Consider the following 121896-nt stretch of genomic DNA (forward strand, 5'->3'; position numbering starts at 1 on the left):
AACCTTTGCCTGAAGGTGGGATTCTTCATCCATCTAGACTATCCTGAGCACCTGCCCTGGATTGTCTCACATAGCCACAGATACAAGTGACAGGACTGTTCTGACCCCTTTCATTGTTTACCTTTTTTGAAAGCAATTTAGAACCCATGGTGGCATCCCCCACCAAACCTGAAAGACATGTTTTTCATAATATGTTATAAAGACCTAAATGCAAATAAGCATGAGTTCTAGATACTAGAGCTTTAAGGAATGATTTTTCAGAAAACATGTGATCTAGCTCCTGTTGTAAAAAATGCAGCCTATCTCTTATGAGAGGCACCAAAACCTTAGTGTAGCTTGCTTGACCACAGCAGTCATAGTCATTTAAACTCATCTGTTCTCACTGGAGGAAAAATTTTCACATTCCAGTGACAGGTATCTCAGGTTCCATAAAGAGTGTCTTTCCAGGGCTCTTCCACAGTTCAATCCACTTGTATACATAAAGTAGGTACTTTTTTTCTGTGCATTTTACATATCTGATCATGCCACTCCACTGAGTAAAACTTAAGTCATTCTGTACTGACTTTGGAAAAAAGTCCAAATTCCTCAGCATGATTTGTAAGATTAGCAATGCCTGTCTCTCCATCCCCAAGCCTTGCTATGCTTTGAAACTCTACTCCTTGCCTCTAGCATTCCATTTACAGCCACACTCCACTATTTATGGTTCATTCTTTGAATGGAATTTATTGTTCCTTACTTCTGTAGCTTGATTCACACTGCTCCATCTATCTGACATCACCTTCTAAGCTTTGTCCAAATGATAAACAGTTATCTTTGTATCAACACACCAACACCAATGTCAACTAACTCTAGAGTATCTGCATATTCACATATGGATTTTGTTTTAATCAAAACTCTCGTTTGCAAATAACAAATCACTCAAACTGGCTTTAAAAGGGCAAACAATTTGAACAGACACTTTACAAAGGATTTACAAATGGCCAATAAGTACATGAAAATGTGCTCAATATCATTAGTCATAAGAGAAATGCACATTAAAACCACAATGAGATATCATTTTACATCTATTAGAATAGTTAAAATTACAACAGCTGACAACAACAAATGTTGGCTAAGATACGGAACAACTGGAACTCTCTCATACATTGCTGGTGGGAGTGTATAATGGTACATGTACTTTGGAGAACTGATTGCCAGTTCCTTCTAAAAGTAAACATATATCTATCCAATGCCCAGCAGTTCCATCCCTGGATATTTAGTCATGAGATGAGAACATATGTCCACAAAAAGACTCATACCAATATATTCATGGCAGTCTTATTCATTATAGCATAAAATGGAAATAATTCAAATACCCAACAATAGGACAATGATAATCAAACTGTTATATATTCATACAATTGACTACTACTCAGCCATATAAAGGAAGCAAATACTAATATATGCAACATCATGGATGAATCTCAAAAAACATGTGCAGAGCAAAAAACACTACATCAAAAAAGTAAAAACTGTGTAATTCCATAAACATGGAATTTTAGAACAGGAAAAAAATTGTCTATGGTGATAGAAGTCAGAAAGTGTTTGCCAAGGGAGGAGACAGGGGAGGACTAACTGAAAAAGGACACAAGGGATGCCCTTCTTGAGTGATAGAAATGTTCTATATTCTGTTTTGGATGGCGGTTGCCCAAGTTATATATTTGTGGTGACTCACCAAATTGAATACCTCATATGTTCGTTTTTTAATGTACACTTAATTCCAAATAATCTGGCTTTAAAAATGGATCCTCTCACTAGATCCATACCTGTACATACACACAACATTCTTCCTGTAATCTTAGCACATTCCCAGACCCAGAAGTTCACATAATCCAGAAGAATTCCTGGACTAAATGATTTCTAAGGGCTTGCCAATAGCTCATAGTCTCTGAACTCTCTGAAGAAAAATGTCTTGGATCACAATGCAATCACAAAGTCAACAGGGAAAAATGAGTCCCCCCAAATCCCACTGATTCAAGTTTCACCTGCAGCATACATCAAGAAACACACACATCTTTCTTGGAAGTTAACTGCAAAAGTCAATGTCCTAATTCTGGCCCCATGGAGCAAAGGTGGAATCTAGGGACTCATTGTGAAGAACAGCACAGACTGGGGATGACTGCATGCAAGAGTGGATATGTCCTAAGACCGAAGGCCTGGTCTGGAGCCTCAGCTATATCACTAAGCAAGCTAAAGAACCCTAGAAAGAATCTTGGCCTACTGTCTCATTTCGAAGATGAGCACACTGAGTCCCAGAGAAGGGGAAAGACTGGCTCAACTTCAAACAGCAAGTGGTGGAGCCTGGATTAGAACTCTGTCTTATCAAACCCAATTGTTCTGAACCCTGTTGTTTTGTTTGCCCAGTGTTTACTTTCTAAGAATTTCTTCTTCATCCAATTATGCACAGACTGTAGTAGAAGCTGCTATAGCCCTTCAAAGTAACCTACACTACCTGGCCTACAGTTCATGGATCTAGAAGTGGGCATCTGACACAGGTTTTGCCAATTTGTCATCTCCAGAGGGAGAGAGACAGAGAGGGAAAGAGAGAGAGAAAGAGAGAGGAAGGGAAGAGAGAGGAGGGAGAGGGAAGAGAAGGAAGAGGGGAGGAGAAAAAGAAAGATCCCATCTGCTATTAGATGCTTATACTAGTCATACAAATTTAGGTGCTTTTGACAATGGCCACTGTCTGCCCCATGGACTGGAAAATCCATAAATTAGAGGTGCCCAAGGACTGGGATTGCTTATCAGCCTTCAGATTTTTTCTACAGAGCTTCTGGGAGTTCAGAAATAGTAAAGGAAGTGATTAGTCCAAAAACATAAAAAAGCTCATTGTACTGGTGGCAACTAAGTACTGACATGTGAACTAAAAACAGGATACTCCAGGGACGCCTGGGCGGCTCAGTCGTTGAGCGTCTGCCTTCGGCTCAGGTCGTGATCCCAGGGTCCTGGGATCAAGCCCTGCATCGGGCTCCCTGCTCCTTGGGAGCCTGCTTCTCCCTCTGCCTGCTGTTCCCTCTGCTGTGCTCTCTCTCTCTGACAAATAAATAAATTAAAAATAATAATAATAATAAAATAAAAACAGAATACTACCTCTGAAACTGAGATTCCTTATTCTAAGGAAAGGATGTGTGAAAGATATGACTGTCCATCATACAGTTATTTATAGTGTTGGCAAAAAGTAGAAATCACCTGCAAGAGAAACAAAAGCAAAAATGAACTACTGGGACTTCAACAAGATAAGAAGCTTCCGCACAACAAAGGAAAAGTCAACAGAACTAAAAAGCAACCTACAGAATGGGAGAAGATATTTGCAAATGACATATCAGATAAAGGGCTAGTATCCAAAATCTATAAAGAACTTATCAAACTCAACACCCAAAAAACAAAAAATCCAGTCAAGAAATGGGCAGAAGACATGAACAGACATTTCTCCAAAGAAGACATCCAAATGGCCAACAGATACGTGAAAAGATGCTCAACATCACTCAGCACCAGGGAAATACAAATCAAAACCACAATGAGATACCACCTCGTGACTGTTGGAATAGCTAAAATTAACAAGTCCGGAAACGACAGATGTTGGTGAGGATGCAGAGAAAGGGGAACTCTCCTACACTGTTGGTGGGAATGCAAGCTGGTGCAGCCACTCTGGAAAACAGTATGGAGGTTCCTCAAAAAGTTAAAAATAGAACTACCTACAACCCAGCAATTGCACTACTAGGTGTTTATCCAAAGGATGCAAACAGTGATCCAAAGAGGCACGTGCACCTCAATGTTTATAGCAGCAATGTCGACAATAGTCAAAGTATGGAAAGAGACTAGATGTCCATCAACAGATGAATGGATAAAGAAGATGACACACACACACACACACACACACACACACACACAGAGAGAGAGGAATATTACTCAGCCATCAAAAAGAATGAAATCTTGCCATTTGCAACAATGTGAATGGGATGCTAAGCAAAATAAGTCAGTCAGATAAAGACAAAGATAAAAACAAATACCCCATGTTTTCACTCATATGTGGAATTTAAGAAACGAAACAGAGGACCATAGGGGAACAGAAGGAAAAATAAAATAAGATGAGGGGCGCCTGGGTGGCTCAGTCGGTTAAGCGTCTGCCTTCGGCTCGGGTCATGATCCCAGGGTCCTGGGATCGAGCCCCGCATCGGGCTCCCTGCTCAGTGGGGAGCCTGGTTCTCCCTCTCCTCCCCGCTCAGTGTTCTCACTCGCTATCTCTGTCTCTGGCTCTCAAATAAATAAATAAAAATCTTTAAAAAAAAAAATAAATAAAAAATAAAAAAATAAAAAAATAAAATAAAATAAGATGAAATCAGAGAGGGAGACAAACCATAAAAAACTCTTAACTAGAGGAAACAAACTGAGGGTTGCTGGTGGGGAGGTGTTTGGGAGGATGGGGTAATTGGGTGATGGACATTAGGAGAGCACTTGATATAATGAGCACTGGATGTTATATGCAACTGAAATTCTACCCCTGAAACTAATAATATACTATATGTTAACTAAATTGAATTTAAATTTAAAAAAAGAAGAAAAAATAAATAAAAAACAACAAAGTAGAAATCATGTAAATGTCTAAAATAAGAGAGATGTTAAATAAATTTTGATGTAGCCCTGTGATAAAATATTATATAGATATTAAATATCTTGTCCTAGAAGAATATTTAATGATTTGGCCATTGTTTTCAATATAATGCTAAATTTAAACATCATAATCAAAACTACATAAAACATAATAATCCCAATTTTGTAAAAATATAGATACCTACTTATATGCATATACATAGAAAAAAAAGACTGGAAGGAGAAACTATGCTAACAAGATATCATCCCTGTTAGCCAGATAATGGTTTTGTTCCAGTTGGTTCCCAGTTAACAGAATTAAGGACAAGGTAAATCAACCTTCTCCACTTCTACCTAATCCACCCAATTAAATTCAACACACTGAATGTCAGATTTCTTAAGAAGGAAAAGGGACTAATTTATTGGCATTGTAGACAAATAAGAAAGAATTGGCATCAGCCCCATGATTTTTAAGTGCTCTACTCTTGGTCCTTGGGCAGGATGTTTCCAAGATCCTAAGCGTCACCCTCAAGCTAATATGGCCAGCAGTGGTTGCAGTTACTCACCCCTCGTGACTCCAGTTTGCCTTGCTGCTGGGTTCCTGACAAAGATGCTTGTTCTGGGGAAACCAAAGTGGTTAAGGTGGCCTTGATGTGCCATCTGATCAAGTGGATGTGACTAATAGCACCCAGCCTGGCACCTGGGCTTGGTCTTGTCATCGTACCCACCTTGCTCCTATCATCACTGGTCTCCATCTCACTAATTGTCTCTAAAGAGGCAAGGGCAGAGTTTTCATTGATTTTTTACTCATAAACAGAGGTAATAGTCAAAATATCCAACAACCAGATTGGCACATCCATCATCGAATCAGAAGAGATATAGGCAGCAGCTCTAGAGGAGTGTTCTGGAGACCTTTGCTGTGCTCACCATCAACCTTTTAGTTGTTAGATCATGGGGAGGACCTGGGAGGTGGTCTTTGAGGAGGACTAGGGCAGCAGGAATCCTGGGAAGGGATCTCTTGGGTCTCAGAGCAGCATCTATTACCAACTGTATGGATATAACTTAATATTTTAACAATCACTATGGTCATACCAGGGTACTGTACCACCCAAAGGCCTGGACAGGAGGGGTCCCTGGTCTGGTCCCCACAGTTTAGAAGACCTCACATGTCACAAAAAAATATACTCATTAAAGAGCACATGGACACTTTTCATTCATCAGTATTCAACACTAGCAAGCATGGCCCACTCCCTAAACACCTGCTCTCAAGACGAACACCATGCAGGCCCCAGGGAAGCAGTTCTGGTCACCTCTTGCCCTAAGTCCTTGAACAAAAGATGACTGAGTCTGAGTGTTTGTGGGTTATGGCTCTGCTGACATCAAAGACAGACAGGAATTTCGAGTGCAAGGGGGATTTGTGCAGAGGGAGGGCTCAGGTTGGAGAAAGACAAAGTAATTAATTTCTTAAATTTTTCCACAAAGATAGCATAAACGTGATGGACTCTTGAGTAATGAAGTATGATTTCTCGGTAGTGCTGAATATCCATTTTTTTGCTTCTCTTTGTGTTCCAGTATATTATTCCACAATATTCACAAATTAGCATGGTATTCATGATATTCAAGCACATGGTGATCATGGAATATTTGTCACATTAAGCAATTTATCTATGTGTATTACCGTGAAAAGATGGCCAGAATATATTGAGTTAAAAAATAGGGTGCAAAACATTAAGTACATTATGTTCTCGTGGAGGGGGGTTAAGTTCATTTACCTCGAGATCTATACATTCATACAGTCATAGCCAATTTCTGGATTTTCGGTCTGGAATTCTCTTTCTGGAAGTCCATTGAGAGGAGATCTTACTCTATTTCATGCTCTTCTGAAGTGTTTGAATGTTTTTTACTGCTCATAGATTACTTTTTCAATTTAAGAAACTAGTATTTAACAAGCAAGAAATTCCTTATACACGGGGTGAATTTCTTTTCATTGTTGATCTAGATTTTCAAATTTTTCTATTGAACATGCATTATTGGTACATCCTCATTAATTCACTTCTAGTGAATTCGGAAAGTTATAAAAATTACAGTCATCCATCACTTCCCTTAACTAATTAGCCCAGTGCCCTTCCACCGGATTCCTGTCCCCACAGCTGAGACTGCGTGGGCTTCTGGTTACGCTGAGAAGTGAAGCTACTGTGCAGTGTGTGTGTGTGTGTGTGTATGTGTGTGTGTTTGTGAGAGACAGACAGATGGACAGATGGACAGATGGACAAAGAACTGTCGCATTTCCCCTGGATGAGTAAACCCAGGAAAGCAGCAAAGATAACAGCCTGAGAAGAGTGTTTCCTCCTGGTGGGTATTGGGAGAATCTCCTGGTGTCATCCTTCTCTGGAAATCACCAGTCCCAGGCCACTGGGACAGCGTGGAGATGGCTAACAGGAGTGAGGGAGAGCAAGGACACAGCCGCGGCAACCCAAGTGAGGTTCCCATCAGCCCTTTGGACTGCAGAGGTGTATTCACACAGTTGCCACCCTGCTCACCCTCCCAGTGTCTCTGCTCCCCCTGCTCATCCCAGCACACACTGCCCACCCTTGGGCTTTGTGTGCAAGTTGTCCAAAACTCTGAAACCAAAGCAAGGAGGTTTCCGCGGTCCTGAGCTTCATGCCTACAGTTCCAAATGCCTCAGCCGTCTCTTAAAAAAAAAAAAAAAAAAAAAGCCTATTAGCTCCATTGCATTTCATCTCATTCTAAAATCCACTACTTCATTTGGGGAAACAGGGCTCTTTTGATGTCTGATTGCCTAGGCATTCATAATTGATAACCTGCCTTGGGGGAAAAAAAAAAGCCACCATTAGCTGTTCCATTTGATATGCCCCAGAGCTTTAATTACGGAAGGCCCACTAGTTGAACAGAACTTTATTCCAATGATGTGAATCAATAAGGGATGAAAGGGGTGGGGTAGGGAAGAGCAAGAGAAGGAAAGAGAGACAGAAAAATGGGGACAGAGACTAGAGTCCAGCCAACAAGCACAGAGAGAGGGAAGTAGAAAGAGAGAGAGAGGATGCATTCTTCAAACTGCCAACAGCCAAAGCATCACCCAGGGAGGTTTTTAGCACTGTCCTGGTTGTTTTCTAAACTCGGGCTTGGTAAAATTCCCCTGGCACGTCCCCCAGATGAAAAGAGGAAACAGTGCTCCCTTTTCCTGACAGTGACCTTTCCAGCATGCATATTCATTATCTTAAAGGCCTCGGCATCCGGCAACCTTCCGAGTGAGCAATACGGAGGGCGGAGGGCGGGAGTCACTGCATGCCTCAAGATGCTTATGATGTGAAAGTCTCTGTATAACACAGATGAGATTGGGGGAAAGGAAGGTAGTTCTTGAGGTGTGGGGGAGAAACCTGGGAAGAAGTTCAAAGGCAATACACTTTACTACCAAGAACTTTGAAGTAATCAGCTCTTCTTAAAAGAATGTTCTGTTACTATGTAATTTATGTGTCTTGGGTGCAATTTCACTACTCAAAAAATATGTGCATCATGTTCAATCATGTCAGTCCTGGCGGCAGTGTAATGCTTAAGATATTCTTTCTGGAATATTCTATTGCAATACAAAACACTATACACACACACACACACACACTCACATCCAGTGACCTCACCCTAAGATAGTTTCATAGGCACCCAGAAGCCCCAAAGAGGTGATTGCCCATACCAAATTTTCTGTATAGAGGCTCCATAGGGGAGAAAGTAGGGAAGAAAGACAGCTTGCAGTTCCAGGCTCCAGCATCTACTTAATTCTTATCAATTTGCTTTGAAAAGCCTGACCTAGGCACTTCTGAGCCCTAAACGGGGGTGACTGCCCCTCTCTTCAGAAAATTTGATCAGCAAGCTACTTGCTGAATTCAAAGTCCAAATCCCTTAATCATGGGTAACATGTTTTCAAATAATGATACCACCTGGAAATTGAACAGCACTTTATATTTTCAAAGTGCCTTCCTCTGCACGGTCCCCCAATGCTGGCAGCCTGGCAGAGCAGGGAGGAGGAGCCCAGGAGAGGCAGTGATGTGCCCCAAGCAGCACACATGGGAAGTGATGTCCCAAGCATACACTGTGGTTGAATCAAGGATAAAGCCCCAACTCCAGGGGTCTTTAGGCAATGTCCAGAAAACCTTCCCCATTACTGAGCTTCACGTTTCAAATGTCCTTACTTTGCTATAATGACACTCACTCACTATCTCCGCACTCAGGGCCTTTGCTGTTCCCTCTGCCCAGAATGCTCTGAATAGCCAATTCTTTTTCACTATTCAAGATCAGCCTTTTTTTTTTTTTTTAGATTTTATTTATTTATTTGACACACAGAGAGAGAGAGCACTAGCAGGGGGAGCAGCAGAGGGAGAGGGAGAAGCAGGCTCCCCGCTGAGCTGGGAGCCCGATGTGGGGCTGGATCCCAGGACCCTTGAATCATGACCTTAACCGACTGATCCAGACACTTAACCAACTGAGCCACCCAGGCACCCCTCTTTCTCACTATTCACATCTTGGCTTACATGTCACCTCCTCAGAGAGGTCTTCCCTAACTACCCTTTCTAGGAGGCAAGACTTCACTATCACATCTCTTACTTTATTGTCTACACAGAACTTAACACTTTCTGAAAATACTTTCTATACTGACGATCTTATTAATCACCTGCTCCCCCAACAAGAGCTATGAGGACAGGAATGTTGTTTAGCTTGTTCACCATCATATCCCATGTGCCTAGAACAGTGCCTTGTATACAGTAGGGGTCCCAAAGTATTTTCTGAATGACTAAACGATTTCATTAATTCTCCTAAACAACCTTGTAAAACAAACAGGAAAGCATCATTATTTCCATTTTACGAATTAGGAAACTGAGGCCCAGAGTAGTTAAGTGACTTGCCCAAGATCACACAGCTAGAAAGTGACAGAGCTAGGAAAAGAACCTGGGTCTCTGACATCAAGTCCAGTGCTGTCTGCGCTATGTAGCTCTTTTTGCCCCAAAAGTTTGGAGAATGAGAAATTCTTATTAATGAAGAATTACTTCATATTCCATTCATTCACTCAACAAGAAATTTAGGCTTTGACTAAGTCCAAGAAGCATATTAAACATTATGGGAGATAAAAGGATATAGACCTCCCTACCTTCAAGGAACTTACCACCTTCTAAGGGAGTTAAAATAAGCACACAAATATCAATAAAATAAAATAGAAAGTCTTAAGTACTGTTATGGACTGAACTGTGTCGCCCCCACCCCAAATTCATATGTGGAAGCCTGAACCCCCAGCACTTCAGAATGTAACATTATTGGGAGATGGGGCCTTCAAAGAGGTGATCAAGTTAAAATGAGGTCATTAGGGTGGGCCCTAATCCCAGAGGACTGGTGTCCTTATAAGAAGAAGAGACACCAGGGATGCCTAGGCACAGAGAAAGGGCAGTTGGGAACACTGCCAGAAGGAGGACACCTGCAAGCCAAGGAGAAAGGCCTCAGGAGAATTGTGGTATTTTGTTACATCAGCACAAGCTGACCACTACAAATGCCTTAGTGGAGATGAAGACAAAGTTCAGAGGCCAATGAGAACTGCCTGCTAAGAAGTTCTAGTAGCTGGCAGACATTCACTGGCTCATGGTGGCATCACTGCAATCTCTGCCTCATGGCCCTCTTCTTGCTGTGTCTCTGCGTCTTCATGTGGCTTTCTGTTCTCTGTGTCTCACTCTGCTCTCCTTACTAGGACAGCAGTCCCCTTGGGTTAGCAGCCCACTCTGCTCCCCTATGACCTCATCATAACTGGACAAATTACATCTGCAACAAAACTATGTCCAAAAAACACCGCATTCTGAGCTACTGGTGGTCAGGACTTCAACGTGTCTTTTGGGAGAGCACAATTCAACCCATGACAAGTGGTTGGCTCTATCTTACCCAGGACTTTTTTCTAGAACTTTTCTTGGGAATAATAAGAAAGATCAACCTTATCCCCACAAGGTTTGATGTAAAAATTATGTAAACCTAGAGCTGTCAGGGCCCATCATCGTTGGAGAGGGACTGGCAAAAAGCAGGGCCTAAGGAAGGAGCAATGGAACAAGTCCTCATGACATTCTCTGAGCCCTTGGATCCAACCATACCTGATGTCAAGTCTCTCCAGTTATGCAAATAATCTATCACATACATATTATCTATTACATTCTCTCTGTTCATTGATCCAATATAATTGGGTCACTTAAAACCAATAGTCCTAACTAACAGAGAAAATAGAACCAGTAAGATTTCACAAGTATATGACAGCACTAAAAAGAAAGCCAAAGCTACCTCCAAACTTGAGTTATGGGGAGGAAGTAGAGATGAGGATAGACAAAACAAAGTCTATAGGGAAAGTGGCTTTTGGAGGGAAAATAATGAAGCTAGTTTTGGATCTCACGAGCTTCAGATTCAGGGATGACATGAATGGGGCTATATTCTCTAGGACATAGAAAACATAAGATCAGGAGCCAGGAGAGAAACATTATTACCTGTCATAAATATGATTTGTGCTAACACAGAGGGATAAGTCAGGGTTCAGGGCAGGAAACAGAGATCGCTCTAGGCATGTCAAGCAGAAAAAGGCTTAATGCAGGGAATTACCTCCCCCACCCCACGAAAAAAAGGCATTGGAAGGCTAGAAGGGGCAGAAGTCAGGGGGTCCCCCAGGGACCACAGAGCTACAATCCAGCATTAGGAACATGTTGCTGCCACTATCCCTTAAAGTCCTGGAGGCTGGTGGCCAGCCATTGGGATACTAAATCCAGTCACCATGGCTTCCCCCTAACACATCTCTAGCACCTCTACAAGGACAGCTAATGGGTGGAACTTACCTTGCATCCGAAATCCTCACTGCAAGGAAGGTGGGTCAGCTTTCTAATCTCTCCAGATAGAAGGAAGAAGAAACGGCCATTGAGGAAGAAGTCAAGTCACAGCTCCCACCACAAGAAATCCATAAATACTATGAGAGACCAGGTAAAGGAAAAATTCATTGCCAGTGTGATCACTACACAGGCTTCCACAAGTACCTTTCACGTTGAACCTCAGTTTCCCCATCTCTAAAATGAGACAACTGATCCATGTGGTTTGTAAGGGTCTATTCAGCCCAGCTCTTTCAGAAGTCTGTGAGAGACACCCTAGCCCTGACCCAGAGATAAACAATTTTCTCCCCAGGAGTATTATCTTCGCAGCCAACAGGCCAGCCCCACACATTAGAACATAATCATTAAACACCTAGCAAGAAGTGCAACCCCTCATACAGTTTAATAATTCACATTCCAATCCAATTACTGTTTCATAAACAAGTGCTTATTAGAATACAGTCATTTCCTCTGAGCAAGCAGGTTTTTAGAAGGGAAATTACAATGATTATCTTCAAGTTACAGGCATGAATAATACAATCATTCCTCCTCTCTCCTTGTTTTTATCATTTCCCTTCCATGCTGTCTTACATGGGAAGCTTAATGCAGTCACTTCTCCCACTCTGGACCCTTATATCCCCTTGGCATAAGGTCCTCCCCATCTCTTCATCAAACTCATCTGTCCGGGGTCCTAGAGGGGGATTTGCTAAGGGTTCTACTTACTCCTTCCTCATCTCTGACTCACGATTGCATGGGAAGTTGGAGGGAGTTTGGTGGGGAGACACACAGCAGACTGTCAGTGGGGTGACTGTATGGCTTTGGGCATTTGTGATCTTTGGGTCTCGAATTCCCATCTCTAAAATAAGGGGATTGGTTTAGACCAGGAATTCTTAACCTGGGTACATGGGCAAGCTCTGAGGAATTTAAGAATAAGCCTAAATTACATGCAGTAAGTTGTGTGCATAAGGGACCTCTATGTCCTAATTTCTATTTAGAAAATAATGTGGTCCCAGGGACACCAATTCCATATCAGCTCCATGGCCAGACAAGTGATCGAGCTAAGGCAATCAGTGCTCTCTATTTCCTGGCCAGGATATTGATCCAGAGATGAACCATGTGCTTAAACCTTACAATCATCAAATCTTACAACCTTTGCTGGGAATACTGAAACACAGAAGCTCTTTTCTGCTAGATGAGAACAAGTAAGAATGAAGTTCCAGGAACTCCCACTGGCCATCTTGGAACCCACAGGGTAGCCAGCCCTAGGATGAAGCTGACATTGTAGGAGACTGAGCATAGAAACAGAAGAAATGAGAGTCTTGGTGAAATTGTTGGATTGCTGGATCAAGCTTCACCTGATATCCCTAAAGTTTTAGTTACATGAACCTCCACTATTTAAGCTGTTTTGAATAAGGCTTTCTGTAACTTGACACTAAAAGCAACTTAAATGATAGTACTTTTATATATGAGATATTTTGAGGGGAGAAGCCATAGTTTCCAGGAGAGCTTCAAAATATTTTTTGATCCTTAAACTAGGAAAATCTCAATACAAGCAACTAGGAAATTACAATACTCTGAATACTATTAGTATTCTGTAATCTTATGAATCTGAGAAGTTCTAAATCGTCGGCTTGACTGATAATGTGATAATGTATAACCCTCGCCATTGTAGAAGTAGTTTTATTTTTCTTAAAGTTGAGTTTTTCCAATACAAAAGAAATACATGCTTATTACAGAAAATTTATAAACTACAGGGGGAAAATAAAAAGAAAGACAACCCTGTTAACATTTGGGAAATTTCATCCCAATTTTTTCATTTTCCTATGCATAATCCTAGGGAGGTTTTAGTATAGCTGGGTTCAAAGTCTGTGTACAATTTTGTATCATGCTTTTATCACTTGACAACATCACGTAATTCCTACATCATTACAAACCCTTTGTAATGTGGCTTCTTAACATCCTGTGGAATGGATATTCTATCATTTATTTTACCATTCCCCAAGTGTTGGACAAAATGAGGCTGTTTCCAGGTATTGTTTTTGTTTGTCTCCTTGGTTATTTTGCTATTTTATTTCCTTGCGACCGTAAAAGAAGGAGGCACCAGCCATGGCCTTCACCATGTCAGATCCCATGGGGAAGGAAGGAGGAGCACCATTTAGATATGGGGAAAGCCTCTGCCTTGCCTTGGACGCAGCTTCTGGGGCCTATAGCAACCCAGTGTTAAGCTACCTCCGTCCTTCTCATGACTTCTATTTGGACAGAGTTCTGTTAGCAGTGCTCCTGGCCTCTGTCCACCTGGAGGGTGAGTGCCTGCCCTGATTGGTGGCCTTGGGAAGGAGCCCTCACTGGGGGCCAGCATGCCTCTCCATTCCTTCCTGCTGCAAGTTTAGTAGGGGTTGGCGGGGCCAGTCTGGGCAGCTCTGCAATCATCCAGCTATCTATTACAGAGTGCCAAGTCTCATTCTGGGGTTCAGCCATATAAATGCCCCTCATTCTCTAAAATCAGTTTGACTGGTATAAAGGTGATATTTTGGTCACCTATCTTTTTAGGTTCTACCTTATTTTTCTGTTGGGGTGGGACGCAGGCAGGGAAGGATGCTATTTATCGGACACCTTCAAAACCACTAAGACGATAATATCCTCCACTGTTGCTGAATCTCTTCTCCCCACCCCACATGCAGGCTGTTGGGGTTTGGGATTCTGCTTAGTGGACTTGGCTCATGGCACAACTTCTTGCCACCTCTGGATCTCAGCAGTCAAGACTATGCTGAGGCAGATACAAAAGATAATAGAATTATTATTTATAATAGCCACTAGCATGTATTGAGCAGTAATAATGTACCATGTGCTGTGTTAAATGCTTTACCCAGTTCAGGCTTACAAATCCAATGAGATAGATATTGTCACCTCTATTTTATAAGCAAGGAAACTGAGGCCCAGAGAGGGTGTGTAGTATCTGGTTCACACTGTCGCCAGTGGTCAGGTCAGGATTCACAGTTAGATTAAGGTCCCTGAAAGCCTAAGTTCTTAACCTCTCTGCCCTGGGGCCAACAGCCCTGTGAATCCCTCTGAGGAGAGGGAGGAAGGGCAGACAGAGGGAATGAGGACGCCCACACTCCCACAGCACTCAGTCCAGGTAATTCCACCAGACTCAGAGCACAGCCACAGTCTTTATCTTTCCAGAGGCTACCTCAACAGCATCAATGTGGTTGAAAGGGACTGGGGTGGAGAAGGGGTATTTTGGGCTTCTGTGTTCTTAAGGGAAATTTGCATAACAAAAAACTCACCATTTTACATTATACAATTCAGTGGCATTTAGTACATTCACAGTGGTGTGCAACCACCACTCTTACTTAGTTCCAGAACATTTTTATCACCCCAAAAGGAAACCCTACTAAGCACTCCCTTCCTGTCCTCCCCCTCCCCCCTACCTCTGATGATCACTGATCTGCTTTCCCTCTCTAGAGATCTACCTATTCTGAATATTTCAGACAAATGAAATCACCTGTAGGAGATTTCTCATGGGTGATAGCAACTCTCGCAAGTCAATCATTTTGTAGACAGAGGAGAAGTTCTCCAAGCACAGGATGGAATGAATTTGCCTTTCACTGCCCATCTTGACTTCCTACTTTGCCCTTGTGCTGCCTCTTGGTTATTCTCTCCTTGACTGGCCACCTACCCTCTCTCCCATCCTCCCCCTTCACATTTGCTCTAAAAACCCTTCTCAATCAATATGCCAGGGATTGTGTCTCCTCTTAAGCAGATAACCTGAGAAATCCAATGATTTTTTGGATTTCTTTTTCCTTTCCTTTTTCTTTTGGGTCAAGAGGGTCAAGACCAAACGGCACTGATTTGGATTGGAGTTTCCCAGTTCAAATAGCGATTTTTAGCCTGGGCTCCTACAGGAGTCCTCAGTCAATGAGCACATAATTGAACTGTCACCTCCCTCCACCTCCACCCCTACTAGCCCTCACCCTTGGCACAGGAGCCCTGAAAACTGCATACATCCTTATAATGTATCACCTCTTCTTTCTGGATGAATGCTAGTACTCCCATAGTAGCTGCGGCAGTGAGCAGTAAGACTGATCTCTCATTCCCACCTGTGAATGTTTTCCCTTCTGGTTGGAAAAGGAAGAGGAGAACTTCAAAGCTACCCAAAATTATATGCCAGAGTGCAGAGTGGGAGAGGCAGAGAAGGAATGACTGATGGAGAGGCAGGACCAATGAGGTCAACAGGGGGTGGAGGGATTCTGTACTGAAAAGGGACTCCTACTACTCTCAGGACCATCCTGCAGAAACATGAATTAAGACAGAGCCATCTGACTACTGGGTATTTACCCCAAAGATACAAAAGTAGGGATCCGAAGGGGTACATGCACCCCGATGTTTATAGCAGCAATGTCCACAATAGCCAAACTGTGGAAAGAGCCAAGATGTCCATCAACAGATGAATGGATAAAGAAGATGTGGTATATATATATACAATGGAATATTATGCAGCCATCAAAAGGAATGAGATCTTGCCATTTGCAACGACGTAGATGGAACTGGAGGGTATTATGTTGAGTGAAATAAGTCAAGCAGAGAAAGACATGTATCATATGATCTCACTGATAGGAGGAATTCTTAATTGTAGGAAACAAACTGAGGGTTGCTGGAGTGGGGGGTGGGGTGGGAGGGATGGGGTGACTGGGTGATAGACACTGGGGAGGGTATGTGCTCTGGTAAGCGCTGTGAATTGTGCAAGACTGTTGAATCTCAGATCTGTACCTCTGAAACAAATAATGCAATATATGTTAAGAAAAAAAAAAGAAGAAGAAGGTAGCGGGAGGGGAAGAATGAAACGGGGGAAATCGGAGGGGTAGACGAACCATGAGAGACGATGGACTCTGAAAAACAAACAGGGTTCTAGAGGGGAGGGGGAATGGGGGGGTGGGTTAGCCTGGTGGTGGGTATTGAGGAGGGCACATTCTGCATGGAGCACTGGGTGTTATGCACAAACAGTGAATCATGGAACACTTCATCTAAAACTAATGATGTAATGTATGGGGATTAACATAAGAATAAAAAAAAAAAAAGACAGAGCCATCTGGCTGTCTTTGGGAAATATGGGCACAAGACACATCCCTGACAGTATTTTCCTAGTCCTCACCTGACTCGAAGAAAGAAGCATTCACCAAAGGCTTACAAATCCCAACAATTTCCCAAGTCTGTTCCATTTTCTCTGTATCTCAGCCCAACAAGAAAATACCTATATTCACATGACAGGGAAGGGGAAGGAGGGACAACCGGGGTATATGAGACACAGCAGCCTTGCCTTCTGTCCTACCGTGACCCCTCCTGTCTTTTCCCAGTGTGCTCCTGGCATTCCGTGATCCTGAATATTCACTCATGATCGTGAAGTCTCCTGGCTCTCGTTAATCACAGTACTTGTGTTTACCACCCAAATAGCAAACACACACATGCGCACATACACAGATACACACACACACACACACACACACCCCTCTAGCATCACTAAGTCACTAGGCAAATATCAAGGCTTATTTGGAAGGATATTCCTCAGAGGCTCTCTCCATAAATAAGGATCTATAGCTACCAATCCTAATCATAGATGCTAAAATGGAGCCCAGAACTCTCCCCACTTCCCCGCCTCCAACTGATACTCTCTGTATTAGTGCCCTAGGGCTGCCGTAACAGATTACCACAAACTCACGGCTTCAAACAACACAAACTGATCGTCTCAGAGTTCTGGAGGCTAGAAGTCCAAAATCAAGGCGTTGCCAGGACCATGCTCCCCTCAGAATCTCTAGGGAAGAATCCTTCTTGGTGTCTTCTAGCTACTGGGCGTTGACAGGAACCCTTGACAGTGCTTGGTTCATGGTAGCATCACTGCCACTTCTGCCTCTGTCTTCACGTGGCATTCCCCCACCATGTGTCTGTGCACAAATTTCCCTCTTCGTGTAAGGACACCAGGCATTGGATTAGGGCTTACATTAATCCGGTATGACTGCATTTTAACTCGATGACATCTGCAAAAACCCTATTTCCGAATTCACAGGTACGGGGAGATACTTGAAGGGTTCTTTTGGGGTAAAACAAGTCAACCCGCCACACTCTCTCATAAGGACCAAACCAGAGCCCTGTGGCTTGTTAGCAACAAAAAGGTCTTCCTATTATCAGTTCCCGGGGCTCCGAAAATATATTATCATCAACATGACAAAATATTTTCCGAGTACTTAGAACTAAGTGCCAAGCATTATGCTATTTTACATGGATTTCCTTGTTAATCCTCATATTCACCCTGTGAAGTAAGAACAACTATCAGCCCCATCTCACAAGTGAGCAAACTGAAGCTTTAGGAAGTTAAGTAACGGGGCACCTGGGTGGCTCAGTCGTTAAGCGTCTGCCTTCGGCTCAGGTCATGATCCCGGGGTCCTGGGATCGAGCCCCACATCGGGCTCCCTGCTCAGCGGGAAGCCTGCTTCTCCCTCTCCCACTCCCCCTGCTTGTGCTCTCTCTCTCACTATGTCTCTCTCTGTCCAATAAATAAATAAAATCTTTAAAAAAAAATTTTTTTTTTTTTTTAAAAGAAAGTTAAGTAACTTACCCAAGGAACATAATGATAGATCCAGGATTTGAACTCAGCTTTTCTGATCCCAAAGCCTATCGAAGTTCTTCCATGCTTTACTTTCAGGCAAAGTTGTGTGACTTTGAGCAAATAGGCACCCCTCTCTGGGCTTTAGTATCCTTAGCTGAAGAAAGAACAATTCCTCCAGGTTTCTAAGGGCTCTTCCCACTATGAGTCCACAGCTCTGCGAGTCTTTTCATCCAGGTAACCAATCACTCTGGCCAGCTGATCTGCATTTGATCAAGATCCGCTTCCTGTCCCCTCCCTGCCCCAAGAGCAACCCCAGAGGCACCACATGGTGTGTTTACACATGATTCAAAGACACAGGACCTCAAATACCTTTCCCAAATCCGACACCAGGCTCCTACAGCCTTATCGGGTGTGGTATCATTTCCATCCAAATTTATGCTTCAGGAAGAGCCTAACTGACCCACAGGGAAAGACCAGCTCCACCAACAACACACATCTTGATGACACTGGGGGAAAAACTCACCTATCTAATTTGTTTCTTGTCGGCAGTGTGCTTCTGGAACTGAGCGAGAACATCAAGTTCGAAATGTCTTTCGCGGGACTTAAATAAATATTTCATATTCCAGTTCTAGAGAACAGGTTAATGGAAGGGCCTTTCATGTTTCCTGACTCTCCCCCACCCCCTTCCTGGCACGTTTCCACTACTTTTTATTCCATTTTCCAATAAGGCCACATTATGTGTGGCTCTAGACATCATGACAGAAGCAAGCAAGGGAAGGGGGTGTGCAATAACGAAAAGATTAGGGTCAGTAAGGGAACTGGCGGAAAGATAAAGAACAGCACTTAGAGCAAGCTGGAGCCAAAATGATCACAAAATCATAAAATGAATCACATTTATTGGATGCTACTAGTTTCAGGCACATTTTCTCTTCTAACGCTCTCGGCAATTATGTGGAGCAGCTGTGTTATGATCCCACTTTGCAGATGCAAAAAACCAAGGCTCAGCTGGTAAATGAGATTCAGGACCAGATGTGGCTGGTTCCAAAGCCTCTTTCCTCTACAACCCAGGGGCCCGAGGATCACAAAGAGTAAAACAGTCACTTCCCTCCTTGTAGAGTTTACATTGCTGTGGGTGGTACAGCTGAGAGCTGCCAACTTCCAAGAGCAGGTACTCTTTTTATTCTTTTCATGGAGGAGGAGACAAGCTTTAATTCTAGTGATGCCAAAAGCAATAAGACTGTCTTAGATGTGGCGTCTCGGGCAGAATCAACACTTGAGAAGAATGCAGGGGGAAGGGGGGGGATGTGGCCCTAGTCAGCCTCGACCCTCCACCCTCCTGCTCCTGCTGCACAGTCAGAACCAAGGGCTGAATGGTTCTGGCCATCTCCCAAAGCTGCAAGACCTTCCTCCTGGGAGCTGCTCCCCACACCTCCTCCCTGCAGAGCAGTCAAGTTACACAGACCTGGATTCCAGCCCAGGTTCTGTATGATGAGGGTGATATTAGTACCTGTACATCTTGAATCCCACCACTTCTGTGTCCTTTCACCCTCCAGCCCTGTCAAGCTCAGTCCCCAGCAACAGGCACCTAACTCCTCCCCTTTTTCCCACCCTTGTCCCCTAGAGCCACCTTGTCAGCCCAGCAGACAGTGATCTTTTTAAAATATAAATGAAATACCATAACTGTCGTGCTCAAAACCCTCCAGTGGCATCTCAACATTCCTAGAATTTAAAAAATTATTCGTCATGGCCTTCAAGGCCCTCCCCTGCATGCTGCCCCTACACTCTCCCCCTTGATCCCTCCATGGCGCCACATGGGCCTTCTAGTTCCTGAAACATGCCGAGGTCATTAGTGTCTTTGTGCTAGTTGGTCCCTCTGGACAACGTGCTCTTCCCCAGAGCTTCACACGCTTCCTCCCTCACTTTATCCAGGTCTCCACTCAAATGTCCTTTCTCCAGAGAAGCTTCCTTTACCCTTCCCATTTGAAAAATAGATATAGATATAGATATAGATATAGATGATATAGATATAGATATAGATATAAATATAGATATAGATACAGATATAGATATAGATATATAGATATATTTAAAAAAAAGAAAAGAGAAAAAAAGCAGCTTTCCTATCACATTCTAGGACTTCACTTGCCTCATTTTTCTCCATGTTTATTACTACTTGAAATTCTACATGTGTTTAAATTGTTATTGTCAGGGTGCCTGGGTGGCTCAGTCGTTAAGCGTCTGCCTTCGGCTCAGGTCATGATCCCAGGGTTCTCGGATCGAGCCCCACATCGGGCTCCCTGCTCAGCGGGAAGCCTGCTTCTCCCTCTGCCACTCCCCCTGCTTGTGTTCCCTCTCTCGCTGTGTCTCTCTCTGTCAAATAAATAAATAAAATCTTTTAATAAAATAAAATAAATAGTTATTGTCTGCCTTCTACACTAAAATATCTCTGACAGCAGGAGCCTTATCTATCTCTTTTATCCAATCCTTGTCATACAGTAGGTGCTTAATAAATATTGGTAGGATGAATAAATGAATGAATGAGGCCATATAAGTTTTGGCAAAGACTGCTAGTTGTCCCCAGTATCCATTCTCCCCTTCTTCCTTTCAGTAATTAAAACCCCAGGTTGGGGCGCCTGGGTGGCTCAGTTGGTTAAGCGACTGCTTTCGGCTCAGGTCATGATCCTGGAGTCCCTGGATCGAGTCCCGCATCGGGCTCCCTGCTTGGCAGGGAGCCTGCTTCTCCCTCTGACCCTCCCCTCTCTCATGTGCTCTATCTCTCTCATTCTCTCTGTCTCAAATAAATAAATAAAATCTTTAAAAAAAATAAAAAATAAAAAATAATAAAACCCCAGGTTGTAGTTGGACACAATACTGCCCACCTAAAGTTGAGGTTTTCCAGACTCTCTTGAAGCTAGATGTGTCTATACGACTAGGTTCTGGACAATTAACGTTGCCATAAAAAATGCAGGATGCCCAGTTAAATTTGAATGTCAGATAAACAACCAATAATTTTTTTTAAAGATTTTATTTATTTATTTGACAGAGAGAGACACAGCGAGAGAGGAAACACAAGCAGGGGGAGTGGGAGAGGGAGAAGCAGGCTTCCCGCGGAGCAGGGAGCCCGATGTGGGGCTCGATCCCAGGACCCTGGGATCATGACCCGAGCTGAAGGCAAACACTTAACAACTGAGCCACCCAGGTGCCCCAACCAATAATTTTTTGATATAAGTATTTCCCAAATTAAAAGTTCAACAATTGTACAGCGTTATTTACAATAGCCAAAATATGCAAGATGTGCAAGTATCTATCAATAGATGAATGAATAAAGAAGATGTGTCATAGGGGTGCCTGGGTGGCTCAGCCAGTTGAGTGTCTGCCTTCAGCTCAGGTCATGATCTCAGGGTCCTGGATTCAAGCCCCACATGGGGCTCCCTGCTCAGTGGGGAGTCTGCTTCTCCCTCTGCCCCTCCCCCTGTTCATGCTCTCACTCTCCCGCTCTCTCTCTCTCAAATAAATAAAATCTTTAAAAAAAAAGATGTGTCATATATATATGTATGTGTCATATATATATATATGTATATATATGCATACTGGAATATTACTTAGCAGTGAACAAGAATGAAATGAAATCTTGCCATTTGCAATGACATGGCTGGAGCTAGAGAGTACAATGCTAAGTGAAATAAGTGAGTCAGAGAAAGACAAATATCATATGATTTCACTCCTATGTGGAATTTAAGAAATAAAACAAATGAACAAAGTAAAAAAAAAAAAAAGAGACAAACCAAGAAACAGACTCTGAACTGCAGAGAACAAACTGATGGTTACCAGAGGCAGGGTTGGGCGGGGGGGCTTAGGGGCAGAGGATGGGTGAAATAGGTGATGGGGATTAAGAGTACACTTATGATGAGCCCTGAGTAATATATGGAATTGAATCACTATATTGTACACCTGAAACTAATAGAACTATGTTAATGATACTGAAATTAAAACAAAAATTAAATTATAGTTTTTGAAAGTCCAATCATTGTTTTAGTGTAGGTATGCCCTATTAAAAAAAAAAAAAAGTTATCAGTTCTGTTAAAATAAAACGCAGAGACCTAACTTGAAAATTCCCTGAACAAAACCAGTCACACAAGCAAAGCTTTATTTAGCTTATTTTGCAAGAAAGCGAGGCTAACTTGACTTGGGTCATTTCTTGCTCATGCCTCTGAAAATCATAAGCAAAACTTAAATTGTTCCCCAAAATGGATATGAGGTAACCACTAACCAATTTTCTGTCATTTAGGAAAATTCTCCCATTGGAACCGATCACTGTGAAGAATAGTCCCAGCCCCGCACAACACAAGCTGTTTTCTGACCCTAGACGTGTCCGCTTCATTCTACATTTTGGTTTCAGTGCTCCTGGTTTGTAAACTGTCTTTTTGGTGGGTGCACAATAAACTTTTACTAATTACTACTTCGGTGGTTGATTCATTTTACTTCTGGTTTTTTTTTTCCTTCTGAGCTTCTGACAATGGTTTATCTGAAATTCAAATTTAACTGTGTGTCCTGTTTTTGTTTGCTACATCGCAACGCTATGGCCTATGGAAACATAAGGCAAAGTAATGTCTACAACCCCAAGGTCATGTCCTCACTTACCGGTCCCTGTCCTGCAGGTAGGAACACCATTCTAAGGGGCGGTGTGAGTCACCTGTGACCCCATGGCCCAGGGTAGCACTCTAGGATGCGGCGGAGCCAGAGAATGGAAGGAGCCAGCCCCAGACGCATGTGGTGGAACAGGGCCCTTCTACTCCCCAGGTCCCCCAACTAGCTCAGATTTGTAGATGGCAGGAAAACTACCTTTCACCTCACTAAAGACTCTGTTAATTTGTTCCCCATTAAAGCAGCTAAACCAATATCCGAACAAACGCAAAATTATAAATGAGTTTTGGTAATTTAGGTGTCAGATACATCGGAGAGCCTCAATCCATGTTTATTTCCTCTTGTCCTCACTAACCGAGTTGCCCCAAATTTCAAGCCATGTTTGGCAGGAGTGTGGCATCTGTGTCCTTCCCTGGCAGCTCCTGATGCCCTCCCAGGGTGGGGCTGCAGGAATTCAGTTGCAGCAGAGGTGGGGTGCTCTCTTGGCCTCTGAGGGGGATGCTTCAGAGTTCCGTATCACGTCGCTCTGAGCTCTCCAAATGGGGTCATCTCTGGAAACCCAGGGAGAAGAGAAGGAACCCAAGGTCCTTCTGCACTGGGGCTCCCCTGGCTCAGCCACAGTCACAGAGGCCCAGGGCAGGGAGGAGCCTCCATGGCCTCTGGAAGTTCTTCCCTCCACTGCCCAGAGCGCGCTCCCCCGCACGTTCCCATGGCTGGTCCTCTCCCTCATTCGGCGCGGCTGCAGTGTCACTTCTGGGGAGGCCTTCCCTGACCAATCCCCTGTCACCCTCCAGCTCCTGGCCTGGCCTGGTTTTTCTCTATGGCATCTATCACTTCTAATTCGTTCTTATATACCTCCAGGTTTATTGTCTGCCGAGCCCACTGAAAGGTAAGCTCCCTGAAGGCGCGAGATCTGTCTCATGCTCACTGCTGTATCCCCAGCACCTCAAACAGTGCTCGGCAGTGAGGAAGATGCTAGATAAACATTTTTGAATAAATAAACAAATAGAAGATAGATATGGTTACAGATACGGACGCAGACACAGATAGAGATATATCAGGGTCACCAACGAGTCAGACAGATTTTACCAGTGGCTTCCTTCCAAAGGGTGACCGGAAAACTGACAAAACCTCCATGTGCACAATGATGTTGAAGCTGATGCTTCACTAGAGAAAACTCGGCCTCTTAGCGTAAGGCTTGCCTCCCTGTTGACTTAGGAACCTCTGCCGGGTAGAAGTAGTGTTTCTGCAGAATGTTAGCACTAAAGCAATCTGAAGTTCAAGCTCCTGGTGGGGAAAGGGACCCAGAGAGGGGGTAGGGTCATGTGGACAGTACCAACTGAGGCCTGCAAAGCACAGCTTACTTTAGCAAGCATCTTCTCATTCTTGTTTGTACTTTGCTCTGCACAACAGTTCTACTGGGCAAGTGGTGGCAAGATTGGTGGTGTTATAATTACCTTTAAATATAGTTTGTTAGCCTCCTGAACTGTGCATTTCAAAATGGGCAAGATGGTAAATTTCATGTTATGTGTATTTTACCACAATTAAAAATAAAAAGTATATATATATACAACTATATATGTGCATATATAGTTATTAACGACAACCTTATTTTGCACATGAACCACATAAAGCTCAGGGAGGTTGTGACTTATAAAAGTCACACTGCTTGGGACTGGAGAAGCTAGCCTTAACATCAGGACTTTGGAGTCCAGCTCTGGACCTCCTCTACAAGGGAGATTGAACCTTCACTCCACAAACATGCCAAGAACCAACCTCAAGCTAGAAGATCAGTGCTCTGAGCTTTCCAAGGAGACTTCTTTTTTTTTTTTTTTTAAGATTTATTTATTTGAGACAGAGAGAGTGAGCAGAGGGAGAAGCAGACTCCCTACTGAGTGGAGAGCCTGACACAGGGCTCAATCCGAGGACCCTGAGATCATGACCTGAACCAAAATCAAGAGTCGGATGCTTAACTGACTGAGCCACCGGGTGCCCCATTCCAAGGAGACTTCAAATATGCTGAGATCCATCACAGCTGGTCATGCCACTCCGCTTCAGAGGCCAGCCTCTTCCATGATACCATGCCGAGGGATGGCTGATCCAACAGACAACAGCTCAATATAGATCATGTGTCATTTACTCTCATTCTGTGATGATTAATTTGTTCGGGGACCAAGAGAGTTCAGTGGTTACATTAACATGCAAAGAAAAATTAAACATTTATGCGTCCTTTATCTCTTCATTTCTAGATAAGTCCTGTCAGTGTCTGCAAGAGATATTCTCATTGACATTGTTTATCTGTTCAACTTGACACCAAATTACACTTGAGAAACAAGAACTAACACACCGCAGTGTTTTTATACGGAAGTGGTGACTACAGGGGGCCAGATATTAAAGAAAAAAATATCTAGCCTGAGATTCTAGCGTAGCATAAACTCAGTGCAATATGACACCAAGAATCAGGCCCAAACAGGTAGGAGCTTAATAAAGTCTTCTTGGAAAACCCCATCTGGGTCCCTTGAGCCCCAGTTTAATATGCAGCATTATGCTGGGGATGCAGAAGGGTTCCATCTCATGAGCCAGCTTTGCTCTGATGTCCACATCACTGTGTTGAAAAAGAGCCAGAGCAGGGCTCAGGTTGTTAAGCGTCTGCCTTTGGCTCAGGTCGTGATCTCCATGTCCTGGGATCGAGCCCTGCATCTGGACTTCCTGCTCCAGGAAGAGTCTGCTTCTCTCTCTCTCTCTCTTTCTCTCTTCCTCTGCCTCTCCCCTCCTGCTCATGTTCTCTCTCTCTCTCAAATAAATAAATAAAAATCTTAAAAAAAAAAAAAAGAGTCAGAGGCCTCATTAGAAGAATTACAGTTATAGCATGGAGCAAATGGTCAAATGCGTGTCTTCCCATCCTCCACCAACTCTCCCACTTGACTTAGGTCATGCTTCTCTCGTTCAGATGGGCTGCCCTGTGTCCACGCAATATTGGGCTTCTCCAGGTAGGGCAGCAAAAAGTTTCACTTGCAACCAGAGACCTGCAATGGAATCTTAGCTCCATCATTTACCACTTCTATGAGCTTGTTTTCTCATCTCAAAAAAGGGGATAATAATATTGCCCACCACATAGGACTGTTGTGTGACTTAAATGAGGTAACACATGCAAAGCACCAAGTGCAGAGTCTGGTGGCAATAAGAGCTCAGTGCACATGATGATATTAGTAAATGCCCCACGATGTGTGCGCTGTGTTAATCACATAGCACACTTTCAGTATTGATTAGCAGTTCTCAGGGTCATGAGGATAAGGGATCTTTTAGTTGATTTTTACTGTATTTTATTAAATACTAGTTAGAACTTATTGAGCACATAATATGTGCTAGCCCAGTTGCAAGTGTTTTTATGTGTCTTAACTCATCCGATCTTCATACAGTTGGTGGGGGAGCAGGAACATGCACCCAGACAATCTGGCTCTGCTACCTGCCCTCTTAACCATGACCCTCACTGCTACTGTCAAGAATCAGCTGTTACTTCTTTTGTAATCAGAAAAACTTTGTAGTCAGAAAAACTATTTTTTAAATGACTTAAGATGTTAAATACTCATTTTGTTGAAAGGTTATCAACTCCTGTCCGAATCTGTAAGAACCTCAAGACTGAGAGATTGACACTTCATTTATTTCAGATAAAGTTTTCCTGAGAACTACCCTACAACCCAGCAATTGCACTACTAGGTATTTATCCAAAGGATACAAACATAGTGATCTGAAGGGGCACCTGCACCCCAATGTTTATAGCAGCAGTGTCCACAATAGCCAAACTATGGAAAGAGCCCAGATGTCCATCAACAGATGAATGGATAAAGATGTTGTATACGTGTGTGTGTATACACACACACACACACACACACACACAGGAATATTACTCAGCCATCAAAAAGAATGAAATTTTACCATTTGCAACAATGTGGATGGGACTAGAGGGTATTATGCTACACAAAAATAAGTCAGTCAGAGAAAGACAAATACTCCATGATTTCACTCATATGTGGAATTAAGAAATGAAACAGAGGACCTTAAGCGAATGGAAGGAAAAATAAAATAAGATGAAATCAGAGAAGGAGACAAACCATAAGAGACTCTTAACTATAGGAAACAAACTGAGGGTTGCTGGAGGGGAAGGAGATGGTGGGATGGGGTAACTGGGTGATGGGCATTAAGGAGGGCACATGATGTAATGAGCACTGGGTGTTATATGCAATTAATGAATCACTAAACTCCACCTCTGAAACTAATAATACTCTATATGTTAATTAAATTGATTTTAAATTTTAAAAAAAAAGATGCTATGGAAAATAGAAGAAATGATGTCTTCCCTTCAGGGCCTTGTACATGTGGAAAGTGAATTCTTATTGCTAATAGCTGACATTCATTTAGTGCAGACTGTGTGCCCAGTCACGGTGCTAAAAGCTTTGCCCACATTGCCTCACTTAATCCCCATAACAAATCGATGAGATAGGTACAATTAATATCCCCATTGTGCGGGCGCCTGGGTGGCTCAGTCGTGAGCTCAGGTCATGATCTCAGGGTCCTGGGATCGAGCCCCGCATCGGGCTCCCTGCTCAGCAGGAAACCTGCTTCTCCCTCTCCCACTCCCCCTGCTTGTGTTCCCTCTCTCGCTGTCTCTCTCTGTCAAATAAATAAATAAAATCTAAAAAAAAAAAAAAAAAAAATCCCCATTGTGTGGAATGAGGAAATTAAGCCTCAGGGTTCCAAGAAGGAAAATCTGCATAGGCTAACTGCCACGTGGCTGCCACAAGCAGGGATTTCTGTCCATTTTTCTTTTCCTCACTATCTTAAAAAGCAGGCCACTTGATAGGTGCTTGAAACATTCCTGGCAAAGTGAATACCAACTTTTTAATACATTGCCATCACTAAACAGCAGTGCATTTGCCAGACATCAAACTTTACATGGGCACACTTACAGAGCTAGTGAGTTTAAAAGAATCCCACTCTCTGAGTTTATGGACCTCTTCTTACACCCTCCCCACCAACACCTCTGTTCCCACCTGCAGTATTTGAAGATGGGCCTGAAATGGAGAAGACATGCCGTCTCTCTGCTCTCGCCTGCTAATTCTCAATTTCAAGATGTTCTATTATACCTGATTTATGGCCTGACAGAGCTCATTCTAGCCCACAACCTTGAGCTTGTAAAATGCACAGGGGAAATTTACTAACGACCATGTTCATCTTACTGAATGGTAAGGATTTTTTTTAAGGGAAAAAAGCTCAAGAAGCAGGGACATTTCAAACAGCCAATTATGAATAACAATTGTTTGATAGCCGAGTGCAGTAGATCTTCCAGCTCATTCGGTTTTCATCTAATTAAATCTTTCATTTCCACGGGCAGCATGTGGTACATGCTTGTGTTTGCTTTTGTCAGCAGGATATAATCAATAGGAGAAATGTGGATGCATTTCAGCATTTATTAGCAGCTCAATTGGAAGTTGTTTTATTTTAATAACATCCTTGCCTTCATTCTGTTCAGGGTAAATCGACAGCTTTGATGGATAACAGATGAAAGAAAAATGGTTTACGTTATCCCATTAAGAGTAAAGAAATCAGAGAATGAAAGGAAGCTGAGAGAGAAATTGAAAAACACTTTAAAGCTGCATTTTCTTTGTTACAAAACAAAAGAAAAACAAACAAAAATGCCTGCCATTCACTCCAAAAGATCATCAAGTCTATTTGCTTTCAGCTAGATATACCTCCCAAGACCATGGCGATAAATTCCCTTTCTGAAGCTTTCTACCGCTTTTATTTGCAGCTCATAGTTAATTATTCTTGGTTAATTTCCCCTGGAGCCGCAATACAGGTAACAAAGGGGCGACCCAGTACAAAATGTCATTTGTTCACCAGAAGTGAATCCAAATGCCCAAATGCTCCCATCCTCATATAGCAGGCACACTGGCAGAGAGAGGACACCTTAACAACAAACATGGATGCTCCACAATGATGAGGCATTCACAAGAGGCCACTGCACAGCATGATCAATAGAATTTGAAGTGATCTGTGGGCCAGAAGACCGCTCTTTGGAAATCCTACCTGGTATCGCCAACCATTCACTTGACAGCACCATGTGAATATCTCTCATCTAAAAATCTGAGTGTTTTACCACAATGAGATACCACTTCACACCCATTACAATAGCAACTATCCAAGAAATAAATAAAAAAAAAAACAAGTGTTGGGGTGCCTGGGTGGCTCAGTCGTTAAGCGTCTGCCTTCCGCTCAGGTCATGATCCCAGGATCCTGGGATCGAGCCCCGCATCAGGCTCCCTGCTCCGCGGGAAGCCTGCTTCTCCCTCTCCCACTCCCCCTGCTTGTGTTCCCTCTCTCACTGTGTCTCTCTCTGTCAAATAAATAAATAAAATCTTAAAAAATAATAATAAAATAAAATAAAAATAAATAAATAAATAAAACAAGTGTTGGCGAGGATGTGGAGAAACTGGAACTCTTGCACACTGGGTGAGAATGTAAAATGGTGCTGTAGCCACTGTAGAAAACAGTTTGGTGGTTTCTCAAAATATTAAATATAAAATTACCATATGATCCACCAATTCCACTTCTGGGTATAAGCCCAAAAGAAGTGAAAGCAGGGACTGGAACAGATTTTGTACACTCCTGTTCATAGCAGCAATGTTCACAATAGCCAAAAGGAAGAAGCAACTCAAATATCCATCAGCGGGTGAATAAATAAATAAAATGTGGTATATACATAAAACAGAATTATTCAGCCTTAGAGAGAAAACTCTGACACATGTTACAGCACGGATGAAACTTGAAGACGGTGTGCAGAGTGACATAAGCCAGTCCCAAAAGGACAAATATTGTATGATTATCTGAGGTTCCTAGAACAGTCGAATTCACAGAAATAGAGAGGAATGGTGGCAGCCAGGAGTCATGGGGAGGGGAACATGGAGTTTGTGTGTAATGGGTACAGTTTCAGGGGTAAGTTGAAAAAGTTCTGAGATGGATGGTGGTGATGGTGGCACAATGTGAATGAATGCCACAGAAGTGTACATTTAAAAGTGGTTAGGATGGTAAATTTTGTTACGTATATTTTGCCACAATAAAGATAAACAATATTTTAACCCTCAGATAAAGTTGTCCTTGGATAGTTCCCACCTGGGCATATAGCACATCCATTTATCCAGTCGCTCAAGCCAGAGATGCAAGAACCAACCCTGATACCTCCCCAAGCCCTGGTCACCCCCAGTGGAGTCTACTGCCTAAATGAAAGCTCCATCAGTCCACTTGCTGCCATGTCCTGCCATCTCCCTGAGGGACTGTCCTCTCTTCCCTGGATTCTCTACTGACTTCCTACCCAGTCTCTGGGATCAGCCCAGGCCCCGCCCCCTCCAGGCCGTTCTCCACCAGCAACCACACTGAGCTTTTACAGACAGACACCAGGTTCTGTCGCCGCTCACCCCCAAAGCTCCCGCTGCCACGGAGAACCAAATGGGGGCTCCTCCCCAAGCCTACCAAAGCCCTGAAGCTGGGGGACCCCCCCGCCGAGGTCTCCCTCACTCAGTACTCCTGTGTCTCTCTGTACACATCTCCACTAGCTCCTCAAACTCACGAGGGTCCATCATCACGCAGGGCCTTTGTCCATGGCACCCCTTGGCCGGGAACATTCTCCCCTCATTGTTTGCCTGGCCAAACACTCCTGTGACTTCAGGCCTCATCATAAACGGCATTCCCTCAAGGGTTCCTCACGGATGTCACACTGCAAAGAGCCCCCTGCTCTCCTCCCATGCCCTTTCTTCTTTGTCCCCATGGCCCTTTTTACACTTCTATATTTGTATAATCCTCCCCACCTGGGGGACCGTGAGATCCCTGAGGGCAGCACCCATGTGTGTCTTGAACCGTATTCCCAGCCACTCAGTATGATGTCTGGCACCCAGTAGGTACTCACTTGTCGGGTGAACCAATAAGTAAAGGAATGCAGGTTCTTTTAGGTCATGCAAACAGTGGGAAGCAGAAAGCCTGCCTCTGACCCACACAGCCTCCACGTTTTACTTTCGTAGAGAGTCAGGCAGGCCTGTGCACCTGATCTGAAACCCACCCCACCTAGCCAACCCACATACTTGCTTCCAACCACTAGGTGTTGGACAGACACACCCAAAGGCCCTCTGGCAAAAGGGCCTGGCTTTTCCCGGGAAGGGGATAAAGATTTAAGCTTGTCGCCTGTCGAAGACAAGGTACCTGCTTGAGTTATTTTCTAAGATGATACAAATTCGCTGACAAGTGCCGCCCAGCTGTTCCTCTTCCTGAGTTTTCCAGGCACGCTGCCTGCTGTATTAGTGAAGAAATGCCTTGAAACAACATGACATCAGCCATACAGATGGAATGTGAACGTGGGTCTGCCTTTGTCAAAACCCCCAGAGCAGCCCTGAACCCTTACCTCAGTGGCAGTGAGAAAACCTCGGCTCCCACACGGGTCTTCCCCACTTTGGCAAGTCGTCTTCCCCGAGGTAATGCTCCACCAAACAGTAACTTGGATGATGGCCAATGCTACAGTGATTATTATTGTTATTATGGACTCTATTTTATTCTCATTTAATTAGTAATTATTTTAGATTACATGGCTGAAGCGCTGCTACAATGAGTGTTTCCTGGCAGTCAAGGGTTAATTCTCCATCAAGGCGGAAATATGGGCTATTTTGAGTTCAGCCATTGCAAGCTGTACTGATGAACGCCTCTCAGCGCCGTACGGCACAGTCTAAACCCAGTGTCTCTTTACAACAGTAGTTTCACTTCTATTACCATTAAGAAGAAATATGTAAAGACTTTTCCCTCCGAACAGAGCTCCCGTGCTGGCAGGCCCTGGAGTATCTGGGAGAAGGAAACCCAGCAATCCTGCCTCACCCATCAGAGCTAGCCCCTCTTGGGTCTCCCTAGGGAGGCCAGGTTTCCAGCTAACATTCAATTGGCTATAAAACACACACGTCTTATGTTGGAGTTGACGCCTAATGAATCCAGGAACCAACCGCAGTGATATCTGAAAGCTGCGTAGCTAGAAGGTGGGTGCACATGAAGCAGGCTGTCTCACACTGTTTTTGCATTCCAAACATTTAGGAGTAGCCCTATTTCCATAAATAAATATGCTGTCTTCAAATCACCAAATCTAGGGGGAAAATAAGATGAGCCCTGGAACCATCTTTTTGTGTCATGAAGTATGGAAGTGCCCAATGATGAAGAAATGTCAAGAGGACACAAGAACCAATTTGAAGTGGCTTCCACTGAGTCTGAGAAGTCGTGAGCATTTAAATAAATAATGATTGTAACAGATTAGAACCGCTTGGATAGAGTAGTACCCCATAAATCCAGACTGATAGAAACTGAGGCATAAATAAATGAGAAGAGAAAGCTCTTCTTTACAGCAGAAAGATAAGTAATAAATGCAGGAGAAATGATGGTATTAGAAAATCGCCATTTGGTAACCATTATAGTAATCTATTCATCAGGAAACATCAATGGATGCCAAACTCTAATGGGTGAGAGGCTTATGCCGAAAGAGGTATTTACATAGTTTAAAAGTATCTCCTCACAAGATACTTATGAATCACAAAAAGACTTTATAGTAGAGACACCTGGCGGGCCCCAGCATCATCAGTGATCAAAGTTAAAAATACCAGTAACCAAGTAGACGTCATGTGCCACCGGGTAGGGTGTGATGCAATAAAACACAGTATCTGTGACCTTCTAGCCCAAGCCATTGCCTGAGTCTAACCAAATTGAGGGAGAGTCTACAAAATGACTGGCCTACAATCTTCAACCCTGTCCATGTCATGAAACACGGAATTACCAGATGAGCCAACAATTTCACTTCTGTGTAAATACTCAAAAGAACTGCAAGCAGGAACTCAAACAGATATTTGTACATCGCGTTCACAGCAATCAAGAGCCAGTCGAAGCAACCTAAGAGTCTACTGCTGGATAAACAAAATGTGATGTATACACACAACGGGATAGTAATCAGCAGATAAACAAAATGTGATGTATACACACAATGGGATAGTAATCAGCCTTAAAAAGGAAAGAAATTCTGACACATGCTATAGCATGGATGAACTTTGAAGACATTATGCTAAATTTATAAGCCAATCACCAAAAAAGACAAATACTGTATGATTCCACTTACTTGAGGTACCTAGAGTGGCCCAATTCATAGACAGAAAGTAGAAGGGTGGTTTCCAGGGGCTGAGAGGAGGGAGAACTGGGGAGTTCGTGTTTAACGGGAACAGAGTTTCAGGTGGGTAAGACGAAAAGTTCTGGAAATGGATGGTGATGAAGGTTGCACAAAAATGTAAACAGACCTAATGCCGCAGAGCATACACTTAAAAATGGTTAAAATGGTAAGTTTTGTGTTATATCTATTTCACCAGAATTTTTATGAAAAAGAATTCAAGCTTTGGAGTCAAAATTGGGTTCCAAGGGCAGGAGGAAATTTTTGAAGGTGATGGATAAATTTATGGCACTGATAGTAATAATAGTTTTGCAGGTGTATACTTATCTCCAAACACATCAAGTTGTACACACTAAATATCTACAGCTTTTTGTATGTCAGTCATGGCTCAATAAAGCAGTTTTTTTAAAAATCTGGGTTCAAATTCTGACACTGCCACTTACTGTGTGATTGTAGGGAAATTACTTAGTGTCTTTGATACTCAGATTTCTCATTTGTAAAACAGAGACAAGAATAGGATTGGCATGAGGCAGAGCCTAATAACTTTAGCACAGTGCCTAGCACATGGCAGGTATTAGATAACATTAGTACATCTATAAGTGCCCAGAGACATGAGATAACATGCCATCCATGTTTAAGAGAACTAAAGCTAGTTTGGTATGGTTGGAGGATGTGGTGACATGGGAAGATTTTAGAATGAAAAGTAGGTCTTTTGTGCCAAGATGTTCTGAGGCCTGTGAGGGGTCACTGGAGGGTTGTAAACAGTGCAGGGAAATATTAGAGAAGGAGACAGAGAGGGAAAGAGGTAAATATGAAGCTCAGTTGTTTTTTTTTTTTTAAAGATTTTATTTATTTATTTGAGAGAGAGAGAGAGTGAGCACGAGAGGGGGGAGCGGGAGAGGGAGAAGCAGACTCCCCGCTGAGCAGGGAGCCCGATGCGGGACTCGATCCCGGGACTCCAGGATCATGATCTGAGCTGAAGGCAGTCGCCCAACCAACTGAGCCACCCAGGCGCCCCTATTAAGCTCAGTTTTAAGAACACGGACATCTGATTATTTCACTCAGTCTGTTGGCTTTCTCTTCTCCATTAACACCAGTAATTAACACCAGTGGCTTAAGGGAAAAGAAACCATGCCACATTTAACACTCTCACTTTGCACCCCACACCCTATGAGAATGGGGAACTCCGATGTAAAGAAGGAACTAGCCACATTATAAAGTCAATTTAGGCTTATGCATGAACTCCAAAAAGACTGCTCTCTCCTTACCTCCCCCCTTAATCACTGGGTGGAGGGCACAGAGGCTTTCCACCATTTTCTCCATCTGTTCTCTGCCCCATGCCAAGCTTTATTTAGACCTTGAACATCTGTGAGGAGCAGAGCTGGGTCAGAAGACAGTTTTGCTCAGGTTACAACCTGCACCATTGGATGGTCCATGTCACACAACTCCTCTCATTTCCACATTCTAATGCGCTCATTTCCACGACTAACATTTAACATCATTCTAAACAGTTGCTCTCCATTAATTTTTCTCTCCATCCATAAGCCTTAAGTTATTATGTGAAAACTCAAAGTAATGAAAGTAGCCAAAAGAACACATTTCTCCTGGCTAAGCTGTATTGTTGACCTGCTTCTGCCCGGCCCTTTAAATGAGATTTATTTTGGGGGCGCCTGGGTGGCTCAGTCGTTAAGCGTCTGCCTTCGGCTCAGGTCATGATCCCAGGGTCCTGGGATCGAGCCCCGCATCGGGCTCCCTGCTCGGCAGGAAGCCTGCTTATCTCTCTCCCACTCCCCCTGCTTGTGTTCCCTCTCTTGCTGTAACTGTCTCTGTCAAATAAATAAAATCTTTAAAAAAATAAAAAAAATAAATGAGATTTATTTTGAATTTAACTTTTTTTTCTAATTACCTAGGTAATATATATTCCAACCTGAAAATATCAAAAGTATAGAAAAACACAAAAAGTAAAAACAAAAGTTGCCTATAATCTTATCAACCTGATGTAATACCCTTAAAATCTGGGTATATATCCTTCTAATTTTTTTCTAGTTTTCTTTCTATGCATATATTACTTATTCTTTGTTAAGTTGGGCTTGTGTACGCACTTAAAAACTTACCTTTCAAATAATAGCTCTTACCGGGGCAGGACGAGGGGAAGCAGTTGTGAGCTTCCTCCAAAGTTTCCCCGAGACCAGCTTGGCTGAGGGGCTCTGGCCGTAGCCAGATACCGAGGTGGTGCTGATCAGCCAGGGCCTGGGCATCAGTGCCCTTGGCATTGCTGGGAGCTGCCTGTCTTGATTAGATGGTTCTGGATTAGGATTCTCCCTGGAATATCCCACCATTAGTTTGCATGTGGTGTCCAGGGACCTAAAATGCCTATCCATGAGAGCATTTGTATGTTATGGTGAATGCCGAATTTGGAGAAGAATCACAAGAATCTGTTGCAGAAGAAGAAGACAGTGATGATAATGTTGAAGCTACTGCTGAATTTAGGTTTGTGCCTAGTGATAAATGGACACTGGAGGCAACGTCCAGGCTTTGCATCCAGCTCCTGAGGATGAAGATTCAGATGATGACCATGGAGAAGAATAGGATATGGAAGCACCTGAACAAGGGCAGGGAGACATCCCTACATTTTACACTGATGAAGAAGGACTATCCCATTTAACACACTGGGGAGATGACAAAATGTGCTTTCTCAGGCTGTGAGCAGCCAGTATAACATGGCTGGAGTCCGGACAGAAGAGTCAGTAAGAGGCTATGAAGATGGCATGGAGTAGACCCTACAACCAACAGTTGCTGGCCAGGTTGAGGATGTAGATGGGGATCACTGAGAAGGATTTATGCTGCTGTGGGATTCTACTCATGAATGTAGGAAAGACCTTGGTGCCTCTTCTGTGGAGTGGATGTTGATGAAAGTCTTTTTCCTTCTCCAAAACTTACCTGAGCCCGTTCTTTTTTGAGACAGACTATATTGAGACAAAAAGTTGTCATGAGCAGAAGAAACTATGACCTTTATTAATAAAGATGAATTAACTTAACCAAGAGGGCATCTGTAGTTTATCATCTACCCCAAACTTTCTGTGTATAGGTCCCCTCTCAGGGGACCTCCAGTTCCTACCTTCACTCTACGCATCTTCTGTAACCCAGCCGGCCCACATGCTGAGACTGCCCAGGCGCTTGGAGGTGTAGGTAGACTGGATGGGAAGGAGGGAGGCTGAGTCTAAGATACACCCCTTTAGAGCCTAAGGATCCCCCGACCCCTTAAAAAGAAAGACAGAGATCTCAGAGAAATCCTGGCCTCTGCTCATTCTCCACAGGGTCTTTTTACTAATTTGGGACCCAGATAAGTTCACTCGGGCATCTTTAGGGAGCCTCTTGAGAAACATCCCAGCCACATATACTACCACTAACACTAGTGCTTCTCATGGCTTTGCCTCCTTCCACCACGTCTCGCCAGTCTGTTTTGTTATAACCTCTTAGGTTATAGCCTTCAATGGTTAACCTCTTAGGTTGGTTTCCACAACAACAAGTGAAACTGGGATGATGTCCTCAGAGTACTTCAGATGATCATTGTTTAGTCTTCGTAATAGTTTAACAAATAAATTTAGGTTTTCTATAAAAATAAATTAAATTAAATAATAGCTTTTATTACATTCCAGAAACTATTCTTGGCACGTCATACATTTTATGTGATTAATAGCATACGGTGAACATATCCTTAATGTCATTCAAAATTATTCACGCATGCTTTAACGGCTGCCCTGTGTGTTTTCCGAGCCACGGCATCCAGCATACAAGCTGCAGCCCGCGCCAGCTGCGGGACAGGCATGGCGTAAGAGCTCCCTGGAGTGAGAGGAGCCTTTTCTAAGCCACACAGAGGTGCCATTTTGGCTAGAAAATGCCCCAAAAATAACATAACCTAGCCAGTTCCCCATCACTGGAATGTCTCCAGTCACTTCCAATTATCACTATTATAAATATCTTTGAGCATAACTGGTTAAATGAAAGAATACGAAATTTTTGAGGCTCTTGTTGCTGAACTGCTCTCCTACCAAACGCTTCAGAGTGCTCTCTTCTCTCAAGCTCCTCAATACCAGATGTTTCCGTTCTCTCTAACCCTAGACAACTGAATGTGTGGCAAGTGCACACTTTTAGTGTGCAACTGTTTGATTACTAGAGAGGAGGGATATTTTTAAATGCTTATTAGAAGTATGTATTTCTTCCCTTAAAAATGGTCTATCTGGATGCCTGCGTGGCTCAGTCAGTTACGCGTCTGCCTTCAGCTCCGGTCATGATCCAAGGGTCCTGGGATCGAGTCCCGCATCAGGATCCTTGCTCAGTGGGGAGCCTGCTTCTCTCTCTCCCTCTGCCTGCAGTTCCCCCTGCTTGTGCTCTCTCACTCTCTCTGACAAATAAATAAAATCTTTAAAAAAAAAAAAAAGGCCTATCTATATTCCTTGCCTATTCTGCTATTGGGATATTGGTCTTATTGATTTTAAGGGCTCTTTGGATTTCCAGAATGTTAACCTGCCATGTACTTTAAAAATATTTTCCCCAATTGCATATTGTCTTTTGATTTTGTTTTGATACTTTAAAATTTGTATGTCATTTTTAATGTGAGAGTAGTTGAATCTATTGATCTCTTCCTTTATGGCTTCTGCCTTTACTTTGATGTTTAAAAGGCTTTTGCCATTCCAACTCATATTTCACCATTTGTTCATTTTTTTATTAAACATCTCATATCGGTAATCTAGGTCCTTTTAAACTGCCCTTGGTTTATAAGACTCAGAGTCTGTTAACTTGTGCTAAGCCGTGTGGCTTCTTTGGCTAGCAGAGCATTGGATTGGGAGTGGAGACTCAGACTAGGGAAATAGGCGAAATTAATCTTCAATAGACTTGGCCTCTCTGTGCCTAAATCCTCTATGTGTAAAATATAGAAAATTACATTTGGACCCCAATTTTACCTCTTTTTTCCTATTATAAAATATGGCACATATACAGAAGGCTGCACAGTGATAACTAATCATAAGACAACTGTCCATGTAACTGTCATCTGTATTATTGAGATGGAGATAGAGATGGAGGGGAAGAGGTGGGGAAGGAAGGGGAAGAGGAAAGGGGGAAGGGAGAGAGAAGAGAGATTCCTGCAGCAGGTCCTTTCTCAAGGACACACTCCCCTTACGTCTTGGCAATCACTATCCTGTGTATAATCACTGTGCTAAGGTCTTTACTTCCTTGTTGTGCTTTATGCTTTTATCCCCTATGTATTCATCACCTATATTTCCCACATATTAACGGTTTGATTTTTTCATTCATATCTATAATCTATTTAGAATTTATCTTCTTTTATGATGTGAGAAATCAAAGTTATTCTTCTTCAGATGGTTTAGTAATTATTGAGGTCCTGTGTATAGCACAATACTTTCTTCCTGAACCAGGTTTTTATTTTTTTTAATTTTTTATTTTTAAAAATTTTATCTATTTGTGCGCCTGGGTGGCTCAGTTGGTTGAGCGACTGCCTTCGGCTCAGGTCATGGTCCCAGGGTCCTGGGATCGAGTCCCGCATCGGGCTCCCTGCTCTGCGGAGAGCCTGCTTCTCCCTCTCCCACTCCCCCTGCTTGTGTTCCCTCTCTCGCTGTGTCTCTCTCTGTCAAATAAATAAATAAAATCTTAAAAAAAATTTTTTTTATCTATTTATTTGATAGAGAGAGATATAGTGAGAGCAGGAACACAAGCAGGGGGAGTAGGAGAGGGAGAAGCAGGCTTCCTGCCGAGCAAGGAGCCCGATGCGGGGCTCAATCCCAGAACCCTAGGATCATGACCTGAGCCGAAGGTAGACGCTTAATGACTGAGCCACCCAAGTGCCCCTTTCCTGAACCAGGCTTTTAAAAGTCAGGTTTCTTGGGATGTAATTCATCCTTTTTAAGAGTTTAGTTCTATGAATTTTGACAAACACATGCAGTTGCGTCGTCACCCCCACAAGCAGGACACAGAGATGGAGTGTTTCCGTCATCCCACAAAGTTCACTTGCGCCCTTTTGTAGTCAGCCCCCCAGTCCCACACCCCAGCCCCTGGCAACCACGCATCTGTTTGCTGTTCCTACAGTTTTGCCTCTTCCTGACAATCGACCTCATATGAGCATACAGCATAGAGTCTCTTGAGTCGGGCTCCTTTCACTTAGCATGATGCTTCTGAGATTCATCCATGTTGTTGCTTGCATCAGTAATTCATCCTTTTTATTGATGAGTAGTATTCCGTGGTATGGATGGGTCAAGAATTATAGGTTCAATCTTTCACCATTAAGGTTGATGGTAGCTATAGGGCTTTGGTAGATGTCCTTTATCAGACTGAGGAAGTTCTAGTTTGCTGAGAGTTTTTTATCACAAAAGGATGTTCAATTTTATCAAATGCCTTTCCTGCATCTACTGAGCTCTGCATCTCTGTCTGTCTGCCCTGGGAGTAAGAGACTTCACCACCCTAGAGACTTGAAGCTTTAGTTGACATAGTGAAAATTGTCCAGTGAAGTGGACAGGGCCTCGTGCCCCACCTCACTTTGAATCCTGTGAACAAGTGAATTTGCTGCCCCACCCCTGGGAGCCTAAGGCTTTTGATTCCTACGAGAGAAGAGTCCAGGGAAGTACATGGCATTTTGTGTCCCCAACAACCATGACCTGCCCCTCCCCTGCCTGCACCTCTGAGGCGGGATGGAGAGAGCACTACTTGTGAGCACCTGATGGAAGTCTGTGGGAAAGCATCTCCCACTGAGGCTGAATTCCTCAGCTTCCTCAGCCACTCCGGGTGAGCACACTAACACACAGGTGGATGCTGACAGGGTTACGCTTCGCTGCTTTCTTACCCCCGCAGAGAGTGGGGTGCCTCCGCCTTCTATGAAGCCCACCTCACCTCCGAGGGATTTGGGTCTCTTCTGAAACAGCTGACTCGGTGGCCTCACATCCTCATCTTCCTCCCGGGCTCAACAAAACTCATGATTTTGGAGTTTACCTGTCATTTCCTCGTTATTAAGGCAGGAGTGATGTGCTTAACAGCTTTCTATATCTGAAGCAGAAGCAAAAGAACATTTAAATCCCACCTTTATCCTATACCAAATGTATATACTTGAGCCTGTTTGGGAGGGGGCTATTTTTATTCTTATGCAAGAATCATGCTACTTTGATAATAAATCTTTCTTTCTAGTGGTGTAAGTCACCCTTCAATCTTCCAAAAATTCTTCAGCCTTTTATTAATCTTCCCAGGTGACCTTAGAATTATATTGTCTAGTTAAAAAAAATACTTTTGACATTTTTATTAGAATTGAAATGGCAGAATTATTGAGTTATGCCATCCAAGAATGTGCTATGCCCTACCATTTATTTAAGTCTTCACATCTCCCAGTGAAGTTTTAGTTTTATTTATATGGGTTCTACATACTTTCCTTATGTCGTTTATTCCTAGATATTGTCTATTTTAGCATCTAAATGCCTTTTTTAAAATTGTATTTTCTAACTAATGATTGTTGATTTAAAAGATAAGCATTGATTGTGTATACTGATTTTGTAACCAACTGCCTTATTAAACTCCTTACTTCTAATAATTTTTTGGTTGATTTTCTTGGATTCCCAGGTAGGGAATAATTATATGCAAGTAATAATTTATCTCCTCCTTTCTGAAGATTTTTCTCTTATTTCATTTTGTCTTACTGCTTTCACTCAACTTCTGGGAAATATTAAATGACTATGGATAGCGGGCATACTAGACTTGTACTTGACTTTGGTGGGAAACACCAGAGTTTCACCATTAAGTATGATGATACCTGGGGCAAATACAGTAAATTTGCTTACTCAACAGCCACTCCAGTCCCCTCCTAGATTGCACCTGAGAAAGAAAAAAACAGCCTTTGACATTCGGAAGCTGGCCAGCCATTCAACACTAAGCTATGCTGTTCTCCTGTTGGACATAAACCATCTCACAGAATACCAGCTCAGACAAGGTCACTCTGAGACCATGATTAAATGAGATAAAGCAAGTCCAAACCATAATTTTGTCTAAACACAGACAAAAATAAGTTCACTGTGCCACCCACAAAATACCAAACATACCCCTCTCTTGCCTAAAATAAGTGACTGTTCATTCTTTACCAATGACACCTTTTTTCTCACTCTAGTTTGCCTATATATAAAATGTATTTATTTATTGAGATATTCAATCATAAAATCACACACACACAAACACACTTTCGGATGGCATCCTATGTAGACTGATTCTTTGGTTCCTCGGACCCTCCACAAATCACCCAACCGAAGGCCAAATCCTATAAGGTTCTTTCTAACACCCTCTTGTTGAGGGGTCCCCATGGTTCCCAAGATGTGTGTTCTCCCTCACTGCAACAAGTTAGGAAAACCCACCTTGTTCAGTTATGGTTGTGTTCACGGTAGTCTCTGGCTAGAGGACAAGGACATGCTTTAAGAATACAGAAAGTGAAAAAGTACTTTTCTAGACACCCTTATAGCTAAGGTTCAAGTCATATGACATTCCTGCCAATGATTTATACCCATGAGAGACTGAGAAAAGAAAGAGAACAATCTGAGGTGGTCAAAGACAGAGAGAGTACGTATTCTAGAAAGCACAATGCACGGACACCTGGACCTTTTAGAGCAGCTACAATGATCCTGGTATTGAGTCCATAGCATCATGAGTGGTCTTTCCACTAGAACAGTCCTGTTGTGGTAGAGGGAGTTTTTTTTGTGGCTGGATCATCCTGGTTGCATGTAGCCTTAAAATCTTAGTTCTTAGGCCCTCTTAGAAATCCTTTCAGCTATCTAACATTCTCAAATAATTCCCTTTTGTTTATGTTAGTATATAAGATGTTGGAATTGGAAGCTCGCTGCCCTAGTGTGGTGTTTTACCACTGTGAGAGCTGTCAGGATGCCAAAATGATTACGACGGCTTCATTTCCTTTCTTGAATATTACTCAAGTTCAGCTTTTGGCCATCTCTAGGCCAGAACCATATAGAAAGGGAGATTCCAGGAAATGTAGTTTCAGGTCAACCAAATGAGCAATAGGATGATCCAGCACATTCCTACATAAGATTCTTCATTTTCTCTGCATGCTTTATGCCTCTTTCTCATACCTATTTTTTCATTTGTAATTCTTGATAGGACTCACAGGATCTATCCATTTCAGGAATTTTTTTTTCTTTTCAAAGAACAAAGAGGAGTGTTCCATTATCAAGTAGATTATGTTTAAATTTTCTTAAAAAGAACAAATTTCTAGTTTTAAGGCAGTAGGATTTTTAAAAGTGGCCTATATAATTCTTACTTGGGAGAATCTATTGAGGTCTTCTTTGTGATAAGCCTGGAATCAATTTTACAAATTGATTTGTAAATCAAAGCCATCTGATACAGATAAGTACTCTCTGTAGGGTACAAGGTTTGAAATAGGGACACCTGGGTGGTTCAGTCGTTAAGCATCTGCCTTCGGCTCAGGTCATGATCCCAGGATCCTGGGATCAAGCCCCACATCGGGTTCCCTGCTTGGCGGGAAGCCTGCTTCTCCCTCTCCCACTCCCCCTGCTTGTGTTCCCTCTCTTGCTGTGTCTCTCTCTGTCAAATAAATAAAACCTTTAAAAAAAAAAAATCAATGCACAGAAGTCTGTTGCATTTCTATACACCAATAGTAAAGAAACAGAAAGAGACATCAAGGAATCAATCCCATTTATAATTGTACCAAAACCCATAAGATACCTAGGAATAAAGCTAAGCAAAGAGGTAAAAGATCTATACTCTGAAAACTATAGAACACTAAAGAAAGAAACTAAGGAAGACACAAAGAAATGGAAAAATGTTCCATGCTCATGGATTAGAACAAATATTGTTAAAATTTCTATACTACCCAAAGCAATCTACATATTCAATTCAATCCCTTATCAAAATAACACCAGCATTTTTCACAGAGCTGGAACAAATAATTCTGAAATGTGTATTGAACCAGAAATGACCCTGAATAGCCAAAGTAATGTTGAAAAAGAAAACCAAGCCTGGAGGCATAACAATTCCAGACTTCAAGCTGTATTACAAAGCTGTAATCATCAAGACAGTATGGTACTGGCACAAAAACAGACACATAGATCAATGGAACAGAATAGAGAACCCAGAAATGGACCCTCAACTCTATGGTCAATTAATCTTCAACAAAGCAGGAAAGAATATCTAATGGAAAGAAAAGACCATCTCTTCAACAAATTGTATTGGGAAAATTGGACAGCCACATGCAGAAGAATGAAACTGAATCACTTTCTTATATCATACACAAATATAAATTCAAAATGGATGAAAGAACTAAATATGAGACAGGAATCCATCAAAATCCTAGAGAACACACACAGCAACCCCTTTGACCTTGGCCGCAGCAACTTACTAGACACATCTCCAGAGGCAAGGGAAATGAAAGCAAAAATGAACTATTAGGACTTCATCAAGATAAAAAGCTGCTGCAAAGCAAAGAAAATGACCAATAAAACTAAAAGGCAACCTACAGAATGGGAGAAGATATTTGCAAATGACCTATCAGATAAAAGGCTAGTATCTAAAATCTATAAAGAACTTAACAAACTCAACACCCCAAAAAACCCCAAAAAATCCAGTCAAGAAATGGGCAGAAGACATGAACAGACATTTCTCCAAAGAAGACATACAAATGGCCAACAGACACATGAAAAATGCTCAACATCACTTGGCATCAGGGAAATATAAATCAAAACCACAATGAGACATCACCTCACACTGGTCAGAATGGCTAAAATTAACAACTCAGGAAACAAGATATGTTAGTGAGGATGGGAAGAAAGTTGAACCCTCTTACACTCTTGGTGGGAATGCAAACTGGTGCAGCTACTCTGGAAAACAGTATGGAGGTTCCTCAAAAAGTTGAAAATAAAGCTACCCTACGACTCAGCAATTGCACTACTAGGTATTTATCCAAAGGATACAAAAATAGTGCTTCCAAGAGGCACATGCACCCCAATGTTCATAGCAGCAAGGTCCATAAGAGCTGAACTAGGGAAAGAGCCCAGATGTCCATCAACAGATGGGTAAAGAAAATGTGATACACACACACACACACACACACACACACACACACACTGGAATATTACTCAGCCATTAAAAAAAAAAATGAAATCTTACCATTTGCAATGACATGGATGGACATGGTACTGGGTATTGTGCTAAGCAAAATAAGTCAGTCAGAGAAAGACAGTATCATATGATTTCAGTCGTATGTGGAATTTAAGAAACAAAACAGATGAATATAGAGGAAGGGAAGGAAAAATAAAATAAGACGAAAACAGAGAGGGAGACAAGCCATGAGAGATTCTTAACTATAGGGAACAAATTGAGCGTTGCTGGAGGGGAGATGGGTAGGGGGAAGGGAGAACTGGGTGATAGGCATTAAGGAGGGCACTTGAAGTAATGAGCACTGGGTGTTATATGCAAATGATGAATCACTAAATACTACCACTGAAACCAATAATACACTATATGTTAACCTACTTGAATTTAAATAAAATCTAAAAAAAAAAATTTTACTTGCATACACAAGTGTGACTCACCTACAAATATTTCTTCTCTTCCATCCATTGTATTTGCAATCCATTAACAGATTATTTCATATAACATATTAATATTAACCTATTAACAGATATTTCCAACATTATATATATGTCATTATATATATAATATGAATTCATAAAAATATGAATATATTTATATATATATATATAAAACAGAATTCACAGTAGGCTGGTTTGACGTCAAGATAAAGAAACCTCTTTCAGATAGAGATCTGACCCTGGACAGTTACATCAAAGACAGAGACTTAAGAAAAGGAGCCCAATCCAGAAGTGTTAATAATGTCACCTAGGCAACTTTTTCCTGCTTTGGAATCTGTCTGAAAGCTCATCTACTCCAAAAACATTTCCTATTTTAAACCTACATATGCAATTGGGCCCATCCTAATCAACTAAAATCATTATTACAATCTCTATATTAAAATTAAAAGAAAAAAGTCTACTATTTTTCATCACCTACAGAAAAACTCACCCATTTTATTTTGGAATGTTTACAGTACAATTCACGTGTCTTTCCCCTTGGGCTTAGTTGGAGCCTTACAAGGTTTGGTAAATTTGAGTCAGCTCCAAAGACAGCATTTTCTCCATCCACATCCCATATCCATCTTAACTTGTGGAAGAATGAAGTGGTCCTCATGTTCATACTGTTAAAAACAGAACCCAAGTTGGCATTCTAACACAACTCTTTACTGATCTGTATGACATCTGTCGTTTTTACCCTTTCCCCTCATTGTATCTCCTTAAGGACATAAACTTTCCCAAAAAGCACTATTTTTCAGGGCACCCTGATGTCTGCCCACATAGCCTCGTCCCTCCCCTTCCCTAACACTCAACACAGTAAACCTTTGCAATCACTGATTTACAGTCTCCATGGGGCAGGGCTGTTTCCTCTTCTGCTGCTTAAATCCTCAGCACCAGGCAAATAATGGTTGTCCAACAAGTTGGAAAAAAAAAAAAACACAAAAGCTAATCACTTTTTAAAACTCTATCTTATGTTAGAACTCAAGAGGAAGGAGGGTAGTGACTTGGATGGGACAGGAAGGGGACTTCAGGGCTGCTATCATGTTCTAACCATCAGGTTACTTGAGCATGTTCATCAGTTGAGTAATTAGTGCACTTTCTGAATGTGCTACACTCCAGCAAAAAAAGTTCAAGTCTATCATTATCTGATGAAGCAGGAAGTTATAAGCATTCAGATTGCCATTAAAAATAATTAACAGGGGTGCCTGGCTGTTTCAGTGGGTAGAGCATGCAACTCTTGATCTCAGGGTCATGAGTTCAAGCCACACATTGGGCATGGAGCCTACTTTTAAAAAAAGAATGATAATAATAATTAACAGACATTGTTTCTGAACATGTAAAGTTAAACTTCAAGAACCAAAATATTCGTTTATGTCAGAAAATGCAGTCTTGGTGGGGTTGCTGGGCTGCCCGGACGCAGAGAAGACAGGAGTAGCGGGCCACTGAATAAGCTTCCAAAATGATGCCCATACCAGTTACCCTGTTGAAAGATGGGGCTGATAGCTCCCAAGGCATCCCCCAGCTTTTAAGGAACATCAGTGCCTGCCAGTTGATTGCGGAGGCTGTAAGAACCACCCTGGGCCCTCGTGGCATGGACAAGCTGATTGTAGATGGCTGAGGCAAAGCAACAATTTCTAATGATGGGGCCACAATTCTGAAACTGCTCGATGTTGTCCATCCTGCAGCAAAGACTTTAGTGGACATTGCCAAATCCCAAGATGCTGAGGTCGGTGACGGTACCACCTCAGAGACCCTGCTGGCTGCAGAGTTTCTGAAGCAAGTGAAACCCTACATGGAGGACGGTTTGCACCCACAGATCATCATCCAAGCTTTCCGCACTACCACCCAGTTGGCAATTAACAAGATCAAAGAGATTGCTGTGAACGTGAAGAAGGAAGATAAAGTGGAACAGAGGAAGCTGCTGGAGAAGTGTGCCATGACCACTCTGAGCTCCAAGCTGATTTCCCAGCAGAAAGCCTTCTTCGATAAGATGGTGGTGGATGCAGTGATAATGCTCGATGATTTGTTGCAGCTTAAAATGATTGGAATCAAGAAGGTGCAAAGTGGTGCCCTAGAGGAGTCCCAGCTGGTAGCTGGCGTCACATTCAAGAAGACTTTCTCTTATGCTGGGTTTGAAATGCAACCCAAAAAGTACAATAATCCAGTGATTGCCCTTTTAAATGTTGAGCTTGAGCTGAAAGCTGAGAAAGATAATGCTGAAATCAGAGTCCACACGGTTGAGGATTATCAGGCAATCGTTGATGCTGAATGGAACATTCTCTATGACAAGTTAGAGAGGATCCATCATTCTGGAGCCAAAGTCATCTTGTCCAAACTCCCGATCGGGGATGTGGACACCCAGTACTTTGCCGACAGGGACACGTGCTGTGCTGGCCGAGTGCCAGAGGAGGATCTGAAGAGGACGATGATGGCCTGCGGAGGCTCCATCCAAACGAGTGTGAATGCTCTGTCGTCAGATGTGCTGGGCCGCTGCCAGGACTTTGAAGAGACCCAGATTGGAGGCGAGAGGTACAATTTCTTCACTGGCTCTCCCAAGGGCAAGACTTGCACGATCATCCTTCGTGGCAGTGCTGAGCAGTTTATGGAGGAGACAGAGCGGTCCCTGCACGACACCATCATGATTGTCAGGAAGGCCATCAAGAACGATTCAGTGGTGGCTGGTGGTGGGGCCATTGAGATGGAGCTCTCCAAGTCCCTGCGGGATTACTCCAGGACCATTCCAGGAAAACAGCAGCTGTTGATTGGGGCATATGCCAAGGCCTTGGAAATTATCCCACGCCAGCTGTGTGACAATGCTGGCTTTGATGCCACAAACATCCTCAATAAGCTGCGCACGCAGCGTGCCCAGGGGGGCATGTGGTACGAGGACATTGCTGACGTCGAGGCCTTTGTGAGGGAGCCAGCCATGGTGCGCATCAGTGCCCTGACCGCAGCCTCTGAGGCCACCTGCCTCATCTTGTCAGTAGATGAAACCATCAAAAACCCTCGCTCAACAGTGGATGCTCCCCCAGCTGCGGGCCGGGGCCGGGGCCGCCCTCATTGAGAGGCGCCCTGCCCCTCACGCGAGTGGCTGGCAGACTGGCTGCAGGGTATGCTTGCTCTCCCTGTCTTGGTCCATTGGTATTAGGAGGAAAGGGTAGTAATTGGCCCACTCTCTTCTCACTGGAGGTTATTTAAATAAACGTAAGACTTAGAATTCACTTTGCAAATTAAAAAAAAAAAAGAAAAAGAAAATGCAGTCTTGGCCGTGGAAACTATCAGAAGTACACTGCACCAGTCACAATGGGAAAGATTCATTGAGATGAGGTACATAAAGTTCTTATAACAGTGCTAGGTACATAGTGCTGGATGTTAGCTACTATTACACTTTTTAACACATCAGAAGCATTTCCAGATGAATGAAGGATTCAGCTTAGATCACAGCAAATTTCCTTCATTTCCTTTGCCCTTAACTCTTTCAAAATAGTTATGGAGTCCACATCGCCACCTGGTTTGTTTTAGTTATGCCTGAGGAATTCACAACTCCCAGGCTAAGAATCATGGAACATCTGCACTGAAAGAGAGCACAGAGACCCTCTGTGGTCCAGTGATTCTCCAGTATGCACATCACTGGGGCACTTGTTAAAAGTTCAAGTGTCCACATCAGATTCTTATTCACTTAGTGTGACAGTAGCACCTAGGAATTTGCATTTTTTTAACCAGCTCTTCGAGTGATTCTGAAGGTGGTCTACAAGAAACAATTAACCTCTTGTTTTGTAGATGAATAAAATAGAGGCCAGGGAGGGAAGGGACCTGCCCAGAGTCTTCCTTCTGGTTAATGAGTATGCCAGGATGAGAATGAAGGTCGCCTTTTACCACTCCAGTGTTATTTCCATGAATCCATGCCACAATAACTTAGGACCCAGAATGAATCTGTCCTAAGCCCTAATGGCTTATTCCACTGAGCCCTTTGCCTTTTCACCCATGCATTAGGTTAACTGGAAAGGCACAAAAACCCACCTGTATATTCATTAGGTATACAGAACCAGGTACTTTAGAAAACTAGTTTCTAAATCAATCATCGCTCCAATATTTTTACACACTATGTGACACTGAGATAGTTATTTGAATTCTATGTGCTTTAGTTTCTTCCTTTATAAAGTGACAAAATAACAGCTATGGTTTGCAGGATATTGTGAAGACTTATGTAAAATCCTAGCACAGAGCTTGGTAAATAATGAGGTTCTAGTAAATAGTAGCTATCATTAATGCCATCTTAAAACATGGCACTTCAACTTCATTCTTCAGACTAGAGGAGTATCCCCAAGTGTGGTTCCCTACAAACAGAATCATCTAGAAGTCCTCGTTTTTTTAAAATACAGACTTCTGAAACTTGCCCCTCATAAGACCTGGTGAATCAGAATCGTGGGGGCGAGACTCAGAAGTCTGTATTAACAAGCAAGTACCCAGGGTCTTCCTCTGTATACTTAAGTTTGAGCAACATTGGACTAGGGCTTCTTGTCAGTGAAAACACTCGTATCAATGAGAGCCAGCTAGTGCTGAACACTCAAATACTAACAATTTTCTGTTAATAAGAGGTAAATGGGTGCCACCTACTGCCTTATTTTGGAATGCAACACTCAGACTGGTTCAATTCTTCTCTCAGTAATTGAATTCACTGTGAAAAATTAATCAATCCAGAACAAGATATTCAAGCAGTAGAAAGAAAGCATTGTTGGAAGGAGACATGAAAACAGACTTAACTAGAAGAAAACTTTCTCAGTTAAAGGGTTCTTGGAGTTCTAGATTAATGTATCTAATAAACTTCTGTAGTTCCAAGTTACTGCTAAAGCAGTAACAGAAAATATAATGCCTCACCTATTGGCCTATGTCAACAGTGAAAGCAAAAACAGAATTACAGAATGCCCTAAAATACATGTAGCTATGCTCACCTCCACTACCTCCTCCCCAGTCCCAAGAGAAAACCAAGTGAAACAAGAACAAGCTTTCTTATTCTGTAACATTCTACTCAAGGCCAGTATCTAAACTGCCACCTGCAGTTGGAAAGTTAACATTCCCTGCCAAAGGTACTCAAATAAACCTTCTGAATTATACTCTGTTTAAAGCTGATTTCCCCTTCCAAGTTGCAAATGCATAAATACACCCAGTGGTTCAAAAGGGATGGGCAAAGCCTTATAAATATTCATGTAAAATGAGCAATTATATTTCATATTGCAATAACTCAATGACAAATCATAAAAAGCATTTGTCTTTAATTTCTGTTTGTTTTTAAGAAATAAATGGCAAAATATATACACTGTGGCTTCTGAATCCCCTATCACAGAGTGTGAATAATGGTCCGGTTGCGGAGCTCCTGAATATACTCTTTGGCGTGGGTGACTGCCGTCTTCGGTGCCTCACGTGGAGGTGGGGGGCCTTCCACCAACTTCACAAAATAATGGCAAAAAACCTTCTCCATGATCCCAAAGCGACCTCTGCCATGGTATCGGATGCGTTTCAGGTACTGGCCTCGCCCTGAGGTCGACTCAGCTAGACAGGAAGACAAAGAGAGTTATAGGAAATGACTGCATCTGTAAGACTATAGCTCAAAAAAAATTTTTTTTTAATTAAAATTGAAAATAAAAAGACTATAGCTTGATCACCTGAGCAACTTCTGTCCTTTCCTCGACTAGATTCTAAAACTACATGAGTTCACTGGCTGGTAAGAGCAGATTTGTCTCAAAACAAGTGTCTCTTGAGTACTTATTAAGGACCAGCCTCTATTCTAGGTGTTGGAGAGAGAAGAGTGAACAAGACTAGCAAGGACCCTGCCTCCATGCAGTGTACATTCTAGAGGAGAGAGACAGAAAATAAACATGATCATTCCAGTTAGTGACAAGTACAATGAATTAAACAGTGACGTGAGAGAGATTGATGGGGTGCTGGGGGCAACATCAGACTGTAGGGTGTCAACAGGCATCTCTGAGGAAGAGACATTCGATCCAAGACCAGAATGAATCATCCATGCAAATATACAGGGGCATGGTATTCCAGGCAGAGGGAAAATCAAGTGCAAAGACCAAAGGTGGGAATGTGCTTGGTTTGTTTTATTTTTTATTTAAAGTCAATTCAATTAACATATAGTGTATTATTAGTTTCAGAGGTACAGTTTAGTGATTCATCATTTGCATATAACACCCAGTGCTCATTACTTCAAGTGCCCTCCTTAATGCCCATCACCCAGTTCCTCCTTCCCCCCACCTACCTCCCCTCCAACAACCCTCAGTTTGTTCCCTATAGTTAAGAGTCTTTCATGGCTTGTCTCCCTCTCTTTTCGTCTTATTTTATTTTTCCTTCCCTTCCTCTATATTCATCTGTTTTGTTTCTTAAATTCCACATATGACTGAAATCATGTATTTGTCTTTCTCTGACTGACTTATTTTGCTTAGCACAATACCCTCTAGTTTCATCCATGTCGTTGCAAATGGTAAGATTTCATTTTTTTGATGGCTGAATAAAATGCCACTGTATATATACCACATTTTCTTTATCCATTTATCTGTTGATGGACATCTGAGCTCTTTCCATACTTTGACTACTGTCGACATTGCTGCTATAAACATTGGGGTGCAGGTGCCCCTTCAAATCCCTATTTCTGTATTCTTCAGATAAATCCCTAGTAGTTCAGTTGCTGGTTCATAGGGTAGTTCTAGCTTTAACTTTTTGAGGAACCTCCATACTGTTTTGCAGAGTGTATGCACCAGTTTGCATTCCCACCAGCAGTGTAAAAGGGTTACCCTTTCTCCACATCCTCGCCAACATCTGTTGTTTCCTGAGCTGTTAATTGTAGCCATTCTGACTGGCGTGCTGGCTTGTTTTAGGAACAGAAAAAACACCAGCCTGCTGAAACACAGTAAACAAAGCAAAGAGTGGTACAAACAAGGGAAGGAGATCAGTGGTGAAGGCAAGGTTACGGAGAGCCCTAAAGGCTGAGATAAAGAGTTTTTATTTCACTCCAACTGTGGTAAGAAGCCCCTGGAACCAAAGGTTCCCAAATGCTGGTCCTCTGGCTACATCAGACTAACCTACGGAACATATTTTAAACGCAGATGCTGAGGGCCCATCTCTGGAGATTCTAATTTACTGTATTTGGGGTGGGCCTTCGAAATTACATTCTGAACAAACACCAATACCCTTACCCCAGTAATTCTCATTTGTGGCCAATTTTAGGAACTCCCACATCACAACTGCTCCCTCATCTCCCCTCCCCAATTCTGCATGTCAACATCTGACCTTGTAAATTTAAAGAATTTTTTCAAATACTAGTTAAGAAGAAATCTGTTCACCAGTTTTCACCCACAGTAAATAAGAGGAGTAACCACCTTCTACTATTTTCTGAATTTAGTCAATTTCTCCTTTTTTTTTTTTTTTTTTTAAGATTTTATTTGTTTATTTGACAGAGAGAGCACAAGCACGGGGAGCAGCAGAGGGAGAGGGAGAAGCAGGCTCCTCACTAAGCAGGGAGCCCGACCTGGGGCTTGATCCCAGGACACTGGGATCATGACCTAAGCTGAAGGCAAACACTTAACCGACTGAGCCACCCAGGCGCCCCAGTCAGTTACTCCTTGAGTTAATTTAATAAGCCTTTTAATAAGCCAAAACCTACAGAAGACATATCAAATTAATCTACTTCAATACTCACCATTCTTATATTCTTACTGTGACATAACCTTATAAATACAGGGACTATGTCAAAGTATACACTTGACAACCCTCTAACTACAGTCCTCCATGAAATGGGTTTCAGCAGAAACATCCTAGCTTGGCCAGAGAGAAAGCTAAGGATGAAAGTGATTAAGGAAACTGCTTAGGGCCTCCGTGAGATAAGGAAAGAGCTACTGTCCTTATACCAACTTCATCACTGGGCGCTAAAGAAATGTGTTTGAGGATTTCCAAAGAGAAAGCCAAATTACACAAATCACTTTAGAATGAAGTACCACTAGTTCCTCTGGATCCACCTGTCAGGAGGAAACCTACAAATAAGCACAATGTCACTAGAAAAGTGTAGAAATCCTCTAAAAGGCATTTTACAAACATAATGGCTGCTTCTATCCAAAATTATGACTCTACTCAACTTGAGCAGCCATTTCCAAATACTCTGAGGAAAAGGAACACTACTCCAGTGAAAATAGCATCTGAACTAGCTAACTATGCAGTACTACATAACCTATCCAAGCACAATGATCAGCCTATCAGGGTCTGTGTTAACTACCATTTTCCATCTCCCCCAAATATGTAAGAGCAAACACCAATATCTGCTAATTGCCAGTCATGATTTCATCCTAAAGCCATAAAATACCATCTGCCTATCTTTAGTACATAATGCCACATTTTTTATGTCAGAACAAAAGCATCAATTCTTCTGAAACACCAGGATTCTTTAATACAACGTAATGGGAATATGCAACACAGCCACTGTGAGGTCTGAATGAAATTAGGACTTAGGAGTATAGATTCCAAATTGGTTTCTGGTCTCCCCTCCTCCAGTCTCTTTTACTAATTCTGTATGTTAGGGATTTTAACTGCTTTTATATAGAACCATTTCAATGAAAATGAAACAATAAATAGAAGCCTACTGTCCTGTGGCTCTGTTCTAATTGAAACATGAGTAGGGAGAGATCCAAAACCGTGCCATTCATTCACTCACCAAATATTTCTGAGTTCCTGCGGGGTGCTGGGCTCCATCCTGGGCTCCAGGGCTGCAACAGTGACCCAGATATCAAGGAACCCCTCTGTTTGCCCTATGCCCCACCCCTGGAGGCCCCAAGGCACAATTTCAAAACCATTGCTTTATAGTTAATAATCTTAAAACACTGCCTTAATAACATAAATCTCTCACCCCAAAACTTTCTGTGGTTCCTCTCCACTATCGTGTGAACCAAATTCCACAGCCCGCCATGCTCAGCCCTCTGGATCTAGGCCCAATCCACCTTTCAGTTTTATTTACTCAAGGTCAACCCTCTGCTTCCTTCAATTATTCTACTCACTGGACCACACAATTACTGCTCATTTCAACCTATGTGCCTTAGCTCACGTGGTTACTCCACTCTGAAAACTTTCTTTCTTCCTGGATACTCTTTGGATACCAAACCCCTATCTTCAAAAGCTAAATTCTTCTAGAAAATTACCATGACGTTTCTAACCAATACTGACCTCCTCTTGTCTACTACTATTTACCTATATTACTCTTTTTGGTCTCAAACCATATGCTATCCTGTATAAGTGTTCATGTTTCATCTATAAAAGTCACTTCCTCAACCAAACTTATATGTCTTTTGTATTGCCCCTAAAGTTCATGTTCAATAAGGAATAGAAATGATTTTGAAATACAACCTCTGCTAATTAATACCATTTTTTCAATATAGCTATCTGGTAAATTTGCTCAAATTCTAAAATAAGTTTCAAAGTTTTCCAAGTACATACAGTACTAATAACGTATATGGTTTGTTCCAACTCAGAAACACAATTTATGTATCCTTCCAAAGGACCACTACTGTCAAAGAACAAAACTATATGTGCTAAATGTTTTAAACTGCTTTAATAAGATATACCATCACCAAACTGTGTGGGCAGTATGCACGCGGAAGATACTCAAATACTTTCTGAATCAGAGAAAAAACATTAAGACATCTCAAAAATGGGAACAGCCTAAAGATTATGCCCAAGATGATGCTCATCTAAAGATGATGCCCAACAGGTATCAAGAATATTTAAAATATTGTCAATATTTCCTATTTACTAGTATTTAGATAAATGTAAATCTTGACATTTTAAAATTGGAAACCCTCTTCCCCCTTCATCACTCTTAGCCCAGAAGACTGATTTACAAAGTCAGTCAATCACTTTCCCCAAAGTGAATCACTTTAGATGTCATGAATCACTAAGCAGTGACATTTTATTAGTCCATGGCCACTTGTTAAGGTCTATTCACAGTGCCATTAGTCATCACTCTAAGTTTGAAAAGGAAATAATTTTCAAAATCTGTGGTCATGCAACACCAGGTATTGGCTTTAGACTGATGACAGGCATTTGAAGGAATTACCATATAATGAGAACATATGCTACGAAAAAAGCACTTGCCTTAAAATGCCTATACTTACTTACGTCAAGAGACTGAGGAGCCATTGCTGGGCCGAAATCGTAGCCAACAAGTGACTAGTCTTTCAAAACTCTAAAAGACAATTATCTATGGAATGAAATGTCTAGGCCTTTTCCAAGAATACAATGAGAAAAATCAGTTTCCCGTATTTTATAGGTAAGAATCACTGGGATATTAATTAAACAAATAGCTCTCCAGGCCTCCCCTGAGGTTTCAGACCCAGTGGGTCTACAGTGGGTCCTGGGAATCTGTATTTTTTTACTAAGAACCTCAGATGATTCTTATGAGGGAAGTTTGGCAAATCCAGGGACAAAAGGTCTGACATGTCATGGTAAGATACTTCATCTTCCTGAGGGTACTCCTCTCTTTTACCTTCATAAAAGAATTAGGCAGCAAAATACTTAGCAAATGAGTTTTTATAATCACAAGGCAAATCCAAATTTATCAGCCCTACTCAAGAGAAGAGATTTTTACACAAAACTGAATGAAAAAAGGGTGCAGGTCAGTAGAGATTTTTCAGCAGAAATGTGCATAAGGAGACCCATGAATTAAAGGCCCATTCATGTAGGATTGGTTAAGTTTATTTTTGCTTAATGGCAACACTGGACTTTGCTCTTTTGTTTGGGAAGATAAGATTAAGCTCCTCACCCTTTCTCACTTTACTAAAATTACTGAAAAGGATTTAAAAACAAATTCTATTTCATTTGTATCTGAATTCCATTACAAAGTTTTGTCTGTCAGAAGGCCATATTCCTATGAAAATGAATAAAATTAATTTAAATTGGATTTGATATCCAGTCATAAAGCAGGAAAGGTCACCAAGAGGTTTTAAGCAAATGGTCTTGCTCTTCATCCATTTCATCTCTTCCAATGATTCTGGGCCCTCCCTGCATTATTTATTCATGCTGCTCTCAGACGAAAAAGCTTATGAGTGAGTAACTATGATGGCCCTGCATCTTCTGAGATGCCATTTTGATCTCTCTCTGCATCTACGCATGTAGCAGAATATAATCAATTATACAAGATTCAGCTTTAAAATAAGATATTTCAATTGAAAATCATAACTCATTTGAATTTCAGGAGTAGGTGTGGTTGCCAGCACCAATTCCAGGTGAGCTGAGGTAGGTTTTAACTTAACCAGAATAAATATCTCCAGGAGGGTAGAAGTAATGTGACAAAGTAGAATTTAGATGATTTGTTTTTACTCTAATAGTTAAAAAATCATAAGGCACAACTAATTTCTCCCATAATGATTCGGCCTTTTTTCCTCTATTTGGGCAGTAGCAGTACCCCGTATCTTGAATTTAAAATATCTTCAGTTCTTCTTATACATAGGTTTGGCAGATTGAGAAATTTTTGCTTCGACATCAACATCTTTGTTAGATTACAAAATTGCTGAGGTTAGGAGTAATTGCTGCTGAAGTGAAAAGGAAAACAGCAACTCCACCCAGCACTCCACTTCACTGTGGTGTTGGGAGGGGGACAAGGGGGCTTTGTAATAAGCACTGATCTCTTTCTAGAAAAAGACCTGTATGAAGGTATGCGACAAAAAAATCCCTCACATTTGTATGGTGCATCACGCTTCCCAAAGCATTTTCACTTACATTAATTTAATTTGATATGGTACAAGCATAGAAAACCTGAGATAATGCTTCAGAATGTAAAAACAAAGGGAAACAAACACGTTTGGGTCATCTGAGCCTTGGCTTTTACAATTCAACAGATTTTCCATTCTGGTAATTGGAACGTTAAATTACGGGACACCTTTATGGATTAAGCACCTGGCTTGGCCCATTATAAATAAAGATTTTCTAAAGTCCACCTGTGATTCTTTATTTACCTCCTTCAGGCTGACAAAGAATTCATTTTTTAAAAAATCAGTTCTGTTCCTTCTCACTTTTATCATGATTAAAGGACCACTCCATGTACCATAATCTTGTACCCATTATTAAGTAATTATTGGCAATAGGTTTCATGATCCCACTCGTATTACAGAACAGGTAACAAGAAAGCAGTGAGGTTATTACCATTTATAACAGACTAACATTAGCATGCTGAAGGCAGAAGAATAAGCTATTACCAGCAATTTTCATTGGCAAACGCAGTCCTAAGTAGTTAAATATCAAAGACTATTGTTAGATAATGAACTCGGCATCACTATTGGAAGACATTTTCCAATGCTAAGAATATTAAACATCTTACCTATATATAAATTGGATCTGAATTCCACATTGTGGTCTCTCACTGCCATATCTTGTGCTTCTAAGAGAATCTTAAACAAAGAAAAGACAGGCATTGATATGGCTGACCCTGAACTAAAATGGAATTAAATTCCTCATTTCTTGTTGTTATCTCTATAATATGACTGCTAATCACATGCCTCTGTTTTATAGCCAATTTTAAAAAGAGAATATTAAATGAACAGTACTAAGGAGAAGGGATACACTGAGCTCTCCTTCCTCAGATAAGAACTGCGAATGCAGGCAACACAGTCCATCCTGCTAAGTGTACGATGGAATGTATGAGTTGGAAAGGAGGAAACAGCAGTACTGGTAGCAGGTACCCTTGGTGATAAGCATTATGTCTTTGAGTCAGAGATTGTCAAAAAGTTCAAGAAGCTTAAGAGCTAACCCTTATTGAAAATTCTTCAACTTTGGATCCAAAATAACCATTAAACAACATCAAACAAGTAGAGAAAATCATACTTGAAAATTTTAAGAATTATTAAATTTATACTCTGTAGATATTTTGAATTAAGTTAACCTGCTCCAGAACACATTTTTTAAAAATAACAAAAACCGTGGGGTGCCTGGGTGGCTCAGTCGGTTAGGCATTAACTCTTGATTTCGGCTCAGGTCATAATCTCAGGGTTGTGAGATTGAGCCCTCTGTCAGGCTCCGTGCTCAGCACAGAGTCTGCTTGGGATTCTCTTTCTCTCTTTCTCCCTCTGCCACTCCCCCTGCTCGCTCATGTATGCAAGCTCTCTAATAAATAAAAAGATAAATCTTTTAAAAAAAAATCAAAACCTAGATCTTTCACTCATTTAAAGATAAAGAATACAATACAAAACTGAGTACACAGGGAGCCTGGGTGGCTCAGTCGTTAAGCATCTGCCTTCGGCTCAGGTCATGATCCCAGGGTCCTGGGATCGAGCCCCGCATCAGGCTCCCTGCTTGGCCAGCAGCCTGTTCTCCCTCTCCCACTCCCCCTGCTTGTGTTCCCTCTCTCACTGTCTCTCTCTCTGTCAAAAATAAATAAAATCTTTAAAAAAAAAACCCAAAAAACTGAGTACACAAAAGATACTTAGTCATTGTATTCTGAACTAAATTAAATATAGGCATTACAATGGAACCTCTTGAAGTCTGAACCCATCAACCTCAACTGTTAAACTACTAAACTAAAAAATCTCGCTTTTCAGTGAGAACTAACTGAAATGGAGAAAATACTGCTGATATCCCCAGATGTCCTCAACCCAGCATTTTGAAAGAATACCATGTATCCACATTGAGGAAGGTAGGAAGTGCAGGGACGTGGTTTAGGGGAGAAATGGACTGCAGGTGCTGCAGAGGGGAGGGAGCCATCGTCGCAAATAAGGGTGAGAGAGGAGCACACAGGGGAATGCACAAGAACGTTTCCCCATAGCCAGTGGCTTGGAACACAAGAGGGGCTGAATTTAGTGAGTTCTTACAGACAGTGGGGCTTAAAGTCTGGAGTTTTAATGGTCATCAGACTTGGCTGGGAAGAGACGCCAGAGGGTACTGTACTACTCCTGCAGAGAAGGCAGGCAAACAACCCAGGGGAAGACATCATGGAAATAGTGATCTGAAGAGCACCTAGGGCACACAGTGGGGAAATTATGCACTCTTCTCAGAGCACCTTCCTGAGAGGCAGTGATCACAGAGACCTCTAGGAACAAAGGAGCTGGGTAGTGGCATTCCCCCCCACCCCCACCCCTCAGCATAAACTCAGAGCCACCTGAGGGAAGCAGCTCAGCACCAACACTGACTGCCTAATTTGCTTCCACCAAACCCCAACCCCCTGTGCTCTGGTGGGACTGCCCCTCTCAGTCAAGGCTGGCTCAGACCCAGTGTGGCAGGCCCCTCCCCCAGAAGACCAGCACAAACCCCTGCCTACACCATGTCTCCTGACCAGAGAGTTTTGCAGGGCCTTAGTTCCAGTGGAGGTGGTGACAGGTCTCATTTCACAAGCAGACCAGAGCACATCTAGTTAAAATTTGCCACATTCAGGCCAGGGACCAAACACTGCCCACAACAGGCAAGGAGAGCCTCTGCAGATGACCCGAAGGATAGAACAGCCAGAACACAACAGCAGAACACACAAAGCACACACCAAAGACACTCCCTGAAGCACCAGGCCCTGGGCTTCATCTCTTCTTCATAAGGTCATTACTTTCAGAAACAGGAGACATAACTCACTTTTCTTTTTTTTTTTTTTTTTTTAAAGATTTTATTTATTTATTTGAGAGAGAGAGAGAGAGAGAAACAGCATGAGAGGGGATAGGGTCAGAGGGAGAAGCAGGCTCCCCGCTGAGCCGGGAGCCCGATGTGGGACTCAATCCCAGGACTCCGGGATCATGACCCGAGCCGAAGGCAGGCGCTTGACCAACTGAGCCACCCAGGCGCCCCATAACTCACTTTTCTAACACACAGAAGAAGCCAGAGACTTAGACAGAATGCCAAGATGGAGGAGTTTATTTCAAATGAAAGAACAAAATAAGGCCACGGCCAGAGATCTAAGTGAAACAGATATAAGTAACATGCCTGACAAAGAATTTAAACCAATGATCATAAGGACATTCACTGCACTTGAGAAAAGAATGGAAGACATCAGTGAGACCCTTAGCATAGAGATAAGAGTTAAAAAAAAAAGTGAGAGATGAAGAATGCAATAAAGGAGACTGGAAACAGGCTTGATGCAATGAATAGCAGGCTGGAAAAAGCAGAGAAATGAATTAGTGACCTAGAAGACAAAACAATGGAAAATAATGAACCTGAACAAAAGAGAAAAAGAAGAATTATGGAATCCGAGAACCAATTTAGGGAACTCAGTGACTCCAGCAAACATAATAACATTCATACTATAGGAGTCCCAGAAGAAGAGAGAGAAGAGGGGGAAGAAAATTTACTTCAAGAAACAATAGCAGAAAACCTCCCTAATCTGGGGAAGGAAACAGACATCCAGATCCAGGAGGCACAGAGAACTCCCATCAAAATCAACAAAAGAAGGCCAACACCAACACATATTTAATTAAATTTACAAAATACAGTGATAAAGAAAAAAAATCTCAAAAGCAGAGAGACAAAAGAAGTCCTTAACCTACAAGGGAAAACCCATAAGGCTAGCTGGAGATTTCTCAACAGAAACTTGGCAAGCCAGAAGGGAACTACGTGATCTATTCAATGTGCTGCATAAGAAAAATCTGTAGCCAAGAATACCCTATCCAGCAAGGCTATCATTCAGAAGAGGAGAGATAAAGAGTTTCCCAAACAAAAACTAAAGGAGTTCGTGACCACTAAACCAGCCCTGCAAGAAATATTAAAGGGGACTCTTTGAGTGCAAAGGAGAGATCAGAAGTGACAAAGACAAGAAAGGATCAGAGAAAATCTCCAGAAACATCAACAAAACAAGTAATAAAATGGCAGTAAATATATATCAATAATTACTTTAAAAGAATAAATTATTACTTTGAATGTAAATGGACTAAACACTCCAATCAAAGACATAGGGTGTCAGAATGGATAAAAAAAAACAAGACCCATCTATATGCTGCCTACAAGAGACCCATTTTAATCTTAAAAATATCTGCAGTTGAAAGTGAGGAGTTGAGAAACATTTATTATACAAATGAATTCCAAAAGAAAGCCGGAGTAGCAATACTTAAATCAGACAAATTGGACTTTGAACAAAGACTGTAAAAACAGACAAAGAAGGGCATTATATAATCATAAAGGGGACAATCCAACAAGAAGATATAACAATTGTAAATATTTATGCACTGAACATGGGAGCACCCAAATACACAAAACAGTTAATAACAAACATAAAGGAGCTAATGGATAATAATACAACAATAGTAGGAGACTTTAACACCCCTCTTACACCAATGGACAGATCATTTAAACAGAAAATCAACAAGGGAACAACAGCTTTGAATGACACACTAGAACAAATAGACTTAACAGATATATTCAGAAGATTCCATCTTAAAGCAGCAGAATACACATTCTTTTCAAGTGCAAATGGAACATTCTCCAGAATGTATTATGGTCTAATATATATATGACCTAATATATTAGGTCACAAAACAGGTCTCAACAAATACAAAAAGATCGAAATCATACCATGCACCTTTTCTAAAGACTGTAACACTGTGAAACTAGAAGTCAACCACAAGAAAAAATTTGGAAAGACCACAAACACGTGGAGGTTAAACAACATGCTACTAAACAATGAATGGGTCAATCAGGAAATCAAAGAAGAAATTTAAAAAATACAGGGAAAGAAATGAAAATGAAAATACAACAGTCCAAAACCTTTGGGATGCAGCAAAAGCAGTCCTAAGAGAAAAGTACACAGCAATATAGGCCTACCTCAAGAAGCAGAAAAATCTCAAACAACCTAACCTACACTTAAAGGAGCTAGAAAAAGAACAACATACAATGACTAAAGCCAACAGAAGGAAGAAAATAATAAAGATCAGAGCAGAAATAAACGATATAGAAACTAAAAAAAAAAAAAAAAAATAGATCAAAGAAACCAGGAACTGGTTCTTTGAAAAAATTAATGATTGATAAAACTCAAAAAAAACAAAACAAAATAAAACAAACCAACAAACATCATGTGCCTACAATGAGTCAGCACAAATACCATTAGCACATTTGTACATAGTGATTCAGCTACTTTCATAGCTGGAAGGGTCTTTAGAAATCATTTAATCCAATTCCACCCAGTTGACAAATAAGAAAAATGGAACCAGACAGGTTAAGTGTTTTGCCCATCATCAAAATAGAAACTGTCACAGAAAAGAGTAGACTCTAATAAGCCTCCTGAGTCCCAGCAAGTGCTCTTTCCACCCAATTAGTTAAAATATCATAAGCTTAGGGCGCCTGGGTGGCTCAGTTGTTAAGCGTCTGCCTTCGGCTCAGGTCATGATCCCAGGGTCCTGGGATCCAGCCCCACATCGGGCTCCCTGCCCTGCGGGAAGCCTGCTTCTCCCTCTCCCACTCTCCCTGCTTGTGTTCCTTCTCTCGCTGTGTCTCTCTCTGTCAAATAAATAAATAAAATCTTAAAATAAAATAAAATAAAATATCATAAGCTCTCAGTTATGGAATTGACAAAAAAAAACCCCAAAAAACAATCTTCTAAAAAATCTATCAAATCCCAAATCACTAAAACAAAGATTTATCACATAGACAGTAAAAAATGAATAAATGTCTGGCTCAAATAAAAGCATGTCGAGAAAAAAAATAAACTTAAGGCATTCGACATTCCTAAGGTATAAGGACATTAATAAAACTGAGTGCCCTGAATCTGTATTATATGAATTATGCATTTACACCAGGGAATTCAGGATTTAGGCTAAGCTTATTAACACAGCAAGACAGCTATGCACTCCCTCCCCACAAATCTTAGTTTACCTCTTTAATTATTTGGGCTCCCTTTTTGTCACTGAATTCCAGTTGAGCCAAAGCCTGGTCAATGGACATTCCTCGTATCTAGAATTAAAGGGTAACAGACAAGAAAAGGTAAACAAATTAGTTTACAAAGTCAACGTTCCCTTTGCAATGAAAAGTAAAAGCCTTACATAATACAAACAAGTTCTAAAAATAGTTAACTAGCTATATGTCAATTACATCTCAATTGACATATAATTATATCTCAATTGACATATAGCTAGCTAGTTAATATAACGGGGGGGGGCCGGATTTAAAAAAATTAAAAATAAAAATAGCTAACTAAATGTAGGCAGAGAAGAAGAAAACAAGTTTGAGAAGGATGCCACCCTCTTTAAGTCAAAATCAAACTTAAATATTTTAACCATAAAACCTAGATTATAAATGTTTTAGTAATATTGAGAGAGCAGACATAACAGAAATCACAGGGTGGCGAGCACCACACTAGGAGTGAAAGGCATCTTCTTCTGCAGGATAAGTGTATTATATTTATCTGGGGCTTTGTCTTCTCTCATAGATAAATTTCATTCTCCCAGGAAAAATCTTATAAAGCAAGGGTTTTGAAATAGGTTGAATTAACTTTTAAGATAAATAAGCTTGCTTCCTGGATTCTTTCAGGGTATAGATTCCTGACGTCTTTGTTCTAAATATCTATGTATCCAACATGATTCAGTTTCTCAGAAGAAAAGTAAAAATTAAGCAAAATCACTCATCTCTGAGCAATCATTTGTGGATTACCTGTCAACTGTCTGAACATGTAATTATATTCCTCACTTTTTGGAGAAATCAGGACAAATTTTTTCGATTTTTCAAATCCTGGGGGAAAAGTCACAGCTTCTTTTCTTAAGTATTATATGGTAATGTCATTTTAGCTTACCAATTTTGCCAAATACCACATCTTATCTTTGCTGTATTTTATTTGCCTTCGACAATGGTAGATTTCCTTACAAATAGGGGAAAAAAAAAGTTAGCAAATTTATCAAAATAACAATAACATACACTGTCAATAAAACTTTAACTTTTTATGCCTAATGAAAATGCTGCCACAAGAAGTAAAAATGCTACGTTGTATTTTCCAAAGTCTCACTATATATATATTTTTTTAAGATTTTATTTATTTATTTGACAGAGAGAGAGATAGCTAGAGCAGGAACACAAGCAGGGGGAGTGGGAGAGGGAGAGGCAGGCTTCCTGCCGAGCAGGGAGCCCGATGCAGGACTCGATCCCAGGACCCCAGGATCATGACCTGAGCCGAAGGCAGACACTTAATGACTGAGCCACCCAAGCGCCCCAAGGTCTCACTATATTAAAAAGATCATTAAGGCAGTGATAGAAACTACAAAATGGCTACTTTGTGCCAAAATTTGCAACATTTCTATCCAGAGGAATAATAAAAGATCTAAATGAAAACATTTAGCTGGATAAAAGAACAAAAGAAAAGGTACAAGAAAAAAGTTTCCTCTCAGTGGGGAAAATAAGAGAATATGGTGAAAGAGACAAAATAACTGGTTTCACAGGACATTCTAGGTGTTTGGTCAAGAGCACAGGTCCTCAATCAGACTGCCTGGGTCTGAATTCTAATTCTACCATCTACTAGCTACAGAACCCAAGCTCTTTAACCTCTCTGCCTAAGTTTCCTCTTTTTTGAAATGAAGATAATAGTACCAACCACATAAAAATATAGTAAGAATTAAAGAAAATAATCTATGTAAAGAAAGCATTTTGCAGTGCCTAGCACCTGGTAAGATCCTAGTAAATGTCAGTTTTTATTATCTTCTATTTAGAGTAGTAAGTACATCCCATTTAATTTTTTTAATCTATCATCGATTATACAATTTACAGTTGACAAAGTACATTCCAAGCCCATTATTTCATTTGATCTAACTCTATGAGTTGGGAGAGAAAACACTTTATGATCCTTTTACAGGGGCGCCTGGGTGGCTCAGTTGGTTAAGCATCAGACTCTTGGTTTCAGCTCAGGTCATGATCTCAGGGTTGTGGGACGGAGCCCCGTGTTGTGCTCCACGCTTAGTGCAGAGTCTGAGATTCTCTCTCTTCCTGCCCCTCCCCGCCCCTGCCCCTCCCATGCCCCAGTCTCTCTCTCTCAAATAAATAAATACATCTTTAAAAAAAAAATCCTTTCGGGCACCTGGGTGGCTCAGTTGGTTAAGCGACTGCCTTCAGCTCAGGTCGTGATCCTGGAGTCCCTGGATCGAGTCCCGCATCGGGCTCCCTGCTCAGCGGGGAGCCTGCTTCTCCGTCTGACCCTCCCCTCTCTCATGTGCTCTCTCTCTCTCATTCTGTCTCAAATAAATAAATAAAATCTTTAAAAAAAAAAATCCTTTCATTGAACATTATATCAAAAACTAATGATGTACTATATGTTGGCTAATTTAATTTAAATTTTAAAAAAATAATAATAATCCTTTCACAAAGTAAAAACCAGAAAAAAAAAATCAGAAAAATCAAATGACTTATCTAAGACCACAAAGTTTGTGAGAGACAAAGCTGGAAGTCAAAGTGCCATACAGGAAGTATATGAAGTGTCTAACACAATGTCTGGCAAGTGTAACTTTAAAGCTCCCCTATAACTATAAAACCCACGTTCCTTCCACTACTACACCTATATTGCCCCTTCAAAACAATCAGAAAACATTTGGGACACCTGGGTGGCTCAGTCATTAAACATCTGCCTTCAGCCCAGGTCATGATCCTGGAGTCCTGGGATCGAGCCCCGCATCGGGCTTCCTGCTCCGTGGGAAGCCTGCTTCTCCCTCTCCCACTCCCTCTGCTTGTGTTCCCTCTCTCGCTGTGTCTCTTTCTGTCAAATAAATAAAATCTTAAAAAAAAAAAAATTAGAAAACATTTGTCAACGCAAATAATAGCAAGGAGACCTCAGAACTTTCTAACATTCTGACTCCTGCTGGAAATTTTCAAATGCCTTAGAAACAGCAGAGTTTTCTCATGTGGCCATCTTTTATTTTATTTTATTTTTTTTTAAAGATTTTATTTATTTATTTGAGACAGAGAGAATGAGAGACAGAGAGCATGAGAGGGAGGAGGGTCAGAGGGAGAAGCAGACTCCCTGCCGAGCAGGGAGCCCGATGCGGGACTCGATCCCGGGACTCCAGGATCATGACCTGAGCCGAAGGCAGTCGCTTAACCAACTGAGCCACCCAGGCGCCCAACGTGGCCATCTTTTAATATGTAGCAGATTTCATTTCAGTTGCAATAGAAGCTGACAGGCTGAAAACTGTAGCAATAGCCTAATTACGTTTTCAGCAATAAAGTGTTCAGGGGAGCACTGGAGAGGAAAGAACTGTCGTGACTGAAAATATTATCTGCAAAAATTAATACACTCAATAAAATCTTTTATACAGAAACCCTTCAATTCTTGGTTTCCCATGGTGGGCTATTTCCAAACCTGAACTATATATGATTATCTTCAAATTTTGTAAAAAAGATACTGTACTCCTGGCAGGAGCATGGGGGAAAAAGGAATCAAGTACTTACCAAAAAAAGAAGAAAGTTATTCAATCATGCTCTTTTAAAACAAAAAAGCTCAACATTTCCTTTAGGCAGGTGCAATGTCTAAAGGCATTTTCTAAAGATAAACCAGACAAACCGATCATAGCAAATAGATAAAGTGGCAAAGTTGGAGGACAGGAGGTCCAGTTAAATGTCACTATTAACCAAGCTATACAGTAAATTAGATAAAGTTAAGTTAGGATATAATGTGCAAAGTAGAAATTCAAATGAAGTAAAAGTAAGTCTAAATTATGAAATGTCTAAACCAGTAACTTTTAAAGAAACTAATTTATTTTAAAATGCATATAATAACTCAAATGATTAAAAAAAGTGTCACCTAATGACACTCAGTGTCATTAGTCAGTTAAGCATCCGACTCTTGATTTCGGCTCAGGTCATGATCTCCGGATCTTAAGACTGAGCACCACATGGGGCTCTGCGCTGGGCATGGAGCCTGCTTCAGATTCTCTCTCCCTCTCTCCCTGCCTCTTCCTCCCCCACCCTCCCCACCCCCACACTCTCTCTCTCTCTCAAAAAAACAGTGTCACCTAGTAAGAGTCCAAACTAGGGCCTTATGGGATCCATATAATGACTTATAAGTATGATTTATTATCAGTATGTCATTCCATAAATTAAAAACATGCCTTCTATTGAAAGGGTTGTTCAGTTTTGAAATAGTCTCACTATATTTTTAGTTTATTTAACATAGCTTTCTTCATAGATATTGCAAAAGTAAACCCAAGCCCAAATTAACAAGTGCTGACTATTACAAAGAAAGCCATTTAATTTCTCTCTGGCTCATTTTCTTCACCATGATGAAGCCACAGGTAAGATAAAGTCTACACGGGAATCTATATTGTTTGGAAATTGTTGCTAGCTAAATTAGGAAAATAGTCTTAAAGATAATAGGAGTGGCCTAAAACATGCCCAAATTGGTGACATTCATTTTAACTTACTGCTATAGGATTTACTCACTACTGATCCACTATTATTTTTTTTAAAGATTTTATTTATTTGAGAGAGACAGAACATAAGCAGGGAGAAGCAGGCCCCCCAACGAACAGGGAGCCTGATGCAGGGCTCAATCCTAGGACTCTGGGATCAAGACCTGAGCCAAAGGCAGATGCTTACCCGACTGAGCCACCCAGGCACCCCTGATTCACTACTATTATTTAACTGCATATTTCAATGCTGAAGATCAGAATGAGTTAGAATGGTAAATATTATCTGACCTCTTTTTATTTTTTTTCTAAGATTTTATTTATTCATTAGAGAGAGACAGAGAGGAAGAGAGAGAGAGCACAAATCAGGAGGGGCAGAGGGAAAGAATCTTTTTTTTTTAAGATTATTTATTTATTTATTTGACAGAGAGAGAGAGAGAGACACACACAAAAGAGAGAGGGAACACAAGCAGGGGGAGTGGGAGAGAGAGAAGCAGGCTTCCCGCTGAGCTGGGAGCCCAATGTGGGGCTCGATCCCAGGACCCTGGGATCATGACCTGAGCCGAAGGCAGATGCCTAACAACTGAGCCACCCAGGTGCCCCGAGGGAGAGAATCTTAAGCAGACTCCCCTCTGAGCGCAGAGCCCACCACCAGGCTCAATCTCACCACCCTGAGATCATGACCGGAGCCAAAAACAAGAGTTGGATATTTGAGCCACCCAGGCGCCTCTGTCTGACCCCTTTTTAAATTAGGGATAAAACTAATTTTTAAGATGTTTGCAGTTAGCAGACTGGCAAGTACAAGGTCACACTGTACATAATGGCAGCATAAGAACTATGTGGCTAGGTGTGCACACTATTCCATTATTAAGCTATGTATTTAATGAAGGGCATTAATATTTCAATCGTAACAGGTATAAATGATGCACCAATGTCAATTTACCAAGTACTAGTTGAAGTCAGAAAACATTAAAGCGTTTTCTAAAAGTCATAATTTATTCCCAAAAGGATTACTCACTCAAACAAAATCTGTAATCTACTGTTAACTACCTGAATTTTGCCGCTTGGGATATATCCTGAAGTGCATTTAGTTTAATATACAAAAAGACTAGTACTATAAAATATAAAATTTTGCTTTTAGATTCTGGACCTGACAAATGTTATGATTTCTTTCTCAATTAATACCTAAGTTCAAAGAACTCAAGTAAGAAGAAAGCTCATTAATAATAGGAAATATTTTATTTATATTTGTACAAATATGCAATTTTTCCTAAATTTTGGTTAATTATAAAATGGAGTCAATACTTAATAGCACAGATTCTGTCACAAATCTATTAAGTTCTGATGGCAAAATAAAATATGAAAGAAAGTTATTTGTTTAAACTATTAGCATCTCTTTTCCCCCTTATTCCCCAATGAGGTGGGAGCTCTTTAAATCAATAAATTAACTCCCCTAAATAGAAAAAAAGAAAACATAAAACTGTACTAACTCAGACCAATACTTACCAATTGAATCCTAATGAAAGGCAAGCTGTCAAATTCATATAAAAACTAAGCAAATGACATTACTGAGATGATATACATTATCCAGTAGCCTTAAGTCCCAAAGACCTTTAAAAGATGTTTTCTGAACTGAATGATTTATAATTAACACCACTGAATATATTAATAATAGTTATTAATTAATAATTAATTCTAAGCACCACAATTTATTTTCTTAAGTATCCAAATGTTTCCATCTTGTTTATGCTATCATTACTTGTTTAAGCTTTTTAACAGATACCTATGTATTCCACAGCAAATTCACATTAAGCTGGAAATTAGTCTTGTATCTCAGACTAGAGCACTCACAAGCAAGTTTGGAGAGGGTAAAAGAATTCCAAGCAGCTGAGGGGCGCCTGGGTGGCTCAGTTGGTTAAGCGGCTGCCTTCGGCTCAGGCCATGATCTCAGGGTCCTGGGATTGAGCCCCGCATCGGTCTCCCTGCTCAGCGGAAAGCCTGCTTCTCCCTTTCCCTCTGCCTGACACTCTGCCTACTTGTGCTCTCTAACTCTCTGTCAAATAAATAAATAAATCTCTTTAAAAAGCCAGTAGGCCCAAAGGAGTAATTTAAAAAAAAAGAATTCCAGGGCACCTGGGTGGCTTAGTTGGTTAAGCGACTCCCTTCGGCTCAGGTCATGATCCTGGAGTCCCCGGATCGAGTCCCGCATCGGGCTCCCTGCTCAGCAGGGAGTCTGCTTCTCCCTCTTCCACTCCCCCCCTCTTGTGCTCTCTCTCTCTCTCTCTCTCACTCTCTCTCTCAAATAAATAAATAAAATCTTTAAAAAAAAAAAAAAAAGAATTCCAAGCAGCTGAGATAAAACTCGGTATCTCTGAAAGGAATCCAATGAATGATTAAATTCAAACCTTAGTTCAAAGGTTTGTGAATTACAAACAGACAAAAATCACAAATAAGTGTGTCTATGTTCAAATTTAAGACGTTGGAAAACCAAACATGATTTTTTTTTTTTAAAGATTTATTTATTTGAGATAGAGAGCAAGAGTAGGGGGCAGAGGGAGCTGCAGACTCCCCGCTGAGCAGGAAACATGATGCAGGGTTCAATCCCAGGACTCCGGGGTCATGACCTGAGCTGAAGGCAGGTGCTTAACCGAATGAGCCATCCAAGCACCCCCAAACATGATTTAAACACGGTCAATGGTTTAAGTCATCCTTGCCAACTGCTCATGCTCCACTACCAAGAATACATTAGCCAGCCTCTTAAGAGTCAAAAATCTGTCAGTATGGGGGCACCTGGGTGGCTTGGTCGTTGAGTGTCTGCCTTTGGCTCAGGTCATGATCCCAGTGTCCTGGGATCGAGCCCCATGTCGGGCTCCTTGCTCAGCGGGGAGCCTGCTTCTCTCTCTCCCCCTCCCCCTGCTTGTGTTCCCTCTCTCGCTGTCTCTCTCTCTTTCTCTGTCAAAAAAAAAAAAAAAAAAAAAACCCACAAATTAAAAAAAAAAAAAAAAGCTGTCAGTGTGTCTCAAGCTATTAGCTTAGTTTTTGAGTTAAGGTCCCCAAACAGAAGGTTAAGTCAAGGCAAACAAATATGTAAAACAAAGACAATCTTTTAAAACTACCAAGAAGATAAATCTAGAACATCCTCTGTTACAGTCTAATGATCACACAAATTGTGGAATACTTTTTCCCTTTCTTCACATGGAACAATAAATCAATGCTAGCCACATAAAAGTAACAGCGCTTTATCAAAATTAAGAGATAATTTCTTTTTTTAAAAAAAGATTTTATTTATTTTAGAGAGAGGGCATGCGCTCAAGGGGGAGAAGCAGAGGGGAAGGGGTAGAGGAGGAGGGAGAAAGAATCTGAAGCAGACTCTGCACCAAGCTCAGAGCCCAATGCAGGACTCAATCCCACAACCATGAGATCATGACCTGAGCCGAAACCAAGAGCTGGACTCTCAACCAACTGAGCCACCCAGGTGCCCCAAGAGATTATTTCTACCCACAAACTTACTGCTGGTCTCCGAGGTTCTCCAGGCAATTGTGGAGGATAAACAATTTTATTCTTCTTTTCCCATCTTCGAGAAATGTCCAGAGACCCACTTGTGTGGATATGTGATTGGGGTAAAACATTATGAGATGAAAGAAGCCTGTAAAACAAAAGACACTTAGAATCTTTTCCAGAGCTTACGAATCTCCTGAATCACATCAGCTCCATTGTGAGCAAAACTCTTTAAGGATCACAAGTGGAAACAGTCTAGATGTTAATTAACAGAGAACAATTTTACATAAAATACCATAGAGAGCTAGTTCACTGAAAGCTAGGAGTAAAACGTTGATAACCAGCGTTAAGTCAAATAATAAATAGATATTACCTCAAGATCTCTTGCTCTGACTGACCAAAAAAAGTATTGACTCTTTAATATAAGCCAGCTCAGGGCGCCTGGGTGGCTCAGTTGGTTAAGCGACTGCCTTCGGCTCAGGTCATGATCCTGGAGTCCCTGGATCGAGTCCTGCATCGGGCTCCCTACTCGGCAGGGAGCCTGCTTCTCCCTCTGACCCTCCCCCCTCTCATGTGCTCTCTGTCTCTCTCATTCTCTCTGTCTCAAATAAATAAATAAAATCTTTAAAAAAATATATATATATATAAGCCAGCTCAGTCCTAAAACAGAGTTAAAGAAGATAAAATGGATCCCTGACCTAACCTGTGGAATTCCTCAATTTTGTGGAGTAGGCAGGACAAATCACAATATTTTGTAATCCTTAAGAAATTAAAAGATAAAGCTGGCATTACATGCCTCCTGAGGAAAGAAATCACTACCCACCATCCATGAAGTAGTCTTTCTGCAAAAAACAAACCTGAATTAATGGAGCTTCTAGATTCAATACAGGAAATAGAGAGACAGGAGAACATGTTAAACAATATGAGGGGGATGCACTCAGCAAAATCCAAGCTGTACAAATTCTACAAGACAAACAGGCCACTTTCTTCAACAAATAAATTACAAGGGGAAAAAGAAAGCTGAATAAAGAACCAACTGATTAAGAGACTTCAAAGAAATATCAATTAATTCCAATGTGTTGATTAAAATTTTAAAAGTACAACAGTTATTTAACCATTGCAAATTTGAACATTAACTGGATATTTGATACTTTTTAGTGAGATATATAGTGAAATATTTATGAATTAAATAATATGGTGTCTGGGATTTGTTTCAAAATATGATGGGAGAGAGTAGGGACCATAGATAAAATAAGATTGGCCATGAGTTGAAGCTGGGTGATAAGTTCATGAGGGTTCATCATATTATTATCTACTTTTGTATGTCTGGGTATATCCAAAAAACACACAAACTTGGTGTTTCCCTGCTGTGCAGAATATAGAGTCTAAATTCCTAGGAAGACACAGAAGGCCTTTTATAATCTAACCCCAACAGCCATCTTGGCTCATTCACCTTATGGCCTGGCCACACAAACATTCCTTGTTCTCTGAACAAACCACATACTTTCATATCTTTATACTTTTGATTATATTGTTTTTTCCTCAATCATCATCTCCTGAATGAAATGCTTATCCTGTTTTAAGCTCCAGCTCAATTGTCACCTCAATGCAAGGCATCACCTGATCCCTTCTCCCAGACAACCATTCTCCCCACTATCTTCGTATTCTGTTCTTACCAGCCATGCAGCAGCGAGTTGGAACTATGGTACTCTAAGGTGGCTGTATAAGAATGAGTTCCTGTAGTAAATGTGCACTTGAGCATTGTGAAGGCAAGTATACCATCCTCTGTAATCTAGCACTAAGGACAGTATCTGGCACATGGAGGGGCGCCTGGGTGGCTCAGTCGGTTAAGTGTCTGCCTTCGGCTCGGGTCATGATCCCAGGGTCCTGGGATCGAGCCCCACATCGGGCTCCCTGCTCAGCGGGAAGCCTGCTTCTCCCTCTCCCACTCCCCCTGCTTGTGTTCCCTCTCTCGCTGTGTCTCTCTGTCAAATAAATAAATAAAATCTTTAAAAAAAAAAAATCTGGCACATGGATACTGAGTATTTAACCCAGACTTAAATATTCAAAGTTGTTGTAAATTGGCAGATTTTCACACAGTTTATGCAACTGGATAATACACTTAGCAAGGCCTTTGTTTTTAGTTTTTAAACCATTCAGACTAAAGAATTTCTTTTTTAAGATTTATTTATTTAAGAGGGAGAATGCAAGCAAGCGTGAGCAGGGGGAGGGGCAGAGGGAGAGAGAGAGAATCCTGAAGCAAATACCCCACTGAGCGGGCAGCAGTGCCACCCAGGCTCCCCCAGGCTAAAGAATTTTAAAAATCTATTCTCCTACTGGCTCATTTCTACTACTCTATCTCAAGTTCACCATTTTACATCCTGATATTAAGATCAGTACCATCAAAATACTTGACAAAAACTTTGCCATCCACATTTAGGTTCCACTATTTTAACTGAAAAGCACAAGACTAGGATACATGATGTTAGAGGGCAGAATTTCCTAAAAAAACAACAACAACAACAACTATAAGCCATGGGATGAGAGCAGAGACTGTGGAGTCAAGTAAACCTGAGTCTAAATCTTAACTCTAATATGAGGTAAATGACCTTGAGGAAGTCACATAACTTTCCAGAGCTCAGTTTTCTCATTGGTTAATGGAATAAAAACCATAATTACCTCATAGGCTTCTTAAGGAACTCAAATAAGATACTTTAAGTAAAATACTTAACCTGACACTTAAAAGGGCTCAATAAAATTGATGTTATTACTTCTAGAATGATAAGAATAATACCCACTTTATTCTGTCAAGTGGTGGGTAAATAATTAATGTACCACACCCTAGAGTTCCTAGCACATGATAAACATTGATGGCTAGTACTAACTTTAAATCAGGCCCTCTGAACAGTTCATCTCTCCTGTTCTCCAAAAAACTGAACACTATGAACTGTAAACTTTATATTACACAATTTCAAAACTTCTTTTCATGTTTCTAATCATGATCATTTGCTTCTATGCTGCTGTAATTCAGGGGTACACTAAGTTTATCAATTCTCTGGGCCTCCAGTTTTTTATGAAAAGAGGAATTGAGTACATTATCTCTAGGGGCTCTCTGAACCTTAATTCTATCTTGAATCTCATTGTTGACACAGGATTACAGAAACACAAATCCCTTGGCGTCTATTTAATTCTTCAATGAAACCACTGTTACACCAACCAGTCTGAAAGAATGCTTGAGGGTGAGGCCTGTGCCTTCTGTATCCATCATACCTAGCACCGTGTCTTTTTTTTTTTTTTTTAAAGATTTTATTCATTTATTTGACAGAGAGAGGCACAGTGAGAGATGGAACACAAGCAGGGGGAGTGGGAGAGGGAGAATCAGGCTTCCCACTGAGCAGGGAGCCCGATGTGGGGCTGGATCCCAGGACCCTGGGATCATGACCTGAGCCAAGGCAGACGCTTAACAACTGAGCCACCCAGGCACCCTAGCACAGTGTCTTATACTCAAATCAATACACATTCAATGAATTAAATATGGTGCTTAATAAATTAATCATTAATAAATTAATTATGAATAAATAATGACAAAGATGTCTGAATACCTACAATACTTTCAGGGCTCAAATGGCTCATAAAATGAATTATCAAGCAAATACTAAACAACTGTAATCAAATTAAATTAAAATATTATTCCAAACAGAGCACTTAATTCAGGAATGTATTAAATCAAAAGTACTTATACGCCCTCTCTTGGTCAACTGTTGGAATAACACCGAATTAAAGCAGAAAATTAAGCAATCATAAAGTAAATTGAAAATCTTTAATTCAAAACTTAACTACATAATTTGAAACTTACAACTTTTGAGACCTTTTTATGTAAGAAATACTGTGAAGACTCACTAGAGAAAAGGAAGTCAAGAAAAGGAAATTAGTGGAATTAACAAATGAGAACCTGAGTTACTGCTGGAATCCATTTCCTTCTGTAAAATTTTTTTCCAACAAATATTAAAATTTAAGTCTGCCTAGCACTCTAGTTCACTGTTAGCATTCTAAAGAATCAAAACTAGTTAAAACCTTTAAAAAAAAATGAAAGGCATTCAGGATCAACTTTTATCATTTTGAAAGTCAAGTATCATTACTGATATTTATTATATCCTTTCATTTATTGGGAAGCTCAAGTCCTTTTAGCTTCACTAGACCTCTGTACAGTGGATGAAGGAAGGTAGGCCTGAACCAACTCTCTAAAGTGCTTGTACACATAACAGATATACAGGTGCCCACATTATGGTGAGACTGCCAGAGTCCAAACGGAAAGTAGGTGGTATACTGAAACTAGCATACGAACGTCATTACTCCTGTTACTCTCGTGTCTTCCATCTACCGCTGCTTAAGGATTCAGTTTAAGTATCACTTTTCAAATTCTTCCCATAGTCATTAGACATTGAAAAGTAAATTTACAAAGTAAATTTTAGGATTAAGAATTCAGATAAACAGTACGAGAGTTTCTAAAGTCATAATTTAAGGGGCGCCCAGGTGGCTCAGTCGCTTAAGCGTCTGCTTTCGGCTCAGGTCATGATCCCAGGGTCCTGGGATCCAGTCCCACAGCAGGCATCCTGCTCAGCAGGGAGTCTGCTTCTTCGTCTGCCTGCCACTACCCCCAGCTCATACTTGCATGCTCTCTCTGTCTCAAATAAATAAAATCTTTAAAAAAAAAAGTCACAATTTGAGAAATAATACTTGCTACTTATTGCTCAAAGTTCATTTTGCGCTTTAGTACAAGGTATACCCAAATCCCAAGTGAAGATAATACTGGCCTCTGGCTCAACATGAGAATATCATGTTGTTATATGCATCAAGGTAAAAAATTCTTTGTTCCCAATTTACTTCTGTTACATTAAGTTAATCCCACACTTGAGACTGAATAAAAGAACATCCTCCATCTTGCCTCAATTAGAATCTAACAAAAATGACAACCAAAAATGTCTCCAGACATTGCCAAATGTCTCAGGAGGCTGGAGGTAATGGGTGGGGGCAAAACTGCCCCTAGTTGAAAGTCACTATTAGCTAAAGTGACAGAAAAAAAGGGGGTGGGGGGGCAAGAGCTTTTGCAGACTAAGGAGCATGACTTCTCTGTTCCAAAAGGTTCTTGCTATCAGTGTCATACACATGTGGATAGTTAATAAGCCAGATTTTCGGGGAGCCTGGGTGGCTCAGTCAGTGAAGTGTGTGACTCTTGATTTCAGCTCAGGTCATGATCTCAGGGTCCTGGGATAGAGCCCCACCTCAGGCTCCGTGCTCCATGGGCAGTCTGCTTGGGATTCACTCTCCCTCTCCCTCTGCCTCTGTCCCTCCCACCCCTCTCTAAAATAAATAAATAAATCCAAAAAAAAAAGAAAAAGAAAAAGAAAAAGTCCAGAATAAGGATTCATAAAATTATATAACTTCAGGACTAAAAAGAGCCTTAGGCATTATCCAGCAAAATCCTGTATTACATAGATGAAAAGACTGAAGACAAACTGCTTAAGTTGCTTGCTCAGAGCTTCCAAGTATAAGTCAGTGCAGGACAATTTAAGTCAACAAACATTAACAAAATATTCACTTTGTGCAAGACCCTAACTTGGAACTATAAAGAGAAGTAAGAACTGTCCCTACCTATGCAGGGTATATAAGCTAGTAAAGAGCACAGACACATAACATGAAGCCACTGTTTGAGACACACATGCTAAAAGGAGAGATTAATTTCTTTCCTTTTCAGTGAGATCTGAGAAATCTAAATAAGAAACATTTGAACAGGGACGCCTGGGTGGCTCAGTCGGTTAAGCGTCTGCCTTCGGCTCAGGTCATGATCCCAGGGTCCTGGGATCGAGTCCCGCATCAGGCTCCCTGCTCTGCGGGGAGCCTGCTTCTCCCTCTGCCTCTGCCTCTCTCTCTCTGTCTCTCATGAATAAATAAATAAAATCTTTAAAAAAAAAAGAAAAGAAACATTTGAACAGGGTTTAAATAATTAGAACTCATATTATAGACAGGAAGTGAAGGCACAGTATGAAAGCCAAGAAGCAAATAAATGACAGCATATTCAGATGAAGTAAGTAAATTAGCATAGCTAGGATGGAATAGTAAGAGATAATCTAAAAAAAAGCAAAGTATAGACAAATCCTAAGGGGCAGTGCCTCCTATTTTCTTCTTTAGCCCACCTCTTCGGTCCTTTGACTGAAGAACTGGAAACAGAGCTAAATATAATGGGAACTCAGTAATAATTTATAATGATAAAAACAGTAATGGCAGCTAGAATCTAGGGTGGGACTGTTATACGCCATGCACTATACTAAACACTTCATATGCATTACCTCATTTAATCCTCATAAAAATACTATGACATAGGTACTAATATTACTCTCCTAGCATACATAAATACTAAAACTTAGAAAAGATAAATAACTTTTCCAAAATCATACAGTTTAAAAAGGGGATTCACACCCAACTCGTCTGTCTCCGAAGCCTATAAACTAAACCAAAATAAATTCCAACAAATGTGCAGATCAGACAATTTACACTCAGATTATCAATCTCCAAATATCAACAGCTGTACTGCAGAAGAGGGGAAGAGGGACAAGGAGAAGGTGGCAGAGAAAGGCTCCTTGACAGTCCTGACTTAACTGCATTCCCTAACCTTAAAAAAACCCATTTGTCCTGAGGTCTAAGAATGCTCTGGAGAATACAGTATAAAGCTTTAGAACTTCCAATGATTAGGGAGCCTTAGGAAAGTTATTTTACTTTGGGGAGCTTCAATTTCCTTGTCTGAAAAATGGGTGTAGCAATACGTACACTATGCAAGTTGTTATGAGAATGTGATAACGCATATAAAGCGTTTAACACAATGCTAGACACGTTGTAAAGCGCGGTTATCTACAATACAGTCCCTGCTCAGATAACCAAGTAACCAGAGAGGTAACTAGAAAACTCGGACGCTCCCAACACGGTTGGGAGAGTGTAACCATGTTCAGAGATTATTTAGAAAAGAGATTTACAATGTCCCCTAACAGGTTATCCTGATTCCCTCAGAGCTATGTAATACGGCGGCGGAAAGATGGAGTGACCAAGCAGAGACTGGCTGTCTCGTTCGCTTCCACAGCCCCAGAGCCTAAATGCTGAGGGTGGCAGACAGGCCCTCAGTAATTGACAAACCGGGAAGGAGGCCTTGAGCCTCTGCAACTCCGAGGCGAAAGACTTACCCTAAGGCCAGCTTCCCCCTCAGATTCTGTATCCTTAATGCACCTGAAACATTAACACAAGCGGTCAATTCAGACTCCCACCTCCACTCCCTTCTACCACGCCTAAACCACTAAGAAATCCCTACCCTACTCATTCGTACCCATACGTTCCAGTATTGCCGCCGCCATCTTTCTCCCTCCCTCTACGGAAGCCTCCGAGTTCATGCACTGTGTGGACAAAGCGCATGCGCAATTCTTAGGTGCCTCCTTTCTCCTCCTCCCCCCCCCCCCCCCCCCCCGCGGGAGACCTAGCAGTATTTACACCCGGGATGCTGTCATGGAGACCGCGAACACGTCGCCTGCTCTATAGGCGTGATCCGGACAGCCTTGCCTGGGAATGAATGACTTTAATAAAGGCCAAAACTAGTGAGTTTCTGAACATTCATCAAGATCCAAAAAAATTGAGAAACTTCGGGGCGCCTGGGTGGCTCAGTGGTTAAGCCTTGGGCTCAGGTCATGATCCCAGGGTCTTGGGATCGAGCCCCGTATTGGGTTCCCTGCTCGGCGGGAAGCCTGCTTCTCCCTCTCTCACTCCCCCTGCTTGTGTTCCCTCTCTCTCGCTATCTCTGTCAAATAAATAAATAAAATCTTTTAAAAAAAAAAAAAGAAAGAAAGAAAAAAGAAAAATTGAGAAACCTCACCTCACAAGGGGCCGGAAAGATTGGGAAAAGAGAGGTGGGCCTCAGTTTTCTTCTGAGCAAAACAAAAACAACTATCCCTACAGCACAGGCTTGTTGTGAAAATCACTAGAGATCGTGTGGAAAGCTCTACAATGTACAAACAGCTCGAATACAAAGTATGAGGTCCTAATCCCTATGTTAATCTCCAGGTTGACCTCCAAGAGATAAATTAATACTCACTGGCAACTTGCTACCATACATGCCCGGCAGGCGTTTCACTAAATCTATGTATTCCTCACAGCAATCCAACAAGGCATGGATTATCATCTTCCTTCAAATGAGGAAACAGATCAGGATAGGTTAAAGTCTCTCCGACAACTGGCAAAACCACTAATTCAATCCGGGGCTGGATGCCTCCAAAATTAGTGCCCCTACCCACATCCAAATATATGCTTGACCTCTTTACATAAGGATACATATTTCAGGTTTCGTTCACTTCCTATGCAGGACTGCCACATGCCCTCTGCAAAGAAGCAATACAGGAGTAGGAGAGTGCAAGCGCAGAATCCGAAACTTTCATTCCTTTCCTCCACAGCAATTAACCATATACAATTCCCTTCACAGAGCTGGCACGCAATCAACAGTTACTCTATTCCGCTCCTCTTTGAGTACTAAGACTCTAGAGCCAGAATTTCCACCCAGTTGCCGGAACTAACTCTTCCTTTCCTTTTTGATTTGATTCAAACTTTTATCTTTTTGTTAACTGGCTTGTTGTAGATGTCTTTAAAGAATCTCCAGAACTGGCAAAGTGCCCTGGCACATAGCGTTCAAAAATACTTGATGGAATAGTGGTTGAACCGGTCCAAAAAATAAAACGGCTGTGCGGGGAGGTGACTCCACAAGTCTAACCCCTTAATTATGTACTTTGCTGTAGGAGGTGAGAATGCCTAACCCCCAGGCTAGGCTCCGGCAGCACCAGACCTTCTCGCCACGGGTGGGACTGGGAGGCGGAGCCCCGCGCGCGCGGCCGAGCCCCTCCCAGCCCCGCGGAGGCGGGAGCAGAGCTCGCGGTGTGGCCTGGGCCTCGGCGCGCGCCGTAGCGGCGGGCCCGGCGAGGCGGGGCTCGGAGCCAACCCCGCCCCCTTCCCAGCTACGGCGTGGGGCTGCGAACGGTCTACCCCTGTGGCTCCTTCGTTCATCCCTGCTGGCTGGTGATCATGGGACAGGAGCCGCGCACGCTGCCGCCTTCTCCTAACTGGTACTGCGCCCGATGCAGCGATGCCGTGCCCGGGGGCCTTTTCGGCTTCGCAGCGCGGACCTCCGTCTTCCTTGTCCGCGTGGGCCCGAGCGCCGGCGCGATCCCTGGGACGCCCCCATTTCGAGGTAACTCCCCACCTCCGGGCCCCCGCCTTCCTGCCCTTCTTGGGTTCGCCGGAGGCGCCGAGTCGGCGTTTCTAGCTACCTTTCTCTACAGATGGGGAAACTGAGGCCCAGGAAGGATCAGCTCACAGTCACTAGGCTGTTGCGTCCGCATCTCCAAGATTGAGCACACCACGCTGTGGCTTAGCGGTCCCGCCTCCTGGCGCTCTCACGTAGGACCGCTCGCTCACTGAAGTTACCCCTTTCTAGACCAAGGCATTTATAACATCTTTGGCCACCCTCCCCCACGCAGCGCGCGCGGGCCCCCTGGGAGCCTTTCTGGGTTTAGGGGCTGCCTACAGCTCCAGGCCCTAAACAAGATCCTGGAAATACATACTTGTTTCTGTAAGATGAATGAGTTGAGCCAGAAGCTTTCAGGCTCCAAACTAGGTTTTGATTATGCCTTGGGATATGGCAAGCTAGTTATTTATTCTTTAACAAATGAGCTCTGGCCATATCTAAATAAGAATCACTTTTACATTCTTCATTTGAGCCACTCCTCAGCCTGTGAACTGTGAACAGCAAGGGATATCAGCAGCATTTTACGGTTGAAAAGAGTGAGGCTCAAGGAGATAAAATGACTGGGCTGAAGTCTTGTGGCAGAGCCAGAACCAGCACTTGGGATTTCTGATTATGAGTGCCTGGATAGTTTCGTTATACCACAGGACAAGTGAGGTCCCACTCATCTAACAACAGTATGATTCTGCCAGGAATCTAGGTAGCACTCTAACCTGAAGTCTGGTTTTCCTTGAAGTCATAGGGGAGTTGGTGGGACACACCGAAAGGGTCTCTGGCTTCACCTTTTCTCATTACCCGGGTCAATACAACCTCTGTGCCACCAGCTCTGATGATGGAACTGTGAAAATCTGGGATGTAGAGACAAGAACAGTCGTGACAGAACATGCACTCCATCAGGTATCATGGCTTAATGGTTTCTCAGACCGTTATTATGTATCTGCTGAGGGTTCGTTTGTTTCAAGTACTCTAGCTCATCTGTGCAAGTTAGCTTTTACGTTCTTAATTGGATGAGAAACTCTAATATATTGTAAGATGCCTCAAAACTTTTTTGGAAGGAGATACATATAAACCAGAGGTCAGCAAACTACAGTGCTGCCTGTTTTTGTAGATTGTTTTTACTGGAATATGGCCACAGTCATTCATTCAAGTATTGGCTGCTTGCGTACTACAACGGCAGAGTTGAGTAGTTGTACCAGAGACATTACGGCTGACAGAGTCTAAAATACCTATTATCTGGTTCTTTACATGAAAAAGACTGCTAATATAAACTGTAAATGAGTGAATGAAACTTGTTTCTAAACTTGATAAATCTGCCTTTTGAGAGAATGTAGAAAAGGAAAAGACTCAATCTTCGTAAGAACTTTGCGAAGCTTTGTTAAGCTGTTAAAGGAAGAAATGTTTTTAAATGGTTCTTTGATCCTTAGGAGCTTAAATTCTTCTACCATTTGGTTCATGTACCCTTGGTATACAAGTGGCAGTAACAGTATTATGTACCTATCAATGTGCCTGGTATTATACAGGTTAAAAACAAACTAAAAATTCAGCACTGACAAATGAGAAGCAAATGTATTTTTGTTTTGTTTTAAAGCATACAATATCAGCATTGCATTGGTCTCCTCAAGTAAAGGATTTAATAGTATCTGGAGATGAAAAAGGAGTAGTTTTCTGTTACTGGCTTAACAGAAATGACAGCCAGCACCTCTTTATAGAACCCAGGACAATTTTCTGTCTTACTTGCTCACCTCATCATGAAGATTTAGTAGCCATTGGGTAAGTGCTGTATCATCTCTACTGGTAATGTATTTTTGTTAATGAGCATATTTTGCATTTGCTTTATCTTCTCCTGTCCCATTTATTCCTCAGAAGAAGCCATTTATAGGTTTTAACCACTCCCTGAGCCTTTGGTAACATTTATTCCTATGACTTCCAGGTCCTTACTATCTCTCTCTCTCTCTCTGTTTATATTTCTTTAGTTTCTACAATAGTGTACTTTCCTCATTCTTCACATCTGATTTCTTCAGTCAGCCTCCAAATGTAGGAAATACCCTCTTTCCCCCTTTCCCTCCCTCAATACTTGCTCTTCAAAAGAACATTTACTCCCAGAGTGTCAGAGGACTCAGCTCTGTCCCGGTTCTCAGCCCTCTGTCTGGATTGGGAGAGTAGTCTGGCATTGGGCTCTCTGCCTGCACCTCGATCACCAAGGTTGTTTCACATAAACTGTGTGAGCAGGCACCCCCCTTTCCCTCACCACTCCATCTACTTCTCTCCCAAAGATGTCTTTTCACTCTAGTTTGAAGAATGGACATAAGCTCTAGAACATTGGAGGAGAAAGTCTGGCTGGAGTGGATTCAAGAAACTGGGGGTACAGTAGTCAAGATACACATGGAGACTTTTGTTTGTTGTACAAATGTGCATAGACATGAAGCCAGAGGAGAGGTATGTGGGAGTCAAGGGAATATTAAATGGAAGATAATAAGGGCATGTTTTTACATTGATGGAAGAGGAAGAGCCGGTTGCACAGATAAATGGTGATAAATACAGCAGTGATATTGAGAAGTCAAGAGGGGATTGGATCCAGATCACAAGTAGAAAGGACAAGTGAGAATATGGAAACAGGTGCAGGTAGGTTTGTTGATCTGGTTGGAAGAGGAGGGTGTTTCATTCTGATGGCTTCTGATTTTCTCCATGAGGCATAAATCAGAAAGGTAGAGTCAAGCTCAAAGTGGGGCTGGGAGCATGCAGGAAGATGTGAAACTAGTCATCTGAGAGAATAGGAAAACGAGCTTACTGAGGGACATTGTAGGTCCAGTGGTTCCTATTGAGTGCCAAGCTATGAATCAAAGTCATGAATTCAAAGTAAACTATTCAAACTGATTGAGAAAGGGTATGGTTGGATTCAACAAAGTTTGGGGTTTTGTGGAGTAAATACCTCTGAGAGAGATGGGACAAAGGAGCTAAGGGTGTTTTTAAAGGAGTGATTAGGATGATGGATGGTGAAATCTGCGGCATGAGGGAAAGGATAGGAAGACAGTTGTGGGTGTGTAATAGTGAAAACTGAAGGAGTCTGTGGATCAGAGGTCTGCTGGGTGAAGTGGGAGCACTAGAGAGGGAACAGAATGGTTGGTAGGCAGGGGTCAGAGAAGGTTGAATCAAACTGACCTTGAAAGATGAGCAAGAATTCACAAGAAAAGAAGAAATCTTTCAGGTAGAAGGAACTGCACATTCAGACACAGGATTGAATCAGAACGATTTGTTTTTAGAGGATCTTCAAAATGGTGATCATTCCCTGAAGGGCTGATTAAAATTGCAGAACAGCTTGATCACTTGACTATTAGGCTGCAAAAATTGATGGTTTTCGAAGTCCCCATCTGCAAAGATTGATACTTGATTTCTTTTTTTTTTAAATAAAGCTGTAATGGGGGGAAAATTTTTTTTTTTTTAAAGATTTTATTTATTTGAGAGAGAGAATGAGAGAGAGCGAGTACATGAGAGGGGGGAGGGTCAGAGGGAGAAGCAGACGCCCTGCCGAGCAGGGAGCCCGATGTGGGACTCGATCCAGGGACTCCAGGGACTCCAGGATCATGACCTGAGCCGAAGGCCGTCGCCCAACCAACTGAGCCACCCAGGCGCCCCATGGGGGAAAATGTTTTTAATAAAAGGAGAAAAATAAATAGAGCTGTAATGGTGTTTTTTCCCTATAGAACTATCTAGTACATAGGAAATGTAAATATGTAAAGCCACTTGGGAAAGCAAAGATGTACACATCTTACATTTGGCAGTTCCACTACTATGCATCAAATCTGAAATTGTCTTAAGTGTGTATAAGATTATTAATGGCATTTTCGTTTGGTTTTGTTTGTAATAACCAAAAACGGAAGCCCTCCAAAAGAGAAACTGAATAGACTTGTGCCATATTCACACAATGGAGCACTATCCAGTAGTATAAGTGACTGACCAGGAACCAGAGTTAGATGTATCAGCATGGATGACTCACTAACAATAAGCGAAAATAACAAGCTACAGAAAAACAGACCGCAGGACGCCGTTTATATGAAGTTTTAAAATATACAGAAACAGGGGCGCCTGGGTGGCTCAGTCGGTTAAGCGTCTGCCTTCGCCTTAGGTCATGATCCTGGGGTCCTAGGATCGAGCCCCTCATCGGGTTCCCTGCTCCACGGGAAGCCTGCTTCTCCCTCTCCCACTCACTCTGCTTGTGTTCCTTCTCTTGCTGTGTCTGTCTCTGTCAAATAAATAAATAAGATCTTCAAAAAATACATATACATACAGAATCATTTTCCATCATCTTTGGGAATGTAGACAAAGAAAGGCTAGGAATGATGGAACAGAAAATTCATGAATAGCAGTTTACCTCTGGGGAAGAGAGGGAGAGAGGTTTGATTGGGGTGGGATGTAAAAGGACTTCAACCATATCGGTAATTGGGTTTTTTTTCCCTTAAGCAGGTTGGTGGACTTCTTTATGTGTATGAAGTACTTCATCTTTTTTGTTTAAAAAGCTATTAGAATTTCTCAGTGTCCTCTGAATTAAAAAAAAAAAAATGGTAGCCTTGGAATATCCAGATCTAGAAGCTACAGTACTGCAGCTTTTGTTCACAGTTAGAAAAATAGGATCGCTTTTAAAAAGGGGGGGAGGTGTAAGTATGTTAGGACAAATTCATCTCTAATCAGAGGGATTGCTGGGCCCTGGGCCCCACAAATAACCGTTCTTCCAGAAGTTCCCTTCGAACATTCTATGAGCTTATGCCAGGTAATGTATACATTTTTACTTAGTGCCAAGAGTTTGATTGGGGGGCAGGGCGACCAATGTGTCAGAACCACCGGGAAACAGAAAATGAACATTTTGGAAAAAGGACAAAAGATTATTTCTTGCTTTCTTCCCTTCTCCCTCATCCCAAATACACTTACCTTTTAGAAGTGCACAGTGATAACTCCTAATCCAAAATGTTTACTGTTCTGTCTTCATTTTTCAGTATTTCTAACTCTTGTTTTTTAGCTACAAGGATGGCATAGTGGTTATAATTGACATCAGTAAGAAAGGAGAAGTTGTTCACAGGCTTCGAGGCCATGATGATGAAATCCACTCCATAGCCTGGTGTCCCCTGCTTGGTGAAGACTGTTTATCCATCAATCAAGAGGAAAATTCAGGTAAAGATGACTTAAGAGGGTTGAGTACTCCTCAGACCTAAAGAACAATGTGGGTAAAACTGTATCATTTGAATTACATTTAAAACTTTAGGTTTTACAGATCAGATCTATAAACATAATAGCTAAGTTTCAGAAACCTTGCAAACTAGTTCTTTGACAAGTTCATGTATCGTATAAATTAAAAACAAAATGACCATCTTTACCCTAGAAGAACTTGAAATTCCCAACGGTAAAGTTATAGCACAAACTGCAGTAACAAAAGGCTGCTACTTAGCCACTGGAAGCAAAGATCAGACCATTCGAATCTGGAGCTGCTCTAGAGGCCGAGGTAAGATTGATATTTGATGTTTTTTTTGTGATACAAGCTGTAGTGATTGGTAGAAGTAGAAACTTTTAATTGTATCTTGTTATCCTAAGAGTGTGTCATCCGCCAGAAGGCAGTTTTTTACTTTTCTATCCAGAAAGTTGCTCCCCCCAGTCTGATTGCAGTTTTGGAGATGAGGGTTTCTGATGCATTCTTAGAAGGGACACTGTCAAAGAAGGCAAGATGTTATAAGGATAGGACTATTGAAATTTAGCAAGGCATGGATCAGAGAAATGGAAAAGAGCTAGAGGTTTTAATGCACAAATGCAGGATAAATAACATATACCCAGTGTAGAAGCACATGTTTAAGTGTTAAAGCTCAGTTTATCCAAACTACAGGGACCCTCAGTCCTTCAGTTTTCCCAAGCTTCTCTCTTTGAACAGAACTTTCACCTTCAATTTACAAATTGAGAGGAACTCCAGGCAGAGTGCACATGGCCTTTATAGTAAAAATCGAGCCTTTCTCTTTACAGCAGTCTTCTTTCTCCACTGCATTTAAAAACCGTAAAAGCTTCATCGTCTTCATCCAAGTGCATTAATGCATAGGAAGCAAACAGCACAGTGCTGGCACATGGTTATAGCTTAGTCACTGGTAACTAATAGTGTTATTCTGGAAAACAGAATTTTTTAAAGAATTGTGAGCTGCTTTTGGACATACTATGGCTGATCCTTCCAAGTGGGGACAATATTAGGCCAAGAACACCCTCCAGAAGGGTAACCTCTAAGCTTATGGATGTCTAGTACAATGGTTTTCAGTCCTAGTCATGCAGCAAAATCACCAGGAGAGTTTCTGGAAAATGTGGGTGCCTGGACCCCACCTCAAATCTACTGAATCAGAACCTCTAGGAGTTGGGCCCTAGCATAAATATTTTTAGAGGCTCCACCAGTGAGTTCCATATACATGGTAGGGATGAAGGACCACTGGTGAGTAGCATGTCAGGGGTGGAGGGACTTCTCATGTTGACTGCCATATTTGTCCCTTTTGTTGGCTTTCTTGCCAACTAGAAGAAGGAATCCTATCCTGCCAACTTTGGAGAATCTGGAGTTGTGTTACCACCTGGGTCCACAGTTCAGTTGAAACCTCATTTTCCCAGACAGACAATATTCTTAATGTGCTTAAGTTGCCAGAACAGACTGTAAAAGCTTGTTTCACCTAAATTAGTTAGACTTGTATTAAAACTCTGTATAATAACATTTCCATGAGCAAATGAGGTCTGAATTCTAAGTAACCAAACTAACGGACTTTTAAACCACAAACTGTGTTGTGAACTGCTGGGGACTTCACGTGTGTAGTTTCACTGTCTTGAGCACCCACTGACCTCCTTTTAATCTGCAGGGGTGATGATTTTGAAATTACCCTTTCTGAAGAGAAGAGGAGGGGGTATAGACCCAACTGTTAAAGAACGCCTTTGGTTGACACTCCATTGGCCCAAGGATCAACCAACACAGCTGGTATCCAGCTGTTTTGGGTAAGTCTTTTTTTGGTTACGCTCTCTCGGACATATTTTGTTTTCCACTCTAGCTTGAGGAATTCCTAGGCTTCTCTTTCTAGACACACAAGATGGAAAAAGCAGTGGTGAAGGCTTATATCATCATGGGCCATTTGTAATAGAAAAACCATGAGACAAATTCCTATGCTATCTAATAATAGTACTGAGAAAACCAGTAAGTATAGCCTGGTGGTTCAGAGCGTGGACTCTAAAGTCAGGCAGAACTACATTTCAGAATCAGTCTCTTATCTTCTGTGTGTTCATGAGCATGACCCTTTACTCTGAGCTTTAATTACTTCATATGTAAAAGAGGGAGCTTACAGAATTTCCTGTCTCTTAGGGCGATTATAGCCATTCACTGAACAAAATGTATTGAGTACTGGCTTCTAAGTGCAGACAAGGACCCTGCTTTTAAATGAAATGACAGTTAAAGCATATAAAAATCCTCTCCCTCCCCCCAAATGTTGATCACGGCCCTACTCCCCCACACTGTCCCAAAAAAGAGAGAGAGAGGGTATGTCATAAAGCTTTGGGCTATGCAAATTATGGTGGCATTTTACAGTTAAAGCTGTTAGGAAAATCTGTTCCAAAGGTAGTGCAGTACATTCATGTCATTCAAAAAGAATGCAGGAACATAGTGAAGTACTTACTCTGTCTTCTCAAGCAACCAGATTCCCTTCCCCAGGGGCAGTGACTCCTTGTTTTTGTGTGTGTTCTTTCTGAGCTATTTTGTGCATATTTCAGAATATGCAGTTTCTTCTCCTTAAAAGAACAGTTAGCAAAATTATTTTGCAGTGGAGGGCCCCTACTCTCTGTCCCCAAATCCGCTTGTTTCAGATCGCTTGTGAAAGAGAACTCGTGCTTGTTTTTCCTTCACAGAGGCGAGCTGTTGCTGTGGGATCTCACTCAGTCTTGGAGACGGAAATATACCCTTTTTAGTGCCTCATCAGAAGGGCAGAATCATTCAAGAATTGTATTTAATTTATGTCCTTTACAAACTGAGGATGACAAACAGCTGCTGCTCTCCACATCAATGGATAGAGATGTAAGAACTGCTTATTTTGCATTTAGCATTGTAGAGCGCGGATTTATGACTTGGATGGGATTAGAGGGCTTTTCAAACCATCCATCAGTTCTCAGGCCCCACCTTTGACCCCTGAGCCAAGCCCAGACCAATCTCAGAGTTAACTGTTACTGATGAGCACTAACTATGTCAACAGCAGAGAGTTTGAGGAAAGGTGAGGAACCACCAAGATGCCTTTTTGTTAAAGCAGATATGTTAAAGAATTGTAGATGTGTCCAGGGAAGGATGTGTGAGATCATCATGCTTTGGCTTTAAAATATCCTTGTCTATAGTTTAGGTGGAGAAACATCTGCTTTTGGTGAAATCTCCAAGAGAGAATTGGCTTTATTTAAGAGTCTATGACTATTGTTTTGCAGTTAAGCTAGGCTTATTTGATACACTGTTTTCTCCCAAGCTCCTCTGTTAAACAAGTGAAGATTAAATATGTAGCACTCTCCTTCCCCTGGATATAAGATATTTTGCTTTTTGAGAGAGCTCCTGTCATTTTCCAGGGTCCTCAGGCCATCTTCATTATTAGTTAGGGTTTGCCAAATGAGGAGATTACCAGTGCTGTAATAAAGTAGAAACGCCAGTGGACTCTGGGAAATGGGAGGCCTGGGTCTGGTTTATTCACTGTATGACCCTGAATTCAATTGACATCACTGGGAATAAATGTATTCTAAGATCCCTTTGAGCTCTATAATTTATTACTTTTTTTTTTCTAAGAGACACTTTTTCCAGTACCTACTGGAATAGTTAAATTACATTATTCTTACCCATTCTTTGAGTCCATCCTACTTGAGATGTTCATTCTTTTTCCAGTTTCTCAGATCTTTTTTTATTTTTAGACCCTAACCCTTGATCTTTCAGGTAAAATGTTGGGACATGGCCACCCTTGAGTGCTGCTGGACCCTGCCTTCCCTCGGTGGGTTTGCCTATAGCCTGGCTTTCTCTCCTGTGGACATGGGCTGTTTGGCCATAGGCGTTGGGGATGGCATGATCCGCGTATGGAATACACTCTCCATCAAGAACAACTATGATGTGAAAAATTTTTGGCAGGGTGTCAAGTCCAAGGTTACAGCGGTAAGGATGATTTATTTGAGCTTGCTCTGAACTTTTTTCCAAATAAGTAATTCTTGTAGTAAGAAATTAAAAATGACCTGGATGTGCATTCATAGAAGATTCATTTAAGTTATAATATAAACACATATTGAATGGTATCAGACTGTTAAAAATGATAATGTGGCTCTTTCTTTCATGTGGAAAGGTGTTGATGATTCATGAAAAATGAAAATTAGAAAACAAGAAATGCAGATTACACAACAATATGTATATGGTTTTTGTTTTTCTCTAGTCTAAAATCAGTAAATGTTTGGTTTTAAAAGGAAAACCATACAGAATTGGCCAAATCACTATGTTGTACACCTGAAACTAATATAACATTGTATGTCAACTATACTTCAATAAAAAAATAATAACAGAGACTGCCTGGGTGGTGCATAGTTGGTTAAGCATCCGACTCTTGGTTTTTTTAGCTCAGGTTGGGATCTCAGGGTTGTGAGATCGAGCCCCACACGGGGACTCAGCGCTCAGTGTGGAGTCGGCTTGAGATTCTCTCTGTCTCTCAAATAAATAAATCTTTAAAATAAAAAATAAAATAATAACAATATAAAGAGAAAAAAAGAAAACCAAACCGTACAGAAGTGTAGAACGCAAAAAATATTCCAACTCTCCACTGTATTCTCCCACTTCTATAATGCAGAGAACCACAGTTGGCAAATTTTATTAATAGAATCCTATTTTCTAAACTGTTATGTATCCCCACTCAACAGTGTATCATGCACATTTAAATGTTTAAACCTATTTTTGTTTTTTTCAACTGTATATATTTAACTTTATTCACAAAAAAATATCTGGAAAGATACAAAATTGGCAATGGGGTGTTTTGGATGGTGGGATTACTAGTGATTTTTACTTTGTTTAATGCTTGTTTCTTTTAAATAATGAAAATTTGTTACATTTAAAATTAGAAGATACCAAGAGCAAGAAAGTTGTCCGTTTGAATGCTGAAAGGATAACCTGACGGTTCCCTTAACGGGATGCGCCTTTCCTCATGTTTTGTAGCTGTGCTGGCACCCAACCAAGGAAGGCTGCTTAGCTTTTGGCACTGATGACGGGAAGGTGGGATTGTACGACACCTACTCCAACAAGTAAGAAATAGAAGATTGTTTGGCCCACTGACCGTAATGTCATTGATGGAGTTAATTTTGATTCCTAAACCTGGATGTACATCATAATTGGCCTGGGAAACATCTTTAAGATCCTGGCTGTGAGACTGAGGCTTACAACTTGAAATTTTATTTTTAAAAAATTTTTCAGGTGATAGTGGTTCAGCCTATCCAACCTGTGGTTACCACTAAAATAAACCGTTTGCTTTTGTTTTCCTTCATCTTTCCTTACAGAAGTTTTCAGGCATCCATGAACATTGAAAGCCTAGTACAAAGAACGGCTCTGTGCCTTCCATCTAGACTCACCAGTTGTTAACATTTCGCCATACTTGCCTTATCTTTGCACACCTAAAATTAACAGTAATTCCATAATAAGATCTCATATCCAGTCCATATACAGATTTCTTCAGTTGAGCCAAAAATGTTTTTCTTAGCAATTTTTTTTCAAATTCATTTCAAATAGGGTTCGACACATTGCATTTTGTTATGTCTCTTTAGTCTCTCTTATTCTAGAAGAACACCCCCACTTCTATCCATAACATTGCCTTTTCAGTTTGAAGATTCCAGATAAGTTTTTGGTGAGAATATTCTACATTTTGGACTTACCTGGTGATTTCTTTGTGGCGATTTCTAACTCATTTCAGTATTCCCCATATTTCCGACAGGCTGGAAGTTGTATCTAGAGCTTCATTGTCCATTCCAGTAGTCTTTAGCCACAACTTCACTACTGGGATGTACTATAAGCGTAAATACACTGCAAAGACAGTCTCCCCGCCACCTCAAAAATGTAAAATACCTCAATAATTATTTTATTTTGGTATTTTAAAAGATAATACTTTTGTATATTGAGCTAAATAAAATATACTATGAAAATTGAATTTCACTTATTTCTTTTGCTTCTTTGGATTTGAATGTGGCTCCAGGAAAGCTTTAAGTTGCATATGTGGCTCGGACGTATGGCTCGCTTTATGAATCTGCTGAACCCACAGCTATCCTAGCTGCTTGATTAGATTCCAGACCTGCGCTGTTCACTTTGGTAGCCCCATGTGGCCATTTATAGTTAAAATAATTAAAATTAAATTGGATTAGAAGTTAAGTTCCTTGTTTCTCATGAGCCACATTTCGAGTGCACAAGGCCCAGTGCTTATTGAACGGCACTGTTCTAGAGCAGGGATTGGAGAGCCATGGCTCATTACTAAAGAATGGTTCTACCTTTTTAAATTATTGGGAAAAAAAAAACCCAAAAGACCATTTCATGACATGAAAATTAAATAAAATTATGATGTCCACAGATAAGGCTTTATTGGAACCCAGTGGCGCTCCCTCGTTTCCACCTTATCAGAAGCTGCTTCATAGTCCCAGAGCAGAGCGAGAGATGTGACAGAGGCCTCGTGGCTCAGAAAGCCTGAATATGTACTGGCTGGCTCTTTCCAGGATAAGTTTGCCAACCCCTATTCTAGATCATTCATTTCTAAGTGAGAATTACTTACTACACTGCAGAGTTAATCTTTTTTATATGCAGTTTTTAAGTACATATGTAAAACCTATATGCAGTTAGTTACCTGCATTTTTTGTTCCGCAGTTAGTTAACTCCATTTTTTAATTCTCAAAAAAATAATACACTATTTCAAAGAGGCACTGAAGAAAATAAAACCATATTTCAATTTGAATAGCTCTGTGTCATCACAAAATTGTTTACTAATTCTATTAAATTAATATATTCTGGTTATTATAAACTGAATATCCAAACAAACCCAGGAAAGGTGTGTAGTAGGAGGAAGGGTGCTGCCGTAGACATGCTGTTGGGCAGTATTCAGCCAGAACTACTTATCCTATTTCTTTGAGCCCAAAGAAATTGGGTTTTATTGTCCAGAATGACAATGATGCATGTGCCAGAAACATGGAAGTAAATAAGTCAACACCTAGTTTGGTCGTGGGTTCTGGACTCTAGGAATTCTCACATCATACAGAGAACACGGTTTATGATAAAGGTAACAGCCAAACTGCCCTTTACTGACACCTCATATGTCATTAACCACCCCAGCCTTCCACATAACCCTCAAGAGCAAGATTTCTTCAGTCAAAAACTTCCAACTTCTCTAAAATCTTGTCTTAGTTTAAGAATGTGATGTTAATGACAGGGTAAACCTGAAATGACTTCTGGTCTTTTACTTGAAAGTGAGGTGGGGCCATCTGTATGATGATAATAGACGCTCTGCAGTAACCTTAGTTCTGGGCTGAACAGTTTGCATTTTCTATCTTGTTCTATTTTTCTCTAGTTGTGATAACCTTTACACTGCTTGTAACTACAGTAACATTAGAATCTATGACATTTAAGTGAAGTGGGCAACTGGGAGGGGAGAGAGGAAAAATCCCAAACTGGCCAGACTCGGGGGAGAGGGATAACATTTTTTTCTGGGTAAAGTACATTTGGGACTTAATCATTTTGATGGCAGATGTCATTACATGGTACTTTATTTAAGTGTTGGCTTCTCCACAATCAGCTATTTGGAGAAGGATACTGTTAAATTGTTTTGCTCAAATATCAGCAACATGGATAAGAACCTTTTAGAAAAAGATGGGTCTGTTTCCCACTGTGCCTTCTGTTTAAATTTTTGTCATCCCCTTTCCCCCCAGACCTCCACAGATTTCTAGCACATATCATAAGAAGACTGTATACACTTTAGCCTGGGGGCCACCACTACCCCCCATTTCACTCGGTAAGTACGAGAGCCATTCTCTAGCAAACATGAGAGCATTCTCTTTCTTTCAGTTTAATTGTAAGATATTCAAGCTAGAAAGTCATAAATATTCTAGTACAGTGACTGCTTATACAGACTGCTGTGTCCCCCCAAGGATCTGTGAGGGCAGTCATAGCAGGTGATAAGTTAGAAACATTCACACATAATAAGAACCCCCAAACTCTAAAGCATTATTTGGTCTCTTCGAGTTGAATTTTTTCATTGTGCATATAGTTCCCTCATGCTGGCCTCTGGTGCCCAGCCTAATGTGCTGTCACTAAAATTTGCTATCACTTTTTAATTTTATCAGAATTACAATGGTATTTGACTATATTAATGGAGTAATGATCATCTGTTTTCACCTATAGTTAAAGCAAACTTAGAATTCCTCAAATGATCTCTTTTTGTCATCACTGTACTCTGACCCTTTACCTCTTCTTACTCCTCAGCCTTATCTTTATTATCCCTAAAGTGATATCCAAGTAATCGCAGTACATAGAGAAAATAATGTAAATCATCAGAACTCAAGCAGCATTGCAGTTGTAGGTCATTCCTTCATTCATTCAACAACTTGAATGAATCCTTGGATCCTTGATTTGTGCCACGCATAGTTCTAGCAGTGGTGAAAATAAAACTTGTCCTTACAGAAACCCACAAGAACCACTGTTTGCTTCTTAAAAATCAAAAAGAGGATTGCTGTAATACTAAACAAATCATTGCTTTGAGGACAGCTCCTTATAGTTAGTCATAGGAAGTCCTGCAGCTCCATATATTTAAATGCCCACAGAGTGGAGTGCTCATTTCTGAAAGAAAAGGTAAATTCTCATAAATATTGCGAACATGTTTTTTGATCCCAGCTTTGGCACCCATACTATCTGAATGGCAGAAGAATGTTTAAAGCAAATATGCTGCATTATAAATATTACTGTAGAATTAGTGTATCTTCTTACTTCTCCCAACAACTGTGTTCATATGCAACTTTATTCCAATGTATTAATAAAATTCTTTTAAAATAATCCATAGTATAGCAACAAATAGTTAAGCTGATGAAATGCAAAACTGATAAACTTTCTTTTCTTATCTTATAGGAGGAGAAGGAGACAGACCTTCCCTCACTTTATACAGCTGTGGAGGGGAAGGGATTGTCTTACAGCATAACCCCTGGAAGCTTGGTGGAGAGGCCTATGATATCAACAAACTCATCAGGGACACCAATTCAATCAAAGTGGGTTCTTGTGGTCTAAAGTCTTCTCTGAATCTCTGTATCTTCTTGGTTTCCCATCTTGCATCATAAATGCCATTATTAGAGATATCCATTATGCTAATCAGATTCCTTAGATGTTCCTAAAAGCCTCAATGAATTTGTGATTTGTAACACATAATGTAGAAATCTTTATCTCTGAGTAAAGCAAGGAACTTAACCAAACACACACATACATACACACACAAGTTTTGTCTCAATTATCATGGTGATCTATGATAAATTTTCAGATCTTGGATATAAAGCATCCTTTTCAGGCCAGCCACTTCCTCCAGAGTGAGACTTTGATAAAAAGTAATATGGTGGCCAAGTATGGCTGCAAAGTATTTTGCTCAAGACAGAATAACCATTTCATTTTTAATTTTTTAGTGAAATAATTACAGAATTTACACAAAAATAATACACCTAGTTCCCTTATATCCTTGACCCAGATACCCACATTTAATCACTTTTGCCTTACCATTTTATCAATCTGTGCCAGAACTGCCTTTTGAAGTGAAACCATAATGTTGAGAATTCCTTATTCTTGCAAATGAGCACTTTATTGGTGCTCATTATTTTTTAATGACTAGCAAAAATAACATTTAATCATAAATTGAATTATTTTTATCAACTATATTCTTTCATTAAATATTATCTCAACATTAACATTCAACAATGAATAAAAGAGACAAAATTTCTATTCCTAAGGAGCTTTTAGTTTTGTGGTAGTTGAATATATGGATCAGAACTTCATACAAGGAGGGGCACCTGGCTGACTCAGTCAATGGAGCATACTACTTTTTTTTTTTTTTTAAGATTTTATTTTTTATTTGAGAGAGTGAATGAGAGAGAGAGAGAACACAAGTGGGGAGGGGCAGAGGGAGAGGAAGAAGCAGACTCCCTACTGAGCAGGGGTTTGATCCCAGGACTCCAGGATCATGACCCGAGCTGAAGGCAGATGCTTAACCAACTGAGCCACCCAGGCGCCCCAGAGCATGCAACTCTTGATCTCAGGGTTGTGGGTTTGAGCCCCATGTTGGGTGTAGAGATTACTTAAAAATAAAAACTTAGAAAAAAAAAAACTTCATACAAGGAGTTTGGGCTGGAGTTAGAAATTTGGAATTCCTGGGGCACCTGGGTGGCTCCGTCGGTTAAGCATCCAACTCTTGATTTTGGTTCAGGTCGTGATCTCGGGGTGATGAGATTGAGCTCTGCGTCAGGCTCCGTGCTGGGCGTGGAGCCTGCTTGGGATTCTCTCTTTCCCTCTCCTTTGCCCTTCCCCAACTGCTTGAGCACTCACTCATTCTCTCCCTTAAAAAAAAAAAATTTGGAATTCTTTCAGATGAATGGTAGCTGAAGAAGCTGTAGGCATATATGAGATGGTCTAAAGAGATAAGAAGACAAGGGGGACAGCCTTGGGGAAACACCAACAGTTGGGAGGAAAAAAAAAAAAAAAACAGAAGGAAAAGAAACAGAAATAGACAGGAAGAGAACCAGGGTAGTGTATATAAAGCTTTTGTTAAGGAGACATGACCCCCATGTTATCAAGCCAGTGGACATGTTAACATTCTCTGTTGTGGGATCAAAATCATTTTAATGAAGTTTATTTCATAAGGTTAGGCACTGTAAACATTTAGTATTTACTGGCCTCTCTCTTTTGTCCCAATTAAGGAAATTACAATTAGAATGCTTGCTTTTAGTAACTCTTGTAGTAACTCTTAACTATGTCGGTTATTTACAAGTTGCATAATTAGAACATTTTAAAACTCTAGGGATTTTTTTTTCTCATGCTGTCGTCGTTGATTTGTAAGATATGCAGAGAGAAGAACAATGCTTTTAGTCAAGATTGGTTTGTTTTGCTTTCTAGTACAAATTGCCTGTACACACAGAGATCAGCTGGAAAGCAGATGGCAAAATCATGGCTCTTGGCAACGAAGACGGGTATGTGTTTGTTTCTTTAAAAAACAAAACAAAACCAGAAAACTTTGTAATTGCACATACATTTGATCAAAAGCTGATTAATGCCATCTATAATGTTAGTTGGGGCAGCCTGTTGAATATGATATTCTGATCTGTCCTTGATACCCTTGAATGATCCAGGAGCTCCCTGCATCTTTGAGAATGCAAAATAAGCTAGGTATTTACAGTCTAAAGGAATGTTTGCCTATTCAGTGTTTGGGCTGTTTTATGCTTCACAAAATGCTCATCTACTGCACTACTTACTGCACTGAATTGCCTAAATCTTTCTTCATTTTTTTAAAATAAGCCTGGGCAGAAATGCTTTTTAGACCTCACTGTGCATTTTCTGATGTTGATCATAGCAGCATAGTCCTAATTTAGCCATTGGTTCCTTAATTCTTCTTTTAGCTTTTCCATAGCACCATTTATCACAAGAGCCTGATAAACACAACTTTACAGAGATTGTTGGGATTTTTTTAAAGCTAAATATACTTGTTGAAAGAACAGCCTTTTGTATCTGGTTCTCTGTAAGAGAGTGACCTTTGCAGTGATAGATAGGATTATCCTATTCCATTTCACCTTTAGTTGAATGATGGAATGAGGGAGATTGCTGTTTGCATTAGATTGTAATTTGATCATCTATCTTCTCGTGTATTTGTTATTACAGATCAATGGAAATATTTCAGGTTCCCAGCCTGAAACTGATATGCACCATCCAGCAGCATCACAAGCTTGTGAATACCATTAGCTGGCATCATGAGCATGGCAGTCAGCCGGAGCTGAGCTATCTGATGGCCTCTGGGTCCAACAATGCAGTCATTTATGTGCACAACCTAAAGACTGTCATAGGTAACTTTGGTTTCTTACACATTGGGGTGATAACTGTTCAGCTGCTTCGCATTCCAAGTTGTATACCTTTTTACTTGCTTCTTGGTATTAAAATGTTATTCTCACTGGTTTTTTCTGCTTTCAAAAGTAACATATTCTTCTTAATTAAAATAAGACGGGTGCCTGGGTGGCTCAGTCGGTTACGCATCAGACTCTTGGTTTCAGCTTAGGCCAGAACTTGGGGTGGTGAGATGGAGCCCTGCATAGGTGGTTAAATGAGCCCCTTTTTTAAATATGAAAGAAGTAAGATTACTTTTTTCCTAATATGAAGAAATTATAATCTAACACTACACTGTTTCGAGAGTACTGCCCAAGTATAGGCTGTCAGCCATAGTGAAAATAGTTGACATTTTTATTTTCTCTAGAATTTCCCAGTTTTCTAAGAATCCTTATCTGTAACAACAAAAAAAATTGATTCTAGCAGTGGTTCCCTCACATTAAAAGCATATGGAAAAACTATTAAACTAGAGACAGACTTTCCTAACAATAAGTAGTAGACAGTGTGTAACTAATGAGCATGATATGTTAGAAAGCTTATCCTGGTCCTTATTATTAGTGGGATTCCAAATTAAGCATCCACTCGGCAGAGGGCATTAACTTAATTCACCAGAGCAATGCAGATCTTTGTCTACTTTAACACTAACATCTCAGTTTGTTTTTTTTTATTTCATATCTACTGAATAACAGAAAAAGACCAAAAAATGGCCAGAATCAATATTGCTTTATTTCAGGGGTGCCTGGGTGGCTCAGGTGTTAAGCATCTGTCTTTGGCTCAGGTCGCATCAGGCTCCCTGCTCCGCGGGAAGCCTGCTTCTCCCTCTCCCACTCCCCCTGCTTGTGTTCCCTCTCTCGCTGTGTCTCTCTCTGTCAAATAAATAAATAAAACCTTAAAAAAAAAATTTAAAAATATATATTACTTTATTTCAGACTCAGAGGAAAGATGCAAGAATAATACAGAGAATTCTCATACACCCTTTCACACGTTCATTTGTTAGCCTTTTGTCATACTCAGTTGTTTCTGTGTGTGTGTATGCACGTGCGTGCGCGCCTGCCTGTGTACATATTTTTTCCAAACCATTTATGTTGCATGCATCATGCCCCCATGTCCCTTAATATTTGTGTATCTTGTAAGAAGGATATTCCCTTACAATCCACAATTCCATTATGAACTTCAGTTAATTTAACAATACATATACAGTAGTTTAATCTACCATCCATATTCTAGCTTTGTCAGTTGATCCAGTAATGTCCTTCATATCTGGAATAGTCTCTAAGCCTTTTTTTGTTTGTTTGTTTTTTAAATCTTTGAAGAATACTACCCTGTTATGGGCAGTAGATGTCCCCTCAGTCTGGGTTGGCCTGGTATTTTCTCATGATTAAGTTCAGATTATATATCTTTAGCTACCATAAAAGTGATGATAACATCCTTCTTGATATCACATGCAAAAGATACTGTTTTCGGGCGCCTGGGTGGCTCAGTTGGTTAAACGACGGCCTTCGGCTCAGGTCATGATCCTGGAGTCCCGGGATCGAGTCCCGCATCGGGCTCCTTGCTCAGCGAGGAGTCTGCTTCTCCCTCTGAGCCTCTCCCCCTCATGCTCTCTCTCTCTCAAATAAATAAATAAAATCTTAAAAAAAATGAAAAGATACTGTTTTCATTTGGTGGCTTTTAGAAAGAATGACAGCTAACACTTCTTGCAGTAAACCCATGTGTCAGGCACTGCGTACATGCCCATAGTCTTAACCAATAAATAAATATTGCCTGCTGAAAGTCATCTAGAAAGCATATAGCAAAATCTTGACTCTACATTTTAACTCCACTGTGTCTTTATGTTGTTGCTGTTGGCAGAAATGACATCTTCCCCTTGTCTCTTAGAGAGCAATCCTGAATCTCCAGTGACCATTACAGAGCCCTACCGGACCCTGTCAGGGCACACAGCCAAGATTACCAGTGTGGCATGGAGCCCACATCATGATGGAAGGCTGGTATCTGCTTCCTACGATGGTACAGCTCAGGTACTATTGTGTCCTTGATTCTGTAGGTTCTTCACTATGTATTCTAACTGGAACTCTTTCCTCTTTTTCCCCAGTTGTGTACATTCTTTCCCTGGCCATTATCTTCTATAGGAAGGGGTATTCTGAGCTCTAGAAGGCATTTTAATTCATCCCACATATCTGGGCCTCTGGCAGGCTAAGATTGGGTTTTTAAGTTTTATTTTTGTTTTTATTTTTGTTTGACTTAGATGAAAGGGAAGGTATTGATAGGAACTAGCTAAATTCTAATGTTTTTTAACATTTCATTCTTACTGTCATATGATGGACTAAATTGATGTGAGAAGTACTCGCTCCTGTTTTAAACACAGAAACAATAGCTATAAATCATGAACAGTTATTAATAATAAATTGGTGAGTCAAAAATCTTCAAGTTGGAAAAAATAAAGATGAGATGCCAAGCCAGAGCTATGAGGTAGGACTTTCAGATACGAGAACCAGAACAGACATGAGGAACTGGAGAGCTAACTTCTGATGTATGTCCATCTCAGTGCTGAGTTGTAATTGAGCTATCTGCACAAAGCTAGGAACCAGGAAGGGCTGCCCTCTGTGAAATGGAGACAGGAGTAATTCAAGAAACAGTAAGGAAATTGATAATTTCACAGAGATGGGGACAAAAAAAATCACCTGTGAGAAATCAGAATCCTACGCATGCACTACACATGCAGGTGTAGGCTCTAAATTAAAATTCGCTTCATGATGTCAGAATCCCCAGCCCAAAAAGCATAGAATACTGGTTTAGTACAGTGAAATCCATAGGGTACCATTAGAAGCTCACTCAGAATCATCCCCATAAGAAAGTCTCTACATCCCAGAGTACATAAGCCACCTACAGGAAATAACATTTCTAAAATTTGAACTCCTAAGAGAAAATAATAAATCATAAAGGGAAGTAAGAGTACACAGATTTTTTTTTTAAATCTTTTTAAACTTATATTCCCCCAAAGCAATAGATTAACCAGAAATTATCTATGCTATCATGTGACTTTTGGTTTTAGGTGTGGGATACTCTCCGAGAAGAGCCTCTTTGCAATTTCCGAGGACATCGAGGTCGACTTCTTTGTGTGGCATGGTCCCCACTGGATCCAGACTGCATCTACTCAGGGGCAGATGACTTCTGTGTGTACAAATGGCTCACTTCCATGCAAGAACATTCCCGGCCTCCTCAAGGTCAGTCAGAACCAGGAGCCCATAAATGCTTCCCTAATTCCCTTACTCCCTTCCTCAGTAATTGAGGTGATCAAGGTCAAGAAAAGAGGACATTCATGTAGGGTGGCAGTGACAGTATGGCATTGGCTGCCTTCCTTCATCAGGATGGCAGGATGAAGGAAGGCAGCCATGAGGACAGCATACAAATAGTAACGAGTACACCTAACACCCAGATCTTGGTTTCTATATATCATTTTCTGTGCAAAGAGACCAACCAGGGCTTCTTAGAGAAATGGCTAATTCCATGTTGGGACAGGAAAAATATGAGATGGGCCTGGAACATCATCTGGTGCCACAAAGGAAGGAAGTGCTCAAAGAACTGAGATCTATCAAGAGGACAAAGAAGCCAGCTCGGAGGGGCTCCCACTAACCAAATCTGGGACAGTCTGAACTTGAAAATAATGAACAGGAGAATTCCATTTCTGGCAGTCAAAGATTTAAGTTGCCAACTTGCCCACCTGCCGTAAACAGCTAGAAAACTAGACAGGGGGCACCTGGGTGGCTTAGTTGGTTAAGCGTCTACCTTTGGCCCAGGTCATGATCCCGGGGTCCTGGGATCAAGCCCCACATTGGGCTCCCTGCTCAGCAAGGAGCCTGCTTCTCTCTCTGCTGCTCCCCCTGCTTGTTCTCTCCTTATCTCTCTCTCTCCCTCTCTCTCTGTGTCAAATAAATAAAATCTTTTAAAAAAAACTAGACAGAATAATATACAAGTAAAAATGATCCAAATAAATGAAAGGATATATCTACATAAAAAATTTGTAAAAGAATGCTCATAGCAGCTTTATCTGTAATCACCACAAACTGAAAACAACCCACAAGTTCGTCAGCTGGTAAATAAACTGCGGTATATCCCTACAGTGGAATTCTACTCAGCGATAAAAAGAAAGTAACTACCGATCATCACAACAAAATGGATGAATCCCCAGAAATGTTTCACTGAGCAGAAGATGCTGGGCACAAAAGACTATACGTGCTGTATAATTCTAATGTACAGTAGGGAATACAAGTATATATAACATGAAATTCTAAAACAGGCAAAATTATAGTGACAGCACATGAGTGACTGCCTGGGACTCAGGAAGTGCACCTTGCTGCAAAGAGGCAGGAGGGATTTTTGAGATAATGGAAATATTTTATATTTTATTTGTGGTGCTGAGTTACATGATTATACATCATGTATAATCAGCTCATCAGAGTATTAAAAAGTGGGTATATTATGTTAAACTATACCTCAATAAAGATGATTTTAAAACAGCAAAGGATAAATACCTTAAAACTTAGAAAGTAGGGGCGCCTGGGTGGCTCAGTTGGTTGAGCGTCTGCCTTCCACTCAGGTCCTGATCCCATGGTCCTGGGATCGAGCCCTTTGTCTTCAGGCTCCCTGCTCAGGGAGAAGCTGCTTCTCCCTCTGCCCCTCCCTCCTGCTCATGTGCTCTCTCTCTCTCAGAGAAACAAATAAAATCTTAAAAAAAAAAAAGTTAGAAAGTAAATAAGTAGTAACAGATTAAAACAAAATAGGAATCCATGAATCCATATTGAAAAAAAAGTGAAGGTCTAAATAAATGGGGAGAGACAAGAGCTCTTGTTCATAATAGAAAGCCAACTAATAAATGTAGAATGAATGATGGAATCAGAAAATTACCATTCAGCAATCATCACAGTAACAGTTTGTGGTCAAGAAACATCAATGGATACTAAAACTAGTGGACACAAATACTTAGTTTGGTAATTACAAAGGAAAAACAATTTTTCAGGGAGAAACCTGCAAGACACCCCCTTACTCAAGTGATCAAAGTAAACAACCAAATAATGAGACAAATAGAAATTTTGTGCTACCTCGAATGTTGTATTGATAGCATCACTCCTATGTTTGCCAGTCCAAAATGCAAAACCTAAATTTATTCATGACAACATCAGGCGGTGGGGAAAATCAACAAAGTAACTGTCCTGTAATCTTTACAAGTTTCAAGTCCTGAAGGTTAAAGGAAAACAAGCTTGTCTCAGGCTGAAGGAAACTAGAGAGACATAACAAACAAGTCCATCATGTAATCCTGGATTGTTTCCTTTTGCTATAAAAGACATTCTCGGTACATTTGGCAGAACTTGAATAAAGTATGTAGAGTAGACAGTAGTAATGTATTGATATTAATTTCCTGATTTTAATGGCTGTGCTGTAGTAATGTAGGAAAATGTCCCTCTGTGTAGAATATATACTATAAGTATTCAAGGATAATTGGGCATCATATTCATGATTTAATGAAATCCTACAAGGGTTTGGTTAACATGTTGATAATACAACTCTAAAAATTCATTGGGAAGGAAGGGAAATGGTGAGAATGCTATCAAAAAGAATGATGTTTGGAGATTATCTCCTAGAGTGCTTTTAACCAAGAACATATATTTTAGTCTATGGCCATCCCACCCTGAACACACCCGATCTCGTCTGATCTTGGAAGCTAAGCAGGGTCGGGCCTGGTTGGTACTTGGATGGGAGAATATATATATTAGTCTGTCCTTGTCTTAACTATGATTCCTCTAGGTAAGAAAAGTATTGAATTAGAGAAAAAAAGGCTCTCTCAACCTAAGCCAAAGCCCAAAAAGAAGAAAAAGCCCACCTCGAGAGCTCCTGTAAAGCAGGAAGGATATGATGGAAATGAAGACGAGAGCATCAGGGAGAGCTCGGGACCTGTTGAGAATGGCGTGTCGGACCAGGAGGGTGAGGAGGAAGCCCGGGAGCCAGAGTTCCCCAGTGGCATTGTCTCAGTGGGTATGTGGCCAAATCCTGTGTTTCCCAGACTCTAGGAGTTGGTAGGCTGGTCAAACTAAGCCAGGTCCTTACTCAGTTCGAAACTTCTCTGCCTCTGACCTACTTATTGTCCCATCCCTTTAACTTAGGTTGTATCTTTGATGCTGTCAGAAACTGCATTCGTTTCTTAAAAGGTTGTTTTAAGCCTCTAAACCTCTTGGAAGTGTTCAAGGGGATCTGGTGGAAGCCTGGGATGGAAACAGTGAAGGTCTTTAGAGAACACTTCTTACCAACTTGGGCAGGATAAGACTACAGGAATTAAAATGGCCAAAATCTGTGGTATAAACACATCCAGACCCTTTCCATACCAAGGGATGGCTGTTGGACACATAGTTGAGGAAAATAAAGAGTTAAAAGTTTAATGATTTATTTTTTTTTAGGCTTATCCAAATACCTCTTTATCACAAAATGGTTGCACAAAATGTCCTTTACCCCTATAGATCAACAGCTGGGCTTTTTTTTTAAAAGTTCATGGTTGTGTGTACTCAGGATTGTGACTTCATATCACATACCCTTAATATTCTCTATTGTAATTAAACATGTAATTAGTGCTTTGTCATCTAAATATGTAAGAAGTCTTTTGCCATCTGAGCAGTTTCAGAACTCCTGGGCCTGTGGTATAAAATTGTGGGGCTAGAAACAAATTCTTAGACCAATTAGAGTTCCTGGAATACAGATGGTTTGTGAGGTGAGAAAAGGAAGACTACCCATGCTTCTTTTCCAAAGTATTTTATCTCCTATTATGGAATACATAAAATCATACTATTAAGCCTGGTATAGTTCTTAATTATTAAAAAGAACTAGATTCTGCATTGTTGTTCTCCAAACTTTTTTTCTTTATCCCCCATGATGTAGCTTCTAGAGAACCAGTTACCTGCACTCCGGTTTCGTTAGGCTTTGAAAAGTCAAAGGTCACTGTTAACAACAAAGTCACTTTACTGAAGAAGGAGCCACCTAAAGAGAAGCCAGGTTGGTGTCTAATGATTAAAATATTTTGTGAAAGCATCCTCAAATATTACATGCAACCGAAAACTCCACAAACTGTGGTTTTTATTGTTGTTGGTTTTTTGTTGGGGTTTTTGTTTTTTAGGTTTTAAATATTTGTTTGTTGTTTTGATTGTTTCAGTTTTGGGTCATGTTTTTAAACAGTTTTAACACTTAAACAATTTAAACTTTTTTTTAATGTTTTAATGACGAAGGGTCATTTTGCAGCTGTTGGGAAGTAGGAACTTTTCTGATGCCCAACAGTATCCTTTCAGTAGGTTACAGTCACACAATGGCCATCCAGTTTTGTGATTCTGATCAGCTTTTCTTCAGACAGTCTGTATTTTTATTACATTTCAGAATCCTTAACCAAGAAGCGAAAAGCTCGTTCCATGCTTCCACTGACTACCAGCCTGGACCACAGGTCCAAGGAGGAGCTTCATCAGGACTGTTTGGTATTAGCAACTGCAAAACACTCCAAAGGTACAAAAACAGACTTCCTTGGCCCATCCATAGTCTTCTGGGAACTAGCACATAAGAGATGCTTGTATATGTGTTGAATGAATGCACAAACAAATGTCTAAAATTATTTGTATTTCTACATTCTCTTCCAGGCTTCCCTCCCCCGCCAACCCCAAAGCCAAGCTCCCCATTCTGATTCACTGTCAGCACTGCCCAGTGACTTTGAGATGCAGTGCTCTGATTTATTGTTATAAATTGAGTTGTTACCAGCCATCTATGTGCCAGAATTGGTGTGATGGCTTAAATAGCTTAGCATGAATCAACTCCTTCAACTATCGTTTCCCTGGGACATAGTATCTTCATGTAGAAAAAAAAAAACGTGCTTATTGGAAATATACCCATAATATGGCAGTTCCTTTTTTAGAATTTTGGTGGAAGCTTTTGTTTTAGAAGGTTTTTTATTTTACTTTTGCAAAATCCTTATTCAGTATCTATTATTTTGATATTTGAGCAACTATATACTTTTTTAATTTTGAATTTTACATGTTAAAACGGGATACATATGATAAATGATACTCAAAGATTCAAAAAGAATGTAAATCTTTTTTATATTCCCACCCTGATACCTATTCCTTCCATTTCCCCTCAGGCCACACTATTGCCAGTTTCTTGTTTCTCTCCATAAATATTTTATGCTCTTCTTATATACATAGCCCTCTTTCGGGGACTTTTTGATGACTTCCTATAACTTATACACCTAATCATATATTTTTACATTATTAACCTTACTGGAAAATTGCTCACATGACTTTTTTAAAAACAGAATGAATATTGAATCCCTCTGTGACAGATCCTAGTGAATGTTAAGGACATTTCTTGTTAGTTTTTTTGTTTTGTTTTTCACTGCATTTAAAATACATGTAGAGGAGCGCCTGGGTGGCTCAGTCGTTAAGCATCTGCCTTCAGCTCAGGTCATGATCCCAGGGTCCTGGGACCAAGCCCCGCATCAGGTTCCCTGTTCCGCGAGAGGCCTGCTTCTCCCTCTCCCTCTCCCACTCCCCCTGCTTATGTTCCCTCTCTCGCTGTGTCTCTGTCAAATAAATAAAATCTTTTTTAAAAATAAATAAATAAAATAAAATACATGTTGAATTTGGGGCTGGCTTTATATTCCCTTTTTCTTCCCCCCAAATCTTTATTTGAGCAAACTGCGAACTAAATTGTCTCACTGGATTTTGCCAAGGCTGAGCTTAACAAACTCAAAGTATTCTCATATTTTGTTACCCTTGTAACCAGCAGGGGTTTCTGTTAGCGTAAATAAGAGCACAAGACTCTTCTTTTCACTGTTGAAAAGGATGTTCTGGACATACATTTGGAAAATTGGACAGAAAATAGTAACCTCGTTTTCTTTTTGAATTAGCAGAGCTAAATGAGGAGGTGTGTACTGATCTTGAGGAAAGATTTCACCTGGGGCTTTTCACAGACCGGGCTGCCCTGTACAGAATGATTGAGGTTGAAGGTGAGGCAAGTCCAGTCAACGTAACCCAGTCTATCTTTATGCTTCCCTAACACCTCTACCTCCTTTATGGATGCCATCCTGCGGCATCATAATGGCTCATTTTACATGTCAACTAACTAGGTTTTGAGCTCCACGATCTGCATATTCGCAAACACCCCTTGCATCAGTCCTAGGACCCTGAATATACAGTGTTCACTGTGAGTGTAAGTGAAAGTGAGTGGGTAGACAAGCGACTAAGTGGGCTTCATACCACGTTAAGAACACTCTGGGAGATGACTCTCCCTTCAGCCAGCAACAGCATATTCTAGGAGTTTGTTCCTCTCTTTCATCCGGCCTTTCTTATTGTGGAAGTCTGTGTAGACAGAGGTTTCTGAAACATCTTCCCAACATTCTCTCTCCTCCGAACAGGAAAAGGTCACTTGGAAAATGGCCACCCCGAGTTATTTCACCAGCTCATGCTTTGGAAGGGAGATCTAAAAGGTGTTCTTCAGACGGCAGCAGAAAGAGGGGAGCTGACAGACAGTCTGGTGGCTATGGCACCAGTTGGTATGTCTTTCAACAAAAGTGCTATCACCTGGAGGATAAGTCCACTAAACGTGGACACTCTCATAGTGCCTGGGGGGCTCACTCAGTCTGTTAAGTGTCTGCCTTCAGCTCATGTCATGATCCTGGGGTCTTGGGATGGAGCCCCGCATCGGGCTCCCCACTCCACTGGGAGTCTGCTTCTCCTCTGCCTCTGCCCAGCCCCACCTCCCCCCCCCCACCCCGCCCTGTCCCCTGGCTCGTGCTCTCTCACACGCATTCTCTCTCAAATAAAATCTTTTAAAAAGATGGGCCCTCTCTCGCAGGACAGTTTGGCCGTGTCTAACAACCTTAACACAGCAATTCTAAGTGTTGGGAATTAACTGTACTCACACATGCAAAATGACAAGTATACATGGACTGTCATTACAGCAGTATTTGTAATAGCAAAAGATCACAAGAACCTCTCTGTCCATCAGGAAGAGGCTGGTGACATCTTGTACCTCTAGACAGTAGAAGCTCCTATGAAAGAATGAAGCAGCTCTGTGCATTCTAATATGGAATAGAGCTCCAAAGTGTAGTAAGTGAGAAGAATCAAGGTATAGATGCACAGCAGTACTTACTAGTCTGTCATTTATACTTAAGTGTGTCTTCATAGACTTTTTCAAAAAGGTTTCAAAAAACTAATAATAATGGTTTTCTCCAGGGAAAGGAATTTGGACAAGTTTGGGTGGATAGATGCCAGGATAAAAAGGAAAGCTTTTATGCCATGCCCAGTTTTTTAACTGTATTTAAGTATACTATATATAGAGAGAGGGAGAGAGAAGTACACAGGCCATTGTCGAGACTGACAAGGAATTTCACCAGCCTGAATACACCCCTGTAACCGGCACCCATATCAAGAAGTGTAACACTACCAGCACCCTGGAAGCTTCTCTCATGCTGCTTTTCATTCAGTCTCCACACACCCCAACAAGGGTAATCACTGTCCTGACATCCATACTCTTTTGTACCTTTTGAATTTTGCACTATTTTGTATGTGTTAACATAACCAAAGAAAAAAACTGATGTTTTAAAATGTGGGTATAGATAGGGAGAGTAGATGAAGCAGATGATCTGTAATGGCAGCTGAATTAGTATCTAAATGTTATACTTAATGCAGTGACTAAAACCAAGGCATTTTTAACCCAAATGTATGTATGTGCTAATTTTTTTTTCTTAAACCTGCTTCTTATTCAGCCACCACCTTTTTTTTTTTTTTAATAGCTGGCTACCATGTGTGGCTGTGGGCCGTGGAAGCTTTTGCCAAACAGCTGTGTTTTCAAGATCAGTATGTCAAGGCTGCCTCTCACCTCCTTTCTATCCACAAAGTGTATGAAGCTGTAGAGCTGCTCAAGTCAAACCATTTCTACAGGTTTGTATGACCCTACAATTGAACCAATAGTTGAACATAATGTGAAATTCATCTGTTAAACAGCTCGGCTTACTGACAACCAGCACAAACCTCTGTTATAATTAAACATCTCAAACATACAGAAATATACGTACACTAGCTTAACAAACATCAGTGCACCCACTACCTGTACTTAACAAACGTTAATTTTTGTCAGTGTTTGCCGCTGATCTTTTTCAGAACTTCTTTATCCCTAAAGTAACACAAATAGAGAAAACGGTATAAGACAGACAGGATCTTGCCAACCACCCCAAAAACTCCCCGTGCCCCCAGTTTTGTTTTGTTTTAAGTATAACATTCCAGATTTGGTTGAATTGCCTTTCTCCAATTCTGTCCTCATCCCTTCTCTAGAAGTAACCACTCTCCTGAGATTGGTATGAATCCTTCCTATCCAAGTTATTATACTTTCACTGTAATATAACATAGTAAGTAGTGACAAACAGAAGGAATGAAGTATTTCTTGTAAACAGCATACAATTTGGTCTTGTTTTTTATCCAGTCTGATGGTTTCTGTCTTTTAATTGGAGTGCATAGGCCATTTACTATTAATGTAAATATTGGTGCGATTAAAATTTACCATCTTGCTACTTATCCCATCTATTATTTGTTCATTTTGTCTTTTCCTGCTTTCTTTTGAATCAATTGAATATTTTCTTATCTCCAATACTGGCTTATTAGCTATACTCCTATTCATTTATTTTATGGTTGCTTTAGGGCTTGTGATGATTAGCATTTTTAATTTATCACAGTTTACTTTCAAATAATATTGTATTACTTCTTTCAGACAATATATTTCTTTCCTTCCTACCTGTCCTTTCTGCTGTTGTCATATATTTGACATGTTATAGCCCCAGATTACACTATTAGAATTTTTGCTTTAACCTGCCATCTTTCTAAATAATTTTTTATTAATTTTAAAATATTTTTTTAATATTTGCCCACATACGTATTTCCAGCATTTTTCATTCTCTTATATAGGTCCAAGGCTCTAATTGCTATCAACTCCTTCTTCACCTGAACAAGATCTTCATGTCTTGTAGTGTGATTCTTCCGGCAACCAATTCCATCAACTTTTGTCTGTCATTTATAAAGCCTATAATTTTGCTTTCATTTTAAAGGATCTTTCTCTGGCAGTTTTTTTCTTTCAGGGCGTCAAAGATGACATTCCTTTCTCTTACATTGTTTTTGACTTGACTACTGCATTTAATCTCATCTTTATTATGTAAGAACTATGTCATTTTTCTCTTACTATTTTTAGGACTTTCTCCCATCACTGATTTTCATCCATTTGATGTGATGACTTTGAGGGGACTTTCTTTTTCTTTATTCTGTTTTGGTCTGTCTTCCTTTAGAGAGTGTGGAACTCTGTTTTAGAGAGCATTAAAGTTGCTATGGATCTAGGGCGCCTGGGTGGCTCAGTCAGTTAAGTGGCTGACTTCAGCTCAGGTCATGATCCTGGGTTCCTGGGATTGAGCCCCGTGTCAGGGCTCCCTGCTCAGTGGGAAGTCTGCTTCTCCCTCTGCCCCTCCCACAGCTCATGCTTGCTTGCAAGCTCTCTCAAATAAATAAAATCTTTAAAAAGTTGCTATGGATCAGCTTGATCTTTTCATAGCTTGTGTTTAGGCTTTCTTAGGACAAGTTTAAAGAAATCTATACTCTAGAATTAGTTGGCCCTTCTACCTTCTGAATGCCTTGTGTATTCAACAAATCAACTCACATGTCTGGCTGGTCAAAACACAAAAGTCTCCCAGGCCCCTGAGTGAGCTCTGGGAGATACTCAGCTTACAGTTCCCTGATTATTCTTTGTCCAGCCTTAAAGAGTTTCGTACACATGTATGGTTTAGCCAAAGACTCCATGGGATTCCCCACACAGAGTTCTGTAGATCCTTCTCTGGACAGCTTCTTCCTTCCTATCATCCTGGCCCTTAGATTCCAATTGCTTTGTCTCTCCTCCACTCAGTGAGACTGCTGAGGCTCTGCTGGGGTTCCCTGTAAGAAGATGCCTGCAAAGGGGACCCTGACAGGGCTCACATCATTGGTTCCCTTCTCTCCAGGATGACAGTCCTGAGCTGCCTGGTGCCCAGGGTCTGAAAAAATACATATTTTATCTAGTTTTATGGCAGGAGGGTAAGTCTGGTCACTATTGCTCCGTCATGGCTAGAAGTTGATATCTCAAAATACTTCTTAAATGTTGTTCTGCCTAGATCAAATTTTTTTTTTTTTTAAGATTTTATTTATTTGACAGAGAGAGACAGCGAGAGAGGGAACACAAGCAGGGGGAGTGGGAGAGGGAGAAGCAGGCTTCCTGCTGAGCAGGGAGCCCGATGCGGGGCTCGATCCCAGGACCCTGGGACCATGACCTGAGCCGAAGGCAGACGCTTAACGACTGAGCCACCCAGGCGCCCCTGCCTAGATCAATTTAATCCAAAATACTTTAATTCCAGCTACAACTTTATGTTGGCTGCAACTAAGAAGTTGTATGTCACTTGGAAAATATTAGTTCACAGAATTATACAGATACTCTAAATGTTAACACATTTCATTATAAAATATCCAAAAAAAAAAAAAAATCACATTCTTTAATACCACCATCGGTCTCTTCAGAAGAATTTTTAACTTTCGGGAAGCTGTCATGCCCAGAGTAGCAGGCACAAATTTCCTAAAATTCTAGTTTTCACTTGAAAGCTCAAATTTTATCATTGGCAAGAATACTGGTGGTTGTTTTCTGTGAAGGGACAGGACTTGGGGACCCCCAGGAATCCACAGACCACACATTAAGAACTGCTGACCTAGGTAAAGAATTGAGTTCAGCATGTGGTTTTAACTTCTCACATAGTACAGGAAAACGTTTTTTTCTAGGCTGTTGAACAGTATAAACAATACAAGAGGGACAGTTTGTTATAGCCTTTTCAAATTGGTTAGTACCTGTTCTTGCCTCTAGGGAAGCTATTTCAGTTGCCAAGGCCCGACTGCGCCCAGAGGACCCGATCCTGAAGGACCTGTATCTCACCTGGGGAGCCATCCTGGAAAAAGATGGCCATTATGCTGTAGCCGCCAAATGGTAAGCCTGAGGGAACAGGCATGTATCCGAACATAGAAGAGCAGGATAAGAATAATACATTTGGGGGGGACATAAAGTGAATAGAAAATAAAAAGGCATATGTGTTTTAAACCCGGCTTCATAAGATTCATCAGGACCTACCTCCTTGGTATTTATATGAATCATGGTAACTATTCAGGAAACCTCAGTAGCAGACTCAGGAGGTCCCCCTTTTTCTAGTAATGTCTTTACCATCAAACAAGGAAACTGGAAGGGAATGAAGACTCTGTTTGGGTTCAGTTCAGCAAATGTTGAGGTTCCTTTATGTCCTTACCCTGTATGAGGCTGTCACTCATTATCTATGTGGCGGTGGAAGGGGGAATAGATCTGCTTATGACACTTTGGGGTTTTCTTTTGTATTGCAGCTATTTAGGGGCTGCTTCTGCCTATGATGCAGCCAAAGTTTTGGCCAAGAAGGGAGATGCAGCATCACTTAAGACGGCTGCAGAGTTGGCTTCCATTGTAGGAGAGAATGAGTTGTCCTCTTCCCTGGCTCTCCGATGTGCCCAGGAGCTGCTTTTGGCCAGGAACTGGGTGGGAGCCCAGGAAGCCCTGAAGCTGCATGAAAGTCTAAAGGTCAGTCTGTTACTGTATCTCCTGGTATTTAAGAAGGAAGGGCCCTAAGCCCTTTTCTAGTTGAATTCCAAATGAATAAGCCAGTTGAACAAGCTGTACCAGTTAGGCAGGTATCCTTAGAAGTGTCCAGCAAGCCCTGGCCATACTATCCCATGGAAGTACCTTGGCTTGTCAGTTGCCACATTCAGAGTAAGAGAGAATGTGGTCATTCACAGTAATTCTCCTTCCTTATCAGTTTGTGTACCACATATATGAGCAGACTTTAGTCAGCTCAGCCCCTAGGCTAGCAGTCTGGTATTTCTTTATTGGTGTCATCAGGTCTTTGAAGAGGGAGAGGAAGAGGGATTAGCCTCTGACAGAAATCATGGTGCTCTGCCATTGCACCCCTCGTTAGCTTTAAGCCATAAAGAAGTGTGGTAAAATCAGTATTTTGTTAAATGTCTATTTATCCCTTTCTGGTTAAAAATGAGTAATTTACCATTGCCTTATTTGACACATCAAAACCAAGATTACTTTCTTTTTTTTTTTTAAGATTTTATTTATTTGACAGAGAGACACAGTGAGAGACGGAACACAAGCAGGGGGAGTGGGAGAGGGAGAAGCAGGCTTCCCGCCGAGCAGGGAGGCCAGTGCGGGGCTTGATCCCAGGACCCTGCAGATGCTTAATGATTGAGCCACCCAGGCTCCCCAAAACCGAGATTACTTTTAAAAGCATCAGCATTCTCAGTTTCCAAAACACATAAACATTTGGTCCATTTTAGACAACTTTGCTGGTCAGATACTAACATGAACTTTGTAAGTTCCTCTTTCCCTAGTAGAGTTACTGGGCCTAAAGACAGTTCCTAGCTAAATATTCATAAGCCAAGAAAAATAATAGCTTTTGGGCACCTGGGTGGCTCAGTTGTTAAACATTTGCCTTCGGCTCAGGTCATGATCCCGGGGTTCTGGGATCGAGCCCCACATCGGGCTCCCTGCTCTGCGGGAAGCCTGCTTCTCCCTCTCCCACTCCCCCTGCTTGTGTTCCCTCTCTGGCTGTCTCTCTCCCTGTCAAATAAATAAAAATCTTGGGGCACCTGGGTGCCTCAGTTGGTTAAGCAACTGCCTTCAGCTCAGGTCATGATCCTGGAGTCCCAGAATCGCGTCCCCCATCGGGCTCCCTGTTCGGTGGGGGGCCTGCTTCTCCCTCTGACCCTCCCCCCTCTCATGCTCTCTCTCTCTCCTTCTCTCTCTCAAATAAATAAATAAAATCCTTAAATAAATAAATAAATAAAAATCTTGGGAAAAAAAGGAAAATAAATACTGCAAAATAAAAATGGAGACAAAAGTAGTATACCCTCAAAGATAGTGTCATTTTGTGTATTAGTTATAAGTGACCAAATCTAGAGAGAGTTTAATTTATCCATAGCAAAAAAAAAAAAAAAGTTTCCAAAATGGCTATTTAGCATTTCTTTTTTTTCCTCTTAAACAGCATCCTTATCAAAGCAAGAAAACCTTTAAGCTTATGCTAAATGCTGTTCTGATAATGATCAGGCTATTTTGGCTACGTGGAACAGAGACCTTCTGAAGCTTAACTGAGAAGATATTATTATAAGGGTACACATGAATCTCATGGCAACTGAAAGTCTAGCAAAAAGAAACATTTTCTTCTAGGGCTTCTCTCTGTGCTTCTATTCTCGTCTCTTCCAGCTGACCCTCTTTTAAACTTACTGAGACGTGGTGCCTAACATCTGCCCCAGCTCTCAGATCTACACAGCTTATCTGCTGTAGCACCTTCTGCCCATTACACTTTATTTCTGTATCCCTTCATCTAAAGTTTGGGCAGGGGCTAAGAACTGGATGAATCCAGGCCATCTTTCCTCAAACTGGGCCACAAGACTTAGGTGGCTGGCCTGCATGTGGCTTACATTATAGTGGGCAGGGCTCCGTGTTATAAAAATGTTTGCTTGGGCTGCAGGCTACTTCCAGGATCCCTGCAAAGGCATCTGGAAAAATGTCTATTAGATCACATCTTTTCCCCCTCACTCGTGACTCACACTGGCCAGAGGCAGCCACTAAGGGGTTTGGTTGCTACAGATGTAATGGGGAACACACTGAGAAACTGAGAACTCTCAAGACAGGCACTTGCACTGCATAACAGTTCCTATCCTTTGTGGTTGGGCTCCAGGGGCAGAGACTGGTGTTTTGCCTTCTTGAGCTACTGTCCAAGCACCTGGAGGAAAGGCAGCTTTCAGAGGCCAGAAGCTCTTCCTACAACGCCTGGGCTGCGGGCACTGAAGGGCCCTTCGTGGAGAGGGTGACTGCTGTATGGAAGAGTACCTTCAGCCTGGATAGCCCAGAGCAGTATCAGGCAGCACTGCAGCAACTGCAGAGTATCCAGTACCCATCTGCTACAAACAACACTCCCTCCAAACAGGTACCCTGTCTGCACTCTGTAGTAAGACTTCCTTAATCCGTGTCCACTATTATAATGAAACAAGTTGAATGCCAGTTTGCATTTCAGAAAAGACCAAGACAGGCCTAGGCAACCTGGAAAGATCCCTCCGGACTAATTAAAGCCTTTTGGCTTTGAAGTTAGTCTTGATCAGTCTTCCCTTAAAAAAAAAAAAAAAAAAAAGGAGCAGAAAAAAAGCCTAAAAATACAGAAAAGCATAGAGAAAAATAGAGTACCCATCAACCAGAATTAACAGATGTTCACATTTTGTCATTTTTGCTTTACTGTGTTTTGGTTTTGTTTTGTATATTCTTCTAGTTTTTAGTAAAAGAAATACAATAAGGTTGAAGTCCCTGGTACTCCATTTCCCTTTCCTAGCTCACCAAAGGCAGCCCCTAAGTCAGGCCATATGTATTCTTTTGTGCCTTCCTTATTTCAGTGAGCAGTTTGTAGAATCTCTCCATATTGATGCAAAGAGATAAAGTTGATTCATTTTAACAGCTATACCCATCCTATAAATAGGTATCAGTTTATCTACTTTTTCTTTTGAAAATGAGGGCACATTATTTTTGAGAAACAAGACTTCCTCAAATGATATATAACACTTTGGGAAACAGTTTGGCAGTTTCTTATAAAGTTAAACATAGACATGCTCAGGAGCCCAACAATCCCACTGCCTAGATATTTCACTAAAAGAAATGAAATCAGGTGTCCACACAAACTTTTACACAAATGTTTGTTGCAGCTTAGTTCACAACAACCAAAAATGAGAACCCAAATGTCCATCAGTTGGTGAATGGATATGCAGACTATGTTATATCCATACAGTGGAATACTATGCAACACTAAAAAGGACCGAACTAGTGACACAGAAATAGTATCAATGAATCCTGAAACTATTATGATAAGTGAAAGAACGAAGACACAAAAGACTGTATACTCGTGTTTCTATTTATATGAATTCTAGAAAAGACAAAATTTATAGTGACCAAAACTAGATCAGTGGTTGCCAGGGGGTGGGGAGAGGGGATTGCATACAAAGGGACACACGGGGATATTTTACAATGATGAAAATGTTCTAGGTCTTGATTTTGGTGGTGATTGTAGCATATATATATATACATATATATGCATATACATACACATACATACACAGATATATGTATTTATCAAAACTCATCAAATTGCTCACTATAAATTATCTTAATTATACTCCAGCTTGGCTGGTTGAATTACAGCTTTTAGTTCCGAAACTCACTTTTTGTTTTAATTAAATACAAATGTCAAGGCATTTTTTTTTTTTTTAGCATGAGCAGACTTTAACACCAGACAAGGTATGTTACTGTGCAGCTAGATAGGAAAGTTTCTCGGATAGGGAAGCAAAAATGGGTGGTGGAGATAGGAGAAGCTTTCTTAAACGTCCACGGTCTATACTTCTTCCAAGTGCAGTCAATAGGAATATTTCTGGTATCATCGCAGTGCTTGCTGTGGGAGAATGTTTAAGTGAAACTCTGGCTCCTCCCTCCAGCTTCTGCTTCACATTTGCCATGACCTGACCTTGGCAGTGCTGAGCCAGCAGGTGGCCTGCTGGGACGCGGCTGTGGAAGCCCTGCTTCGAGCTGTGGTCCGGAGCTATGACTCCGGAAACTTCACCATCATGCAGGAAGTGCACTCAGCCTTTCTTCCTGAAGGTAAATGACCCCCCCACCCCACCCCAATCTCTGCTGGGGCATGCCTAACGGATGATATAACCACCACCAGTTGTACAGCACTAGGAGGACATACATCAGTGAAAGATAGAGACCGGCCAGCTATGTCATTTACCACCCAGTTTGAATTCTCTTACCCAGGCTCCTAAGAGGTAGCCAGAATGACTGAGCTGTTTTCCTTTACCTGGCCCTACCTACCTTATCTACCTTACTGCCTTCTATAAATTTTCCTACACAGTTTGAGAGAAATAGCCATGTGCTCACAAGTTAGTTAAGAATGGAAAAGCTCATGGGGTGCTTGGCTGGCTCAGTCGGAGGAGCATGCAACTCTTGATCTCAGGATTAGAAGTTTGAGCCCCATGCTGGGTGTAGAGAAACATTTAAAATAAATCAATGAACTAAAAAAAAAGAGAAGCACAGCAGAAAGACAGACATTCTTTGAGCTGCACAGTCACTAAACTAAATCACTGTGATTTTTTTCAGACATAGTGGGATCTTACCTACCAGAGCTTTCATAGGAACATGGAATATTTTTTCTATAATGCTTTGACACGTAGAGTACAGCAACAAGAATGCTGCCCTAGGTCAGGAAATGTTTAGCTCTAGTTGGCTTTTGGTGAAGGGCATGTGGTCCCATGGATCACTGCTATCCTTTCTTCTTGAGATCCTCTCCTTGAGTGATAGGAAACATAAGGGGAGGGGCCAGATTTCTAGCAGATAAAGAAACACACAACCCTAAATCATTTTCTTCTCCCCCTAGGCTGTGACCATCTAAGAGACAAACTAGGTGAACATCAGTCCCCCACCACACCAGCTTTCAAAAGTTTGGAGGCCTTTTTTATTTATGGACATCTGTATGAATTCTGGTGGTCTCTCTCCAGGCCTTGCCCCAAATCCAGTGTTTGGGTAAGAGCTGCTCACAGAAGGACAACCTCTGTTGAGCAAAGCCAGCAGATAAACAATGCCAGCCCTGAAGAAACAGACCCCAAAGTTTCTCAGCCAGAGACAAGCAGGCCTCCAGAATTAGATGTGAGACTCACAGAAGAAAGCGAGCAGATGCTGATCACTTGTAAAGAGCTTTTTTCAGAAAAGCACGCCAGTCTCCAAAACTCACAGAGAACCGTTGCCGAAGTCCAAGAGACCTTGGCAGAAATGATCCGCCAACACCAGAAGAGTCAAGTCTGTAAGTCTACAACAAATGGTCCTGATAAGAATGAATCTGAACAGGTGGCAGAAAAGTCCCTCTCTAGTCCTCCGAGCGAGTGGTAAGTAGTGAGTCTGTACAAGGTGGAATTGGACATACCCTGCTGAGTTCTCACATCTTCCATCAGATAAAAATCAGCACATGATGAGCTTGATCAGGTCATTTGCCAGCACCATAATATGGTATGCACCGGACTTGGAGTCCAGCATGGGTTCTAATCCTGGCTGTACTGAGTGACCTCAGGCAAGATTCTTAATGTTTCTGAGCTTTTGTTCCCTCATCTATAATTGGGATAATTGGGAGTACCTACTCCTACCTTGCTTGTTTGGGGAATTAAATGAAATCACAAATAATGTTAATAACAATAGGACAGACAATAAAATAATACCTTTGAGCAAAAAGTAGATTTCCCCCTCCCTAAAAAATTAATCATGTAAGATGGGGAGTTGTATTATTGCATCATTAATGAAAACCACAGTTTTTCAGTTGTTCTGTGCTATCCCAGAAAATACACAAAAAAATAGTGGTACAAAACTGCATGTTGAATTGAGAAAATCCCAAGTGATCAGAATGCTGTAGCATCCTAATCACTTCTGTTCAACATAGGGTCCAGGTGGATGACAGGAGCCAATCACCAATCACTGTAAAGCTCATCTGCACTATTACAGGGCCCTCTGCCTTGGGCATTTGTGGTGATTAACGATTACTGATTGGTTATTATGCTGAATGCCTTTTACCTAGATTGTCTCCCAGCACAAGGCTTAAAACATAGTAACTAGTACCATCAATAAACTGATAACTAGTGTTAGTAACTGAAAAAAAAAATTAAGAAGTTTTGAAGCCCTTATATATTTATTGCTGTAAAAATACTCCTACTGGGGAAAAAAAAGACTCCCATTGAAATCTTGAGTCAGAGTTTTGAGTCACTTTTCCAGTAAGCCACCACACTCTAGGCAGCTCTAGGTTTGGTTTTAGTAACAAGAAAAACACTAAAAAGTTCTCTAACCCAGCAGCTCTTAACCTCTGGATCACAGGACTCCTTTGAGAAGCTTAAGACACTCTTCCCAGAAAAAATGTGCGTCCATATACCTACGGTTAGGAGCCCCAGCTATGTCGACTACTCCCAGAGAAATCCAGGCTTTCTGCACTTGGCTGCAAAACTGAATCCCCTCAAGATCCTAAATTTTCATTAGAGCTATGTGTCTGAGAAGTGGGGATTTGGAAAATAGTGAATGGTATTTCATTTTGAAAACTTCGTATCAAATTAAATTCCCTCCTCTTGACCTTTGTATTAAAAATGAGAGATAAGACCCAGATGACAAAAGAATTTTATTTATGGGATAACAGTTAAAAGTTATGTGGGGCAAGGCATATGACTTACGCTTTTTATTATTATTACTAGTAAAGAAGAAAAAAATCAGCCACTTTCTCTGCCTGAGTTAACCAAAAGGCTTACGGAGGCAAATGAGAAAATAGCTAAATTTCCTGAGAGTGTTAAGGTAAGATTTATAGCAGTTCATTTGGTAAAACATGATTTTTTTATATTATCTATTGACTATACCAAATTTTTAAGGTCATCTGATTCTTTCTACCAAATCTGTACACATTTGTATATGATTAAAAATTTAGGAGCGTGGGTGGCTCAGTCGTTAAGCGTCTGCCTTCGGCTCAGGTCATGATCCCAGAGTCCTGGGATCGAGCCCTGCGTCGGGCTCTCTGCTCAGCGGAAAGCCTGCTTCTCCCTCTCGCACTCCCCCTGCTTGTGTTCCCTCTCTCGCTGTGTCTCTCTCTGTCAAATAAATAAATAAAATCTTAAAAAAAAAAAAAAATTAGAATCCCATTGTGTCTGGTTAACTAAAATGTTTGTGAGAACGGGATTATTGACATCCCAAGCAATTTTATACCTCATTCTTCAGAGAAATGGAACAAATTTTGGAATTGGGAGGTAAAATAAAATTAAAATTGGTACCATGTATTTGATAGCTTACAGATGGATGGGTATATTTGAATGTGGCCCTGGTATTAAAGGAGAATCATGATTTGAATTAATTGAATAGGGCTCTAGAAAAAGAGTCTTTCATTTGAGAAAGGCTATCCCAGTAGCCATCCCAGTTTTGAGTGTCCTCTATCCTTAGAGTAAATGACAAAGAGCCTTATAAGGGAAATGGCCCAGCCGTGCCTAAGAAATTTCACTAGATGAGACTTTTGAGTTGCTGGTGCCTCTATGCAGGTATATGTGGCTCTTTTGCAAATGCTTCCTTGTTCATCCCTGTGTCATCTTTCAGACCTGGCCCTTCCCAGATGTGCTGGAGTGCTGCCTTATCCTGCTTCACATCGGGTCCCAGTGTCCTGGCAGCGTGACCCAGGACATGCGGCAACAGGCCCAAGAGCTCCTTCAGAAATACGGCAACACTAAAGTTTACAAAAGATACTGCCAGACCTTCTGCACGTGAATTTTCAAGGACCTTTAAGAAAACTGTGCCAAATTCAAAACATATGACACCCTTCACCTTGCAGTTACACCATGCCAGACATTCACTCTGATCCCTAGATGTTTTTGCAGTGATCTAAATAATACAAATGAGGGTCAAGTTTGAATTGACTCTATTCTACCCTTAGACATAGTGGAATCAGACTTTGGACTCAACTGTGGTTTCCTACTGGAGGAAGGATCATGAAAAGCCAGCAGTAGATATTCAGAACTAACACCTGCAGGGTGATTGTTGGTCATCTCTAAAGCCTTATGCAGGTTTCACCCAAAGAGGAGAAACTTTTTAACTACCCAAAGTGTTATGTTCTTAAACACAAGCTACCTTTATAAATTCTTCGCCTGATGGTAAACATGTCATTCTTGTTGGAGACATAATTGCTACATTTTATGACTTGGTATCCTTTTCCTTACTGTTTTTGTTTACTTGGGTTCTCCCCTTCTATTCTTTCAAAGACTTCACTTAGAATGTGAAATAGGCCTTTACCCATCATGTTGACTTTACCATCCATCTGAACTTTAGGTCAAAAATTTGGTTTTATTGTTTCATGTAATTGCTTATTTAAGAACAAATTATTTACTAAAGCATTAGAAGAACAAATAACTAAAACTCAGATGTGTCTTATCCCCTCAGTTTTATAAAACGTAATGGTGATCAAAATAGCTCAGGAAGAAATTACTGTTTCAGTGGCTCTTAATCTTTTTTGGATCACAGGACCCTTTGAGAATTAAAACCACAGATGGTCTTTGAAGAAAAACGAGTAATTCTGCATATGTAACTTTGGATCAGTGGACTCCAACTTCAGCATAATGGGATCCTACATACTATTTAATTGTAAAACCTGTTCATTCTCCCCCCTCCCCACCCATTATTGAGCATTCTCTTGAGGTCTTTTCTTCTCTGTGGTTAAATAGTTGAACAATGTCAGGAACAGATGTTTCTGTAATATCCCAGTTGCTAGGGTGTAAAAATCAGATAGTCTGGGGTAGGGTCGGGAGGGATCACTCTTTCCCAATAATATAACTATTTTCTTTTGGGATTCATTGTGAAAACTTTTCTGCTTGAGTGTCCAGTTTACTTTTCAATTATTTCCTAAGTTGGAGTTGTTGTGAGCAGCAAGAATAAAATTCATTAACAGGAATTCTAGGAAGGAAAAAGTTTAAGAGATTATTATTTAAAGATCTGACCAGGGGTTTTATTTATTTTAACTAGACCTAGCTTTAGAATTTAAAAATGCTAACCAAAAAAAGCAAATATTGTAGAATTTAGATCCTCATGATTCTTTACACAGTAACTTGAACTTGAGGAAGAAGATGCATTGTTACCAGGGATGGAAAATCTTCTTGGCTGCAAAGATTATACATAGGCATGGCTATGTGGAGAACTAGATATCAGTTCTACAGTCTTTGCTGAAATGAACAAATGCTTCAACTTGCAGAGATAGAAAAATTATTTATTCCCTTCCACTTAATTAAAGAACAGTATTATTAAACTAGAAATTCTAAACTCCTTCATGATTTATCAGAACCATCATCTGTGCTTGGAGGAATCAATCCTACACACTGCTCGATTACTGCTTTGGTAAGAACAAGAGTTACTACTTGACAACTAAGCAATAAAACTACCCAGAAGGTAACAGAAGTGACACGATTCCATTTCCTCCCAAACTCCTCTCCTCTTTCCCATACTAGATAATGTAGTTAAAGCCATTCCAATATGAATAAATGGTTTTCATTTCTATCTCCCTAATTAACAGAACCACAAAGAGCCAAAGCAACAAGGAGTTGACTCAAGCTTTCTAAGTAGGTAACTAAGCAAATGAAGAGTGTTGGTCCTTTACCCAATCCGAACCCTCTAATACAAACCACCATCTCATTACCCAGATGATTGCTCTCACCTCCCACTCTCTCTCAATCTGCTCTTATTACTGATTCTCTATTCTTCATATACCAATGACAAGTTTAAATTACAAATCAAATCTTACCAATTTCCTGTTTAAAAAAATTATTTCAGTATTTTCCCATTGTTAGTGGAAAAAAGATGATCTTGCAGGGCTTCAAAGGCCCTGCCTGATCCCACCATTTATCTCTTGGCCTCCTGTTCTTAACACTCGCATCCTTGTTTCTAGATCCCACCCACACTGGTCTCTTAGGCTGCTGGAACCCACCGAGTTTTCTTGTCATCTCAGTAGTTTTGCCCATGTTCTTTCGCCTGGTCCATTCTTACCCATCTCTTAGATCTCAGCTTAAATGTCCTTTCTCAAAAGACCGCCCCTGAACCTCAACCTAAAGGACATCAGTGTCCTGTACTTTACAGCTCACAAATTGTTTTGTGAATTATGTACTCTTTGGCAACACAGATGTAAGCTCCAGTGAGGGTAGAGATTATGTCTTCCATGTGCTGTTTTATCCCTGGCATCATCTATTTACAGTGTCTAGTATCTAGTAGGTGTA

At 41.1% G+C, this 121896-nt stretch overlaps 3 protein-coding genes and 1 pseudogene across 10 annotated transcripts; 3 read left to right on the forward strand and 1 right to left on the reverse strand.

The window, feature by feature from the left end:
- Positions 1-22699: 22699 nt before the first annotated feature.
- On the forward strand, positions 22700-35829 carry LOC123835502 (methylosome subunit pICln-like; annotated as a pseudogene).
- A 10229-nt stretch (positions 35830-46058) lies between these two features.
- LOC123853064 (T-complex protein 1 subunit eta-like) lies at positions 46059-47867 on the forward strand. Its single transcript, XM_045887632.3, has one exon. It carries the CDS (start codon positions 46436-46438, stop codon positions 47705-47707), a length of 1272 nt encoding a protein of 423 aa, XP_045743588.2. The 5' UTR covers positions 46059-46435; the 3' UTR covers positions 47708-47867.
- Positions 47868-49896: 2029 nt separating this feature from the next.
- On the reverse strand, positions 49897-77903 carry MRPL22 (mitochondrial ribosomal protein L22). 4 transcript variants are annotated; one of them, XM_045902075.2, is made up of 7 exons: positions 77836-77903; positions 77696-77738; positions 70476-70611; positions 63374-63439; positions 62461-62538; positions 57005-57074; positions 49897-50193 (listed from the first exon to the last, which is right to left on the reverse strand). In XM_045902075.2, the coding sequence occupies exons 1-7, from the start codon at positions 77897-77899 to the stop codon at positions 49982-49984; spliced, it is 669 nt and encodes a 222-aa protein (XP_045758031.2). In that variant the 5' UTR covers positions 77900-77903; the 3' UTR covers positions 49897-49981. The 4 variants fall into 4 exon arrangements, with proteins under 4 accessions (XP_045758031.2, XP_064452689.1, XP_064452687.1 ...); XM_064596619.1 differs by having other exon boundaries at positions 77821-77837; XM_064596617.1 differs by lacking the exon at positions 63374-63439.
- Positions 77904-79481: 1578 nt separating this feature from the next.
- GEMIN5 (gem nuclear organelle associated protein 5) lies at positions 79482-120482 on the forward strand. 5 transcript variants are annotated; one of them, XM_045902088.2, is made up of 28 exons: positions 79482-79737; positions 80528-80688; positions 81380-81561; positions 84803-84954; positions 85163-85282; positions 86655-86787; positions 87688-87853; positions 88742-88954; positions 89996-90081; positions 92737-92819; positions 93929-94065; positions 95951-96024; positions 96710-96891; positions 98807-98946; positions 99981-100152; positions 102731-102958; positions 103853-103966; positions 104342-104464; positions 105861-105959; positions 106368-106505; positions 107748-107895; positions 110876-110995; positions 111400-111610; positions 113775-114023; positions 115570-115732; positions 116511-117015; positions 118357-118453; positions 119240-120482. In XM_045902088.2, exons 1-28 carry the CDS (start codon positions 79572-79574, stop codon positions 119405-119407), a joined length of 4530 nt encoding a protein of 1509 aa, XP_045758044.2. In that variant the 5' UTR covers positions 79482-79571; the 3' UTR covers positions 119408-120482. The 5 variants fall into 5 exon arrangements, with proteins under 5 accessions (XP_045758044.2, XP_045758051.2, XP_045758069.2 ...); XM_045902095.2 differs by having other exon boundaries at positions 105864-105959; XM_045902113.2 differs by having other exon boundaries at positions 102731-102907.
- Positions 120483-121896: the final 1414 nt, after the last annotated feature.

The sequence above is a fragment of the Mirounga angustirostris genome, unplaced genomic scaffold (genome assembly GCF_029215605.1).
Source record: "Mirounga angustirostris isolate CCGP_5_RB_7025 unplaced genomic scaffold, mMirAng1.0.hap1 SCAF_7, whole genome shotgun sequence".
In the NCBI taxonomy this organism is placed as follows: Eukaryota; Metazoa; Chordata; class Mammalia; order Carnivora; family Phocidae; genus Mirounga; species Mirounga angustirostris.

What these genes read in the sequence shown, in the direction of transcription:
- LOC123853064 (XM_045887632.3), top strand. Translation starts at nt 46,436, where the DNA reads ATGGAGGACGGTTTGCACCCACAGATCATCATCCAAGCTTTCCGCACT.
- GEMIN5 (XM_045902088.2), top strand. Translation starts at nt 79,572, where the DNA reads ATGGGACAGGAGCCGCGCACGCTGCCGCCTTCTCCTAACTGGTACTGC. An exon ending in CAGAACATGCACTCCATCAG is followed by an intron (nt 80,689 to 81,379) that starts GTATCATGGCTT and finishes TTTGTTTTAAAG; the next exon opens with CATACAATATCAGCATTGCA. An exon ending in CTGGTATCCAGCTGTTTTGG is followed by an intron (nt 86,788 to 87,687) that starts GTAAGTCTTTTT and finishes TTTCCTTCACAG; the next exon opens with AGGCGAGCTGTTGCTGTGGG.
- MRPL22 (XM_045902075.2), bottom strand. Translation starts at nt 77,899, where the DNA reads ATGAACTCGGAGGCTTCCGTAGAGGGAGGGAGAAAGATGGCGGCGGCA. An exon ending in GGCAATACTGGAACGTATGG is followed by an intron (nt 77,739 to 77,835) that starts GTACGAATGAGT and finishes TTAATGTTTCAG; the next exon opens with GTGCATTAAGGATACAGAAT. An exon ending in CAGATCCAATTTATATATAG is followed by an intron (nt 50,194 to 57,004) that starts GTAAGATGTTTA and finishes CTTCCTGTCTAG; the next exon opens with CTGAGTCGACCTCAGGGCGA.